This window comes from Aedes albopictus, chromosome 3, assembly GCF_035046485.1.
Source record: "Aedes albopictus strain Foshan chromosome 3, AalbF5, whole genome shotgun sequence".
In the NCBI taxonomy this organism is placed as follows: domain Eukaryota; kingdom Metazoa; phylum Arthropoda; class Insecta; order Diptera; family Culicidae; genus Aedes; species Aedes albopictus.
The window spans coordinates 269,097,323-269,241,501 of record NC_085138.1 but is presented as its reverse complement, the minus strand read 5'-3'; the positions used below and the strand labels follow the sequence as shown (position 1 = coordinate 269,241,501).

General features: G+C 39.0%; 4 protein-coding genes across 8 annotated transcripts in view; 3 read left to right on the top strand and 1 right to left on the bottom strand.

Moving 5' to 3' along the window:
• The first annotated feature begins 7,678 nt into the window (after positions 1-7,678).
• Positions 7,679-9,748, top strand: LOC115257416 (chondroitin proteoglycan 1-like). The gene is made up of 3 exons (XM_029856996.2): positions 7,679-8,879; positions 8,945-9,056; positions 9,120-9,748. The coding sequence occupies exons 1-3, from the start codon at positions 7,684-7,686 to the stop codon at positions 9,351-9,353; spliced, it is 1,542 nt and encodes a 513-aa protein (XP_029712856.2). The 5' UTR covers positions 7,679-7,683; the 3' UTR covers positions 9,354-9,748.
• An 18,402-nt stretch (positions 9,749-28,150) lies between these two features.
• LOC115257539 (peritrophin-44-like) lies at positions 28,151-28,977 on the top strand. Its single transcript, XM_029857268.2, has 2 exons — positions 28,151-28,300; positions 28,369-28,977. Exons 1-2 carry the CDS (start codon positions 28,294-28,296, stop codon positions 28,743-28,745), a joined length of 384 nt encoding a protein of 127 aa, XP_029713128.1. The 5' UTR covers positions 28,151-28,293; the 3' UTR covers positions 28,746-28,977.
• A 359-nt stretch (positions 28,978-29,336) lies between these two features.
• Positions 29,337-119,877, bottom strand: LOC109403448 (ras-interacting protein RIP3). 3 transcript variants are annotated; one of them, XM_062860750.1, is made up of 5 exons: positions 119,227-119,877; positions 50,318-51,148; positions 35,431-35,629; positions 35,193-35,351; positions 29,337-35,129 (listed from the first exon to the last, which is right to left on the bottom strand). In XM_062860750.1, the coding sequence occupies exons 2-5, from the start codon at positions 50,806-50,808 to the stop codon at positions 34,944-34,946; spliced, it is 1,035 nt and encodes a 344-aa protein (XP_062716734.1). In that variant the 5' UTR covers positions 50,809-51,148; positions 119,227-119,877; the 3' UTR covers positions 29,337-34,943. The 3 variants fall into 3 exon arrangements, with proteins under 3 accessions (XP_062716734.1, XP_062716735.1, XP_019531818.3); XM_062860751.1 differs by lacking the exon at positions 119,227-119,877 and adding an exon at positions 116,001-116,454; XM_019676273.3 differs by lacking the exon at positions 119,227-119,877 and adding an exon at positions 79,809-80,936.
• Positions 119,878-121,030: 1,153 nt separating this feature from the next.
• Positions 121,031-144,179, top strand: part of LOC115257380 (SPRY domain-containing SOCS box protein 3) — a 33,643-nt gene continuing 10,494 nt past the window's right edge. The window contains exons 1-2 of one of the 3 annotated variants that reach the window (XM_029856910.2): positions 121,031-121,527; positions 135,400-135,760. In XM_029856910.2, coding sequence (XP_029712770.1) covers positions 135,416-135,760 — 345 coding nt within the window. In that variant the 5' untranslated portion in view covers positions 121,031-121,527; positions 135,400-135,415. Of the gene's footprint in view, positions 121,528-121,567; positions 121,839-134,316; positions 134,649-135,399; positions 135,761-144,179 lie in introns of those variants that run through there. The other 2 variants (XM_029856909.2, XM_029856911.2) reach the window with 2 other exon arrangements.

Here is a 144,179-nt window from a genome sequence, read left to right as displayed (position 1 = left end):
GAAAACACATTCCAATTCACCAATTATATTTCACCGACCAGATTACGTCACTTTTGATCTGTCGGAGCTCTCAACTTAAACTACTTATATGGATTCAATTGTACAGTATACAGATCATTCATGATAGAGATTTCCCGCAAGGTTTAACTTAAGTTTAAAATCTAACATACATTTCCTCCCTTGAGAATTTCTTCAGAGAATCCAAAAGGGAGATTCTTTAAGACATTCTTAGCAAATTACTTCAGCCTATGGCATCACAAATTCCTTAAAGGATTCTCCATCAGGGAAAATCCATCAGAAATTCTGAAGGATCTCAGTAATTAAATAACTTCCAGTTTTAAAGTTAAACTTTTCAATCCAATTCCAATTTCTTAGAAATTTCTTAGTATGTGGTCACTCAGTCTCTGTTGTAAATATCACTACAATTAACTACAGTTTTTTCCGCATAGATAATCTGTGTATGCATATCGGCCGATAGTTATAATAGTTAGTTTAATAGTTATGTACTAGCAAATGAAGTGTAGTTGTTTTGTTAAAGTTAATAAAATATTCAGTTCAACAGCGAAACGAAGTGTTTTGATATCCCTTTGGATTTCCTGAACGCTCTGTGTTCGAAAATAAATTACTCCAAGTATTTATCAAAAGGTTTCTTTACAAATTTTATCGACAATTACACCAATGACTCATTATGGAAATGCTTTTTTCTATCCTTTTAAAAAATCTCGCATAAATTCCTCCAAGGGAATATTCCTGCAAGAATTTGCGGTGGATATTCCTACCGAAACATTTACCACTTAAGCGCCATAATACTACTGAACAACTTTGCAGAAGGAATATCATTAATTAATAATAATGAAATAAAACATGCCGAAAAACGCTTTAAACATTTAAATAAACGCTGGCGCAACTAGTGCTTAGTTACACACTTTTCACTATTTGAAAGTCATTAGCTATCTGTTTAACTTAATAACACGAAGATATAATTGCTATCAACTGTATTAAAAACAGTTTCGTGTGACGTCCATTCTCGTAGGTACAGCGATGTGGGCTCCAGCTCCGAAGTAGTGAACGCTGGCTCTAGTGCACAACGAGCGCGCACGACATTGAAGCTGAGGGACTAACGTGCATGGTGACGTCATAACTGGGTATGGTGACGTCATACTTTCCCTCTCCGGTATGTTGGATCAGCGAGTCTATTTATAGAAGAGCTATCAATAGGAAGAACCATTTCAGCATATATCGCTCCTCACTTTAAGTGCTGTGATGGCCTCACTGGTAAAAACGGCGAGCTCCTGTTCTAGGTTCTAGCCGTCGTAGGTTCGAATCCCTGGGCTTTTTATGTATACAGTGGTTTTTCGGTTTTATCACGGTCAAAAAAAATTTTACCGTGATAAAAACGAAACCGTGAATTTAGCGAAACGAGAAATAAATGTAATTTTTTTATCCAAAATCGTTCAGCTGCAAAATATATAAATCGTAGCTTATATTTTTTAACTGTTTTGGTGGACTGGACAATGATGTATTGATTTTATATTGATTTCGGAATGTTTTAAAACAAGTGTGGTAAAAACGAAATTAAAATCGTGATATAATCGAACAGAAAACCGTGAATTTGGGCGAGTAGTGATTAAAACGACTAGTGATAAAACCGAAACGCCACTGTACTATGTGGAGAAGTTTTTTGCAGTGACAAGCAGGGCGCGGAGGCTGAAACATGCCGCATTTCGTCGTTCCCGCGTTTTCGTATTTTTCTTTGTGTTTTCGTTCGTACTTGAGTGGAACGCTGATAGAAGAGTGAACGGTCGTCGGTCGTCAGTGACAAGCAGAGCGCGGAGGCTGAAACATGCCGCATTTCGTCGTTCCCGCGTTCCCGCGTTTTCGTATTTTTCTTTGTGTTTTTTGTTCGCACTTTGTGTAAACGATCGACGATGGCTCGGTGGCAAGAGACCACATTGCCCGCATCGTGGTGCTCGTGTTCGTCGTTATTCCGAGTTCGGAAATGCTAGTACCAAGTAGGTATCCAAGAGATTGTTTTTCAGTGCGTCGGGTATTCTCGCTTATGTATTTTTTTCGGATTCTTCAATGGACGATCGAAGAATCAGCGAGTGGTGTGAACGAGTGCACATTTAATATGGTTGAACCGTTTGCATGCTGAGCCCAAAGCCAAACATAGAAAACCAGCTGGTCAGGATTACCCGGTGAGTTCGTTCCTTATTATTACTTTTTATATTTGAACATGACATATATGGGGATTTCGGAGGGGTAGCCTAAGGAAGATAAATGAACTGGTTTCCGGGCAAATGTTCGTGGGGTGGCCAGACTTTGTCACGAGATAACAACTATCATGTTGTTTTCCGAAGGTCTCCAGTGAATTTAGCTTACCCTGCTACAACAAACCATCAGGTAGATCATTCCGTTCCGGTATGACTCTGCAGCCATAGGTAATCCTTGCGCTGATGGTGGGTACACAATCATCATCATCATCATCACTATGTGGAGAAGTTTTTTGATGCCAGTAACTTTTTACAAAAAATAAAATTTCACTCTAAAAATTGATAACCCAAAAATGAGTTAATTTTTACACCACTTAATTTTTACCCAATATATTTATAACTGCTTTATAACAACATGTGATATAATTTGATTGATTTTTTATATCTCATTTTGTTATAAGCTTGTTATAATTGTATCAAGACCTGTTATAATTATGTTATGACTTGAGCAATTTTAGTTATAATCTTTGTTATTTTAACACCTAACCGGCGAATTTTATAACTCATTCTGTTATGAAAAATCTTTGAAATAAATAACTTAATCGGTTATAATTTTGTTATGCCTTTCTGATCGGGCATCCGGCTTTGGCAACGTTCTAGATCAGTGGGTTTCAAACTTTTCTAGCTTGCGACCGACTTCTGGTTGTTATAGAATTTTGTAACCCTCCATCTTTTTTACACCAAAAGTCATCTTACAAATTCTGGGCTGAATTTAAATAAATATACATTTTATCGCTTTCTTCTTCTTCTTCTTCTTCTTCTTCTTCTTCATCTTGGCGTAACGTCCTCACTGGGACAAAGTCTGCTTCTCAGCTTAGTGTTCTATGAGCACTTCCACAGTTATTAACTGAGAGCTTCCTCTGCCAATGACCATTTTGCATGTGTATATCGTGTGGCTGGCACGAAGATACTCTATGCCCAAGGAAGTCTAGGAAATTTCCTTTAGGAAAAGATCCTGGACCGACCAGGAATCGAACCCGTCATCCCCAGCATGGTTATGCTGAATACCCGTGCGTTTACCGCTTCGGCTATATGGGCCCGCTTTCATTAGTGTTATAAATCTCTTCAGACTCTATCAGAGGCTGTATTTTTAATTTTACTACATCATACTTGTTCGGATAGATCAACCAGTTTCTTGTAGCAGCCCTATTTCGTGGTAACTCAAAACTAAAATAATAATATTTATTGAATACTAGCTGTCCCGGCAAACGTCGTACTGCCTGCCTACTATATTTCTTGACGTGTAGTTCTGGTGACAAATGGCCCCAAAAATGGAATTTCAAACTTTCCCGTTTTTGTTGCTTTCCCGGTCGATTTTTGCAATTATTTTTACGTACGAACACGTCGGAGCCCTGCACCAATGCAACAGTGAAAGAATCATGTCGGTCTGAAGACCCGTTCCCGAACCTATTCGTGACATACAAACACCATTCCATTTTTATTTATATAGACATGTAGATCATAATATCAAATTATCTGCTCATTTGCCAATTGGGTTCTTTAGGGGTATCCAGATTATTGCATAATCGGAATCTCCATCCAAAAATTAGTCGAAATCCAAAATTTCATCATTTTTGGTGCCCTGAAACTATTTTTAAAATGCATTCAAAGTTTGTATGGAGGAATTTTTTTGTTCGGGGCGAACTGTCACGCTATCGATTAAACTGTCATTCTATCCACGGAAATTAAAACTGTATTGTTTATTTAATCATCAAAACAAAGGTATTGGAACGCAATAAAATCACCTTATACTCAGAAAAATGAGTTCTTTCGATTAGGCTAAAGAAAATGGCAATATTAAATTCACTAAACAACCCAATTGCCTATACAAGGCGCATTCGCCATTCGAATTTTGACCGCCCGTTCACAGTGGCTTATTTCAAACGAAAAAACGGACGCATTTTAGAAACGCGTTTTCAGTTTATGGACAATAGTGTATTTTATGTAAAAAAATGCGGGGAATCCAATGGTGCCAACCCCTTTCCCGAAAAATGACAGGAAGTATCCCATTTTGCCCTTTTTCCCCTATCAATTAGACATATTTCTATATATTAGGCCATATAGAAGCATGCCCAAGATAAAAACATGCAACAAATATGCTACTTTACGTTGAAAGTCCAAGGAATCGAATGCCGTTATCCCCATTCTTATCAAACATCGATAAGTGGCCCAATTCACCCCTATTCTCCTATAAGCTCGTCTTTTTCGAAATATTCATTCAAAATAATGCACAACTTTTAAAAAGACATTCAAAAATGATGGTATTTTATGTAGAAATGTCCAAGGAATCGAATGCCGGTATTCTCTTTGTTGCCCAACATCGATAAGTGGTCCAATTCACCCCTATTTCCCTATAAGTAGAATTGCTTGAAAATATCGACGTATTACAATGCACAACTTCGATAAAGACATTCAAAAATGATGATACCTTATGAAAAAATAGAGCAAGGAATAAGATGCCGGTATACCCTTTATTATCCAACATCGATAAGTGGCTCAATTCGCCCCAATTCCCCAATAAGTTGATCTCTTTATAAATATTGATTGAAAAAGGTAAAATCTTGATTATTACAATAAAAAATGATGGCATCTTATGTAGAAAAGATTAAGAAATTGAATGCCGGCATCCCCTTTAATGGCAAACATCGATAAGTGGCCGAATTCACCCCTATTCCCCTATAAGTTCATCTTTTTCAAAATTTCGATGCAAAACAATCCACAACTTTGCATCGGTGTCCAAAATGGTGTCACCTGATGTAAGAATGTCCAAGGAATTGAATGCCGGTATCCCCTTTATTGCCAAACATCGATAAGTGGCCCAATTCACCCCTAGAATTACTTGAAAATATTTATCTAATATTTTAAATCTAATTTTTCATAAGGTAGCATCATTTTTAAATATCTTTATCGAAGTTGTGCATTGTAATAGATCGACATTTTCAAGTAATTATACTCATAAGGGAATAAGGGTGAATTGGTTCACTTATAGATGTTTTGCAATAAAGGAGATAGCGGCATTCGATTCCTTGGACGATTTTACATAATGTCTCATCATTTTTGGACGTCTTTATCGAAGTTGTGCATTATTTTGAAACAATATTATGAAAAAGATCATCTTGTAGGGTAATAGGGGCAAATTGGGCCACTTATCGATGTTCCACAATAAAGAAGATGGAGGCATTTGATTTCTTCGACATTTTTATATAAGGTTGCATAATTTTTGAATGTCTTTATCAAAGTTGTGCATTGTTTTGCATCGATATTTTAAAATAGATGAACTAATAGGGGAATAGGGGTGAATTGGGCCACTTATTGATGTTTACCAATAAAGGGGATGCCGGCATTCAATTTCTTGGTCTTTTCTACATAAGATTCCATCAATTTTTTTTGTAATAATCAAGATTCTACCTTTTTTAATCAATATTAATAAAGAGATCAACTTATAGGGGAATAGGGGCGAATTGGGTCATTTATCAATGTTGGATAATAAAGGGTATACTGGCATCTTATTCCTTGCACTATTTTTTCATAAGGTATCATCATTTTTTGAATGTCTTTATCGAAGTTGTGCATTGTAATAGATCGACATTTTCAAGCAATTCTACTTATAGGGGAATAGGGGTGAACTGGGCTACTTATCTATGTTGGGCAACGAAGGGGATACCGGCATTCGATTCCTCGGACATTTCTACATAAAATACCATCATTTTTGAATGTTTTTTTAAAAATTGTGCATTATTTTGAATAAATATTTCGAAAAAGATGAGCTTATAGGGGAATAGGGGTGAATTGGGCCACTTATTGATGTTTGACAAGAAAGGGGATAACGGCATTCGATTTCTTGGACTTTTTTACGTAAAGTAGCATATTTGTTGCATGTTTTTATCTTGGGCATGCTTCTATATGGCATAATATATAGAAATATGTCTAATTTATAGGGGAAAAAGGGCAAAATGGGATACTTCCTGTCATTTTTCGGGAAAGGGGTTGGCACCATTGGATTCCCCGCATTTTTTTTACATAAGATACACTATTGTTCATAAACTGAAAACGCGTTTCTGAAATGCGTCCGTTTTTTCGTTTGAAATAAGCCACTGTGCGTTGGTTCAGTCTTATTGTCTAGCGGTGTCGTAACAATACTCTTTATTACACAACTTTTTACGCGATTTTGTATTGCACGTTTTTTAAAGGTCTAGTGGCTACCGCTTCTGATTCGTATGCAAAACGTCTTGGGCTCAATTCTTATCCCGTCCCTTTCTTCCTACTTTTTCTCACTCTCATCTCTACATTAGTTCATAGCCATCGCTAGAACAGAAACGGGTTGGAAAATCCGTTTCCCTTCCTGCCCGCTGTGAAAAGCACAGTGCCAATTTATCACATAACGCCTTTAAGTTATGCAACCAATCGAACTACGCCGCTTCCCCTTCAGGCTCAGAAGTTCAGAGTAATCAACACACAATCTGTCGTCTAAATATATCCCCTATCCATGGACCGCATCACCGACCAAAGATGACTTCCAGATCTCACATCCTACCTTTCTAACAAACACTCCATGGATGTGGGGATGCAGAGTGCTCTCGGTCTCTAGTAGCAACAACTGGCACACTCTAACATTCCTTTCCCCTCCAAACTGAATGGGATTGATGGGCTTGGCCGGCGCCGGTATTGAACCAAAATGTATGTGCTGCTTAAATTGCATCTCGGGGATAAGTAGAGTGTCCCGGCACCTTATTCAGTTAGATCTCAGTGCAATTCAAGCCATTTCAGATTAATCACGGAGGAGCAACCATTGACATGTGCAGTCAGTCTAAGCTAAGATTTTTTTTTTTATTCTTAACCCTAAAAGGGATACCTTCATGGCCTCAGTTTCGTCACCTCGCTGAGTGTGTTCCATCAAAGACGAGCTCTGAAAGGCGCCTGGGGTCCAATGGACCCCAGGTATCCCTTTTAGAGTTAATCACTTTTTTTGTGGGCCAAATTGCCTGAAATTTATGCACATAACTCAGCTTGGTTGGGAAGGATTTGAGGCCAACTCTTTGTTCAACAGGTTTCAAAAAACCCCCGATGACGAAAAGAACAAAACTTTCGAAAATTCTTGGAATCGTTCATTGTGCAATGAGATGGGACCATAATTCGCCATTTCATTGAGGAAATAGCGAACAGCATGGAGAAATTATATTTAAATTCAAGATACCTTGTAATACGCCGTTATTTGTCTTTGTCAAGCTATCTCCAAGCTTATACGTTAATTGACTTGTATGTCCAAGAAATGATATTTACAGTACGCGCGCGACCCAACGCGTATAACGCAGAATACGCTCTTTGTTATCACTTTATCACTAGCACTTACTGGATTGGGCAATTCCATAAATTAAAATCGATAAGATTAGTCCAACATCCAACTAATCCTATGGGAGCTGTTCGAAAGGCATCTACGTCAGTATCGAACGGATTGTTTTCCAAAATGGTGTGGCTTATAAAGTTTGGGATCGTGTTAAGTGCATTTTATTTGAATATTGCAGCCTATAAAATTGATTTGACATTGGGCAAGCCGATTTCGGATACCATACAAGTTGTACCATGCACGAGCACTGTTGCAAACATATGGGAAAACCAGCCACATCCAGACTACTGTCACTTTTATATTTCCTGTATGAATAACATTGGCATCGTACAAACTTGTCTGAATGACCTCTACTTCAATGCAATAACGAGGCATTGCGATTATCCAGAAAATGTCGACTGTGAAAACCCTTCGACACCGACGGAACCAGATTTGTCCACTACTGATAGTACAGATGAAATTGAAACCTCTGAACCAACAGATGCAACAGATACAACTGTCGAAGGAGAAATAACAACGGAAGAAAGTACAACGGAAACTACTACTGAAGATAGTACAACTGAAGATAGTACAACTGAAGATAGTACAACTGAAGATAGTACAACTGAGGATAGTACAACTGAGGATAGTACAACTGAAGATAGTACAACTGAAGATAGTACAACTGAAGATAGTACAACTGAAGATAGTACAACTGAAGATAGTACAACTGAAGATAGTACAACTGAAGATAGTACAACTGAAGATAGTACAACTGAAGATAGTACAACTGAAGATAGTACAACTGAAGATAGTACAACTGAAGATAGTACAACTGAAGATAGTACAACTGAAGATAGTACAACTGAAGATAGTACAACTGAAGATAGTACAACTGAAGATAGTACAACTGAAGATAGTACAACTGAAGATAGTACAACCGAAGATAGTACAACAGAAGACAGTACAACTGAAGATAGTTCAACAGACTTTAGTACAGTAGAAGATAATACAACTGAAGAAACCACAACACAACCAACTACGGAACAGTTCTGTGAGCCTCTATGCGCAGGTCAAGACAGTGAAGTTGCTGATCCAGAAAATTGTAGCAGATTTATTAGCTGTATCGACAAATGCAGTGGAGCTGTTCAATTCTGTCCAGAGGGGTTACATTTCAACCACCATTGGTCGGTATGTGATCTGCCGCAGAGAGCTGAATGTTTGTTGGAAGTTTGTCTTGGTGAACCGACTGAACTTATCCCGAGTGTAAATAGCTGTAGGAGGTGAGTTCAACGGGAGCAACTGAATAATCATGGATGATTCTACAAAACCGTATTTCTCATTTCAGTTACTATGAATGCTCAGCTTCAAATGCTAACCTTCGTTCCTGCGAAACTGGATATGTTTTTGATAGTACCGTATTGGGTTGCGTTCTAGAGGATGCACATAATGCATGTCAAGTAAGTAAATAGTATGCTTTAAGTATAAAATTTATACCCACTTTCCTTTCTTCATAAACTCAGATTGAAGACATTCCTGGAGCTCCTCAAGAGGTGTACAATTTATGTACTACATTGGTTGAAGATCAATTGCTCCCTCATCCCTCACGGTGCGATGTTTATTATCGCTGTGTTCGAGGCATGTTATCACCACGCATGTGTCTCGAAGGACTACTATTCGATACTCAACGGGGAATGTGCAATCTGGAGGACCGCGTTGAATGCAACCCCGAAATATCAGTCGGGAAAAATCTCTAAATTATTTTAAGGTGAAAATATAACGAATACATCTGATAGTCTAGCTACAGAATAAATCTGAAAATATCAATTGACAGTATGTGTTTTAAAGTTGATCGATTGATCACCACTAGTGGGTAACTAAGCGATCGACTTTTCCGCACAAACCGTCATTTGATTCCTTATAGTTGTGCTCTTGAAAATTCGATGTGTGGTTTCGTTATACCTCCACCTTAAATAAAGCTCCGTTTCATCAATAATACGGATTTTACAATAAGCAGTATTTATAAATATTTAAATGATCCAACGTGATAAACTATAAACAAATACACAATGTCTATAATCTGAGTAAATGCGTATGTCTTTATTAAAACAAATGCAATAAATGTTATACATACACTAGCTATCCCGGCAAACCTCATACTGCATTTTTTACATTGCCATAGAGAAAACCTCTCGCCAATTAGTCTTTTGTAATTTCCTATTTTTTCTTCTACCGACAATTTTACCAATTACTTTTTACAACAAAAAGGTACACTCAAATTAATCGACTGATAGATTCTATGTGCACTAACCTCATGGATTGCTGGCGAGAGAGAGAATCGCCCATTTATGTGCATGTAATAAAATCTATAAATACGACATATGATATATATTATTACTAAAATATATTTCAAGTGCAGCAGCATAACACGTAACCTTGCGCACATAAAATTTAATAGCAAGAATAAACATTAGAAGTCATGATGGCGCGTTATTGTTTTGCCCGAAAACGTGTTGTTGTTATTTCAATTCATCGGCCGGAATATCGGAAATTTTAAGAGGTAAATGCATAATTTATTCATTATAATGTAATGTTTCCATACATGGAATATTTCTTTTGCAGAATTGAAATCGATCGCTGCATGCCGGACCGCTATTCAATAAGAATTAAGTGATGATTTTCGAGCATCCGGATGAAATACGACTGAGGCGGATAGTATGACCGGATCACAGTCGTTTAGATTATCCTCTCGATTATCCGTGAGATTATCTCAGCTGGTCATCATCAGAAAACAGCGGTGAAAAGCGATGAGCTGTTGACAGTGGACACAACTTGGGGCAGTCCTAGTTCCGTCATGCCAACACAACCATCCTGCGGTTTTCCCAAGCACAAAAGGAACTACCGGAACACACGACGGGGTCGATTCATCTTCTCCTATGATAATAACTACAGTATTATGTGATTTGATCAACAAATAAATCCAGTTCAGCCGAATAATTAAAATTTTGCTTTTATTTCTATTTTGAAGCGAATCCCACGTGGAAATGGTTTTATTAATCGTTTTAATGAAAACCATGCGCTAAAAGATTAAAAATCTAAAGCGACGCACATAAATTCTATCATGATTGAATCGACAACGATTCAATAGCGCTGCACATATTTTTCAAGTGCAAAAGCAACTGGTGCAAAAGCAATGGTCACTTAGATTTTGACCATCTAAGTGCAGAATTTTTAAATTTAATGTGATATTTATTCTGAGTGTAGTTCGTTGGCCCGTTCCAGAGCCTATAGCTGCGAAACACAAACACTGTGTCACGCTGTAGAGAAGTGGAACTATCTCAGCAGGGCTCCTATTTTGGGCACTTTTCTAATATAACTCAGACAATTTTGAGCCAATTGATACAGTTTTTGAAACGCGGTGGGATACCTGTAGTATCTGGCCGTGTACAACATGTCAAGTTAATTGGTTGAGAACTGACATCCGGTTGCAACAGTTATTCTAGATCTAGGTAGTACCGAGACCGTCGTCGGTACCGTACATTTTTGACCACGGAGAGTTGTGAGTACAGCTTAACCATCACTAGCTAGCGATTAAAGTCGATGGTGGTGACACGATTGTCATTGTTCGTTCGTGTTTCTCCATATTGGGCTGCAAAAGGGTGGGTTGATAAGGAGAGTGTCCAACATAGCTCTGGACATAGCTCTGGTCCTCACAATTTCCTGCCTCATGCTTCCACGGGTCAAGCGATGACAGTCAGCTAAGAGTTGTGTGCTTAACTGGTAGTGCACCCTGGGCACCGTTGTCCTTCTGACTTCATCTAGATTGAGGAGGTACGACCCGAGCGTCTGTTCACCAAGGAGGTGCGGCTTAAACATCATCTGTTCTGGCATCTGTGGAAAAGTGGCCATGTTAAGAGTTAAGGGTCGTTTCTTCAACTACAGCATCATCAACGTCCTCTGCCCACACGAGGGAGACCTGATGACGAGAAAGAATCGTTCTACGCGCAGTTAGAGCAAACATACGATGGTTGCTCGCCGCGTGTCGTGAAAATCGTTGTCGGCGACATGAACGCGCAGGTAGGAAGGGAGGAAATGTACAGACCGGTAATCGGGCGAAAGTCGCTGTATGCATGCGCTCAAAACTTTCGACAGCTATCACCAAGCGTCGAAGTCGATCGCCGCGGCTCAATATCGATCAGCTGCGTAACGTAGCAGTGGCTCAATACTACGCGCAGCTGTTAGCAGTGGCCCTACCAACGAAAGAGCAGCTTGGCGCAGCTACCATTGAAGATGGCTGGAGGGACATCCGATCCGCCATAGGTAGTACCTCGGCTACTGTAACAGCACTAGGCTTCGCGACTCCGAATCACAGAAAAGACTGGTACGACGGCGAGATTGAACAGTTCAAAAACGAGAAGAATGCAGCATGGGCGAGAATTCTGCAACACCGTACGAGAGCGAATGAGGCACGTTACAGACAGGCGCGGAACAGGCAGAACTCAGTCTTCCGGATGAAGAAGCTCCAGCAGGAAGAACGAGATCGCGAAGCGATGGAAGAGTTGTACCACGCTAAGGACACGCGAAAGTTCTACGAAAAGCTGAACCACTCGCGCAGAGGCTTTGTTCCACAATCCGACATGTGCCGAGATAATCTCGGGAATATTCTCACGAGCAAGCATGAGTTGGTCGAGAGGTGTCGGCAGCATTACGATGAGCACCTCAATGGCGACGTTGCAAGTACCGACGGTGGCGTGGTAATAGATCTAGGAGTATGTGCACTGGACGAAAGACTTCCGGCCCCTGACCTCCAAGAGATAAAGGTAGAGGTTGACCGGTTGAAAAACAACAAAGCCGCTGGAGCAGATCAACTACCAAGCGAGCTTCTGTATTACGGTGGAGAAGCACTGGTGAGAGCACTACACTGGGTCATTACCAAGATTTGAGAGGAGGAAGTATCACCAGAGGAATGGATGGAAGGCATCGTGTGTCCCATCTACAAAAAGGGCGACAAGTTGGATTGCGGGAACTACCGCTGCGATCACACTACTGAGCGCTGCCTACAAGATACTCTCTCAAATTGCAAAAGAGCTCGTGGGGCAATATCGGGCTGGATTTATGGGTGAACGCGCTACAACGGACCAGATGTTCGCCATCCGCCAGGTGTTGCAGAAATGCCGCGAATACAACGTGCCCACACATCACTTGTTCATCGATTTCAAATCGGCGTATGATACAATCCATCGAGAACAGCTATGGCAGATTACCCAAGTAACAATTTCATTGCTGATTGGTTTTGTTTGATTTTTATTAGGGTTATATTACAGCATCAATTAAAACTCGCAGTTTTATGACTGCTTTTATGAAAACCATTGATAAAATGTTTTATAGTATACTTGAAGATATCCATAAAGACAGATTTTAAGAGTAAACAAAACTTTCCGAATTGTAAACCTTCTGGCAATCATTATTACCACAATAAAACTGTTAAAACTCTCAACAGATGGCGATCCGTTCGATTAATAACGGCATCTGTTGGTGGAAAAGCAGAACTTCGAGATTTCTAGGTTTATTGCGGTCATCATAAAAGTAAACTTGCTTTCATTTTATTTTCGCTGATTACCCAAGTAACAATTATACTTTTGTGGCAATCCTGAAGTAATTTCTAAGATAGAATAATAAAACTTAGCAATAAAGCTCTTTGTTCTGCAAATCTGAGATAAAAAAGGGCATAAAACATCCATAAGACTAATCTGGCCCACTCTTCAGGAGATCTTCAAAGCTGCTTTTGAAGACTGCTTTGAAACTAGTTGTATTTATGTACTTGCACTGATGATTAATTATAAGAACTTCATGAAACTTTAACAAGAATAGCATGAGGCATGTTGATCTTTTAGCTGTCTTTCTCAAAAGTGTCAACAGTGCATAATAAATGAAATCATTTACCTAAGCATTATGCAGATGCAAACAAGTTTTGTTTTATGGATGAAATGTTAATTAAACTGCAAATTAATTTTCATCAAATTGAAATGACTAAAGCATTAAAATTGCCTGATCTGATGACAGGGAATCAAAATTTTCCGTGCCATACCCACTTTTTCGTTGATATGCCGCCCAAAATATACGAAAATAACAAAGCACCCCAAAAATAATATCAATCATTAATATACGAAGACATAAATTTCCTATTAAAACAAAAGGCTACGCCACTTTTTTAATTCTATCTAAACATGGCTGCCGTTCCAAGCGAACAAAACTCATGCAGCCGCCATCAATTGTTATTACTTTTAATCCAAAGCCCCTCAAAACAATGATGGAACCAAGTCACCTTGCATGAAAGCTACAGCCTTTATTGAAGATTGTTTTTACTAGTTATGATCTTAAGGCAGATTTGTTCGTCTTGAATGAAACTTTTTCGTTTTATTCAAGAGTAACAGCCTTTGACAATTGTTTGTTTACGTTTTCGATGCTAGAAAGTTGTCTCTGTACATTTCGCGGTGTTTCGCGTCAAGATGTGCCAATTCTATTTTGTTTCCCCGTATTTTTACTATTAATAATGTAGCGCAACTTACTAAAATTACGCTATTTGGCATGAGCTTGAGCAGAGTCACAGTAAGTACCCATTTCATTTTCGATTCGCACAGCTGTGGCCTGTGTGAGGAACTGGTTGAAGGCAGGACGACAGCAACCAACTACATTTTTGATTGCCCGTAAAATCATTATTTCGTTGACAAGATTACTTTTTACCACAAGAATGGGTAAATTATCAGTGAGCAAACATGTTTATGTGTTTATATTTGCATGAGAACGCGGTTTTTCAACCAATTTGTTACATTCATTATTTAGATTGAAAAATAGTCTTATCATTATTTCGCATAGTTCGTGTTCCAGAATAATGGCTCTATCTCAAGAATAGAAGGCTTCAAGAAGTTTTTAAAGGAGGATTAGTCAGATGAAATGCACTTGAATAAACTTTTAATAAAATATGTTGATGTTATGTGTTGAAAATAACTTCAAATGCGCCTTAAAACTTTTTATAAGATTTAATGCTCTTGTAAATTCAGCTGTTTTATGCGCGAATTTCAAAATTAACTTAAAGACAACTTAAAAACCGCAAACGAACGAAGATTGTTTTCTCTTGATAAAAACAACTACAAATGTTCCATGAATTGGTCATGCTGTGATAAAGCTTCCATTAAAATAATCAAATCTAAAAGGAATTGAAATTGTTACTTGGGTATGGTCGTCGCCATATTGGAGATTTAGCTAACGTGAATGGAAAATAGTTAATTTTGGTTAAATTAGCAATGAATCGATCGTTTGCCACCATTTCCATAACATGCTCACATAAATAAACTCTCTCTCTGAGTTTTCTTGTGATTCGAGATAGTTTTACTAAATAAACAAATTGATTTATTTCATTCCTAGATGATAATATTCACTATTTTTGAAGCGCATTAATTTTATGATTCTGCCACCCCAATATTCACGATAAAATTGACCCAAGTAACCACAAGCATTATATCATAACATTAATTCAATCGTATTATAGTTTAGCTAATGCAACATAACTTTTATTTTACATCTGTCAAGTAATGAAGCGTTTAATCTACATTATGAAAGCATTGAAGCATTACGAGATTTTGACAGTTTTGTATATTTCTATAGAGCCGTTGTTAAATGCTTCATTGCATTACCATGTTAAAAGCTTTATAGCAATCAATAATGCAAGCATTTATTACTTTATATGTGCCTTTACTAAAGCTTCCATCGTTGTAAACAGAAAAATATCGCTCAGTTCGAAAAAAAAAACTGTAAAACACTTTTAGAAACAGAACCATTCAAAACAAAAGAAAAACAAACCAAAATTTTCATGGATTGCTGCGGAGCACTTAGATGATCATGCTCAGATGTTGCGGTGTGAAAATTTATATTATGTATGGTTTTTTGAGTTTCTGGTTGGGACATGAAAACAATCAGATGCTGAGAAAACAAAAATTATGTGGGGTATCGGTTTCCTTATTTAACATAACGCCTCGATTTCATAAAAGGAAGAATTAAAGCGCTGTTTGTATTGTTTCTTATTTATTGTATTTTAGGTAGAAGTGAGCACGTATGAAAACAAAAAAACAGAATCAACACAGACGAATTTATATTCGAGAGTTACATAACTGATGGCATTCAGACCCCGGCACATTTTTTAGAGTTGCTGAAAACACAACTCAATAAGGCACTAGCTAAGTATACTTTACTTTATGTTGCACATTTTTCCAGGTGCAAAATACATGGTATCGTAGCACACAGCGTTAGCGCGTCCGAGTTTCATCGTGGTCAGTTTCAGCAGTCTAAGTTCAATTCCCGAAATACAATAAAAAACTTCAAAGTGAGAGTATCGGAAGATAATAAAAATAGATAGAAAAATGAAAAACATACTTTTTTTCTTTTTTGACATGATGCATTAAGTATGCATTCCATGCGATTTGATTGCATTAGCTATAAGGTACAAGCATTTTATATGCTTTAGCAATCACCACAGTAAAGCTTGCTGTAAATTAACAATAGTAGCGCCACTTTCGACTTTAAACCTACTTTAATGGTGCCTATATGACAAAACAACTTTATATCGCATGTCATATAATACACTATAAAGCGAAAATAATGCTCTATATAAAGCGTCATGGTTACTTGGGGAATGCGCATAAGCCAACCAACACAATAACAACTAAAATATTACTTTGAATTGACCGCTTCTACTTACGAATGATGTATCGTCCTGAACTTTACGTGCCATTGAAGAAGGCGCCATTCACAAATTACGTAACGCTCTAGGGAGAGGGGGGAGTATCGTCGAGCGTTACGGTCCATACAAAAAATTTCGGGGTTTCATACAATAAAGCGTTACGGAGGGGGGAGGGGGGGGGTCGAAAAATGCCGATTTTAGCGTTACGTAATAAATGGATGCTGCCGAAGCTTCTCAGCATCTTGAGCTGTCATAGTTTTTGTTGAAAAAAAAAACAACAACAATCGAGAATGGGAAATTTTTCTACTAGGTTTTAAAACGGTTTTATTGCTACTCTTAATGCGGTTTGCAAAACCTCTCCGAGAGTGGTCCACTTAGCCGGAAGATGCTCTTAGAGAGGTTATCAAGAGGTTTTGATGTATAAATCAGTGTTATTGCGAGTTTTATAAAATTGGTCATGAAGATCTCTTGTAGAGTCAAACAAAACTTAAAATGTTACTTGGGTATGCACGAATACGGATTCCCGGATAAACTGATACGATTGATCAAGGCGACGTTTGTTCGAGTGATGTGCGTAGTTCGAATATCAGGGACACTCTTGAGTCCCTTCGAATCTCGCAGAGGGTTACGGCGAGGTGATGGTCTTTCGTGTTTGCACTCCGCAGAACTCTACGATCGAATAAAGTTCGCCGTAACACGAAGTTGACTATCTACAAAACGCTGATTAGACCGGTCGTCCTCTATGGGCACGAAACATGCACCCTACGTGCAGAGGACCAACGCGCCCTTGGAGTTTTCAAACGGAAGGTGTTGCGTACCATCAACGGCGGAGTACAGATGGAAGACGGGACTTGGAGAAGGTGAATGAACCACGAGCTGCATCAGCTGCTGAGAGAACCAACCATCGTCCATACTGCGAAAATCGGGAGGCTACTGTGGGCGGGTCACGTCATCAGGATGTCGGATAGCAACCCGACTAAAATGGTTCTCGAGAGTCATCCGACCGGTACAAGAAGACGTGGAGCGCAGCGAGCTAGGTGGGTCGACCAAGTGTAGGACGATCCTGCGGACCCTACGCAGAGTGCGGAACTGGAGACAAACAACCATGGATCGAGTGGAGTGGAGACGGCTACTATGTACAGCAGAGGCCACCCAGGCCTTAGCCTGATCGGTAAGTAAGTTCTCCATATCCATTGCCAGCAAAATGCCTCTCTTTTTTTATTCAAAATACATGTTGAATGTAATCATTGAAAACTAAAATATTCAACTCTGCTCTTATAATATGGAACAGACACTCATCTAGTCGTCACTACCTTTTTGAAGAATTGGCGTTTATGTTTGCGTATTAAAACGCATCTCTCCTTCTAAAACAAAAGGCATTTAAAGCGTCAACGGCATTAATATCAGTGAACAAAATTAATTGTCGAAACGAACATTTTGAATGGAATGTTTTTCAATCAAATAGCCTAATCAATTAAAGTGTCAATAATTTGAACAAACAAGCAATAAATTCCATAAGCGCAATACATTTCGCGTCCACAAGCCTATAGAGCACAGAAACTGACCGAAAGAAAGAATCCCCTCGTAAAGCATGGGACATTGATAAGCAAAACATAACTTTGATAAGCCTAGTTAAACAAAAGACCTGCCGCCTAGTGACGGCATCTCGGAAGTACCATCATGAGGTCTGCATGACGTTTCTTGTTCACAAAGGAAAATCATGATGATGGCTCTGACCGGTGATTCACTTGTTGCTTTCGCCCTAATTTGTTTTATTGAATAATGAAAACAAGAAATATCTATCCATTATTGACCCATTTCCAGTGTTCTGTTGAAACTGAAAAATGGTTTAAGAAGCAATTTGCAATTGTGAAGATTCGAAAAGTTATTATCGAAAGAGCGCTGACCGATTTGGATTGAGATTTCGATAACATCCGGGTCCCAGTTGTATCAGAATGAGCTTCGTTTGTATAAATCAGTCACTAATCCATTGCGTTAATTAAGGTGTTAGGCGACCGCGTTCCTGCAGATTAGATATTTGCTATGGTCATTGTTGTTGCTGGTGGGGTACATTGTAATTTTTTTTTTGCTCGGTTGGAATTCCCGGAAGTGATAGTAGTCATGGTCTTGATATGAAACATGAAGCGAAACAAATCTCATTGCTGTGCTTTTTCTTTGAAAGCAGTTTCCTATGGATTTTGCACAGATTAACACCTAAATTTACACAGGCCTAAACTTTTAATCGTTCTCCAGAATGTCATTGGAAAATGTACAGCAAGACCACGCTACGGATGACAACCCCGTCTTTCGATAGTTTAGCAGACGAACTCCAATGTTATTCGTAATGGGGATTTCTAGGGGAGGCATATTGGGCCTACGCCAGCACTACTATCTCGCCGGAGGACCTTCGTGCTGGTTGTGTTTACCGTCCCAGCTCACACTGGGACGACCACGCTGATGGGGCTACTAACGTGTCTTGAGTATACCAAAGTGGCGAATCCTTGTCGTTTTGACAGGGCTCCTGCTCGATTGGAACTATGGGGATGACAGAAAATCCACTGTTCCAATTTTGACGTTTCTCCTCTTTGTTTTATCCAGGCTCGTTAGGGGCTACCACCTTGGATCTAGCTAGGCGTGATACTTCATTTCTTACCCAGCCGCTGCATAGTGGGAAAAATCGACCCAAAAAACGGATCTTTTAACGCCGCTGGTTTCGGTACGTGAAGATGACCATTTCTGACGTAAAAAAAATACGAGAAACCGATTGGTGCTAAATTCATTCACCGCACGGCACGGGAAGTGGTCCATTTTGCCCCATTTTACCCTTTTTCATACAAAAAGAGAATAAAAATGTACTGTCAAAGAACTAACACGACTGTAGATCGTTTAAAATAGATGCAGTTGTAATTAAAGGTTAATAGAAATCATAAACATATATGAAAAATTATTTTAAATGCTTATATTGCGCCATATGCCCCAACAACTGCTGGAAATTGTGAATTTTACATGATTATGAATGGATTTTTAATGTTTTGTTGTTGTTGTTAAATTTGTTTTTTTTTTGCATAAAAAAAAGCGCTAGATCTGTTATCATCAGAATCTTCTTCAGTAGTTGTCCAATTTGCCCCATTTTTCCATATTATCATAGAAAATGAGATTTAAAATGTATTTATAAGAAACAGATACTGTAATGGAACGTTGAAATTAAGTTTTAGGTGCAATTGGAAGCTAACAGTTATCATGCGCATATATGAAAGATATTTTCCCTATTTTACCCTACATGCCCCTAAAACTGCTGGATAATAACATATTTTGTATGGTTTTGTTATGCCGCTGGATGCAAAACATGAAGCCCTGCATCATTTTTGATGTATACAAAGGGGCTGTCCATAAACCACGTGAAACCACGTGGTCATGAGAGGGGGGGGGGGTGTTCGGCCAATGAGTTTTGTATGGACGAATAAAAAATTTTGTATGGACTAATGACCACGCGGGGGGGGGGGTTGAGAAGTCCCAAAAAAATGACCACGTGGTTTATGGACAGCCCCAAATACGGTTTATCGATTAGCTTTAGAATCATTCACGGGAGGGTGAAAATAGCTGTCCATTTTACCCCAATTTTCCCTATGATTTTCCCATACTAACGACAAGCGGCACACATTGCCGCCTGTTGAGTTAAGGTAATTCTTTTGTATAGAAGTTTAACAGTGTGTTGGTGCTGGTATGAAAATTTACTCACACCATCATAAATAATTCCACCTTGATCCATGAGCAGCGCCGCAAACAGTGATTCCCGATTACCAGCAGTGCTGCAAGTCTTCTTGATAAAGTGGTCTTCAATTAAAGTCAAATAGACGAAAATGAAGTTTTGAAAATGAAAAACACTTTTACATTTTTTTCCTGCTGCATACTGTAGCTGAAGTCAGAAGGACAATAGTGCCCATGTTGCACTACTAACTGGTCTTTGTCATTGATTGGATGACCGTGGAAGCATGAGGTAGGAACTTTGGTATTAGCATGAAGGGAGCAGAACTCTACGAAGGCCTTCGTATTCGTGGGTAGCCCTGAAAGTACATCGGACTCGATTTCTTATGACAAGCAAGCGTTTCGATAAGTAGAGTAGGGTAGGCCCGAAAAGGACGGCCCGTCCTAGGTTGAAGTAAACAGGGCGTTCCAACCTTGCAAAGGTTATCAGTCTCCACAGGTTACAGCGGGTCATGAGAAGGACGCCGTCTGGACCCTAGTGGATATAAGAGGAAGAATATATAGGAGCAACAGAGTAGAGACGTTAAATTAAAAGGAGGTATGAAGGGAGCTGCCATGCGTGACAAGGGCGTTGGACTCGTCATCAAGACAATCGAATCTAAGTGAAGGCGATAAACAGTAATGCCAAGCTCATGGATCCTGGAACCGATGTACGCAGTATTCAACGATCTCGTACTGGCAAATTTATTCTTGAGCTCAAGAGGGACACTACACGCAAGGGTGCCGCCCGCAAATGTCTGGGTCAAGATGAGAGCCCAGGATTCTTTCCTAAGCGAAAGCATATCCAAACACCAGTGTAGCTCAAGCGTAGTAAGCCTTGCCATGGCGGAGGCTCAGCAGTTCAACAGGCTCTTCAGAAATATCACACATCCGGAAGCAACTCTGTACAAGCGGCATGGCACCGCTTCTAAAGCGCTCCAGGATAAATCAGGAACAACATCAGTGATTTCCTGATCATACTGGTATACTGATCTCAGGCTTAGGTAACTATGTACAAGTGAGCTGATAGCGACGGCATTCTATCCTCTTAGGGGCTGTCCATTAATTACGTAAGGGTTTATAGGGGGAGGGGGGGTTTGAGAAATCTTACGTGCCATACAAAAATTTTTGGGTTCTCATACAAAAAATCTTACAAGGGGGGAGGGGGTGTCAGAAAATCACTAAAATTCCCTTACGTAATTAACGGACAACCCCTTAGTAGGGTCGGGTAACGCTGACCTGGAACGACGCATGTGTCTATGTCAGCATTGCCTTCCAATCCATAAAACCGTAGCGAGACCTTAACCCTTTGAAGCCGGAATTTTTCCTAGCGTTATTATAGAGTTTCTTCTACGTATTTCTGAGATTTTTGTGCTCAACAGCATAAAATCGATAGAATATTATGCAAAACATTGTTTCTGGACATCCTAGGTTATCAAAACTGTTCTTAAGGCGAAACTGGAAGCATTTCCTCATTTTTTTGTTTTTTGATTTTTTATTAAATAACGAAGCAATATTTTCAAAATCGGTTTTCATGCACCTGTAGAGTATGGATCAAGGTATCTTCTGATTTTTTTTTTTTTTTGAGGTGGGAAATGTTTTCCATTTTTGCAGAAACCATTTTTTTGTGACATTTTGTTCGAAAATGGTTTCTGCAAAAACGAAAAATATTTTCCACCACAAAAAAAAATCAGAAGATACCTTGATCCATACTCTACATGTGTACGAAAACCGATTTTGAAAATATTGCTTCGTTATTTAATGAAAAATCAAAAACCAAAAAGTGAGGAAATGCTTCCAGTTTCGCCTTAAGTTTAGATCCTAAAATATACGGATGTAGCGGTAACTTCTTTCATTATTCAAAGCTACGATTCGTAATCTATCATGTCCAGTTAGTCTACTGAAAACTCAATAGACAGTATCAGGTCAGTCGTAGTATCCTAGGTCATCCAAACTGTTCTAGAGTTTAGATCCTAAAGTCGACGGGTGTAACGGTATCTTTTCTCATTATACAGAGCTACGACTTGTATTCTATAGTATTCAGTAAGTATTCTGAAAGTTCAATAGACAGAATCAGATCAGTCATGATACCCTTGGCCATCCAAACTGTTCTTGAGTTAAGATCCTAAAGTCTACGGGTGTAACATTAGCTTCTGTCATTATATAAAGCTACAATTTGAATTCTATCATGTCCAGTAAGTCTTGTGATAGTTCAATAGGCAGTATCAGATCAGTCAGGATATCCTAGACCATCAGATTAGTCGGGATATCCTAGGCCTAGTTTAGAACCTAAAGTCTACGGGTGTAATGTAACAGTAACTTCTTTCATTATACACTGTTCTAGAGTTTAGATCCTAAAGTCTACGGGTGTAACGGTAACTTCTTTCATTATACAGAGCTAATATTTGTATTCTATAGTGTTCAGTAAGTCTTCTGAAAGTTCACTAGACAGTATCAGATTAGTCGGGATATCCTAGGTCATCCAAACTGTTCTAGAGTTTAGATCCTAAAGTTTACGGGTGTACCAGTAACTTCTGTCATTATACAAAGCTACAATTTGTATTCTTTCATGTCCAGTAAGTCTTGTGGAAGTTCAATAGACATTATCAGATCATTCAGGATATCCTGTGTCATCCAAACTGTTCTTGAGTTTAGATCCTAAAGTCTACGGGTGTAACAGTTACTTCTTTCATTTTACAAAGCAACGATTTGTATACTATTATATCCAGTAAGTCTTCTGAAAGCTCAAAAGACAGTACCGGATTAGTTTGGATATCCTTGGTCATCCAAACCATAATCCATCGTATCCAGTAAATTTTCTGAATGTTCAATGCATCGTCAGGTAAACTGGGGTCTTCCAAACTATTATAATGTTCGAAATCCAGCATCTTCAGCAATTGGAGTTCCTGTTTTGGCTGGAGTTATGTTTATTAATCTATTTTACTAACTGAAGCTTACAGAATACAGTCAGAGACTATGACATACACAAACAGAAATTTTGAATATTAATCAAACCGGAATGATGGTTATCATGGAAAGTTGCTTCGTGTAATCGAAAAGTAAGTGCAAAATTATGCGTTTTATGATGCACATGAAGCTGTCTACGAAAACATTTGAAAATTAAACGGTTAATTTTAAGCGTGTGTGCGCCTTCGCTTAATGTTTATGCAGCGCTTCGAAATTACAACGAACGTTGACTGAAACTTACACGAATCACGTGCGATCACCTCAGCTACTGACAGGCAGCGCAGCAGCAGTCAGCCATATTGCCAAGTTTGTGTTTTTAATTCGTTATAAGTGAAGTGGGAAAATTTACCTGAATCTTTCATTTAAAGGTTGCAAAAATGTGATATATGGAAGTTCTGTTACATTGTGATGGTCGTGTAAACTAGTGACAACAGTTTTATTGCCAGAGGAAGTGAAAAAGTGCCTGTTGGAATGCGGAACACTTTGACGATAGAAACCACCTATGAAAGCAGCTGCCGCAGTGAACATAGTGTTGCATGGGGAATTGAGATGAAAATCAAATAAATAAACGAATTAACATGCCAATGCTTCTGTTTCATCAAATTAGAAAGACTTTTCTCATGAACCGAAAATAATGACCGTCTTCCAAAGCCCAGTAATTTGTCTCGGCTCCTCCACCTCGTATTTCTCACAACTTTTTTTTTCTTATCAAAGACAACAAACCACGCATCCGTAACAGAAATTTTACACGACGCTTAAATTTTACACTTGCAACCAAAACTGAGCGTGTAGGGTAAAAGCACTAGATTTCGCCCCCCTAAAGCATCGAACTATCCAAATTATTGAGTTTCAACATATATTTCTGATAATATCTATGTTTCTTTGGTGATTCTTGCTAATTATCTTTCAATCAGTGATAACCCAGCTCAAAAGTACCATTAAATGAAGATTTAATACATTAAAGTAACAATTTTCAATATTGATTTGTGATTTATTTTTCGCCCCCCAAAATTCAATCTTCGCCCCTCCTCCGCTCTAATTTTCGCCCCCTACAGTTGCCCATAAATTTTCCTCAATTCGATCATGGCTATCCTTAAAATTTTATTGAATACGAATTATCCCGGCAAGCTTAGTACTGTTTTCTGCGTTTTTGAGTTATCCAAAGCAAGCTCCCGTCTGGAAAATAAAGAAAAAATGGTTTTCCTGTATGCACATTATTCGCTTCCTTGAGTTTAAACTAACAAAATAAAACAATACATAGATCAATAGATAGATCTTAAAGTAGAAAACATGGCCAACTAAAAATTACGTATTAATGGGGGACGTATACAAATTACGTCACGCTTTGTGGGGTGAGGTGAGTGGTCTGTTGACGTTCCATGCAAAAAATTAGAATGGAGGGGACGATTTTGAAATAATTTTTTTTAACAATATTATTATAATAAATTACATCAAAAAGATTTTCTAATTTGAAGCACATGGCATTCAAGCGATTAACATTTACCGATTAACTATTACAAGCGTCTGTAATCATTGAGCTGTCGCGAATAGTTTAATGAGAGTTCAATGGAAGTAGCATTTCATTACTAGTTAATGCAAAAAATACCAGCGGACGTTTTGCCCCGTAAAATTTTCCAACACATTAAATGGAACACTTTTTTTATTCAGAGAATTTGAACAACAGAACGTTAGTGATAAACCCTCGTGAGTAAAAGAGGCGCGAAATTTATCATCAATTGTTCACCCCATAAAAAGTCCTTCAAAATCATTTCCATTTTTTTTTTGTATTTCTTCCCATCAACGTGAACAATTGAACATAGTTTTAAACAAGTTTAGAAAAGTTTGACTTTTGAATTTTTTTTTCGACAAAAAGGTCACTTACATCTAAACTCCTCAATTATTTATTTAATTTTGTAAATTTACGTGACCAAAAATTAACGTCTTTTGTACAAAATTGTAAACTATCCTCCAAAATAGATTGTGCGGGCATTCCCGTTTCCAGCCGTTTTCCATACAAAATAATCATGTTTAGGGATCAAAATCTCTTTTTCTAGCGATTCGATTGTTATGGAATTTTGTCTGCAACCTTAAAATAACTAGAATTTTGGCTAGAAATATAAATCATCATCCATGAAAACGTTTATATCGACTTTTCAGATTCAAATAAATATAAAGACACTTGTTTCCATATAAAACGTGTCTTTATATTTATTTGAATCTGAAAAGCCGATATAAACGTTTTCATGGATGATGATTTATATTTCTAGCCAAAATTTTAGTTATTTTAAGGTTGCAGACAAAATTCCATAACAATCGAATCGTCAGAAAAAGAGATTTTGATCCCAAAACTTGATTATTTTGTATGGAAAACGGCTCTGTCTTTATACTTATTTCTCGCACTTTATAACACGACGGTTTGGAACGTTCGTGCCACGAACTGTCCCAAAAATCGCCCGTTTTTGTCTTCACACCTGACTTCACAGTTAAATGTGTCAAAAGTGATAGATTGGCAAGTGCTTTTCACGCTCTCATTTCATTTTCGCTCTCTTCCTTTTTTGCAACAATGACAGCAAGACGTCGCATCAATAACGAGTAGTTTGTGTGATAGCAAGGAGACTTAATTTGACGGAGATCGTCAAAACTTGCGTTCAAAATTGGGAATCGAAAAAGGTCAAAAATCACAGAATCCCACTCATGAAATAGATTAGAATGACCACGTTTGCATAAATAGTGCATTTTGCCCCAATTTCCCCTACCTCACAAAGATCAACTTCACCTCTTCCGTAATCTCCACATCCGATTTCAGTACGAAAAAGGGAGGGGCGAAAACTGAAACACGCAATACAAATAGAACGGGACAAGGGATTTCGCCAGGGGCGAAAATTGGGAACTTAAAATTTTGTGCTCTAATTTTCGCCACCTATAAAATTAGCTTAAAATTAAAAAGTTTTATCAATTTAGCTGGATAAATAACCTGCTGTGTATTCCTAAGACTTGCATGATTATCAATGTTTATTATTTTGGGTTGGAAGAGTTCATTTTGTATGTCTTCCCAGGTTCTGATTATCGCTACTGTTTGCATTGCGTTGAAAAATACATACATCATTGCCATGACTATTTCATAATCGCTAATTCGATAGATTAAGTTATTGGTTTTGTGGAATATCATTAGTGCATAAGATTAATTTTTTTTTGCTCTCTTAGATACGTTGAAAAACAAACAACAATCTACCTGATTAAACACAAAAACTACGAATGTTTTATTAGGGTGGCGAAAATTAGGGAGGGGGCGAAGACTAGTGCATTTACCCTATATTTCAATTCCAGCTGAACTTTACGCTAATCTTGGCATTCCCTTTATGTGCATTAGGTATAGCGTAAATTTACTCGTATTTTTGATACTGTGTAGCTTCGGTATATTCAGAATTGTACACACCGCCCTTCATGGAGTCTACAGCAGTAATAATATCTTTTTTGCTGTTTTGAGTTGCACAACATTACCAACCGTAATGGCTACCGTTGATTACAATTATAATAAAACTGAATCAACAATTCTTCACCACAACACTTGGTTCGTAGCTGTAGTCCTTATCCTTGGTCGTGTCCCACAGAATTGTGCTCGAGATGTGGCTTCGTCGTATCTTCACCTTAGCTGAAAATTCTTAGTTATAGGGAATTTGAGTATTCCTGAAATATCTCAAAGTTATTTTGGAATGGCTCTGAGTTTCACAGAAGCTCACGGATCTGGATGGGCTAGACTAGGTAACGTAACTTTATATAGCACAAATAATGACTAAATGCAGATACAAAAATAATGAGTTAAATAAAAGTTTGAGCAAGCAAAGGTACAGAACAATGCCTACTAGTATTTGAAGAATATAATTAAATATGGTTTATTATGTATCATTATTCAGTGTACTAGCTTGCTACATTGTAGCATTACAAGTGTAGATACAAAGTTGTGTGTCCATATATGAATGGATCATCTAAACAATCACAAAACTATCATGAAGTAACCCTTGAGAGTTAAAAGGTCAATGGATCCTATTTGGTTGTGTACCGTTGCTATCTTGTTTTTATTAACTAAGTTTTTATAACCTAAGCTCCATAATTGTAAGGATGGCTCATAATAACCCAAAAATATATAAAAATGCTTATTGTTCCTCGAGCTACTTTGTTAAAGTGGATTATGTAACACTACTTAACGTAGTGACAAAAGCCATTATCACAAGTGTATACTTGAAGCTATGGTCTCCGGAGTAGTGTGGTTGATTAGGAATATCTCGAAACTATCTTGGAATGACTCATAAAATGCCAGGGGAATTACAGATTACAGTTGGATGTGTAATGTTAAAGTTCACTGTACAAATAACTACTGTTACTGTCACGAGCTAAACATAAGGATAGTTTGGACGACCCTCAATGGCCCAAAGATTCATAATATTATATAGTAGAACTCAGATTGCTCCAGTCACCGCGATTGATTTGGCAACGTTACTCAGTATAACAGATATGGCTGTTGTTACGAGTGCAGATTTGAAGTTCTGAACTCCAAGGTAGTTTGGCTGACCTGGAATATCCTTATAGTGTCTCTAATTGAAATTTGAGATTTCAAGAGCTTCACGGATCCCAGCAAATTATGCAATGCCATCATTTGTGACGAAAACACATAAAGTTATTCTTGTGGATGGCGGGTTAAGGTTAGATGGGTTTACGGTTTCTTTCTTCCGCTCAGGTACCCTAATGGTTGTTGCAACAACCTTGCAACGCTGGTATTCGCAAGATCTGGTTGTAACAATCAGTCATACGCAGCCGAGCAGGGTTTTTCAAAGATATGTGTAACGCATTCTCACTTGAATGTGTATGGCATACATATTTTTTATCAAAACATCAAGGAATCCTCACGATGGTTCTGGAATGCCCGGCTGGAATCGTTATCAGTAACGTCATTTTTGAGAATAGGTAAATGACTAGTAACGAAACTGTTGCTGAACAAAATGATAAGTCACATAAGTGAAGATAGATACTATTTGTTAGATACATATCGCGATAAAAAATCGATGCGTGGACTTCCTATGCTGACTGATAAAAAAAATCTGACGTGAAGATGACGTTAGAAGCCGATGAAAAAAGTCAATTTATCTAGAATAAAGCATCCATAGACAATTGATAAAGCAATAAAACAAGGTGAGAATTTCCCATCAAATTTCATATCTTCCGAATCGTAGGAAGAGTTCAGGTAGCTCGAAATGAAATGTAGGTGGAAGAATCATTATTTTCCTGTGAATCAAACTAATTAGTTCTCTCCCATCATCCACATCTAGTGCTAGTTGTCGCTTGCTGTTTGCTTGTTGTGAGCTATTCGCATGCTCAAAATTGTTATGGACAGCAGAATGGCAGTACGCAGCCGGATCCGTCCCGATGCAATTACTATAATTTCTGCAGTAATGGGAAAACTATTGCCGTGAGCTGTCCAGCTGGTTTGCATTACAATGCCCAAGTGAAGGCCTGTGATCTTCCCAGCAGAGCAAGGTGTGTCAGGTGTCCCGTCAGCGGCTTTCGTAATGTGCCCGTGGCCGGCGCTTGCAATAAGTTCATTCAGTGCTTCCAAGGAGTGGCCACCGACCGTGAATGTCCGAAAGGTTTGCTCTTCGATCCCCGCTATGGACATTGCAACCTCGAACGAAACGTGAGATGCTGAATAATGGTGCGGTGGGAATTTCCATTCATTAGGGACGTTTTTTCCCCACTCATGGTGATCCATATCCGTGGTGGAATTAAGCGGCTTAAGACCGTAGCTGATGAGATGGATAAAAGATAATAAACACAGGATGATGACTAGTAAAAATGCTTAGTTGGTTTGATGAAAGAAATGATATTTGAAAATCTACATCGATGTAGACTTATTCAGCACTGAAAGATTATTTCCTTTCTCATTTTTTATATAACTAGAGACTCCACCAAAAAATTTGGCTGAAAATTACGACCTATAAACGAAAGAGAATGTGAACGAAGAATATCGAATAGAATCAATCGATAAATCATTTTGAAAAACTAAGCGAAAAAGGTTCAAAAGAGTTCTGGAGAGCAATCATATATGGTACGTACATGTTGAGTATTGTAAACCACTATGAAGCATCTACTTCTTAAAATTTTATCGTATCTAGAATAGATAAGTCTTGTTAAAATATCGTTAGTTTTAGGGGGCACTTTCTTCGAAAAGTTTGGATGTATTCTCACGTCATAGATATTTTTTAAAAGATGTTTCTTTCAAAACATAAAGTCAAAACCATTTTTTACCGATAATAAAATTTATTAAAATGTCAATTACTCGATTCAATATTTAAATGCTAACACAACTGCATCCTGTGCGCCAGTTGGCACAATGCTTCCTATCGCGAACCAAACTACGAAAACCAATTCTACAGCTTTCTGTTAGCAAATACTCGCAGTAGTGTACAGATTGTTGGAGCGCATGTAGTGTATCTTAAGATTTACCTACGTTTAATCCGCACTTGTGCTCTAATGAGACCCCGCTCTTGTTGCGCTACCGTATGACTGCGTGTACGTTTATAATAGGAATCGGTTCCGAATGATAAATAATATCGTTTTTCTGTTTTTGTTTAAACGCTAGTTGACTAACATAAGCATGTAGATTGTGAGCATTTTGTTCCTCTTTTCCGCGGTTCCTACAAGTAGTTTGGCTTAGCTTAAATACTTATCCTATCGTAACATCGAGCGAGAGATGTACATCTCTACGAGGAGATATTTTAGTGATTTCAACGATCTTTTTTTTTCTTATAGGTTTGAAAATCTTTTGACCTTTCCTGTTTACTTGCCTGGAAAAATAACATCCAATACTGCTAGTTTCATGAACAAGTAACTTTGGCCTTGGTAATGAAACATTGTTCAATATGACACCCACTGAACAAGGGATCAGATTTGAATGGGAAAAGAATGATGCGGCTTGTTCAAATGAAAGACTATCAAAATCACCTTTTGGCTGTATGCATATCCCAAGGACAATTTCTTAGCACAGTATTCAATAAGTACACAAATCATATTTGTATTTGGCAGATATTCGATATTTCAAAATATTGAGGGTGTCAATTCTGCCCCGGGTGTCCATAATGCCCCGCCTATCCCTACACTCCCGTGCAAAAATTTGGGGTCACCCCCTCAAAAACATGGAAATGTTTTTCGGTCATATCTCAGTCATCTTTCATTTAATCCACTCGTTCTTAGACTCTATCGAAAGATAAAGAGTTAGAATAAGATCGTCCTCCACTTGATCGACACATCTAGCTCGCTGCGCACCACGTCTTCTTGTACCGGTCGGATGACACTCGAGAACCATTTTAATCGGGTTGCTATCCAACATCCTGATGACGGGACCCATCCACCGTAGCCTCTCGATTTTCGTGGTGTGGACGATGATGGTTGGTTCTCTCAGCAGCTGATGCAGCTCGTGGTTCAATCACCTCCTCGTAGTCCCGTCTTCCATCTGCACTCCGCCGTAGATGGTACGCAACACCTTCCGTGCGAAAACTCTAAAGGCGCGTTGGTCTTCTGCACATAGAGTCCGTGGCTCGTGCCCATAGAGGACTACCAGTCTAATCAGAGTTTTGTGGATAGATTATTAGAATTACACGAATTCTTCAAACGCCTTGATTTTATCACTTTCGACAGAAATTCGGGGTGGTGGTGTGGTAATTCCTCCATAGATGCCGTTACCATCATGTACTTTGTCTTCGACACCTTAATAAACAATCCGATTCACCTGGTTCATTCTTTAGTCGGATGAACGTTTCTGCCATCATCTCAAATTTGCGGGCCATAATATCAATATCGTCAGCGAAACCAAGCAGCTGAACAGACTTCGTGAAAATCGTTCCACTCGTGTTTATCCTGCTCTCCTTAAGATATTCTCTACTCTAAACCAATATTAAACAGCAAGCACGAAAGACCATCAGCTTGCCACAACCCTCTACGATATTCGCAGGGACTCGAGAGTGTCCCTGATACTCGAACTACGCACATCACTCGATCCATCGTCGCTTTGATCAATCGAATCAGCTTATCCGGGAATCCGTATTCGTGCATAATCTGCCATAGCTGGTCTCGATCGATTGTATCATACGCCTATTTGAAATCGATGAACAAGTGATGTGTGGACACGTTGTATCGCGGCATTTATGCAACACCTGGCGGATGGCGAACATCTGGTCCGTTGCAACGCGTTCACCCACGAATCCAGCCTGATATTGCGCTACGAACTCTCTTGCAATCAAAGTATCTTGTAGGCAGCGCTCAGTATTGTGATCGCGCATTAGCTCCCGCAGTCCAATTTGTCGCCCTTTTTGTAGATGCGAAACACGAACGCTTCCATCCATTCCTACGGATGCTTGCTTCTCCCAAATATTGGTAATGACCAAGTGTAGTGCTGTCACCAGTGCTTCTCCAGCGTATTTTGGAAGCTCGCTTGGTAATTGATTTGCTCCAGCGGCTTTGTTGTTTCTCAACCGATAAACCTCCTCCTGAATTCCTGTTAGGCTAGGGGCTGGAAGTCTTTCGTCCTGCGCACGTACTCCTAGATCTGTTACCACGCCACCTTCGATGCTTACAACGTCCCCAGTCATCACAAAGTCTTATATGATGTTGAATAGGATGCTAAAGTGGAGGCTATATGCGTACCTGCTCCCATTTAACCGCGTGTAAAGTATCGCCTCCACTTTAGCATCCTATTCAACATCATATGCGATCGTGTGTCAACTGGGTCGCCTTTCAGGTGTTCATCGTAATGCTCGCTCGTGAGAAGATTCCTGTAATTGTCTCGGCACGAGTCGGCTTGTGGCCCAAATCCTCTGCACGAGCGATGCAGCTTCTCGTAGAATTCGTGTGACCTTAGCGCGGTACAGCTCTTCCATCGCTTGGCGATCTCGTTCTTCCTGTTTGCGCTTCTTCCTCTGGAAGACTGAGTTCTGCCTGACATGGAACTCAGATTCATTTTAAACACGAAAAAGATTTGAACCGAATCTCGATCTAAAAACTGCAAGCTTAACACCTACAGGAGGTAGCCAGCTTGTTTGGGATATGTAACCCTTTTTTCTCTCACAAAATAGTTCAACATGCTGCAACTTTTCTTAGAGTGCATCAAAAATTCTCGTATTTTGACTGTTCGTCAACCTATTATATGTTATTCAATGAAACTCAACATATGTACATGAAAAAGATGGATAAATTATTAGTGAAATTCCGAAAAAAAAATCCACAGCTCAGGTGAGATTTGAACTCACGACCACTTATTGGCCGGCTCTGAAATCTAGCTTCCAACATATATGATTTTGCAATATAATCTATTGATGTTTCAACAGGTTTTGTATACATTGGATGTTATAGACTGTTTCAGAAATTATAAATACACTTTGTTAAATAAAATGAACTATTCTGATGATTTATACTAACTTCTTTCAGAAAACAGCATATTGTGCTCCACATTTTAGCATTTCCTTTCAATAGTCAGTAAGCCTAATGGTTAAGGCTATGGATCGCCAATCCGAAGACGGCGGGCTCGGTTTTCGAGTTGGGAAAATTTTCTCGACTCTCTGAGCATAGTGTATCATTGTGCTTGCATCACAATATACAAATTCATGTAATGGCAGACAAAGGAAGCCCTTCAATTAATAACTGTGGGAGTGCTCAAGGAACACTTAGTTAAATAGTGACTAGGCTTAACATAATGGGGTTGAACAAACGTTTAGAAATATCGCCGGATGTACACTCCCGATCAAAAGTTTGGGGTCACCCCCTCAAAAACATGTAATTTTTTTAGGCCCATATCTTCGCCAATTTGCGTCCGATTTCAAAACCCTAGGTCTCAGTCAAAAGATAATAAGTCAAAGAAACTTTGAACATGATTTAAAAGAAACTTTTTCAAAAAAAAAAAAAATGCATGTAAACTTAACCCAAAGTTGCCAAATTTTCTAAAAATGAATATAAACTTACGGCAGTGTCGCTGGAAATTGGGTCGACCAAATTTTAAGATGAGAGTGGTAATATAACCCATTTTCTATTAGCTTTCAACTGCTTTTTACAGAACTGCTAGAAAAAAAGTTATTAAGTAAATTAATCCTTAATGTCATCGACCAAAAGTTTGGGGTCACCCCTCAAAATGATGTATCGGCCAAAAGTTTGGGGTCCCTATCGTAAAACATGGAAAAGTGATTTATTGATATCTTTGTCATCTATAGTTAAATTTTAATTCTTCTTGGCTTATTTGAAACATAATGAATGATGTTTACTTACTGCATAGACATTGAACCACACATATTTGTTGAAATTTACATACTAAAACTTAACGTAAAGTTGCCTCATTTTTTGAAATGCGGTGAAATGTGTTAACTTTACATAGCATTTTTATATACAAAAATCGTTTAATACATTAAGTTGAAGACATCAAACGTAAATTTAGTTGATTTTGATGGATTTGTCTTTATTAAACAGACTTCAGCCCTTGGCTGGTTCGTCTCTCTCAAATTTAGTTGATTATCTTTGATATGAGCCAAAAAGAATTAAAATTGAACTATAGATGACGAAGATATCATCAAATCACTTTTCCGTGTATTACGAAAGTGACCCCAAACTTTTGGCCGATACATCATATTGAGGGGTGACTTTTGGTCGATGACATGAAGAGTTAATTTACTTAATAACTTTTTTTCTAGATTTTTTAGCTAAATTCTATAAAAAGCAGTTGAAAGCTAATAGAAAATGGGTTCCCGAGCAGAAGAGAATAGCAAAATAATAACTACAAAATAACATAACCTGTTTTTATATCTTGTTTTGTTATTATTAACAAATGTTATGTTAATAACATTAAAATAACTGATTTCATTATTCAGTTATTTTGCCAAAATAACGCATTTTGTTATGCGACTGTTATTTTCTTCTGCTCGGGTTATATTACCACTCTCATCTTAAAATTTGGTCGACCCAATTTCCAGCGACACTGCCGTAAGTTTATATTCATTTTTTAGAAAATTTAGCAACTTTGGGTTAAGTTTACACAAATTTTTTTTTTTAAAAAAGTCTTTTAAATCATGTTCAAAGTTTCTTTGACTTATTATCTTTTGAATGAAACCTAGGATTTTGAAATCGGACGCAAATTGGCGGATATATGGGCCTAAAAAAAATGACATGTTTTTAGGGGGTGACACCAAACTTTTGATCGGGAGTGTACCTATTTAGCATCCACTTTGGCACGTATATTGAAAGTTGTGCATCTTATGTAAGCAAATTGGCATGTTGGTTTTTATGTAGACCAAAATGTTGACTGGATATTATGAAATCTGACTTCAAAACCCGAAATTTGTAAGACATGAAGGGGAGTTACTGAACAGCCTAAACCGCAGCGTAAATATTATCCAGCGTAGAGATCGCAAATCATCACGGAAATCTTTGATTATTTCATTCGCAATTTCATGAAACATTTCAATAAGCAGATAATCATGGCTTACGCAGTTGTTTTCGCTATTTAGTGAAGCCCTTATTATGCTATTTTTAACCCATTGTTGTAGTAATGAGCTTTGGACTCTTTTTATGCATTTTTAGTGACCAAGGTTCAGCTATGTGAAAAAAAACCCTGTTACAGAAATAACTATTTCGAGGAACTTATCGAATAAGACTTAATTTGAACAAGCAACAGAAACCTTTCCTACATTCAACCGTGTCATAGTAAACGATACGGCTACCCATAAAGTGCAACCCAGTTGCACTGCGTTTAATTTTCCCCACAAAACTTCGTCTCGTGGGCATTCATATAAATATAGGCCATGACCATATGCGGATGGGTGTGTGCAATTGTAACTCATACGATATCTAGCTGATTTTTTAATTACTATTATATCACTATTTTATCGTATGACGGTGGCGGCGTTTCATCCGTTTCCTTCGTGCTTTCCGGCAGCAGAATGGCAATGTGGTAGGGAGGTGGTGGCGCCAGCACTCCCAGCGAGTTTTGTTGCGTCCCACCGAGGCTACCATTCAGCAGCGTCGAAGGAGTGCTACCCACCAGGTCCGGATTGTTCTAGAAACGGGTAAAGCAAAGAGATTATTCCTTGTGCATTTAGCCAACAAACGCTCCACCTACCTGTAGGGAGCTCTGGTCTCCATTGGAGATCGTCTCCGATATCACATTATTAACGGGCATTTGCAGATCCCTTGGACGTCGACATAGTGAAACTGTGCAGGCTGCTAGGAAGAACGTAGCCGAGAACGCGCAAAATATGAGCACTTCCAGCCCGGTACCCTGGAAAGGAGGAAATTGAATGAGAAATAGATTATATCATAAATTCATTCATCCAGAATCGCATTTCCAGTCGGCGCACCTGATGGTCGAAGTAAAATTTGGCTCCCGCAACGAACACCGTCGCCAGGGCAAGGGAGGCCCACATGCCGCATTTGAGATGTGCCGGCAGCAGTTGAGCATCGTGTCCAACGTGTGGCACATGTTGGTTCAGCGTTCCAATTCCGAGCGTCCCACTGCTCTGATCGATTTCGATTGCGTTCGGCTGTGACGATGAATTACTGTGGAATAAATTGAAAGATTTTGATTAGTTTTTATACAGGGTGTAGAACCATTTGAAATCCTGTTTTTGATACTTTCTGCTATGATTAGAGTAGCATTTAAATACATTGACAATCCTTGCGACATGTCACGCCCACCATATCCTTCCATCTTCGCCGTAGAGCTCAACGAGTTCGTAATTCATCCTTGGCCGCCATACACTGTTTACGGGCGCACCAGCAAAGCTTGTTACGTGCATTCGTCGTTCGAATATTTCACATGCCTACAAGTCCTCCTCACAAGAACATGATCCAGGTTCCATGGCCGTTGAAGTAACCGGCCTTATAAGTGTTTTTACATGGTTCATGTACGAGATCACCGAAGCAGAGGATCTCGCAGCCACCCTCAATAAGCAGTGGTATAGTGCATCGATCCGTCTGCGAAAAGGCTCAGTATACACGCAGATCGCCACAATAAAGCTCCCAGCTTAATGGAGGGTAAAAAAGACGATCTGTCTAGCGATGATCTAGTTGAGGCCCGGAATTCCAAGGCGATTCCTACCCAGAAATGGACGCACTGGTGGTGTTCAGAAATCGCAACACTTTGCGCATTCTGCCTAAGAGCTAGGAGGCGGATGGAAAGAGCTCGCACCGATGAGGATACCTAGTTAACAACTAAGCACTGTTCTAAGCATTATAATGGTCATTGAGCAGCTTTTCAGTGCTAAATAGCTCTATATAAGCATCCCTAATGCTTCGACAAAACCAAACTCAAGTCGGTCATGGCTAATACATTTTAACATAACGGATCAGAATCGGGGGAACAGGATCATTTTTGTTGTCATTCGACGAATGCTGCTCGGAATGCTTAATGATATTGGAATCTTTCAAGCAAATGTGGTGATTCCAGACACGATTCTTTGAGACTGTTAGTTCTACAAACTTCAATTCCGGTCATAAACGTTGCGGAAGAGGAGCTGCAACGTTTTTCGACCATTAGTATCACTGGCATAGCCACGGGGGAGGGGGGGGTGTGGTTTAACCCTTAATGAAAGTTAGTGTATATTTGTAAACAAGTGAGGGGGATTAGGGGCATAATGGACACCCGGGGCGAAATGGACACCCCTGTTTTTGCCGAAACCGTTGACTTTTATGTAAAACATTTAATGCATATGTGTAGAGGAGCAAGTCATGGTTCTATTTTTCAAAACTACCATTTATATTCCTCCAAAATAACGAAAATATCATTGAAATTGAAGTATGTTTTTCATATGGTGGATTTCTTATAATTTCAAAGCAGTAGCAAATAAGGTTTTACGAGTGTTTGAGTGTGTCCACCACAAAAGCAAGTGAATTGTTAGCTTATCTACATGTATGCGGAGATTTAGCAATGGATGAAGTATTATATTTTTGATCAGAATTTACTTAAAACAGAAATTTTAATGTTGTAGTCGATTCGGGGCGAAATGAACACTGGCAATTACGAATGGATGTACGCGCGTTGCATACTGTTAGGCGTTTAAGATAGCAGGAAAAAAACACGATTATTTTAGCCTAAAGTATATTTAATTAACTTTGATGTTATGTAAACTCATCTTAGATGCAGTATGATATCTGTGGTATTGATCGCCGTAGGCAAATTGCTTAACTGGCCGATGTAACCAAAGAAATAGCATACAACATGCAGGGGTGTCCATTATGCCCCGATGGGTGTCCATTTCGCCCCGTACCTTTCCTGCCAGCCCTAAAAAACACACGGTTTACAATTCATTATTTCTTCACAATAAAGTCATTCTACCCGCTGAAAATGATTGAAATACGTTGGAAACAAGTTAAAGTTGTAAGTGAACTGATAATATGTTAAGTTTTACTCTGTTATATAGGCCCAACGTACTCATTTGCTTAGGGTGTCCATTATGCCCCTAATCCCCCTACAAAGTGTTAAATTGCTGATAAAATATCAACCTTTCGATTGCATTTCAGGCCAAACATTTCAATAGGTCCTATCTGCATTTGAGAGGTTCTCTTTGTTCACTTTCTCTTTGAATTATTGCAATGTAATGGTACACTTTTCAACTACTGTTAGGGATCATACATGGAACTCGGATCGTCAAGGGTTAGTTATTTTAATAACTATACACGAAGACTTAATTTGTACATCACATACACATTAGCCTGGTACACCGTTTATATGAGAAAATAGAAAAAATAGAAAAAACTCCAACTCCTGTATACTTTTTAAGTTCCATTTTGGTCTCATATCAACTGTGCAAAATTTCAGATCGATCGAAGAAACTATATTTTAGCGCCCGCCATTCTTAGTTTTTCATACGATTTACTATGGGGAAAATTTACTTCTTCAAAGAAAAATCGCTTGAGGTCACCCATTGATCCCTAAAAATAAATCGTTGAATGATTTCTGTAGATAACTTCACGAGAAATCAGACTTCCGAAGTCTGTAAAGCGATGCGACATTCGTGGAAAAAGTTATTAGGGCTTAGACGATCGAAAAAATTACGAGATTTTATTATTTATTGTTATTCCTTACATGTTAAACAGCGTTGGCATGTCATTCGGTTTTCAGTCAATAACTTTTTCCACGTGCCTTAGATCGCTTTGCGGTCTTCAGAGGGTTTGTTCCTCGCAAAATTACCAACAGAAATCATTCATCGATTTATTTTTAAGGAGTTAAGGGGCAACCTGTGGCGATTTTTCTTTGAAAAAGTGATTTTCCCCATAGTAAATCGTATGAAAACTTAAAACGGCTGGCGCTAAAATATGGTTTCTCCGATCGAGCTGAAATTTTGCACAGTTGATAAAGGGCCAAAATGGAACTCAAAAAGTGTACAGGAGTAAAAGGTCTTTTCGTGTCCCACGCTAATACACATACACATCCAAATTGTACCTAACACAACTTTTCCAATATGTAATAAATTTAGTTTTGTACTCGACACTCGAAGCTTACACTCGTTCGCTTAAACATCCCTCGCAAGAAAGAAATCCCCCAGTGAGCACGCGGTACAGTGAATCACGTATCCCAAAATCCGTTCGTCGTCGCGAGTGTCCGTGGTGTTCGTGGCTGCCTAGGCCTGAAGAATAGTGTCGTCCCTAAAAACCCAGTGCGCGGTAAGTGATCGCGTCAACAACTACTTTTGCAGTACAAGTCAAAAGACGATTGTTTTGACCATTTTTCTATGCAAGGAGACAATTTTTTTTTTTTTGGGAGACGATCATAATTCAAATAAACAGCTGAGATATTAACCCTCGAGCGATCGCGCTGTTCTATTTTGTACAACACGACGAAAAAATCTCGCTTTTTGTACTCAGCATTAGCGTGGTGCTGACGCAGGTAGTCAACCGCGCGAGTTACGGAAGGTTAACGAAAGAGAGGCAAACCAAAGAGAGTCTCTCTTCTGCAGATAGGACCTTTAGACATGTTTGGCCTGATTTGATGATGCTTTATCTTGTCCCATTAGATTGTCGTGGAGTGATTTTGGTTGGAATTATAACCATAAACGAAAACGGAGTGGCGAAACTACCCTAAAGTGAGTTCTTTCCACCACACTTCGGGGTTGCGTGCGTCAAGCCAATTTTGAGTTGATGGAATCGATGTTTTTGTTGGGTTGTTCCCGCTTGCTTCCACGTGAAAAAAATATCTAATTTTAAGTTTTTTCCACCCAACCGAAATTTAAAATTGAGTTTAAAAGTACCTAATTTTGAGTTTTTCAGTTTCTCCGTGAAGGTAATTTTGAAGATGTTTCTCGATCAACTTCATATTCAATGACCACGAAATGACTGACTGTGTGAAGAGAAAGAGCGAAAATGAAAATGTTTGCTTTGAATATTCAGTGCAGAATCATTCAAATTCGTGCTGTTTTCAGTCAATGACTTTGAACATTTTGCACCCTGCTCACTTTTGACAACTCTCGCTCCAGAGACTTGGTACGGAATTTTGAAGTTGGCCGTATATCAGCCGAATAATGCACCAAAAGTGACTTTTGAGCAGCTCTATTAGAGGCTATAGAACCAATTAGTTCTGTTAGCCAGGTTCTATATTTCACTATAGAACCGCTTTAATGCCATTTTTACGGCTTAATGGTTACCTGTGTAGAATGAATCGAAGTGAGGCCTACATGGCAGCTAAACTGGCACAAAACAAAGAGATTAAGGCACGTAATCGGGCGTACTTTGAAAACCTCTGTCTACAGGGCCGCCATTGCAAAAACGAATGGTGCACTATCTCCTCCAGACCGCTCCCCTTATGAAAGTCTCTCAAATAAAGATAAATCAATCAACCAGACCGCTCCCCCGAGATAATGCTGAAAATCGTGGAAACGTTATTCTCATCCCCTAAAGGTCAAAGCGAGGTAATCCCAGTGACAAATGACGAGAACATTGCAATAGCGAAATCGCTCGAGCCTTATTCACTCCGGGGTCTGGATGGTATACCGACAGTAGCCATTAAGACGGCCATTGCATCAGAGATTACAGTCCCGGGGTTTGTCGTTCGATTCACCCCCCCCCCCCCCCCTCCGCTTGTGAGTCAGCAGCATAGTCGAGGCAAGAGAAGGGCTGGACTGTCCGCGATCGAGGTGGCAGAGCAGTAGCTTGGCAAGATCATCGACTTTGCGCCCTCGAAGTCCAACAAAAGTAAGGTCCTGAAAATGACCGTGTTGCAACATCGTAAGTCGAAGGACGATGCCAAGCAGGATCACGTGAGACTTGTGAAAACTGTGCAGCAGTGGCGGAACCGGCGAAAGAAAGGTTACGAAGTCTACGCAGACGGATGCCTTCGCTTTCGCAGGAAGTCCAAAAGGTGTGGCGGATGCGACTGCCTGTAATAAGCACTCGCAGAAACGGGCGAGGCAGCCGTCAGGTGAGGAGCTGTCTGGCGGTGCCCGCAAGGCTAGGAAAATACTAACCAAGAAGGTCGGCAGTAATGTCGGCAAGTCGTACCTCAGCCAGGCGTCCCAGAAAGCTGGGAAGGGTGGGCTTGAAGAGGCTGGCCCGTCCCGGATGGAAGGGAGCAGGGGGTTGCGACCGCTGTTAGGTCCTCAGCAATCACAGAGTAGGGTGAACCAAGGGTAGGAACCTCTTGAACGAAAGTCGTGTGGAACAGGAAGAATTAAAAGCCGCAGGTTGAGAAAATCAGGGACGCCAAACCAAGAAGTCGGCAAACGCGAGAAAGATCTAAGCGCGAACAGTCTAAGTACTCGGACTTCTTGAAGCTGATGCGAAGCGACGACAAGCTCGTGGATCTGGGAGCCGATGTGTCCAGTATCAGACGTACTTGTACGGGTGAAATGATCCTAGAGCAGTGAATCAAAATTCAACCATCGCGCAACAATAATGACAATGTCGCAACCTGTATTTGTTGCGACAAACAAACCCATGCGACATAAGTTTGTCCCAACTTGAAAATAATGGGATTAACATCGTACACCACGAGTTTAGAGATTTTTAAGCCTTGCATTGCGATTTTCGAACGGTAACTTCGAGTCGGTAAACACTGCAACTCTGGGGAAGCTCTATCATCAAACAGTTTCGACTTTGGGTTAGCAATAATTGATTATTCACGCGTTGAAAAGTACGCAACAAATTCAGCTTCCGTTTTGTCTGCAACAAAAAATTTCGAGATCATGTCATTATCTGTTACCAGTAGGGATAAAGAGTAATCGTCGCACCTTCTTTGTTGATTGTTTTGTGCCTCTTTTGTCTGACAATTCTCTTGGCTGAAGCGCGACAAAAAACGCAAGGGTGCCACCTACAAAATTTTGGCAGAAAAGGTCCTTGGCGAGGGGTTCCCGTCCTTCAAGAAATCCGCAGTGAACAAATAACAGTGTAGATAACGGAGATAAACATGGTGCTGAACCACTGTGACGCAGCACAGCAACTGCTTTGTCAGGCAGATGGCGGATATCACCACCATAGCGGACTCATATCGAGTACCCGCCAACAACGGAAATACATAGGGTCGCGGATGGGTCCGGCAAAATAACGGCGATATGGACGACGAGTAACCACCCCGTCTAGGAGTTGATGGCTACTACCTATGAGAGCTTCTTGGTCGTCAAAGTAAACGGGGTCTTCATCAGTAGCTATTTTGTGCCTCCGTGGTGGTCGATTGGGCAGTTCACGTAGATGCGGGACTGTATGACGACCGTGCTGACAGGGTGAAGGCAGGTGGTAATAGCGGGTGACTAAATGGGGAATGGGGATGCCATTTCACGATCCAGCGGGATCAGATCCTGCTAGAGACACTGGCCATACTAGATGTCAAACTGGTTAATGTCGGTATCGAGAGTACCTTTAGTCGGAACGGTGCAGAGTTGATAATTGACGTTAGATTTTGTAGTCCTGATCTCACAAGAAGTTTGAACTGAACTGAAGGGTAGACGATGATTACACACAGAACGATCGCCTGGCGGTTTGCTACAGTATCCTACAGAGCAGTCTCCAGAGATGTTGAAGAGAATCATCGAGGGGTTTTTTCCGCATCATGATCCTAGTCCTTGACCACCTTTCGTAGGACAGCCGAGGACTATGGCTAGCGATGAGAAGGGAGTCACCGATGTCGAACTTGTGGTGATAACAAAGTCCCTTAGCGTAAGTAAGGCCAAAGGTCCGGACGGAGTTCCAATCCTGGCCTTTAAAGTTGCTATTGCAGAGGCTCCCGAGATGTTCAGGTCTGCTATTGCAGAAATGCCTGGGAGTTTTCCGAGAGGTTTGGAAGCGACAGAGCCTAGTGATATTGCCAAAGACGGGGAAACCACCCGGAGATCCGTCGACATATAGACAAATATGCTTGATCGACACGGCGGGGAAGGTGCTCGTATAGGTCATGCTCAACAGAATGTTGAGCCACACTGAACGTGTGAATGGTCATTCGAGCTACCATTTTGGCTTCCGGAAGAGGAGGTCGACCGTGGACGCTATCCTGTCGGCTACAAAAACCTGCCAGATAGCGCTTTAGCGTAAGAGGAAGGGGAATTCGCTACTGTGCAGTAGTGACTCTGGATGTAAGTTACGCGTTCGATAGCACCAGTTGGCCGGATATTGCCGTTGCGCTCCTGCGTCTGGGGATACCGGGTACCTGTACAATATTCTCGGAAGTTACTTCCACAATCGTTACGACACAGAGGTGGGTTGAAAGTGTTTTCACCCAACCTCAGGAATCCCTGGGTCCGGTGTTATGGTATGAAATATACGAGGGGGTGTTGATGTTAGAGTTCCCGGTGGGGGTGGAGATCGCCGGCATCGCTGATGAAATTACGCTGGAGGTCTACGGCAGGGATGCCAGATTATTTTATCAAAAAATCTGTATCAATACAGATTTTTCTGTATCGCCATATTTGAGGGTATATTAAACACCGAGAGTCCTAGATTTCAATAGAAACTAACAAAAAAATACTACTGTTTGACGGTATTTATTTTTTACTTGTATTGATTTTTCTAAAACATGTGTGAAAATGTATCAATATTTTTTATAAATTCTTTAAACATTAAGCAGCATTTAACAAAGTTTTCATTAAATTTATTTAAAATTACTAAAAAAATATGTTTTCTGGAGGAATCTGTATCACATTTTAATAATATGTTATTTCTGTACTCTGTATCTTGTCTGTATAAAAGATCAGAAATCTGTATAATACTGAAAAATCTGTATACACTCCCGTTCAAAAGTTTGGGGTCACCCCCTCAAGAACATGTCATTTTTTTAGGCCCATATCTCCGCCAATTTGCGTCCGATTTCAAAACCCTAGCTTTCATTCAAAAGATAATAAGTCAAAGAAACTTTGAACATGATTAAAAAGAAAATTTTTCAAAAAATTTTGTATGTAAAATTAACCCAAAGTTGTCAAATTTTCTAAAAAATGAATATAAACTTACGGCTGTGTCGCTGGAAATTGGGTCGACCAAATTTTAAGATGAGAGCGGTAATATAACCCATTTTTAATTAGCTTTCAACTGCTTTTTACGGAACTTAGCTAAAAAATCTAGAAAAAAAAGTTATTAAGTAAATTAATCCTTGATGTCATCGGCCAAAAGTTTGGGGTCACTTTCGTTAAACATGGAAAAGTGATTTGGTGATATCTTCGTCATCTATAGTTCAATTTTAATTATTTTTGGCTCATTTCAAAGATAATTAACTAAATTTACGTTTGATGTCTTTAACTTAACGTATTTAACGATTTTTGTATATAAAAATGTTATGTAAAGTTAGCACATTTCACCACGCTTCAAAAAATGAGGCAACTTTACGTTAAGTTTTACTATGTAAATTTCAACAAATATGTGTGGTTCAATGTCTATGCAGTAAGTATCATTCATTTTGTTTCAAATAAGCCAAGAAGAATTAAAATTGAATGAAAGATGACAAAGATATCAACAAATCACTTTTTCATGTTTTACGATAGTGACCCCAAACTTTTGGCCAATACTCATTTTGAGGGGTGACCCCAAACTTTTGGTCGATGACATCAAGGATTAATTTACTTAATAACTTTTTTTTCTAGATTTTTTAGCTAAGTTCTGTAAAAAGCACTTGAAAGCTAATAGAAAATAGGTTATATTACTGCTCTCATCTTAAAAATTGGTCGACCCAATTTCCAGCGACACTGCCGTAAGTTTATATTCGTTTTTTAGAAAATTTGGCAACATTGGGTAAAGTTTACATACAACATTTTTTGAAAATTTTTCTTTTAAATCATGTTCAAAGTTTATTTGACTTAATTATCTTTTGAATGAAACCTAGGGTTTTGAAATCGGACGCAAATTGGCGGAGATATGGGCCTAAAAAAATGACATGTTTTTGAGGGGGTGACCCCAAACCTTTGAACGGGAGTGTATCTGGCATCTCTGGTCTACGGTGAATCGATCGAAGAAGTGGATGTGATCCAGGAAACTGGAATTGGCTCACCATAAAACTGAGGTGGTGGTTGTGAACAACCGAAAGTTGGAGCTGCAAGCGGCGATCAGTGTAGACGATTGAGCTATCACTTCGAAACGCTGCGTCAAACACTTGGGGGTGATGATCGACGATAAGCTTTTCTTCGGTAGCCACATTGGCTACGGCTGTAAAAGATCCTCCACATCTATAGTGGCACTGTCCTGGATGATGTCCAATAGCTCTACGATGTACGACAGTAAGCGCAAGCTTCTGGCTACGTCTCAACTAAAGTATGGGCATCGGGCACAGCGCATAGTACCGAAAGCTACCGTGGTAAGTTGAAAATCACTTATAGGTTAGTGTGCCTAAGGGTTGCTAGCGCGTATCGTGCCGTGTCAGACGCTATACAAGAAGTGCTCCAAAGGTTCTGAGTCCGTTACGTAGGTCATATCGGTGCCCTGTGGCCGAAATCGACCCTTATGGGGCAGCGGGAGAACATCCTGGTAGCGTTGCTATCGTGGAGTCGGTCTTCAGAGTTGGATCCGAGCCCGCCGTTGAAAAGGGGTCCCCGGTAAGGTCCGTGGCAGGTGGAGGCCCCACTGTCAGCACATCCTTGTGTGTGCTGGCTGGTAGGGCCTTACTTGCGGGAAGGTCAAATCGCTGTACACGCGGTATCATGCATTACTTATTTATTTCGTCAAACATACCGTAGACTACATTTTCACTTAACTATATCACTTAATAACTATATTCTATTATATCTCAAAGATCTAAAATATTTTCTCAAATTTGTTCTAGACATGGTCAAACTAATAGATGCACAGTGCTGATTATAAAGGTTCATCATTCGATTCAAAGGACCAAATTTTGCATAATCTGTTCTATGTTTGTTTAGAGCAAATATATTACGACCTCTCAATAGTCTAGCAGGAGCATAGAAATTTATACATGATAGTAAGTTGGCGGAGTCGATGCGTTGAGATATTAAATCATTTATAAACGAAACCATGGCAAATTCGCGACGCTCCTTCAAAGTTTGAATATCTATAAGCATGCATCTAGCTTCATATGAAGGCAGTGGAAATGTTGACCAACCTAACTTGCGTAAGGCATATAGGAGGAACTGCTTTTGTATTGATTCGATTCGATCCTCATGTGTTACCATGTAGGGAGACCATACTATGCTACAGTATTCTAGAACTGATCTTACATAAGCGACGTACAATGTTTTTATCGTGTATGGGTCCTGAAAGTCGTAGCTAAAACGCTTAATGAAGCTTAACATATTAGTTGCTTTATGAGTGATAGCGTTATAATGATCGGTGAAAGTTAATTTAGAATCTAAGATAACACCTAAATCTCTAATTCTATTGCACTTTTCAACTTCTTGGTTTCCTAAAGATACAATTATTGGTGGTGTACTATGTTTTCTGCTGTACGTAATTGAATTACATTTTTTCACGTTTAACTGCAGCAGGCTTTTACTACACCATTGGTCAAATATCCGTATTTCTCTCAAAAAACATTCTCTGTCTTCTTCATTTTTTATTTCAATAAAGAGTTTCATATCATCAGCGTATATAAGGATTTTGAGATGCTTTAGAATATACGTGATATCATTTACAAACAATATGAAAAGCAAAGGTCCTAAATGTGAGCCTTGGGGAACTCCTGATGATACGTTGATAGGTTCTGACTTCTTCCCCTCAAATCTTACTATCTGTAATCGGTCAGTTAAGTACGATTCGATCCATTTAAGTAGTCTGGACTCGATTCCCATTTTATCAAGCTTAAAAATCAACATTGGAATGTCAAGTCTGTCGAACGCCTTACTGAAATCGGTGTAAAGCGATTCAACATAGTTACCTCTGTCCATTGCACATAAGGTGTAATTAACAAATTCTAACAAGTTTGTTGTAGTCGACCGACCTTTGAAAAATCCATGTTGTGCATTTGTAATTCTTAGTTTGATTTGATTAAACACACATCTGTTTATAATAGATTCAAATAGTTTTGGTATGCATGAGATAATGGCAATCCCACGATAATTACGAACATCGGATTTTTTACCAGATTTGTAGATGGGTATAAGGAAAGATTTTTTCCATCCTTTCGGAAACTTTCCAGTTTCAAGTGACATGTTGTAAAGCCAAAATAATGGAGCCGCAAATTCAGTTGCCAGGTTTTTCAGAAGAACCGGCGGAATTCCATCCGGCCCTGGACCTTTGTTCGGATCTAAGTCTTTTAGACCGGTTAAAATATCTTGTAACATGATTTGATTGATTCCGATGTTGCTGGTAAAGTCAGGAAAGTGGGAGAAATATTCATAGTCGCGATCGGCATCAGAAAATGTACTATAAGTTTCTTGGAAATAGGTTGCAAAAAGATTGCAAATTTCATCGGAATTTTCTGCCAATTTATCATCTAACGACATTTTTGATGGAAAATTGCTCGACTTCAACTTAGTTTTAGCATAATTGAAGAAGTTCCTGGGACAGGATTTTATTTCATTCTCGGTTTTTCTGTTGTACTCTTCAAGAGCAGTGGATATGGCTAGATTAAGTTGATTGCAAATGCTTAAATATTTTTCAATGTTTTCTTGACTTTTGTGTCGTCGGTATACTTTGTGAGCTTTTTGTTTCCGATTTTTCAAGTTAATAATTTGCCTGTTGAACCAGACTGGATTTTTAGAACCATTATTTCGTCGTTTTCTCCTTAGTGGAACTTCCGAATTAATTATTTCCGACAAAATGCTATAAAAGGCCTCAACAGCATATTCTACATCTGGATTTCTTAAAACAGATTGCCAATTAGTTCTATTAAGTTGAAGTCTAATATTTTCATAATTGGCTTTACTATAATCATATACATCCTCATAGTCACAATTATTTGAGTTAACGTTCATATGGATAAAAACGGAATACTCGATAGCGGTATGGAACACCTCGTTTTTCCATAATGGAAAGGGAGCTTCTTCCACACAGAAGTCCTCAAGGATGTTAGTTAATAAAAAGTCTAGATATCGATTTTGCTGATTTTTTACATGATTAATTTGGTTTAAACCTAAACAAGCAGTTTTTTCAAAAATCAACTGTAACGTTTCATTTTCACCTACAACTGGTAATAAAATACATTCATTTTCAGAATCTGATATGAAATCTACGTCACGTTGATTGAAATCGCCATAAATATGCACTTTGAATTCCGGAGGAAATTGTGAAATAATTTCTTCAGCAGCTAGGAAGAACATTTCATATGTTGATTTACAAGCTTGATCAGGTGGGAAATATACCGATGCAAAAATATGAGTTTCGCCGGCGATTTGTGTTTTAGCCCAAACTTGTTCGAATTCTTTAAACTTAGTAGAAGTAACAAGCTCTGAATTGAATTTTGAGGAAATTGCTACGAGAACACCGCCACCAGACATTCTATGGGTAAGAGTTAAATCTCGATCGTCTCTATAAACATTAAAATCATTACCAAAAACTTCTTCACTTTTAACGCTATCATTCCAACTGGTTTCAGTACCCAAAACAACCGAGAAGGATGAACTCAAAATTTGTTTGTGAATTTCATTTACTTTTTTTGCGCTTTTCATGCGATTGAAATTCTGGCAATAAACTAAAATTTCAATGGCACTTGTTTTTGAAGTAATTTTTGGTAATTCGTTCGTTTGTGCAATATCACTTAAAATTAATAATTTATTACCAGGCGCTTCTGGGTCGTCTGCTTCTTCCTCCGTAGATTGTGTCAAATTGGGTAAACAATAATTGCATCCTACATCCTCAGATTGCGTCGATTCAGCTAAAAACCCGGCTGCTGACAGGAGCACGACGCACAGTGGTTTTTGACGGATGGCCTTGGCGGCGGTCCGATCGTCCAATTACAAGATGATTCACGGATTCGTTGTACAATATCCCGATCAGCTGGGTAGGGGTTCAATGTTTCGCCACGCTGAAATTGGATGCCCCTCTGGTTTCTATCGTAAGCCGGGGTTCGAGTTTCTCCACTTTGATATTGTACGGGCCTTCTAGAGTGCATTGCATCGCGAGCCGAACAACACGGTGGTTTGGAAAACCTCTGCTTTGCTTCCGCCAGAAGAATTCTATCTGGTGGCAGCAAATTCGCGTTCCGATGTCTGTCGTTGTTTCGGCTGGCAGGTACGGAGCGATTTTTTTGATTTTGTGCATTACGTATATTGTTATGGCTTGTTCGCTTTTTACGCTTCCTGGCCTTGTCAGCTTGCTTTTGCTGATTTAGACGATTCGACTGACGCTTGTCGTAGTCGGTCCAATCAGCTTTCCATATATTTTTTGAACCAAGTAAGCGCCAGCCGGACTTGTCTTCTTTGACGGTATTTGATGAGTAACCGGACTTGTCGTGTGTAACTGCATTTAATTCAGCGTGTAGACTGGTGGATTGATTGAGAGAGGAGTTCAAAGTTTCAATGTCAGCGCTTGTTGTAGGCATCATGTTCGCAGATATTGTTTTCAACTCGCTTAAAATATCGAGTTCAAGCATCGGGTTACTCCGCATAGGCTCCAAAGAAGTGATGTCCAAGGTCAAAGACGACAACTCTCTTATATCTTTGCTCAGAGTCTTGACCTCATCAGATAAACTTGATGCCATCAATTTAACAGCCGTAGATATGTTTAATTTTGACGATTCAAGCGCATTATCAAATAGTGCGGTAATATGGCTCTTTACGGCTTTAACGTTACCAGTAAAACAGCTACTTTTTGCCGTCGCAAGCTGATTTTTTACATCGGTCAGTAGCAGTTCCAGGCGATCAATGGCTTCATCGATTACGCCCATATTACTTTGTTGAATTGAGGTGCGATGAATCACCTCCGTGTTTTTATTGATCTGCTCTGTAAGTATTTCCTGCTGATCAACAAGTAACTTGAAATCCAAACTAGTAGCCACCATGCTTTGGCAGGAGCTGCAGCACGGCAACACGAACGATGATGTATCCATCCTTTTGTCCTTCTTACGGAGCGAACATCTTTGCACATTTATGCCAATGCACGCGGGATGAAAGTTACGCGAACACCCTATACATGACCACATAGTTGATTCAGCAGCAGTATCCGACAAGCAAATTTCACAGCTCATTTTAATTACACTATATCGATACTTGGCACGTACGACCGAAAACGAAAATGAAACGTATGCTATAATTAAAAAAGGTGCGCGACCGGGAGCGATTGAAAAACGCGTCCGAACTGATTGACGATCAATTCAGGTTCACTTGATACTTGCTCTGCAGTTGGAAGCTGGCGTGGTGTTGACCCTGCCTGCCTTCCGAGGACACAGGGAGTGGTGAGGGCTACTCTGTTGAGCAGATTATCACCTCATGGTTTAGAAAAACACATTCCTCCTGACAACAGGAATTGGAGAGAGGACAACTTAATGCAGCAGCTGGTGAAAAGCTTACCAAAGAGAGTGATCATGAATGCCCCCCCCCCCCCCCCTCTCGAAATTATCCCTAATTATTCTTATTTTCAATTCCCTATTTCTTCCAATACGTTTATTCACGAAGCAACAGAGTTGAAACTTTCCAATTTCCACAATTAGGGTCTGGGATCATTTGGGCAGGAGCACCTATTTTAAGCACTTGCTGCTCTAACTCAGTCAATTTCGAACCGATTGACGAAGTTTTGAAAAACAAATAAATCGGTTCAAAATTGACTGAGTTATAGCAGCAAGTTATAGGTACTCCTGCCCAAATGGTCCCAGACCCTATCATAATCCGAATCGCAATACAATCGAAATGGGAATGGCTTTAAAAATAGTACATACAATTGAACCAAATATACCTATATATGTGATTTACTGCCACCGGCACGTGATAGCTATTTGGCTGCTGTGCCTGTTGATGAAGATGATGGTTCTGCGATGCGCCCTGCAAATGATGCGTTGGTGGTGAAACTATACTATTATGCTGATTGTAGTGGCCACTGCTATGAAGCTGTGCCTGATGATGCTGAATGTGTGGCTGATTATTGTTGGCCTGGTGATGTGGTTGCTGCTGTTGCTGATGATAATGCTGATGATGACTGCTATTCTGTGATTGTGACTGTTGCTGTTGCTGTTGTTGCTGCTGCTGCTGCTGCTGCTGCTGCTGTCGGTAGAGATGAGGCCTGGTACAGTCGACCGTTTGAAACCGATGTATTGGGGTAACCATTGATTTTCTGGGTATGCGTCTGGGATGCCCGAAACCGAGCCCTCCGCCGCCAGACAGGGAAGCTGCCACCCGCGCTCTACCAAAACCACAAGCTTGCGAGCGCTTATCGATCCAAAAATGCATTTCCTCGTTGTGCGACTGGATGAAAAGGGGTTCTACCGTGAATGTGTGAAATCTGCTGTCTAAATATGGAAAACGTTTCCTGATACTGTTGGCACGGGTAATCGTTTCCAGATCATGTGTGTGTGGTCCTCGGTTAATATCCTATGTCGCTCTTCCTTTGCCGTTCCAACGACCCGAAAGAGACCTTTTAAGGAAAGCCATTTCTAGTCGTTTGCGAAAAGGGATGTGCAAACCAACGGATGTTTATAATTATCCCTCAGTGTCCCACATTGCGATGGCGATGGTTTCGTATATCATTCTTCTACGGAATTAACCAGATGGAAGAGACATCTTTGAGTATCTGAAAGTGAAATATAGAAGAAAACAGCAATGAAGTGAGAGGACCAGGAATAGCAAAAATAAGCGTACACATCGTATTCGCTACGCCGTGATTGACCAGAACAATGCACAGAAATCAATGATAAAAATACGGAAATTGTTCCATCTGTTCAGCAGGCGCTGATCAAAATCTCAAAATTTGAGCGTTGTTTAGTTTCATATTTTTTATTTGTCTATTAGAAGTGAGCACGTATGATAATAAAAATAACGGTATCAATCAGTACCAAAATTTCTTTGTTTTCTAGAATTTGGGAGCGGAAGATTACCAATGGCTCCCAAACTCTGAGCCCGATCATTACTGGTCAACTCCATCCAAAATCACGATATCATACAAAGAGTCAGTTTGTTGACTGCGTGAACTATTATCTGGCATCAATAAACATTTCTCATCAATATCATGCTATAAATTGATCGGATTAAAGTAGAACAATTCACATTTCTCTGAAGGAATTAGCTACTCATACTCATGTGCATCAGATTACACTAGTTTACAAAATAAAACGAAAGTCGTGAACTTCTGTCAACGACCAAAATTTTTGAAGCACAATTTAGAGCTGATTTCGAAACCGACCTTCAAAAATTTTTAAGTAGAACAGTTTTTGAGTTTTAGCTCTATATCGAGTTTTATAACTTTTCAAAATATGTGATTTACTAAAATTCAAATATATTGCGTTTTGCTCAACCAATTTAAAAACTTTTTCCATAAATTAAAAGCTGAATACAATACCATTCGATCGTCTGAATGCAGGTTTTGCGTCAGATTGATGAAATTCAAGATATGGGCGAGTTTTTGGGAAGATATCCTTAAATTTTAGCTAAATTCCCAAATTTTTTTGAAGAAATGTATTTTTTTCAATAAGAAAAAAACAATTTTAAAATTCTTTCTCGACGTTTATTTGACATATCATATGTAGGTGAGTTACAGTAAAAATTTCAGCTCAATCGGAGCATTGATTACGGAGAATGGTATGTTTGAAGTGAGCGACTTTGCTTAAAAATAGAACAAAAATCGTTTTCAAATCATCAACCTTGTATGGAAAGTCGAAAAAAATTCCGCTCTACTGTAATTTTTTTCTTTCGCGTTTTCGAACTCAGGGCATGATTCTACACCAAAAATGATCATCAGCTTACCGAGTTCAAAAATGCTGTAAACTAGTGTTACCTACGCATAATGAATGGAACGCTTAACTCAATTAAAATGACTTTCCTCATTGCAAACCGGCAACCATTGTATTGCGTCGACAGAAGAGACAATAATACAATTTACGGTCTACCATAACCAGTGCAAAAGCCCATCTGTACTCAGCATCTGAGGCAGCCTTATGAATACATTTCCACCTACAACACTCGCCGAGAGAATACGGGATTTGTGGTTAGCTGTATGTTTGCCCTATTATTGAATCGATAATTTATCACTAGACTCTTCAATCGGTAGGTCAGCTCTGGGATACCTACCACACCACACGCACTGAATAGAATATTCCCATGACACGTGATGACATTAACCCTCTAATACCCAAATTTTTGATTTTGATCTAAATATCATTTTTCGTCATCTAAAATCGATTTGAACATGTTTTGGAAGATCATTCTTTTTAATTCTCGATTTCGTGAATTTCAGTTTTTGATTTTTCTAATTTTTATTTTTGAACATCCCCACAATTTTATATTTTTCCTGGAAGCCTATTTGGGGTACGGATTTTTTGAGATGAAAACATTTTGAGATTTTATGATTGTTATTGAAATATTTTTATTTTTATTTTTTTTCATAGAAAATTTTATTTTCCGTGTAATATTAAGGAAAATAATTTTAGAGTGTGTTCGATTCCCTTAAACTATAAAACTACGATAGAATGATTTGGAAAAAATTTAAAATACGTTAATTGTATCGATTCAATACAAAATAAACAATGACTTCTAGAAGGTGACTAAAACATCAATTTTTCAATGATTTTTAAAAAATGTAAATGCACTTCAAAATACACCAAAAACCATTTTGAGATATACAAAACAGTCCTAAATATCAGCCAAAAATATAAAAAAATGGATTTCCCACGAAACAAAAATTACAAAAATGCTCAAACTATACCCCGTCTAAAGGCGGGGTTGGGTATTAGAGGGTTAATGGGCATCTAATACAGTGCCGCCCTCCTTTATGCAGAGTAAATGTCAACTGACATGTGACCTATTTCCATCTTAGGGACTGCTGGACCATGTTTTTTTCCGACATTATTGTGGGTAGGCCTCAGTTGGTGCTGTTGCAGCTTCAGGAAAATCCATGGCATATAACTTGGCATGATTTTGCGAGGCGATTGACAAGGTAATACTTTAGGGACCACTTACCTCTGGTGATCTTGCGAGCTGGGTCAATAGGCCGAAGTACATCAGGCCGAAAATGTCATCAGGCCATATGAATTTAAAGCTATGGTCGACAGCCTAATTGAATGATTTGATTATTGAATATGCATAAACCTCAGAAGAATAGCTTATTTCAAAAGAAGCAGATATCACAAATAGGAGAAGTAGTAGTGTGACCGCCAATAAAATATACATACATCATTGTAGAACAAAAAAGAACCTCCAAGAATGTTTGTTCGATTCCACTTTTTAAAGAAGTACCGTGATTTCGAGTGTTTTCGAGAGTTCGTTATAAAAATTTCTCCTTCTAAATATAAGAAACTGCCTAAGAATCTGGTGGCCTCATAAATGTAAAAAAAAGTTATTAGGTTTTCCATTTTTATGCACCCTCACTCGTGCAAAAAAAATCTCTGTGATATTGGTACTTATTCCATGGATTCCTTCAGAAATATCTACAAACCCAAGTAACAATAACAGCTGAATAACAGCTTATTCAGCTATTTTTTTTCTAATCAAGCTTAAACGGTTTATTCAACCATTGTACAGCAAAACATTATTGCTGGGAATAAAAGAAATATTTCTGGGTGTCCTTCAGAAATTCATCAAGGGATTTCTTCAGAAATATATTCAAGGGGCATCCCACAAAGTCCTCCTGAAATTCCACTATAGGCGCTTTGAAAACTCTATCAAAGCTTCATTCTGAAATTTTCTTCAGAGGTTTTCCATATTTTCAGCAATGCCTCCAGCGATTTTTCAGAAAACCTTGCTGGGAGTTATTAAGGAATTCTACATACCATGAAATCGTTCGGAGATTTCTTTGAGAAATTTTTCAGGAATTCTTCGATTGATTCCTTTAGAAAATTCTTAGTTTTCTTTGAAAATTTCTCCAAAGTTTTTTTTTGGAGATTAACCAAGAAACTAAATATGATTTTTTCATATAACCTTCAGTGGATTTCTATTGAACTCTTTAGAATATCCTCCAGGAATAGGACGCAATCAGTGAAGTACCAGATTGAAAGTAGTGAGCTGGATTTTTGTATGGTGAGATGATCAGTTCTCCATTTCTGCAATGAAATGGTGCAAACAGCGTGGGTTATATGGTTTCTTGCCTAATTTGATGCTCTTTGAGCAAAACTTTGGGTAACTGTGTTGTTGAAATTGCAAGAAATAAATAATACAACATCACAGTTACCCAAACTTTTGCTCAAACAGCATCAAATTAGGCAAGAAATCATATAACCCACGCTGTTTGCACCATTTCATTGCAGAAACGGAGAACTGATCATCTCACCATACAAAAATCCAGCTCACTACTTTCAATCTAGTACTTCACTGATTGCTTCCTATTGGTTTTGAACAATCTTGTATTGATTTCTCATAAATATTCTTTAGAACGGTTTCCACGCATTTTTGCAGTTTTTTTCTAGAATTTCAACGAAATTTTGTTTAAAAATCGCCTACTAATTTCTCAAAAACTGCTTTAAAATATTGGTTTTCTTAAAAACAAACTCTCTTTTGATTTTCTCAGCAATCCGTACGAGAATTCTTTCAAAAAATCATCCACGGATTTCTTCAGAAATGCATTTAGCGATTCTTAAAAAAAAAGCTCAAGAAATTCCCCCAATGACATCTTTTGAAAATCTTCCTCAGACTACTTCGGAAATTCTAACAAAGATTACTACAGAGTTTTTTTCAGGGATTTGTTTAGAAATTTTCCTTGAGATTCCTTCAAATATTATTTACGAGATTCGACCAAACTTGTCCAAGGATTCCAAGTCCAAGGAAAACTGCTATGGATCTCGTACCGACTTTTCGAGCCCTCTTAGCAGAATACCCTCTTTGAATGAGTGTTATCAGTTTTGTACCTTTTAATTCCGCCCTATGTTGCTTATTCTTTGACAGACACGCGTATTTCGACTACCTGTAGTGTTCCTCAGTGTCAGTTATCCATCCACTGACACTGAGGAAGATTTCAAGTGGTAGCCGAAATACGCGTATCTGTCAAAGGAAAAGCAACATAAGGCGGAAATAAAAGGTACAAAACTGTTAGCACTCATTCGAAGATGCTATGGATCTTCCAAAATTAATCCATAGATTTCTTCACAAATAGTTCCAAATCTAAATGGTATTAACAAGGTTTCTTGTCAAAGTTCCTCCAGCGTTTTTTTTCCGAAATTTTCAGGAATTTTTTAAGAAATTTCTCCACGGCTTTCCTCAGATATTTCTTTTTCAAGAATTCTTTTTGTAATGTATCTGTGGGTTCCTTCTGTAATTTCACCAGGAATAGCTTTAGATATTTTTCTGGGGATTCCCTTAAAAAAACTATCGAGAATTTTTACAGGGATTCCTTTAGACTTAAGAGTTTTCTACATGAATTCCTTTAGGTATTATATCAAAGATGCTTTAAGAATTGTTCCATTGATTTTTTCAGACAAAAATCCAGATATTCCTTCAGGATTTTTTTCAATATTTTCATTTTTTTCATGAATTGTTCTGAGAGTTCCATTGAAAATTCTCACATGAATAAGTCCCGAAAAATTTATAGGGATTCTTCCAGATAATCCTGCAGAAATTTCTCCGGAGATTCTTGCATTATTGCTTTCACGTGACTCAGGCAGGAATTCCTTCAGGAATCCGACTTTTTATCTAAGGAACTCCAATAATTTCTCCACAGATTCTTAGGAAAATTTATTCAAAAATATTTCCTTCTATATATTTCTATGGAAATTTCTTTAGAAAAATTTCATGAGTTTTTTTTTAGGAATCTTGGCAGACGCATAATTATGCGTTTCTCCAGGTATTTATTTTATTTTCAGAAATTCGACCACAGATTTCTCGAAGAATACTTTCAGATATTCCTCCAAGCATTTTGTCAAAGAATTTTTCCAGGAATTATCCTATAAATTCCCTTTTCTCTATGTATTCTGCCAAGCATTTACCAAGAAGTTTCTCCAGAAAGTGCATGAAACATTCCACCTTGGATTCCTTCAAGAGTTTTCCGGGGATTTCTTCGGATATTACTTAAAATTTCTACAGGTATTTTACTGAAAATTTCTCCGCTACCAGAAATTTTTGCACGCAAATGTGGGGTTTTGCTGAAGTGTACTCATACCTTCATGTAATTATAAGTTCAAGCTGATACTTAAGGGGAAAGTCTGCCTTTCTGGTCACGGAACTGCTAAGAGATTCTTAAAAAAGACGCGGACACCGTCTTCAGCCAGAGGCTGTACAGACTGAATGAAACTTAACACTAGACAAGGGACACACGGAGCATGCACCAGTGGATACGGAGAAGAAACTATCCTCACGGAAAGTTTCATCGCCCGTTTCATCTTTAAGATTTTTTTGCTGGGAGTTCTTTTAAGTAGATATTTTTATCTCCAGAGACTTCTTTAGAAAATTTTAGGAAATTTCTTCAGAAACTCCAGTAAGTAATTTCTTCAAAATCTTCTTCCAAGATGGTTTAATAAATTTTCTAAAATTCCTTTACAAATCCTACAGGAGTTGCTTCCTACAGAAATAATCAAAATATAAAGGAGGAATACCTTAGAGAACCAATGAAGACATAAAACATTAATGTTTGTAGGAATCTTTGATATAAACTTGGAAAATTCTAATGAACAGATTTTGGAGTAATGTCCGCAGGAATGTTTGAGGGAATCTCTCGAAAAACAGAAATCCGAAAGAATCGTACACGAAAGGTTTGAATAATTCTAAAGCAATTCCTCCAATGAATCTTTTGAGAATTTACTGCAGAAATTTCCAAATAAATATCCTAAAAAACCTTGAAAAATTAGTGTAATATCTGAAGAAATCTGGGATGCAATTCAAGCCATAAATTCTTAAAAAAAATTCTGGGATAGAAATAAGAATTTTTTTAAAGAAATCCGTAGAGGTATTTCCGAAAGTATCCACGAATCTTAGTTAATAATTTTCTTCTAGAAACGATTGAGAGGGTTCCTGCAGAAACCCTGGAGAGATTCCTCTAAGAATTTCTTGAGAAGTTTTAAACAAGGATGTTTTCGATCACCTGGCAATCATTTGACTCATTTTTCCATAACTCAGGTAAGAAGCAAATTATTGAAATGTTGTGTTCGGCAAACATGTAGATTAGTATTTTCCTACAATTATAACCAACGGCGCCATATTCTAACTCTTATATTTACGACGTCAAAGTGTTAGTACCACCTACTCATACTAAACGATCGAATTTTTCAATCGATTAGTATAAGTAGGTGATAGTAGCGCACTCACAGCGTACCCATAAGAGCAATAATATGGCTTCCTTGGTGATAATTTTAGGAAAAACACTAATCTACATTTTTGCTGAACTCCACATTTCAATAATTTGCTTCTGAACTGAGTTATGGACAAATGTGTCAAATGATTGCCAGGTGATCGAAAACATCCTAAAGAAAAATCCTAAAGAAAAAAAAATTGAAAAAAATCCCCACAATTTTTCTGGAGGAATTGCTGCAGAAATGTTTCAAGAAATGCATGGAAGAATACAAGCGTGTACTTATGCAGCAATCTTTAGATGGATTTCTTCTAAAATTCCTTAATGAAACCCAGAAGAAATTTGCGAAGAAACTGATTCGGAGGAAACCCGCGAACCATAAATATTTTGGAATATCCCGAGTAGGTGGAAACATCTGATGAATACCATATTCAATTCAGTTATTATTGATTGAATTACTGAAGAGCAAAAACTGATATTAGTTTGATTGATGTAAGAGGTAAAAGAACAGAAATAATAGCAAAATCTAATATGGTGAACTACTCAATAATATCTCGTTAAGATATTACAAGATCAAAACAACACGGAGAAAAAAATAAAGTCTAGTCAATCATATTACGGCCCCAATCAAGCATATTTGTGCACTGACTTTTATATAATCCTATTTCGAGATTGTATTGCGCATAATATAATAGGTCGAAGAATAATGGAAGCTTGTACTAAGCAGAATTGATGATCTCTTTAGAACAAGAAGTATGGTTGATTTAATCATAATATGCTTACATCAACAATATTTATGGTTGATGATTTGACAGTTCACTTATTGTCATGGTAGATTCAAGCATGTTTATGTTTAACTTGACCCTTAACTTGAGGCTTGAACTAACTATACCGGATCATTGATTTAAGGTGCTTCAAACATACATAGAAAATCGCTGTTATTTCATTCAAAAACTAATGAAAATCTTCAAATTTTTGGCAAAACGTTTCAATAATAGTAATATGTGTGTGCAATATGTTCTAATAAGTATATTTAACGAAAGCTTACGCTCACTTCAACAACAGGTAGCAGGAAAATGGGATAATCTTGTTGAAAGAGTGACTTCGTCAAAAATGTCCTTTCTCCGTTGCAAAGACCACTTTTCTCATTTTTTCTTATCGAAATACGCACCTCAGAGGATGAAGCAAGTCATTTCTTGAGAGAAAAATAAATTTTCTTCTAGATGTGCTTGGATCCGATAGGTACTTGAAAATTGGGACAAAACTTGAATTCATTTTGTGAATGAAAAATTAAAATTCGATGTAAACAAACGATTTTGTGCATTTAAACTTTATCTCACCTACCGTTTCTACAATGCAGGCGTTTCCTAATTCACATAATAAAATATACATATTGCACTAAAGTTTCATATTAGAGAAACGTTTACACAATTAGCACAACTTTTTCCTTGAAGCGAGCCTTGGAGAACATCGTTGTCGATACTTTCAATTGACGCCGCCATGATGAATCTTTGTGGCTGAGTAGATAGCAGCCAAAGTAAGGACATATATGCTTGGTTTAATTGTATTATGGTTGGTATTCAAAATTGTTGATTCAAACGAAACATATGCTTACTATAATCATCAAATCGTTGCGAAACAACCATTTGAAATAATCATACCAAGAATATCATCGTAGCTTAGGCGAACTATCAACAAAGTTATATCAATCAGACGATATTTCTGTCCGTGAATAGCAGACTAGATTTGTCCTCTTTTTAGAAAAAAAATAAAAAAAATGTCAGCATGCAGCATCGATTCTACAACCTTAGGATCCACAGACGGCGATCACTCAACTGTGGCTCGCTGTTGTAAATAACATGGGAATAAGAGCATGCGGTTCTTCGTTTTCACAGCTCAGAAAGGGGCACATGGCATTTCACTAACATTGAGCCATATCTATGGGTGTATGTGTTCCATTTCGTGCAGAAGAGCTAAACTTGTTCTTATGTAGAAATTTTCAGCTATTTCGACAAGAACAAAAGCTGATATCATATCACTTTCAGTTATTCGTGCGTTATTCATAAGATTTTTGAATAACTCATCAAAATCACATCGAGCTATGACAGCAAAAAGTGTTCGATTTAAGATTTGATTTAGATATTCTCGTCTACCCGGGATTTCTTGAGAAACTCCTGAGGAAGTGGTTGCTTGTCGACTGTGAAGGAAACGGATATATAAACAATACCGTTTGCGCTGGGGTCTCCAGTTAGCCTAGTGGTTAAGGCTTTGGATCGCCTATCCGGAGGCGGCGGGTTCGTTTCCCGTTCCGGTAGGAAAACTTTTCTCGACTCCCTGGGCATAGTGAATCATTATACTTGCCACACAATGTACAAATTCATGCAATGGCAAGCAAAGAACTTACCTTACCGATCAGGCTAAGGCCGGCGTGAGTTTTGGCCTCTGCTGTACATAGTAGCCGTCTCCAATCCACTCGGTCCATGGCTGTCTCCAGTTTCGTACTCTGCGTAAGGTTCGCAGATCGTCCTCCACTTGGTCGACCCACCTAGCTCGCTGCGCACAACGTCTTCTTGTACCGGTCGGATGACTCTCGAGAACCATTTTAGTCAGGTTGCTATCCGACATCCTGATGACGTGACCCGCCCACCGTAGCCTCCCGATTTTCGCGGTATGGACGATGGTTGGTTCTCTCAGCAGCTGATGCAGCTCGTGGTTCATTCGCCTTCTCCAAGCCCCGTCTTCCATCTGCACTCCGCCGTAGATGGTACGCAACACCTTCCGTTCAAAAACTCCAAGGGCGCGTTGATCCTCTGCACGTAGGATCCATGCTTCGTGCCCACAGAGGACGACCGGTCTAATCAGCGTTTTGTAAATAGATAACTTCGTAATACGGCGAACTTTATTCGATCGTAGAGTTCTGCGGAGTCCAAAGTAAGCACAATTTCCTGCCACAATGCGCCTCTATATGTCTCTGCTGGTGTCGTTGTCGGCGGTCACCAGTGAGCCCAAGTACACGAATACTTCAACCGCCTCGATTTCATCACCGTCGATATAAATTCGGGGTGGCGGGCGCGGTGATTCCTCCCTGGAGCCCTTTGCCATCATGCACTTTATCTTCGACACATTCATGACTAATCCAATTCGCCTGGCTTCACTCTTTAGTCAGATGTACGTTTCCGCCATCGTCTCAAATTTACGAGCAATAACGTCAATATCATTAGCGAAACCAAGCAATTGAACGGACTTCGTGAAAATCGTTCCACTCGTGTTTATCCCCGCTCTCCTAATTACACCCTCTAAAAGCAATGTTAAACAGCAAGCACGAATCACCTTGCCGTAACCCTCTGCGAGATTCGAAGGGACTCGAGAGTGTCCCTGATACTCTTGCTACGCACATCACCCGATTCATCGTCGCCTTGATCAATCGTATCAGTTTATCCGGAAATCCGTATTCGTGCATAATCTGTCATAGCTGTTCTCGATCGATTGTATCATACGCCGATTTGAAATCGATGAACAAGTGATATGTGGGCACGTTGTATTCGCGGCATTTCTGCAACACCTGGCGGATAGCGAACATCTGGTCCGTTGTAGCGCGTTCACCCACAAATCCAGCCTCATATTGCCCCACGAACTCTCTTGCAATCGGTTATAGACGGCGGCATAAAATTTGAGAGAGTATCTTGTAGGCAGCGCTCAGTAGTGTGCTATCGCGGTAATTCCCGCAATCCAACTTGTCGTCCTTTTTGTAGATGGGACACACGATACCTTCCATCCATTCCTCCGGTAATACTTCCTCCTCCCAAATCTTGGTAATGACCCAGTGTAGTGCTCTTACCAGTGCTTCTCCACCGTATTTTAGAAGCTCGCTTGGTAGTTGATCTGCTCCAGTGGCTTTGTTGTTTTTCAACTGGCCAACCACCTCTTGAATCTCTTGGAGGTCAGGGGCCGGAAGTCTTTCGTCCTGTGCACGTGCTCCTAGATCTGTTACCACGCCACCTTTGTTGCAACGTCGCCATTGAGGTGCTCATCATAATGCTGCCGCCACCTCTCGACCACCTCACGCTCGCTCGTGAGAATATTCCCGTGTTTATCTCGGCATATGTCGGCTTGTGGCACGAAGCCTTTGCGAGAGCGGTTCAGCTTCTCGTAGAACTTCCGTGTGTCCTTAGCGCGGTACAGCTCTTCCATCGCTTTGCGATCTCGTTCTTCCTGCTGGCGCTTCTTCATCCGGAAGACTGAGTTCTGCCTGATCCGCGCCTGTCTGTAACGTGCTTTATTCGCTCTCGTACGATGTTGCAGCATTCTCGCCCATGCTGCATTCTTCTCGTTTTTCAACTGTTCACATTCGCCGTCATTTCAGTCGTTTCTGTGATTCGGAGTCGCGAAGCCTAGTGCTGTAGCCGAGGTACTACCTATGGCGGATCGGATGTCCCTCTAGCCATCTTCAAGTGTAGCTGCGCCAAGCTGCTCTCCCGTTGGTAGGGCCACTGCTAACTGCTGCGCGTAGTATTGAAACACTTCTACGTTACGCAGCTGCTCGATGTTGAGCGGCGGCGATCGACTTCGACGCGTGGTGATAACTGTCGAAAGTTTTGAGCGCATGGATACAGCGACTAAGTAGTGATCCGAATCTATATTCGCGTTACGGTATTTGCGGACATTGCTTATATCCGAGAATTAAAACGTGGTCGATTTGGTTTTCTGTTTGATGGTCGGGTGATCACCAGGTGGCTTTGTGGATATCTTTGCGGGGGAAGAAGGTGTTTCGGACTACCATACCACGGGAGGCTGCAAAGTTTACGCATCGCTGGCCGTTATTATTCGATACGGCATGCAGGCTGTTTCGCCCGATTACCGGTCTGTATATTTCCTTCCTTCCTGCCCGCGCGTTCATGTCGCCGACAACGATTTTCACGTCACGCGGCGAGCAACCATCGTACGTTTGCTCTAACTGCGCGTAGAACGCTTCTTTCTCGTCATCAGGTCTCCCTTCGTGTGGGCAGTGGACGTTGATGATGCTGTAGTTGAAGAAAAGGCCCTTAACTCTTGACATGCACATCCTTGCGTTGATCGGCTGTCACCCGATCACACGTTGTCGCATCTTGCCCAACATTATGATTCCTGTTCCCAGCTCATTGGTGGTGCCACTGCTTTGGTAGAAGGTAGCCGCTCGATGCCCGCTTTTCCACACTTTCTGTCCAGTCCAACAAAGTTCCTTCAACGGCACGATGTCGAAGTTGCGGGAATGTAGGTCGTTGTGGATTATCCTGTCACATCCTGCAAAACCTAGTGACTTGCAATTCCATGTTCCAAGTTTCCAATCGTTGTCCTTATTTCGTCGCGTGGGTCTTTGCCGATTGTTTCGAGTCGTATTTTCTCCTATGTTATTCGCAATGGGGATTATTACGGGTGGCTTACTGGGCCTACGCCAACACTCCTGTCTCGCCGAAGGGCCGTCGTGCCAGTTCTGTGTAACGTCCCAACCAACACTGGGACGACCATGCTGATGGGACTACCACCTTGGATCTAGCTGGGCGTGGTGCAGCGTTTCTTACTCAACCGCTGGATGCCAGATCAGACACTGTTTGAGCCGCACCTCCTTGGTGAACAAACGCTCGTATCGTACCTCCTCAATCAAGCTGAAGTCAGAAGGACAACAGTGCCCAGGATGCACTTCCAGCTAAGCACACAACTCTTAGCTGGCGGTCTTTGTCATCGCTTGACCCGTGGAAGCATGAGCTAGGAACTTGTGAGGACCATAGCTATGTTGGACGCTCTCCTTATCGACTCACCGTTTTGCAGCTCGGGCAAGCAAAGAAAGCCCTTTAATTAATAACTGTGGGAGTGCTCAAAGAACACTCAGTTCGAGAGACTTACTTACTTACTTTCAGTCCTGGGCAGTGGGCACCCACGGTGGTGCAGAGGACCGAATTGAAAGATTTCCATCCTGGGTGATTGCCAGCCATCACCTTGACCTGTGGCCAGGTCAAATTTCTGTCGACTTGCTTCATTTCGTTGTTGTGGTTGCGCCGCCATGAGTTACTCATAGAATGGAATTGGATTAAAGAAGATCTATGTTCTGATCAGATGAGTTAAAGAGGCAAGTAGGTCGCCATGAAACTAGATTTACCAAAGTGTGTTTCATCAGAAACACCCAGTTTCAAATCATGAAAAACTCTAGTGCTTGATTCGCCTATTCATGAGAATGACATCTCCACATCATGTGCGTTGACGAATCGAAATTTGAGATAAGTGCTTTTTAAAACGTGAATAGGTAATCTTTCCTTCCGCCCATTCTAATGGAAATATCTGTACCGTCGTGCGGGGCTTCTTTATACACTTTTTCGTGGTTTTTCAATTTTATGACATTATATAACAGTTATAACTCCCAGAGTAGTGAATGGATTTCCACAATTTTTACACACAATAATCGTGAGTATGTATGTAGGATGTATGCAAAATTTGAGCTAAATCTATCAATACACAAAAAAGTTGTTCATACACCAATCGGACACATCTCATTTAGAACTGGATGGGGGCTACTTTGGGCATTTTTAACTTTAACAATACTGCATTTAAATTTCCAGGGTTATTTAGAAAACTACATTGTACCAATACTGTAGCATACTATATAGTACATGATTTCAATAAATATATGCCTGCAAAAAGGGACCATCAATCCTTTATTTGGGTGAAACGGTCATTTATAATGTATAACGATACAAATATTCGATTATATATACAGGGGATAGACAAAATGATCGGGACAGGCAAAATTTTCACTTCTTGAAAAATGTTCAAAAAGCTATAACTTTTCGAAAAGTGCATCAAATATTTACTGTAAGTTTGTCAACTAGTTGTGTATCCGTGGTCCAAATTTGGGGAAAATCGGGCCATTCTCCATGAAGTTATAAAGATTCTTGGAAAAGGTAAAATTAAACGATAGCCAACTTTGAGCTGTTATATCTCCGGATTCAATGAACCGAATGCAATGAAATTTTGACCATTTATGACTTATATAATGAGCTATGAAAAACCGTTGACTTAACTTAAAATTCTTAACACGGAAGAAAATTATAACGATTAGATTATTTTTCTAATAAAACACCAAATTATCCTAAACTTCAACATCTTTCAAAACTCAAGATGCAAATTATAGTTCATTTAATTTCTCTCTGATTGACTTATATATAAATGCGTTTTGGGAGAAAGTAACAACATAGCCGCCAACAAATTGAAAAAGTAATGGAATACATATTAAAAAATAGACCAATTTGCTAAAAAATCGTGAAAATAATTAAATCGCTATAACTTTTGCTCTTGTTGAAAATTTCAAGTTAAGTCAAATGTTTTCCAGAGTTCATTATATAAGTCATGAATGTTCAAAATTTCATTGCAATCGGTTCATTGAATCTGGAGATATAAAAGCTCAAAGTTGGCAATCGAATAATTTTACCTTTTTCAAGAATCTTTATAACTTTGTGGAAAATGGCCCGATCTTTCCCAAATTTGGACCACTGATACACAACTAGTTGATGAACTTACAGTAAAAATTTTAGAATATTCGATGCACTTTTCGAAAAGTTACAGCTAGTTGAGTATTTTTTGAAAAGTGAAAAAATTGCTTGTCCCGGTCATTTTGTCTATCCCCTGTAGTACGTTGATACATTTTGAATGAATTTATCAACTATAAACGGTCTATTCGAAAAATAATTTCAACCAAATGAAGAAAAAACTATTGCTTCATAATAGTCCCAAAGACATTAAACAGATTTGAACCATATTTTGAATTAAAAAATCCATATTCAAAAGTGTCCAAAGTAGCCCCGCATGTCAAAAGTAATTCCCCGCACGACGGTATTGACATTTCTTTTCAAACAAATATTCATCATCTGCACATAGACCATAGTATGTATGTAATTGGAGTTCTGTAGCTCAGCTTAACTTCTGATGAGATAGTTATCACAGTCAAGTTGGTAAAAACACAAAACAAAAAAAAACTTTCTAGTGCTTCGAAAGCATCACCGGTTGCCATCGTTCAACAATCATCAGCCGTAGCAACACCTGAAGAGAGAAAGTGAGTGAGTCAAGGTTGATTGCGGAAGGAAAAATTTGGTCCGAGCTAACTGTGCTTTCTACAGAAACGAAGCTAGCAAAAAAAAATCGGGGAGAGTTGGAAACAAAAACAGCGTGGGATGGAGCATCTATTCACGAATAATTGAGCAGGATCTGAGCAGGAAAAAAGTAGGTACAGGGAAAGATGAACTTTGATGGACCAATGTGGAAGGACGCTCAAACCATAATGGGTAAACACATGGAATGGCACTTAGAAGAATAGGAGTGCATTACTTAAACTGTGTAATATTCAGAAAAAGGATATCTTTCGCTTAAACTAGAAAAAAAAATCACTAAAAACTTCACGGAAGAGTAGTAAAACAAAAATTGCAACACTAGACAGTTTTATATCATCTTCCCCCACCTAGAAACGTTGAGTACATAGGAAACGAAGCATACTGTAAATTCAAGCATACCGGAAGAGCAGCAGTAGCTACTGTTGCTAATTTTAGCAATACCAAGAATCACATTCCGCCAATTGCTTCGACATTCGTACAGGTTGGATCGGCAGGTGACAATTGCACTTCTAGGATAGTGAACCAATCATCGTGAAATTCAATCGCGTTCAGGGTATGTCATGGGCAAACGATGTTCCGATAATGATAATTTCATGTTCGGATTTTGAGCATTTAATTTTAAAAATGCCTTCTCAAACGATTTTCAAGTCATAGACGAGAAAATGAACAAAAAATAAATAAACTGATACAGTAAATATATGATAACATGATATCAGGAAATTTTGAGGGGGCTTCCAAGGAGGGTTCAAAGGGGATATCAACAGAATTTCACGGAGTTTCGGTGGGCTTTGAAGGATTTCTATGCGTTTCAGGTGGACTTTATAGAGGTGTTTAGTAGTGGTTTCGAAAAGATTGAGGCGAGTTTCAGAAAATTTCAGGAGGGTTTGTGGTGCTCCTGGAGATTTTTTTTTTGTATTAATGCAAACTTTAGCCATACAGGGTGCGGCACGAAAAAATGAGAAAAGTTCAAGGCACTATTACACGCTAAATATGAGATATATATGACTATTTATTCAGGACAGTGTATCAGTCAATGTCTATATTCTAGAACTACCAAATAATATTGTATATATTTGATGTTTGGTAATGTAAGCCTAAGAAGTGGATGTCAATAAACTGCGCGCCCAATGGTCATAAAACCAAACGGCTAAAACAGTAAAGAAATAGCTTTAATTCGATGAAAAACCAGACCATATTGATCCAGAGCCTTATAGTTCCACATACTAGATGAAACAAGTACATATATATGATGATATTGTAGAGAAAAAAAAAGTTTTATCAGATGAAAATTATGATTGTCTTCAGCTTCAGGCACCGTCCTGTCAATTTTTGTGACCAAAATGAGAAAAATGTGTATGAACTTTGCAGAAAACTAGTCTGTTAAAGATCATGTAGCGTTAAAACATAGATTAGATAACGTCAAATGGACGAAAATGAGGTGAGAAGTTGAAAAACACTTAATCATTTTATGGCTATATCGGTCTTCTTCTACTCAAAATATAAGGGAGTAGAGATCAAAGTGGATAATGAAATGATAGATATGATAGTATTCGCTAGGTTGCGAACAATTATATTTTTTTTATAGAAGGTGAAATTAGACAAGTAGGCCATGTATTGAACGAATACATCGAGTGCATGAAACTTCTGCCGTACGGCCTGTGCTTTTAAGGAGAAACTTCAGAGAATACAAATATGGCTGCCACAAACAAACAAGTGTGGCTTGGTTCGATGCTTCATTCGTCAGATTTGTGCCTCTAAAGTTTGTATGCAAGATTGTAAAAGGATTTCTTGATGTTTCACCTTAAACAGATCGACTTGGTTGGTAGTTCATACCACCTATCATATCGATCATTTCATTATCCACTTTGTTCGCTACTCCCTTATACTCTGAGTAGAAAAAGACCGATATAGCCATAAAATGTTAAGTTATTAATAGAATACTTTGTAGACCATGTAGACCCCTGAAGCTCCTAGAAACCACTGACTGACTCCATGAACCCCTAGGAATCCCCCTAGGAAACCCCCTTAAATCTCCTTCTAGAGGACACAATATATAAAAAAGCATGAAGTTGTCTAAAATATGCTTAACCCGAAAACACCCGGGACGATCCACTTTTGGCAGAAATACAATATCTTCTTTGTTAAACACAATATCTTCTTTGTTTTTAAACATTTTGTCCTGGAATTTTTTTTATAATCAAGGGGAATAGTTGTTCTAAGAAATGCATGGTACCTCCCCTCTCTGCACCACCCCCCCCCTTTAGCTGGTAGCCGAAAATACGTGTTTTTTTTGTATTTTTTTATAAATTCTACATGTTTTCACTCAAATTTCATCTTTTTGCTTTTCACAAGCTTATCATCAATAGTTCAAGCCAAACAATTTCAAAGGTCCTAAATGCAGATGAGAGGCTCTCTCTAAGTCTCCTCTCTTTCGGTTATAACGTGCTTGTTTTTATGAAATTCGATTCACTTCTTGCGTCGGAAGGTAGATAAAGCAATCCTTTTCTGATCTACACTTTACAAATTGTCATAATGTCCACTGTGATATTGTAATAATGGATCACTAAAATAACTAAAACGACCGCTATGAAATGAATAGATAGCGCCACCATAGCCTTGTGTGTTTGATATAACTCGACTGCTGTCACAATGTTAATGTCCATATACAGTGGCGTCTATGTTTACATGCGGCGAACAAAAGAAAAGTTTGTTTCATTGATCCATTTAAAGAGAGTTGGAACAAAGAGAGCCTCTCTTTTGCAGATTGGACCTTTAGACATATTTGTCGTCAGTTTTCCCTGATCCTTGACATGCAATGTAGTACTACCCATCATAGTCTGTTGAAGTTTTGATCCCAGAGCTATTCTAAGGCCTCCAAAGTACTCCGAAGTTTGTGTCACAAATCCAACATCCTATACCAAATTTTATACACGATGAATCATCACAGAACATAATCTACGGTACTCAGAAAGCCTCAAATCATTCCTAGAATATTCATGGTACATGAATTGGCTGATCTAGGTCATCCTAATGACTATGGAAATCATTTTCTTACGATCTACAACATCTACCATCATTTGTGGTCACTCTGTTCATGAAATTCAGTCACGTTGATGTCCATTAGACCTCGCAATGCTACGAGCAATTTGATATTATGGTAGTTGGACATTCCGTGAAATACTAGTGGCCTCCAAAACACTTTGAAGTTTGGGTTACGATATCTACATACTGTATCATGTTTTAATTGTAAAAAATATTCGTGGGATGTAGTCTATACTGCTGATGGAGCCTCATTGCACAACTATAATGCTTTTGGTACATTCATGGAGTATTGCAGGCTTTCCCAACTATTTTGGAATTAGGACCTTCAAGGTCTACAGGCTCTACTCTTGTTTCTGTTCACTCTATCGGCATAATTCTTTCACGATTGTGTCTGTTGCACCTCATAATATTGCGAGTATCTCTATGTTGTGCTATTTGGGTGTTCACTGGTATTCAAATGGATACAATGTATTTTGAAGTATGGGTCGCAATATCTGTAAATCTCATGATATATTTATTGTAGCGAATGTTCGCCGAATATAATCTTCGCTACTCTTAGAGCCTTGGAGTGCAATTCTGATAACTAAGCAGCATTCACTCACTGATCTAGGTCATCCAAATTATTCTGGAATAAAGACCTTCAAACTCTACAAGCTCTACTGAATCTTTTTACTTTATCGTTGTAGCTTCTCCAAAAATTCCTTAAGGAATTCTTCCAAAACTTTCGCCAAGAATTCCTCAAATAATCTTTCCAGGTATTCCTCCAAGTATTCCTGGAAGAATTCTTCCAGCAATTTTTCAAGAAATTCCTCGAAAATTATTCCAGGAGTTCCTCCAAGTGTTCTACCAGAAATTCCTAAAAGATTTCCTCAAGGAGTCAAGAATTCCACCAGGAATTTCTTCAAGAATTTCTCCGAAGGAATTCCAACAGAAATTACTTATGAAATTCCGTTGAAAAAAGTACAACACAACCAAAAAACCTCACTGATCGTAAACAGCAAGAACGTGGTGCAGTTTAAGGATCAAAGAGGCGCACGTCCTAAAAGGTTATAAAACTCAAGGAGGAATTTCTGAAGAAAATTATGGATGTGAGATACTTCTGTGAATTTTGTGAGAAACTTCTGGACGAGTCTCTAAAAGAATTATGTAATGAAGAACTCACTGGATGAACTTCTTAACAATCATAGAGCAATTTTTGTTTCAATCCGTGCAAGATTTTCTAAAATAATTCTTTGAGAAACTTCTGTAGTGGAATTTCTGGAGTACGTGTAAATTTTTTTTAAGAATTCATGAAGGAATTCCTCTGAGTGTTTCTGGAACAATTCCTACAGAATTTTCAAAAGAATCCGGGGAAGAATATTTGATTTTTAAAATTCAGTTTCTTACCGATTTTGGCAACACCCGTTTTTGGCAACAATTTCTTACCGATTTTGGCAACACCCGATTTTGGCATCAATTTTTTACCGATTTTGGCAACAAAAAATTTTGACCAAAAATTTTTACCGAAAAATCGTTTGTATTTGTAAATATATTTATATTTTAGCCTTACTCTTCATCAAAAAATCAAAATTCATTAAATTTTCCAAAATCAACAATGTTACAAATAATGACGTAATTTATGAACGTCACCTACAGGGATCGTTTTATAACTTGAGAATAGTCCATATTTAAAATATAAGCCAAATTGACGTATAAAAGTTGAAAATAATCATCAAAAAAAATTACTGATTTTGGCAACACCCTAATTTGGCAACATAAAATTCACCTCGTGTTGCCAAAATCGGTAAGAAACTGTTTTAATATTTCGGAATATTTTCTGAAAATCCTCCGGAAGAACTTCTATAAAAAATCATGTAGAATTTTCGAAAAGCATTTTCAAAAACAATACATACCAATTTTTCTAGAAGATTTTTTTTTTAATTCTAAGAGTAATCCATAGTGTAATCTTCGAAGGAATCCTGGGCAAATGGTTTAAAGTAATCCCTGAAGAAAGTTTCCAAATACAGTAAAACCTCCATGAGTCGATATTGAAGGGACCATCGACTCATGGAAATATCGAGTAGTGGAACAAAAATCCTTTGGGAGCCTTTTTGGGGGGACCATCATAGTAACCCACAAATTATTATTCAGTATGGAAAAATTTACCTCCGTGATTCGATATCGATTCAAGGAACATCGACTCATGGAGGATCGACTGTAAACCATTAGAAGTTTTTTGGAAAGAATTCGCCAAAAATGCTATTCTTTTTGAAATTTCTGAAGAAACTTTGTAATAAGATTGATATCTAAATTTCTAAGAACCATTGTACAAATCTCTGAAAGCATCCATGCATCAACTTCTGAAGATATTTATGGACAAATTTCTGAAGCAATCAATACAAGACTTATAACACATTATTTAAGCAAATTTCTGGAAAAATTCCTAGAGGAGTTTGCAATGGAATCCCTGTAGGACTTTCTGAATGCAACGGATGAATCTTGAAGGGTATTTTGTAAGAATTCCTAAAGCATTTTCTACCAAACGTTCCAAATTACAGAAAAAAAGCTAAATGGATTTCTATAGATGTTTCGATCCATTTCAATTAGAATTAGGAGATTTTTTTTATTACCGTACGGGCTTGGGCCGAAGGGCAAACAGGGCTCATGGATATATGAACAAAAAAATGATAAAAATCAGGGTCGCCCATTTTCCCGGAAAACTCAGGTGGATTTTTTTTTGCTTTCCCCTGACGCTACTTACTTTAAAAAATCATAACTCAAGAAAGAATTATCGTAGAAACAAAGTTTTTTTTTAAATTAGAAGTAAATTTTCTCATCAATCCAAAAAAATATGAAATGGAAAAAAAATTTCACAAAACGTTCCACAGATGAGAAAATACGTAAAAAGCAGTAAAAGCTATGCCCAAGCACGTGAAAATTTTTGAGAAGGTTATTTCATAAGCTTTGATCGTTGAAATTTTTGGAATGCACTTTTTTTCGTTTTTCAGTTATGGCCAATTTTGTTGAAAAATGTCCAAATATGCCATATAAGCCTTTTCTTTAACCCTTATGTGGCCGGCAGGGTACCCGGGTACCCAGCACCCATTTAAAATACACGGTGTAGAAAAAAGCAAAAAGTTTGCCGGCCACATAACGGTTAAAAAATCATAACTCAGCAATCCAAAAAAAAATATGAAATGGAAAAAGTTTTCCACAAAATGTTCCACAGTTGAGAAAATTCGTAAAGAAAAGCAGGAAAAACTATGCCCGAACTCGTAAAAATTTTTGAGAAGATTATTTCATAAGCTTTAATCGTTGAAATTTTTGGAATGCACTTTTTTTTCGTTTTTGAGTTATGGCCAATTTTGTTGAAAAATGTCCAAATATGCCATAAAAGCCTTTTCTTTGAAAAATCATAACTCAAGAGTGGAGATGAACCAGCCTCGGGCTGAAAATCTCCCTAATAAAGCTAATAATAATAACTCAAGAACGAAGCATCCTTGAAGCAAAGTTTTCAATGAAAATTAAAGCAAATTGTCTCACAAATCCAAAAACATATGATGTGGAAAAAGTTTTCCACAAAATTTTCCACCGTTGAGAAAATTCATAAAAAAAAGCTGGAGAAACTATGCCCAAACTCGCGGAAAAATTTAGAAAAATATACTTTTGAGAAGGTTATAACCTAAATATATGAACCTAAATATATTATGAAATATATTTCATAAGCTTTGATCGCTGAATTTTTAGGAATGCACTTTTTTTTCGTTTCTGAGTTATGGCCCATTTTCTGAAAAATGACCATATAATATATGCGTACATGGTAATTTTTCACAAAATTGGCCATAGCTAAGAAAAGAAAAAAAAGTGCATACCAAAAATTTCAGCGATTAAAGCTTATAAGATAACCTTCTCAAGAATATTTTTTTGAAAATTTTGTACGAGTTCAGACATAGTGTACATAGTGACCCTTCGGCCCAATTTGTATGATAACAAAAAAATCCCTATTAGTTATATTACATTCAAACTCTACCATGAGAATAACCAAAAGAAAAGGTTGGCAAAGTACATCATTGGTTATTTTAACATTGATTATGCAAAGAAAATTTGTATAAGAGTATGCCAAACACGGTGTATATTTGGGAGAGTGGGAAAAGAAGGAAAAATGAAATTTTTCTCACACGTCTAGGTATAGTGAATACGTAGTGTAAAGAAATATTTACATCATCATAGTTGTTAGATAAACCCTTTACGCGAGATAATATCGAATTACATAAACATAAATGATTGCAACTCTCATATGGATTGGCCACGTAATGTCATTACTACAATTAGATATGATCTGTGTTATACGCTAGCCACATGTGTCAATTCTTAATCCCGTGGTATTATTACTGTCACAGGATGCATAACAATGCATCAGGCAAAACGATTCGAGCAGTCATCAAGTACGACCACATTTCACGTCAAACACGTTATTGACTATGGTAGTCCCAAGTGAACGTGATTCTTAAATGATATAGCATAAATGCAGGTCTACCCATTAGCTCATTCAGATTTAAAATGCAAAGCCTTCCCTCCTGTTATTTGACCCAATTGATAGCGACAGGAAATTGACTGGAAAATGTTCTGCCATTCATATGCACAGTTACAGATTCGCATCCGACCTGGTTCATGTTACATCAATTCAGTTTGACAAAGTTCAGCTTCGGTACTCAATATTTCACAAAAATGAATTTTACAGGATATGTTGGTTAACAATGAAAAACGGTTCAAAAATCACGTTACATTTTTTTTTGTGATTCACATCCATTTGAAAAAAATATCAGGCCAGGTAATGAAATGGAGACAATAAACATGGAGACAAGGTGGTGGAACAGGTATAATAAATTATCAACCAGTTGCGCGTTTCCCCAGGAATTTCCAAAATAAATTTCTTGGGAAAGTAATGTTAGCAAAATTTCTAAAGAAATGTCTGAAGGCTTTTTTTGCAAAACATGCTGACCATCACCACCAAGTTCCACATTTTCATTCACGTCAGATTGACGTCCATAATGTTTCAAGGTCGTTCTTCACAGTTTACTGAACAACCTGAAGGCACGTTACCCTGCATCACACTAAGCATAAAATGTGCTCTATCATGTACGTCAGACTTGCTATTGATTCTAGAAACCAAACACAAATTGCAGAAATAAGATGAAAGAATCTACCACGAATCCCAACATCGAAGATATAGCTATAAGATCAAAACCACGTGTCTAGTACACGGAGTAGGATCTGTTTGTCGTTGATTTCCTGGAATTGTTTTCTATGTTCTCCTCATTCGTCGTGCTCCATATTCATCGCCACGGTCAGAGGTAACGTCCTTCGTCATCATCCGTACCGACACACATTATATGTACGTGTCTCATTCTGTTCCGTATCACAGCTCACCTACATACATGATTTTATGCCTTCAGATCTGAACCGGTGACTGATAAAGCATGTAAGCACTCATTCATTCGCCCAAAAGCATGGTCTATGATGATGCATAAATAAGAATCATATCCCCGGAGATAACACAACCTAGGAGCGCAACTTGGGATGCATTCACCTAGAGGGATTCATTCACGAGACACTAGTTGTTGTAATAGTTGATTTTGAAATTATCTTATTCAATGCCGTTTAAAGAATCAGACCTCTTTAAGAGAAAAATTTTCAAAAATTTTGAACTATAATTTGACACACCGTACAATGTATCATGTCATATGAACCAACGCTGAAATTCTATTCCCTTGGATCCTCCAAAAAAAGAATCGTAATATATGCCATAGCCAACCGAGACATCAATTCCATAACGGCAGAATGGTTGGAGATCATCATTCCTAACGATAACGTCACATTGCAGACTAGCATGGATGGGATGGAGGCCCATGTGGAACGCGCCAGCCATGTGCCCCAGGCAAGATATGATTTAGGCGAATGTCAAAGATTATCGTCCTTGCATGATGGTGAATACGTACGCAAACGGTTTCGGGTCTTATACATTCGGTCGTACTGTTTGGCTCTCCATGGGGTGGTTTTCCTGTATATGAAAGTTCAATTCCTACTATGTAACTAAATATGAATGTCTCTAACAAATATTTGCTCAGCAAGAAAAACGCAAGCACCAAATGTAGTCAAAATCGCAATACAAATAAAGACGCCTTAAAATTAAAATTGAGGAACATTAAAACATGCATTCGGTGGCAGGGTAGATATCCGTTATATTAATAAAAGAACATGATGGTACAGTAATACATGTTGAATAGACTGTCCCAAAAAAAATCGATGTTCGAAAAGTCCAGGTGCTCAACCCTCAATTGAAAGATATGCATATTTGAAGCAATTTTGTAGAACATTTCGATTCTCTAAAAAAAATCATTTAGAGGTTCTGCCAGGGTGAAGATTCTCAAAAAATAATTTTTTCGTAATATATTTTCAACTTCTGATTTTTTCAATATTTTTGTATTTTTCTGTGTACCTCTGGGCAGTTTTGTAAACATTCGATACTTTTCACTACCTTCATTTTGTTGCCGCAGTCGTATGTCAGCTTGCTTTACTACATTCGTGTGCTACCGTTACCTCTTACACACAGCACGAGCGGTAGAACGAAGAGCAATAAACATAAGAAAGAGTTAAATCAAAGTCGTGTGTTATGATGACATTTGTCTAATTCTAGCTTTTCGCATAGATTTTCAACCAATTTCGATTATGAATGTTAATATTAGTTTATTCGTGCATGTTGAATTGAATACGACACGCAGCCAACACAGGTCTCATTATCGAAAAAGACAGGAGTAACAAAAACCGAACCGTCTCCCGAAGACGCAATCGTGGTGAAGTGCATTCGTTTGACATTTTTGTTTCGTGCGGTAGTTTGATTGCTTGCGTTGCGAATGTCGGAGTTAAAGGAGGCCGAATATCGACGGAAAGGTTCAAATGACTGTGATCTCTAACAAGACTGCCTCTGGGTATTCTTAAAGGGGATAAGTTTTTAATATGTTGTATTTATATTGACAGCAGAACCGTTTTTGTGTTAATAAAAAGACTATTTTTTGAGAATTTTTCATCTAAATTTGAGAAAAAAATACATGCACGATTTTTTATTTTCAATCTTGAAACTTTTATCTGATAGTACTATTTGTATGCATTATTTTGCTAAAAAAAGATTTAAAATATCTTGTCTAGAAGCTGAGATATTGGGGTTTTAGTATATGGACAACATTTCAAATTTTTGCAAAGCTTTGTATATTTGGAATATTGTAAGATCTTTGTGACACTCCAATGTTCGTATATTAAAAGAAGTTAAAAAACAGCTTCCCTTGTTGGATTGTCAAGCTAGTTTAAACATGAATCTTTTATTCTGGGCTGGTTGGCAGTAGATTCATGAAGGGCTTTTATCTGATTAACTACAACTACCCAACTAGCAATCACTAATTTAACAGGCACCATTATGACGAAATAATTCAGCATAATGTTGAATAACATTTGAATTATTTTCCCGTACAACTTATGTTCGGTTTTGTTCACACAAATTTGGAGAAGTTATAAAGCTTGGTGTTGTGTGCCAACTTCATAGTTTGTTGCAAAAAGCGTTTTACAAATATACAACAAAACTCTTATTGAGCTCTGGCAAAAATGTCTGAAAATAAATAAAAGCAAAATTGTTGAACTTTCACGAGAGTAATTATTTGCTCTCATGTTGAGAACACCTATTATGAAATAAGAATCTATATATATAAAAATGAGTTTGAAGTTCCTTTGAGGCAACAAAACTCACGAACGGGTGTACCAATCAGCATGACTCTTGCACGGTTCGATTCGTATTCATGATGGTTGTGTTTATATGCATAAAAAGTTACGGAAATCAACTTAAATGAAGAGAAAATGTGAAACTACCGAAATTTGCAGGAATTGGGAATAAAATCAACACGATCGCAACAAAACCGATCTAGAGTGCCGTGCTGCAATGAACCCAATCTAGAGTGCCGTGCTGCAATGACAACCCAACAGTTGTCAAACCGCCACAACCAAAAATGGCAACACAACGTTTGCCGGGATAGCTTGTTACATATAAAATTACCTAAAGCCGAATTAGAACTTAGAATTCGCTGTCAGTATTTTTATCGAAAGGTGAGAAAACTTGTATCGAATGCGGCCAAAAAGTGTTGGTCCTTATTGAAGATATTGTTTCCAGACGTACGAATTGCGATATGAATATGTTTTTTTTATTATTAAATATCAATCTTTAAAAATGTATGACGATATGTTGTGCGATATGGTCTTGGACATGGTGCATTTATAGCATCTGTTCAGGTAATCTACTCATGCTCAATCGAAGATCCGTTAAGCAATTTTTTATTTATGCTTTTGTCATGGAATCTGGATATTATGTTATTGTGCATAAGGATGTTTAGGGTTACTTGAAATGTGTCTCAGCCAACCACATATCGTAAATCATTGTGTGGAAAAAATCGTATATTTTAATATATTTATTCAGAATTGTATAATAGGGGTACTCACTAAACAGATTAAATTGCTGCGTAAGCCATGATTATCTGCTTATTTGAAATGTTTCATGATTTAGCGAATGAAATAATCAAAGATTGCCTTGGTGATCGCAACGTTTAATCAGTTTAATCAGTTTACGCTGTTTAGTGAATCCCCCTAATAATATGTATATTTGTTGACAATGATTGCGTAAAATCGCATTTTATGCCAAATTAAATTTCAATTGCGACTTTGTTTCATATAGTCGTCTCCGATCATAAAAGGTGCGAGATACTATCGGTAGGATCGCACAGAATCGGATAGAATCATGAAAAAAAAATACATTCTTAGTGTCAAGCTGCAAGTTCGCTAACATCGTATATATGATTTCTCTGAATCATGGAAATCGTTGCTTCACATCGTATATGAATCTGCTAAATCGAGCTTGCTACCTAAAGGTATGATAAAAATCAGTGAAATCGTATACAACTATAACAATGTTTTATATTGATCGTTTGCGTCACACTTGCATCGTATACGAAGTGAATTAAATCGTGGAAATCGTATATTTATTTTTACAGTCGCATATGATTGTTACTGCACTTTTAATAGTCGAACCTTAATCTCTGAAATCGTAAATAGTTTTGTTTACATATTTGTATGATGGAGAAAAAGAAAAAAATGGTATTCATCACAAATTTTTTGTTGTTGACACATACCAACCATGGTAACAATAATTTCAACCAAATATATAGGTTTTCATACTAGCAGATGACTTACAATAAAGTGATGTATAGATTCCAATTCCAGGCCTCTTGCACGGCACCACTTTTGGTGCCATTCAATGCACAACAACAACGCTCCCACCACAAGTCTCGCACCATATCATGCTAATTTTTATTCGTTTCATGCCATTCACTTTGAACTCTCTATTTTCAACTTGGCAATATAGCCAATAGAGATAACGCGCAGTTCTCAATCAAGGGACCTAAGTTAGATTCCCACTGAACATCATTTTTTTTTTATTTGAAAATCGTGTGTCGTATATTGGTACTCTCAATCGTAATAAGATCATGCATAATCGTATATTTAGTCGGATAAAATCGGCGAAATCGTAGACATTTTTCGAGAAATCGTAAATTATTATGGATGGAATCGCAGTAATCGTATATATTTTTCGATATGGCTTCCACTTTAGTATGTATATGCCTGTTTCGTGCAATGAATACGATTCCTTTAGTGCTATTTATGTGTGACTATTTCAGTTGTAATTTTTATATAGCAACCAAATTGCTGGCTGGATTGATTTCTGCATGCTGTTTGGTTATCTAGGTGACTGTGGGAACAATATTCAGTAAACACGACAGCACTGAAATGTCAAATGCATCGATCCAAGCATCTCGTACATCGAACTGTTGCGGAAGATAAAACATATAAAAATCAAGGTACAAAATATCTTGTTACAGACTAATAATCTTAAACTTCATAATTCTATTCTGTTTTATTTTATGCGATTCGTTTAAAATAATGTTTTTTTAATAACTTGGTTGTCTAAACAGTTCTAGCCATGATTTATCCCATAATCCGAACAAAGTTCCGAGTCAAACTATGACGGGCTGAAGGCGTTTATTTGGCAAGTGAAAAGCACATTGTTCAGGAGCATATGCTTATCGATACATCAGCTTAATAAGATGCAGACAAATGTTTTGTTAAACTCTTTTGTTAAGGAATCAATGCTTGTCGAAAAATTTTTTTGTTAAACTTTTGAAAAGTGTTTTAATCTATCATTGCATTGGATACGGAGAAGAAACATTTCTTACAAAAAGTCTCATCGCCCGGATCGGGATCCTCACCCCATAGCATGGTGTGATTTAAGTTTGGCGATTCTAATCGCACGGCCAAGAGGCTCCACAATTTCGTGGGCTACCAGAAAAAAAAAGTTTTTTTTTGTGAATATTTAATGATTAACACGACGCGTATATTAGTTATTAATTCCACCCTAGATTCCACCTAACATAAGTAGGTCCTAGATTCACCATACTAACAAATATTTCTTCCTGCGTCAACTGTGAAGATGCTGTGGAGGAGACCACGGATTTTATTAGCAACGATTGACAAATTAACATTCCTTCCCTTTCTCGATGCCCGTAAGGACGTGACCGGCGTCGTTATTGACTTTTTAAATGTTAAGCCCTTAAACTTTGCACGTTCAGAATGCTTAGCTAGAATCAAGCCCCATTTATTGGTTTTCTGTGTAAACTCGATTGTTCTGGCCAATCACGGAGTAGCAATTACCATCTATAAAGTTATCTTTGTTTACTGCGTTTAATGGTTGTTGTTCTCAAATGTAAGTATTATCTTACCTTAAAGCCTTATAAAGTGTACAGTATCGCGTATAATCAACCACATGGTAACTTGGAAACCATCCAATCCTAGCATGAGATGCTGCATTCCACCATCTAGACCTTTGCTCTTTACTTCATTTCACTAACGTACAAACAAAGCCAAGTCACTCACAGTCCATTCACGTCTACGGCGAAACTAGCGAACGATGCCGAAGAAAATTCCAACCGAACGATTAATTATCCACTAATGATGTATGCGGTATTTCACCGCCATTGATACAGCATCCCACTACTGACACACATACCGTTTTGGTATGAAAAGTGGGATAGCCAGATCGTGTCGAAATGCTGTCCGCCCTAATTTTATTCGCAATGATTATTGCTTTCCATCTCTTTTGCAAAACGCTCCTGCGCCATCCAGCGTAGGTACTCGCTTTTCTTCACCATTAAGTTTTAGCATTTTCCATGGCCCTTATCTTTTCTCCATCCATATCCGTATGGCGAATACAAGTGAGAAAATTCGCTTAGAAAACGACACCAAGAGCTTTCATCACAATTTCACCGCATTCGTCTTTGGCGTCCTTCTGCCGCACTAGCCCCCTATTCGATTGCTAGTTTTTCCTAGCGCTCTTCTGGGACCCGTGATTTTCCCACAACACTTTCCTTCCACATCAATTGGCACTTGTATAGATAGCACTTTATAACACTGACCTGGACACTATTCACACTTTGGCCCGGGCTCGAGAGCACTTGTACGAGTTCACTCGAATACGCTTTTTCGCCCCCGTATTTCATCAAACAGCTGCATCAAACTCGAACAACGCCGCTCCGCTTCTGCCCTAGGAACAACAATTTCCCAAACGTTTTCACACTATCGCCCAGTGATTCACCCTAAGGAACCAACAATCAAATGCAAGTGAAAAATCACACCTATAGATGATACACAAACGGCAGCGAACGGAACGAAAATTGATTTACTTGCACGACGGTCGAGTAAAATTTTCGGTATGAGACGTGCGCGAAGATTGCGAAAAACAAGGAACGTTACTTTTCCGCGATGCACACTCACTCTCCCGGGGAAAAGCGGTCTCTCCTGTCGTGGAAAAACAATTTTCCTCGCATAGGGGCAGAGAAGAGAGTTTCTCTGTTGCTGGCCGGTGAGATCAGAGTTTGTTATCACCAGCAGCAGCCAGCCAGCCGACGGCTTTGCTATTTGGTCCAGCCGGAGCGGGAGAGAGAAGCTGAGAGCGAACCAAATCTTAACGAACTCAGTAGCCTGTTGATGTCGAGTTGGTGACAAATTCCGGTGTGCGGAATGCGGCGCGTTATTTCCATAATTCAAGTGATTTAAGGCGAAGGCGGTCTTCCGTCAATTACGTGAGATAACACTAATTTACAGCATTTTAAACAGAACAGTAGAGCGATAGTTTTATCGACTTCCTATACAAGCCTGGTAATTTGTGATCGACATTAAATTTTGTTCTATTTTTAAGCAAACTTGCTTGTTTCATACGTCTCGTTCTTCGTAACAACTAATTCTCCGATAATGCTGATATTTGTAATGTAACTCATTAACATCCAAAATTTGAAATGTACGCTAGATGCTGGGTTCGCCGTAGAATGTAGCGAGCTCGTGGTTCATCCTTCGCCGCCACACATTGTTCTCCCAAACACCGCCGAAGATCGGCACATAAACACCACGAAATCTCCGAGCACTTGCAGTTCATCCTCGAGCACGGTCCATGTCTCATGTCCTTAGAAGACCAGCGGTCTTAGTGATAACAGCTACTAGACAATATTTGTTTGATACTTTATCAAAAATCCTATCCTATCCTCCTACCCTGCCCCCTCGTGGTACCGGCCGGACACTATGAGCAACCTTAGGGAAGATCGGGTAACCAACCCCGGTGAGAACTTTGGTCATAGGCTGACAGGAAAGGGGGGTCGGGGGGGGAGGGGGGGGTGTTTGCTTCGGTAAACCTGAGCATCTGTTCTCCAAGAGGAGCTTCTCACAATAGCGTCTGATCCCCATATGTTAGGGGCGGCTTATCTACGTCCGAGTGCCAGAGAAAGAATCTAAGCTCAACTGTGCCCTATGGTTCTCTGGAAAGTGGGGGGTTGGTGTCAGGCCCTACGATCCAGTCTAAAAAAACCATTGTAACGGAAAATCAGCAACAGATACGAACCGAGACCAACGACAACGACCCCAGCGAACAAAAAGGACTTGCGATTGGAAACTCGATATGTGGAACTGCCGATCTCTCAACTTCATTGGGAGCACCCGCAAACTCGCCGATCTACTGAAGAACCGCGAGTTCGGCATCGTAGCGCTGCAGGAGGTGTGTTGGGTAGGATCCATGGTGCGAACGTGTAGAGATAATCATACCATCTACCAGAGCTGCGGCAACACACGCGAGCTGGGAACAGCTTTCATCGTGATAGGTGATATGCAGAGGCGCGTGAGCGGTTGGTGGCCGATCGACGAAAGAATGTGCAAGTTGAGGATCAAGGCCCGATTCTTCAACTTCAGCATAATAAACGTGCACAGCCCACACTCCGGAAGTACCGATGATGACAAGGACGCATTTTACGCGCAGCTCGAACGCGAGTACGATCGCTGCCCATGCCACGACGTCAAGGTCATCATAGGATATTTGAACGCTCAGGTAGGCCAGGAGGAGGAATTCAGACCGACGATTGATAAGTTCAGCGCCCACCAGCAGACGAACGAAAACGGCCTACGACTCATTGATTTCGCCGCTCCAAAAATATGGCCATACGTAGCACCTTTTTCCAACACAGCCTCCCTTATCGTTACACCTAGAGATCACCACAGCAAACGGAATCTCAAATCGACCACGTTCTGATTGACGGACGGCCCTTCTCCGACATTATCGACGTCAGGACCTACGGTGGCGCCAACATCGACTCCGACCACTATCTGGTGATGGTCAAACTGCGCCCAAAACTCTCCGTCATCAACAATGTACGATACCGGCGACCGCCACGGTACAACCTAAAGCGACTGAAGCAATCGAATGTCGCCTCAGCATACGCGCAAAATCTCGAAGCCGCGTTGCCAGACGAGGGCGAGCTCGATGAGGCCCCTCTAGAGGACTGCTGGAGTACAGTGAAAGCAGCCATCAACGACGCAGCCGAGAGCACCATCGGGTACGTGGAACGGAATCGACGGAACGAATGGTTCGACGAAGAGTGCAGAACGGTTTTGGAGGAAAATAATGCAGCGAGGGCGGTAATGCTGCAGCAAGGGACTCGACAGAACGTGGAACGTTACAAACAGAAGCGGAAACACAGACCCGCCTCTTTCGGGAGAAAAAGCGCCGCCTGGAAGAAGCGGAGTGTGAAGAAATGGAACTGCTGTGCCGTTCCCAAGAAACACGGAAGTTCTATCAGAAGCTCAACGCATCCCACAACGGCTTCATGCCGCGAGCCGAAATATGCAGGGATAAAGACGGAGGCCTCTTGACGGACGGACGTGAGGTGATCGAAAGGTGGAAGCAGCACTTCGATCAGCATCTGAACGGCGTGGAGAACGTAGGCACGGGAGCCCACGGCAACGGAGGAAACGACGACGCCAGTGCAGCGAAGGACGGAAATGAACCAACTCCCACGTTGTGGGAAGTTAGGGATGCCATTCACCGGTTCAAAACCAACAAAACAGCTGGTAAGGATGGCATCGCAGCTGAACTCATCAAGATGGGCACAGAAAAGTTGGCCACCTGTCTGCATCGGCTGATAGTCAGGATCTGGGAAACCGAACATCTACCGGAGGAGTGAAAGGAAGGGGTAATCTGCCTCATTCACAAGAAAGGCGACCATTTCGAATGTGAAACTTCAGGGTGATCACTATTTTGAATGCTGCCTACAAAGTGCTATCCCAGATCATCTTCCGTGATCTGTCACCTAAAACGAATGAGTTCGTGGGAAGTTACCAAGCCGGCTTCATCGACGGCCGGTCGACAACGGACCAGATCTTCACCGTACGGCAAATCCTCCAGAAATGCCGTGAATAATGCTCCTTTCGATCACCTCACGTCTGACTTTCAAGAGGCTTCCGTTCTTATTCCTTCATTCCCCATGCATGTTGCTGCACCAATCCGTAGTGAGATTCGTTGGGCTTCTGGTATAACTTCCCTGTTTCTTGGGAACGGCACAGCAGTTCTTCCCACTCCGCTTCCTCCGAGCAGTACTTTTTCTCCCGAAAGAGGCAGGTCTGCTGTTTCCGCTTCTGTTTATAGCTTTCCACGTTCTACCGGGTTTCTTGCTAGCTCCGTCGACTCCGTTCCACGTACCTACCCAATGGTGCTCTAAGATGCGTCGTTGGTGGCTGCTTTTACTGTACTCCGGCAGTCCTCTAGAGGGGCCACATCAAGCTCACCCTCGTCTGGCGACGTAGTCTTCAGATTCTGGGCGTATGTTACGGCGACCGATTGCCCTAGTCTTGGCCCTAGTTGTACCGGTGGTGGTCGACTTTGTTGATAACGGAAAGTTTTGGGCGCAGTTTAATTATCACCAATTAGTGACCAGCCACGCTATGTCTCTCCACAGAATTTCAGAATTCATGCTATATCATCATACGCGCAAACTTTTAAAATATTTCATCGGGAAAAATTTGATTTTTTCATGTTTTTAGCTGTTTTACATACAACTTTGCATGAAATTCTCATTATCGTCCAATTTCTCTCCCATACAAAATATATGGAAAAAATTTAACCGATAGAATATTTTGAAACCTTCTGCACAAGAAACTATAGCTTGAATACTAATGTTTTGTGGAAAGAAACCCGATGTTCATTCGACTTTATAATCTGCTGGTTCAGACATAGTGTGCAGCGTCGATGTGAGTGCCACAATAGCACTTGACGTCACTAATGTCGGAGAAGTGCCGTCCGTCAATCGTGATCGATTTATGAGTCCATCATCTGGTAGTGATCTCCAGGTGTAACGATAAGGAAGGTTGTGTTGAAAAATGTGCGTATGGTCATGCTTTTGGAGGCGGCAACATCAATGAGTCGCAGGCCGTTTTCGTTCGTTAGCTGGTGGGCGCTGAACTTTTCAATCGTCAGTCTGAATTCCTACAGGTAGGTCTGAGCGTTTTTTTTTTTCCTCCCCTGTTGGGGAAATTAAGCCACTGCGTCCAATAGGCTGAACTATTGTGACATGTCCCGTTTTGATATTCGCATCTAGCCAGCTAATTACCATGTGTCAAGTAATCAGCTACTGCCACGACGCGTCGTCTCCCAGTCAGGTGCAATGGAATTGATAAACTCCAAGACCTTCCTAGGTTTTGCAGACCAGATCTCACTGGGTTGCAAGCAACCACTATTTAGAAATCTTTGCCTGCGCGTGTATAAAGCACCACAACTGCAAAGCAGATGTTCCGAGGTTTCACGTTCCGTATTACAGAAACGACAGATATCACTCTGAATATGGCCAATATTTTTCAAGTGATACCTGCTCGGGCAGTGTCCAGTTACTAGGCCAGTGTATGTACATAGAGCTCTCTTGTTGAGCTCTAAGAGCTTTTTGGTTTTATAAGCATTTGGTGTTATAAATCGTTTTGACTGATTGCAATTTTTGACGTCCATCCAATTGGATATCACCCTCTGCTCAGCCCAGCGTTTCAGGTCCATTTTAATTGTACAGTTTGATATACCACAGAATGGTTCTGGGCCAGCAAACTGTAAATTGGAACTAGGGATGTAGTACCGGTAGTACCGGAACCGAAAATACCGGTATTACCGACCAATTTTTGGTACCGAAATACCGGTACTGATTCAACCTTGGTAACGGTACTTTCGGTACCGTGGAAACCTTCCCGAAGTGCTGAAATTCGGTCATTAGTATAGCCAATATGCAATGGTGGTAACGAAAACATTTTAAAACTAAATACTTTGACGAACAAACATCTCATATATGCATCCTTTATGCAAATATAGGATATCATAGCAATGGTTCAATGAACGTTGAATTTTGGAAATGGATTTACTAGCTTAGAATAAAATTTGTTAGACCAGGGTTTCTGGTTGTTTCTTCAGTTTTCAGAATTCGTTGATAGCATCATCAAGGAAAAATCAGTTGAATCTTCTACTTTCTTCACCTTGTAGCTATCTATCTGATTTTGGTACATGTAAGGTTGTTCTTGTTTCATTTTAGACTGATCAAGATACTGCCTGTGAAACAGCGCAGAACGTAAGGAAAAGCAAAAGAAAAGCTTCAAAAACAGTTTCATACACCTCATTTCTTCCTATCTTTTGTTGTCTATCTATATTTGTTATTTAATTTAATATTTTCTGGTAATCTTATATGACATCCCTAAAAAACGAAATTCACAATACCTGAAAAATTGTAGAATTCTGTGCAAAATACATTATTTTTTCTTGTAAGTGAAAAAAATCCAAGTACCGGTATTTTACCGGTACTACCGGTACTGTAATCCCAGTACCAAAATACCGGTACTCATAGAAAGCGGTCGGTACTGCGACCCCTAATTGGAACCACTTTTAGCAAGCTCGTCTGCCATTTCATTCCCTTCAATGCCACAGTGACCTGGAACCCAGTATAAGTTTACTGAATTCCCTTGGCACAGCCTGCGCAGTGAAAGAATGCATTCCCAGACAAGCTTTGAAGTACATTTGTAAGCGCACAATGCTTTTAGTGCAGCTTGACTATCTGAGAAAATACAAATATTTGCATATCTGTATTTTCTCTCAAGGCAGATATTTGCGCATTTCAAAATAGCAAGAATCTCTGCTTGAAACACCGTGGGATAGTGTCCCATCGCCACTGAAATTTGTATTCCAGGGCCGTAGATTCCTGCTCCCGTTTTTATTCCAACTTTTGAGCCATCTGTATAGAATTTGATTGACCCTTGACGAACAGTGGGACCTCCGACTTCCCAATCTGCACGAGTTGTTTCGTGCAACTTGTAAGGAACATCATGGTTCTCCACAGGTTTCATCCAGTCTTTAATCATTTTCATTACTGGCCTATTTTGGAAGTATTGTGAAATGCTCAGGTGACCTACAAGATCACCTGGCATAAACTTTTCAACTCGTTCAAATCTCAGCAATTCCTTCTCTGCTTCTAATTGCACGTACTCGTGCAAAGGTAGCAGATTGAGAATCGCATCTAAAGCTTTTGATGGTGTGCTTCGCATCGCTCCTGTAACAGCAATGGACGCAAGACGTTGAATTTTCGCAAGCTTTGATTGCGTGGTAGCCTCTTTTGTTTTTGGCCACCAGACAAACGAAGCATACGTCACTTTTGGGCGGATTATGGCAGTATAAATCCACATAATCATTTTTGGTTTCAAGCCCCACTTCCTGCCAATAGTTTTGGAGCATATTGCTTTTTTTGCACCGTATTCGACCCCCTGCAGAATTTTTTTGTCACACCACAATATGTTCCCACCAGTTTAAGTATACATTGGTTCGTTTCGCTGCTAGAAATTTTAAGCGTCGGTTACACTTTTTGGGTGGTGTAATCTATAAAGCAATGCAAGATGCAATAACCAGAACGCACTTGTTGCCTTACCGATCACGGACTCAAATTGAGCATTCCAGTTCAGTTTGGCATCCAGAATCAAACCTAAGTATTTGACTCGATCACTAGGATGAATTTGTATCCCTCCAAGCCGAAAAGCTTTTAGGTTGATCTTCCTTCTCCTAGTGAAAGGGACAATTACGACTTTTGTCGGGTTGATGCTAAGGCCCTCCTTAATACACCATGAATGTGTATAGTTTAGGGCCCTTTGCATTCTCTCCGAAACAGTTTCGTCATACTTTCCTCTCACTATAATGACTATATCGTCTGCAAAGCCCACAACTTCGAAACCTCTTTCCTTCAAGCTTCTTAGAAGATCGTCTACAACTAAGGACCACATTAGTGGTGAGAGGACTCCTCCTTGAGGGCAACCCTTTGTTGCCCTTACTGTTATAGAAGAACTTCCCAGCTCAGAGGTGATTTCTCTTTTTGCAAGCACAGTATGAATCCAATGTATGATACATTGGTCGAAGTTTTTATTCTCCATGGCACGCTTCATAGATGAATAGGAGGCTTTATCGAATGCTCCTTCTATATCTAAAAAGGCACATAGAGCTATTTCTTTTGCTACAAACGTTTTTTCCACCTTTGTTACTAGCGAGTGAAGTGCCGTAACCGTTGACTTACCAGATTGATAAGCAAACTGGAAGTCAGACAGGGGATGCTCTTTTATGTAAGAAGAATTGATAAAATCCTTCAAAACCTTTTCCATAGTCTTCAACAAAACTGAAGAAAGACTAATTGGTCTATATGCTTTCGGATGCGTTTTATCTCGTTTCCCCTTTTTCGGGATAAAGATAACTTTTACAAGTCTCCATTTTGATGGAACGTAATTTAATCTTAAACTAGCCTTGAACATCTCAATTAGTGATGGAACCAACACCGTTTCTCCGTTTTGAATCAGTGCTGGAAATATCCCATCAACTCCTGCAGATTTAAAAGGCTGAAAAGATCTTATCGCATTTTCCACTCTGGCCTTCGTGAAGATTTCATCAGCTAAATCTGAGGCGGTGTTTACTGTACTATTTGACTCCATTGAGTTTATACTAGGACATCCTTCACCTTCCAGAGATATAGTATCATTGGAATCCACACTTAGAACCGAACCCGGAAAATGGGTTTCCATCATTAAATCCAAAGTTTCACGAGGAGTTTTGGTAAAAGCTCCATCGTCACGCTTCAGATTTCCCAATTCATTTGCATGATCTTTTGCAAGCGTTTTTTGTAGTCTAGCAACTACAGGAGTACTGTTTATGTTTTCACATGTCAGCACCCAAGATTTTCTTTTAGATTTTCGTATTTCGTTGTTGTACTCAGTCAGGGCTTTCCTATACTGAGTCCAATCTCCCGTTTGTTTCGCTCTATTGAACATTTTACGAGAAAATTTTCTTAGGCGATCCAGTTTAAAGTTCCACCATGGCACGTCTCTAGTAGAAGACGATTGTATGGTGGGACAACTGCTGTTAAAGGAATTGATGATACTTTCATTTACTCTTTGAGAAAATGATTCCAACTTTTGGGTTGAATCGATAGTTTCCCCCATTGTAAATGAATGCGAATTCAACAATTCTACATATTGATCCCAGTTTGTCTTCCTGGGATTTCTAAATGCAGTTCTAGAATAATCTCCACCGCTCCAATTGAAGATTATGTGTTTATGATCAGATAGAGAAATCTCATCTGACACGTGCCAGTTTGTGATCTTGTCAAAGATTGCAGCGTTGCACAGTGTTAGATCCAAGACCTCTTGTCTGATTGCATTTAAGAAAGTGGGTTTATCACCATTATTACAAATGTCTATATTGTTCGAAGACAGATACTCTAATAGTGACTCACCTCGACTGTTAATATCCGTACTACCCCAAACCGTGTGATGCGCATTGGCGTCACAGCCAATGATGAACGATTTGTTGTTTTCTTTACAGAATTGAACAAATGATGCGATCTCAGGAGGAGGTACCTCAGGAACATCACCAGGAAAGTAAGCTGAAGCCACAGCGATCTCAGTTTTACCCCTAGTGGTTGGTACCTCTACCATGACCGCAACAATGTCCCTTCTGATAAACTCTGTAATAGGATAACATTTTAACGTTTTACGTACTAGGACAGCAGTTCTGGGAGAATCTTGTTGCTCATCATAAAATAGTTTACTATTTTGTGTCAGAACACCAAGAATCTTTCGTTTATTGGACCATGACTCTTGAATAAGCGCCACTTCCAGTCCTTCTTTTTTAAACCTTCGACTCAACACAGCAGAAGCACCTTTTGCGTGATGAAGGTTTACCTGTACAAACTTGATTCCAGTCATGAAAATATACATTTACCCACTTTTGTTAAGCCTCGGAATTGAGACTTAAGAAAAGTAGCCGATTATCCCGGAGACAAATTAGGTCCACTGCGTCATTGCTCCGTTTAACACAGCAAGGGCAAAAATACTGTGGAGGGTGCCCTGGTACTCCACAGGCACCGTTGGCGGCTAGGTTTTTATTAGACCCCCCTAACCATTCATTCCTAGGCACGGTACGCATTATGCCGCTTGACACCATGAATTAGGGGTCACCTGTTAGTGGACTCTTACCACCGGAACAGACGGTCCGTAGTGTTATTCTTAGCCAGTTGAAGGAACTGCTACCGGCACTACACGGCTATCTAGGCTGATCGGGAATAGAAATTAATATTGATGATCAACTTCTTTCGAGCCCGAACAGCCGACTGGTCTGAGCGTTTAAATCTCCTATGATGATTTTGACGTCATTGCTTGAACGCGTAGAATGCGTCCTTGTCGTTAAAAATGCTTTCAAAATGAGGGCTGTGCACGTTTGATTCTTTGCAAAGTTATCCTAAATAGTATACAGGAGAAGGTAGATGCGACTCCCCCAGCGGCAGCAGGCGAAATTCCATTCCGGAAGATCTTATGTGGATCATATTGTCACGCTTCGTATAATCCTAGAGCAGGTTAACGATATCCAAGAGTCTCGCCATTTGGAATTCATTGTCTACGAAAAAAAAACTTTCGATCATCTGAACCATGAAAATCTTTAGATGCAAGGGATATCCGGAAACCTCATCGAAGCGCAGTACGAAGCTTTTACATGTAGAGTCCTACATAACAGAGCTTGGTCCGACCCTTTTCGCTTGTTTGGGGCAAGGACCACTACTGTTTCTCATCGTTAACGCCGAGATCATGGAGGGGGCGATTGGCCGTGCACTGGATCGTGGGCTTCGTTGGCAGCCCATCACTACGGAGAATCTGAACGACTTCGATTTGGCCGATGATGTTGCTCTACTAGCCCAACGGCGCTCTAACATGCAGGGTAAGCTCAACGACCTGTCCAAACGCTCCTCTACGGCGCATCTAACGTCAGCAAGACCAAATCGTTGGATGTCATCACGGACAACCCCTCAAACGTTATAGTAGCAGGACAAGCAGTGGAAAAGGTCGGAAACTTTCAATATCTTGGCAGCCAGATCGCGTCAGATGGCGCTAACAAGATCGACATAGGAGCACGGTTCAAGAATCCTAAGGCTGCTTTTGCAACCTACCAATTCCAACATGAAATCTGTGCTGTAGTACGCCAGCTAGACATGGTGGGTGTCATCAGAGACCACACAGAAGCTGAAGATTTTCATCAATCGTTGTCTACGGATTACAATTTAAGCCTGTTAACCTCACAGGCGCGATCACACTACTGAGCGCTGCCTACAAGGTACTCTCCCAAATTTTATGCCGCCGTCTATCACCGATTGCAAGAGAGTTCGTGGGGCAATACCAGGCTGGATTCATGGGTGAACGCGCTACAACGGATCAGATGTTCGCCATCCGCCAGGTGTTGCAGAAATGCCGCGAATACATCGTGCCCACACATCACTTGTTCATCGATTTCAAATCGGCGTATGATACAATCGATCGATGGCAGATTATGCACGAATACGGATTTCCGGATAAACTGATACGATTGATCAAGGCGACGATGGATCGAGTGATGTGCGTAGTTCGAGTATCAGGGACACTCTCGAGTCCCTTCGAATCTCGCAGAGGGTTACGGCAAGGTGATGGTCTTTCGTGCTTGCTTTTCAACATTGCGTTAGAAGGTGTAATAAGGAGAGCGGAGATAAACACGAGTGGAACGATTTTCACGAAGTCCGTTCAGCTGCTTGGTTTCGCTGATGATATTGATATTATTGCTCGTAAATTTGATACGATGGCGGAAACGTACATCAGACCAAAGAGTGAAGCCAGGAATCGGATTAGTCATTAATGTGTCAAAGACAAAGTACACGATGGCAAAGGGCTCCAGGGAGGAATCACCGCGCCCACCACCCCGAATTTATATCGACGGTGATGAAATCGAGGCGGTTGAAGAATTCGTGTACTTGGGCTCACTGGTGACCGCCGACAACGACACCAGCAGAGAAATTCAGAGGCGCATTATGGCAGGAAATCGTGCTTACTTTGGACTCCGCAAAACTCTACGATCGAATAAAGTTCGCCGTAACACGAAGTTAACTATCTACAAAACGCTGATTAGACCGGTCGTCCTCTATGGGCACGAAACATGGACCCTACGTGCAGAGGACCAACCCGCCCTTGGAGTTTTCGAACGGAAGGTGTTACGTACCATCTACGGCGGAGTGCAGATGGAAGACGGGACTTGGAGAAGGCGAATGAACCACGAGCTGCATCAGCTGCTGAGAGAACCAACCATCGTCCACACCGCGAAAATCTGGAGGCTACGGTGGGCGGGTCACGTCATCAGGATGTCGGATAGCAACCTGACTATAATGGTTCTCGAGAGTCATCCGACCGGTACAAGAAGACGTTGTGCGCAGCGAGCTAGGTGGATCGACCAAGTGGAGGACGATCTGCGGACCCTACGCAGAGTGCGGAACTGGAGACAAACTGCCATGGACCGAGTGGAATGGAGGAGGCTACTATGTACAGCAGAGGCCACCCCGGCCTTAGCCTGATTGGTAAGGTAAGTACCTCACAACTGAATCTTGAATTCTGAGCTCCATCGACGATGTCATCAAAAACTGATATCAACAGAAATTCGAGAAGATGGAGTTGTGTCGGCTACACACTACGGAAAAGTGGAAACGAAATCTGTAAGCAAGTGCCGAATTGGAATCCGGCAGGACATCATAGCAGAGGCAGCCCCTTAGGCTCCTGGGAGTGAATCCACAACGAGGATACCAATCATCATTTTAAATTTCAAAAATATTCAAATAGAATACTGCGCATTCAGCAATACATATGTACAATGAACTATGATATCCAATAAGGTACTAAAGTTAATCCATCTTACCTATCTGGTAGGGTAAAGTAGGGTAAGATACCTGTTTTTTTCACATACTCAATACGCGGGTGTCACCCCCTCCCTACTAAACAATGTTCATCGTATTTGAATGACCCCTTACATGAATAGCGTAGACATCAACAACCATGCGCCTCCATGTGTGCCTCAATCTCCTTGGAAGCTCATGGCTGGTAATAATATTACCCGAAAACCTTAAGTGCAAGCACGAAAAACCGAAAGTTGCCAATTTTCATTGAGAAATCAAAAGATTTTCCGTGGCTTTGGCGGCCTGGCTTCTAGAAGAATGTTTAATGCAAACATGTCTTGACACCATTCACTTGAAGTAATGATCAAGTCCCATGCGGCAATAATTTTATGAGTTGGGCCATTTCACCCCATCTTGGCATTTTGGGCTTTGTTCCCCTACATTTTACTCCTCTGTATGCCCGTAGCACATTGGTTCATTATACAGTATCCGACAATAAAAATGCACCAAAACTGTTTTCCCGTACGAACTAGTCTTAGTTATTTCTCAATCGATTGTTTTCATTTTTCTGTGACGAACTAAAGCCTGTATCCGCAATAATCGGGACATAGAAGTACGGCAGTAACTCTGTACTGAATCAATAAAAAATGGCCAAAAAATAACTGAGAACTCTTTGATGTATGTTTATTATTTGTGCAAAATTTCATAAAAATCGATGCATTACTTTTAACTGTGGATGAGAAACAAACAGACGTGGTTTTTTACGATTTTGTACAATCATCACCCATTTTCATTCGCATACTAGATGGTTCTTTTCCGCTACAATTCAAAGTTCTGCGAGGATAATTATGAAATTTCGTGAGCAGTTATGGTACTTATAGAGACACTTTCTTGCAAAATTTCATCAACTTTTATCATTTGATTTGAAAGTTACTGGTGTTGATAGGTGGTAGTGTTAGGGAATATGTTTCATGTTTTTCATGTGCGATGTTTGCCCATCCAGAACCTTTGAATATCTCTGCCAAATTTCATGAACTTTTCACAGAAGGTAGTTGATTACGTATATATTATGCCTGCAAAATTTGATGATTATTGGTGTAGTACTTTCAACAATACAATCGATACAATAAGTGGTACTGACAAATTGTTGTCTGTGGAACTAAAATCACGGTCAGCCCCAATATATGTTTCGACTATAAAATTGTTGATAGTGCATCGATTTTCTTGAAATTTTGCCTATGCAAGTAAAGTAGATTGAGAGGTTTGTGTTCAAAATTTCAGCCATTTCCCTTATCAAATTCAAAAGTTATAGCACTGATAAGCTAAACCAGGGGCTGTACAAAATTCAATTGCTCGAGTTCTACTGTTTCATTGCTACAACAAAAGATACTTCACCGATTCACACGAAATTTTGCAGGTGAAATGAACACATCTTAAGATATTATCAGGCAAAATTTGAGCAATTCTTATGTAGCTATTGCAGAGTTACAGCCATATTTCTGTGTCCCGATTATTGCGGATACAGGCTTTACAAACATTTCAATTAAAAAAAAAACTATTGAATAAGTTTGGTGATATTGATACAAAAGTCACAGATAGGCTGTACTTGTGAAAACGGCTTTGGTGCATTTTTATTGTCTGATACTGTTGGTAGTATCAGCCGACACTCAGCTGAGCGCCTTCTCAACCGGTGGAAAGTGCGATTTTGGCACGCATCCAGCAGCTGATGTGGCGTAGGCAAGCGTGATGATAATATTTCACAAACAAAAAGTGATTGGCAGTGGCAAACGGCGTCATTCTTCTTCTCTCAGACATGCCATCCTAACTTGAATGAAGCATACTACTCAGACGGATCGTTTTGTTACCATTTCTTCAATTATATTGGACAATTTCTGGTACAGTCTCTTTGGAGATTTTTGTAACAAAAGGGTACTTGGCATTCCAGGGAATAGAGCACATTCATGCCTGTCCCACAATACATGAATGCATGCAAAGAAAAAAAATAAATAATTAACTAAAAATTTCCTTCGAATCTAACCCAGCCATCAATGCCAGCTGCGTGCACATATACCGATTGAGTCACATGAACCTCCGTCGTGGAAGAGGAAAATGGTAAGTGCGGCAAAGTGATGAAATTCGGTCTGAGAGCTATTGATGCCTTCTATTCTGGATTTGACGTTGCCGGGTCGGTGTAGCATTCGATGGGCCCAAGCCAAATAAGCAAAATTGTAAGTTGATTGGTGAAGATGGATGCATTTCGAATTGATGAAGCAATTCACCCACTAACACATTGTGCTTCAATGTGCGGTATTGGACGATACATGGTTTTGTGGGTGATACCTGAGATTACTTTGCGAGGCATGCAGTAGGGTTTTTTTTGCTTATGCTTTCAATACACATCTAGATAACTTATACTTTTGAGGCCGTCATGCAAAGACCATGGACCATTCGATTTTTTTTTTGTATGAGCAACGGTCAATGAGAGGGGGGGGGACTGGGAGGACTGATCCAATTATTGACAGAATACCTTTTTTTTTTTAATTTACCCAATCGTGCATTCCAACAAAAAATAATACACTCAAATTGTTTCGGGAGCGTTCCAGTGATATTTCAGAAGGTTTATGGGATCCCAGAGGCGTTCCAGCAGTGTCCCAGAGGGTTTCGGCAAGTATCAGGAGCGTTCAATGAATTTTCAGGAGGCGTTCTCGATATGTCTAGCGGGTTTCATGGGCGTTCCGTGGGGTGTCATGGATGTTCCATGAGGTTTCGGGGGTTTTAGAGGCTTTTCAAGGGTGTTCCAGAGAGTTTCAGGAGCGGGCCAGAAGTATTCCAGCAGGTTCCAGGGGATATCTGGGGTTATCCGGAGATCCCAAAGGAATTCAGGAGCATTCCATTCACAATGAGTTTCTAGGGCATTCTAGGGAGTTTCAGGGGTATTCTAGAGAGTTTCAGGTGTGTTCCAGTGGATTCAAGGGGCTTCAGGGGTGTCAGGCGTTTCGTGGAGTTTTCAAGGAATGTTCCAAGGGGTTCCATAAGCGATAAATGATTGTTTGGTGTTCCACGTGATTTCAGTGTTTTAGATGCATTTCAGGGATATTGAAGGGGGTGTCTGGAGTTTTCCAGGGGGTTTCCGGATGTTTCAAGAGATCCAGGGATCTTCAAGAGATTTCAGGACGTTCCATGGTGTGATCTAAGGGGTTCCATAAGCGTTCATGGGGTTAAGGCGTTCCATAGGGTTACACGGGATATCAGGAGTTTTCTGGAGAATTCCAGAAGTGTTCCAGATCGTTTAGGGGATTGCAATGGTGTTGCCAGGAATGATTTCAGGAAATATTTGGAGGATCCGGACGTCTTCCAGGGGTTTCAGGTACGTTCTAGAGAGTTTCAGAGGTGGTTTCTGCAGCGACCAGGTGCGTTTCAGGGATATTCCATTGTATCCTAGAGGGTTCCAATGGTATATGGAGTAGCGTAGGCATCAACAACCATGCGCCTCCATGTGTGCCTGAATCTCCTTGGAAGCACATGGCTGGTAATAAAATCACCCGAAAACCTTAAGTGCAAGCATGAAAAACCGGAAGTTGCCAATTTTCATTGGGAAATCAAAAGATTTTCCGTGGCTTTGGCGGCCTAGCTTCCAGAAGAATGTTTAATGCAAACATGTCTTGACACCATTCACCTGATGTCCCATTCAGGAATGATTTTATGAGTTGGGCCATTTCACCTCATCTTGGCATTTTTGGGTTTGTTCCCCTACATTTTACTCCTCTGTATGCCCGTAGCTGGTTGGTTCATTATACAGTATTGGACAATAATAATGCACCAAAGCTGTTTTCCCGTACGAACTAGTCAACTTTAGATTGCCATATCTTAGTTATATCTCAACCGATTGTTTTCATTTTTCTGTGACGAACTACACGGTGATATTGATACAAAAGTTACAGATATGTGGGTCTCATGGGGTTTCATAACACTTGAAACCCTGAACCTCATCGAAACTTCTCTGAAACCTTATGAAACTCCTTCCAAAGCCCCCTAAATACTCCTGATTTCCCCGAAAACCCCTTGGGAACTCTCCTGAAAACCCCTGAAAACCCTCTGGGACATCCCTTAAACCTCTTTAGAGCCTCAAGGAATTCCCGGTTACCCCGATAACCCTTTCTAAACTCCATTGCATCGTGGGGAAGTAGCATAGCAGTAAGTGAGTTAGGGACAGTTTCGACACCCCCTTACCCCCTTGTAAGATGTTTTGTATCGAAACTCTGATATTTTTGTAAGGCGCGTACGATTTTTATAACAATCCCAATTCAATTAGAGTAACCAAACACGAGTGGTTACAATAAGCAACAAACATGCTTATAGTTCTTTCTACATATTCTTAGGCATAACTCTGAAATGCAGGAAGTATTCTTGAGATATTGCAAAGATATAGTGAAGGACTACTGAGCAAATGGGAAAAAACGCATCGTAAATGCCCAGGAAGTAAATAAATACAAAGGACGGTGCTCACATATCGGTCGTTTGAGGATATTTTGTAATTGAGAATTAGGATTAATAACAACGTAGCGCAGTACCGTAAACGGGGGAGGGGGGTTAGTTAATCAGCGGAGTGAAGTTGATAAGGGGCCGTTCATAAACCACGTAGACTTTTTGGGGGGAGGGGGATCTGACAAAAGTCTACTCTCCACACAAATTTCAAAATTTTTGTATGGACAAAAGTCTACGAGGGGGGAGGGGGGTGTCTGAGATGGTCAAATTTTGGTCTACGTGGTTTATGAACAGCCCCTTACTATGAGATGCTCGTCCTTGAACCGCTGCCACAATTCTGTTTCAATGGAAGAACTTTTGACGTAAATCTATTGTGTGAATATATTTCAAAAACTTTTCAATGTTGTTACGCTTATTGTGCCAGATTTTACGTAAAAAATCGTCTCCCATCAACGCTTTCTATATCAGATGACTGCCAGTGCTGAAAAATTGATTTCGTCTTATCTAAATTCAACCACCTACAGCTCATTTTAGAAGCTGAACCTGAGAATATGATATATGAAAAACTTGTGCGGCTAAACCAGTTCTGCAAGAAAGTCACGGAAAAACCGCAATTTTTCCAATATTTAAGGTAAATGTCACGGACTACCTTTGAAAAATGCCAAATGATATTCACCGTGAATATCATTCGCATTTTTTGAAGGTAGTCCGTGACATTTACCTTAAATATTCGAAAAATAGCGGGTTTTCCGTGACTTTCTTGCAGAGCTGGTCTAGCCGCACAAATTTTCCATATACCATATTCTCAGGTTCAGCTTCTAAAATGAGCTGTAGGTGATTGAATTGAGATATGACGAAATGAATTTTTCAACACTGGATGACTCACAATATATTTATGTAGGGTAGAAGCTTCAGTTTTGGCCAGTCCGGAGTTTTGGCCATAGTGCGGTATTGAGCCTGTTGCTATCCAAATCGACGTAAATTTATTTTTTACTAGTAGATCCTAATATAATATGATGATTACAGCTGTGAAAAACACACGTTTTGATTGAAAACTAGAAGAAAAAATATATTTCCTTAAAAAATCAGATCCCATATATCTATTTTGGCCAGGGTGCTTCTAATTTGGCCACTCCCATAAGAAATACACGTGATTGGCCAAAATAGAAACCAAACTTAAAAATATGGCCAAAACTGCGGCAGTGCTTCTATTTTGGCCAGTGCCACTTTTAATGCAAAAATCAAGTATTGACTTGATATCTGCATTTTTCCTTCAAAATATAGATTGAATTCTTTCATTTGACACATTGGTTGTTTTCATAGGATTATTAGTTATTTTTATAAAAATGATTTCTCTTAGATTGGCCAAAACCGGTACCCGCACCCTAGTTATTTTTTTCAGCACGGGTCGTACATTTATCCAACAAGGCATGACGCGTTGAAGAGTCGAAGAGTCGAAGAGTGATGAAAAAATCGAGTTTTGCTACGAGTTCCATACAAAATTTTATGCAATGATGTTTCCATTATACAACTCATTTGAGTTGCATAATGTTCATAATGCAACCCTAATGAGTTACATTACGGACATTATGCAACTATTTTTCATTATGCAACTCATTTCAATTGCATAATATAACAGGTCGGAAAAAATGGCCATTATCATACCAAAATGAGAAAAATTATAATAGTTATTTATGCAACAAGTTGCAAAATGATGATTTTTTCAGCACGAGTCGTACATTTATCCAACGAGGCTTGCCGAGTTGGATAAATACGACGAGTGCTGAAAAAATCGAGTTTTGCAACGAGTAGCATACACAATTTTTTGCCATTACGAAAAATACCCATTCAATATGACCTTTTCTAGCTGCACAAACATGTATCAGAAGGAACCACGTGCGAGCATCCATGCTTGCGAGCGTAGGTTTTTGTTCGATCAGGTAGGCTGTGATGTAGTAGTTGTCAACAATGTTCGAGCTCCCGTCGTCAAACAGTTGTGTGGAGGCGTAAGAAAAAGTCCATTCAGCGAGAGCTTCTACACCTGGTTTGCAATTTGAATCGGGATTGAAATCGTCTCGATCCGGATTCCAGCAGATCAGTGGATGTAGAGGTTGTAGCTGAATCTACGGGAGGCGCGGCAGCAAGTGAAGAGTACGTTAGGCCAAAGGTGCCGAAAAGTGCTACTTTTCAACACTCTTAAGAGTGCCGAAAAGTAGTACTTTTCGGCACACTTGCATCAGCGGTGAAAAGTAGGCCATTTCAACATACTTCAGCCAATTGAAATGTCCTATTTTTCACAACGTAATGGCAAAAAATACTTTTATTCATTGATGATAGGATGGTAGGCTTATTGAACATAGTTTTGATAGATCGATGTTAACGATTGTACGACATTTCCCCGAATGAAGTTTCCCCCGAAAGTTTTTTCCCCAAAAAACTGCTCCCCGAACGAACCGTTTTCCCGAATGGACCGTTTCCCCGAAATATCTATTATACTATTTTTAGAACTGGTTTCTGATCATTTTCTTGATTATTTTCTCTGTTCGACCTAGTTGTTGGAATGAAGTTGCTGAAAGATAGCCTTTGTACAAAGAGGGCTAATATGCAGGCTTTAAAAAGACTGTGCAATAATTTTTACCTCCTCAGATTTGAGAAAATTTTCGAATGGAAGAAGACATCAAAATCATGGAATCTTTCGCACCTCATTGATGTGGTGCATTCCCTTTTATCATGGATTTTACGAGATAAAATATTATTCAAAAGGTTTGCTCTTCTTTTAAATATGGGTCGTTCTTTTCTGTTGTACTGATAGAAAATGATATGGCACTCAACTTAGATCAAGCTCATCATAATTTTCCCTTCTTTTATTCATAGGCTGTTCTTTCGTGTTATTTTTTTTATTTTTTAATATTCAATCGATGAAAACACCCTTTTGAAACAATAACACCTTTAAAACGAGTAGTCGTAATTGTAGTAATCTAATAACGTTCATTATCAGCATAGAAATTGTATACTAATTATGTATGAGGGCCCATATAGCCGAGGCGGTAAACGCACGGGTATTCAGCATGACCATGCTGAGGGTGACGGGTTCGATTCCCGGTCGGTCCAGGATCTTTTCGTAAAGGAAATTTCCTTGACTTCCTTGGGCAAAGAGTATCTTCGTGCCTGCCACACGATATACGCATGCAAAATGGTCATTGGCAGAGGAAGCTCTCAGTTAATAACTGTGGAAGTGCTCATGGAACACTAAGCTGAGAAGCAGGCTTTGTCCCAATAAGGACGTTACGCCAAGAAGAGAGAGAGAGAGAGAGAGAGAGAGAGAGAGAGAGAGAGAGAGAGAGAGAGAGAGAGAGAGAGAGAGAGAGAGAGAGAGACTAATTATGTATAACACACGCGATCGCGATAATGTAAACTATGCTTGCTTACGAAAGAAGTCTATGAGCTCAATTTTAATGTTTATTGACAGGCTTTGACACGTAAAGTAATAAAATTTGTTTGACAAATAGATTTTAAACTAAGCACTGTTCAGAATTTTTGTAAATCGATTCAAGTTTATCATGACCGAACTAACATTTGGAATTGCAATTTCTGCAGAAAATATTAGTAGTTAAACTGCCGCCAATATTTCGTCAACATATTTTCAAAGAACAGTATATGATGAAAGAAGGGAGAATTTCTGATGAAGATTTCTACTACATATAATGCCTTTAGATACTAGAACAGTTGTACACGAAAACAAAAAATCATTAATAAATATAGCAGCACTTAAATTATTGATGATTAACTGAACAGTTCGAAAGAACAGCCTATGCTTGAAAGAAGGGAAATTTTATTATAAGATAGGTTATCAATTAGGCTGGAAAGTCGGTAATTAAGCAGAAGTATGTCAGGCCAAAGAATGTTGGACCGAAGTTCATTTGACCGAAAGGGTCGTGAAAGTGATGGGTCATCAGTCCGATTATGTTCAAAGTCATAAACGGGCAATCTAGTGGAATAATTTGAATAAATTACTTGAATAAACGTCAAAAAGCCGCCTATTTAAAAAAAATGGAAACATCTGTGATAGAATAGCTGTTATGAAAAGAAGAATAAAAAACCAGTTTGACCGACAATAAAACCCAATACTCAAGAATAGCCGACTTTTCAAAGAAGATGAATCTGCCATGATGTAGTCAGTAGTTTAATAAACTACTACTAATAAACTGTGCAATAGTAAAACTCGAAACAGCTACGTGTTATAAAAAAAGGAAAATCTCAGATAGTATGTTGCAGATTGATCAGTAATATTTCCGTAACATTATAACATCACCATCAAGGAGTCATCTATGAGAGAAAAGGGAACATGATAAATGAATTCCATAAAACCATGGAAGTATATCTCAGTATCCATATAATGCGCTAGATTTGAAGAATGTTAAAAAACTCAAGAGACTCAAAACATCTTCTAGGACTTCAAAACCAAATTTGAACATCGTTTATAAAGAAAATTAGAAAAATAGCCAACTGATCTATTCGGCCTTATGAAATTCAACTGAACAACTCATTCAGCTTGAGGTACTTCAGCCTGACGTACTTTGGCTAAGCGTTCTTCGGCCTAATGACCAGACCCCTAGCTGTGCATTGAGGTCATCACGGCCCACGTGCACTACGTCAGCGTGGTGAGCGCCAGCTGATGCTTGAAGAATGTGAAAAGGCAGATGCAATACTCTATTCGGGGAAACATTTTTCGGGGAAATGGTACATTCGGGGAAAAAACTTTCGGAGAAACTTCATTCGGGGAACTGGTTTTCGGGAAAATGTCGTACAATCGATGTTAACATAAAAGTTTTATTTAAAAAACAATAGTTTTCGAGATGGTAAGATGATTTTTCGAGAAATTTCCTACCTTTAAGGGTTTAATGTGGATCATACTGTAACTCACTAAATTTTATTTTTGTTTAACATACAATATACATCAGTTGTAAGAATTTTAAGAGCTTATTCAGATTCAGCATCATCAAATTTAGTTTGTTCAATAATATTCCAATCTTAGAATGTTATGTCATTGGTTGATCAACTTCACTCAGGATTGAAAATTTTCAAATTTGACCATATGAACATTTTTTACAAATGTAGCAGTTTCTTGTAAGTATTTCGTTTACGGAACTTGATACAGGTCCACTCAGTACATGTTTTAAAAATATTTGTTTGGAATCATATGCATTGTACCTGATTTTATTGCAAAGAATAGAGCAAAAGTGGCCAACTTACCCCCAGATTACGGTATAGGTTCACACTTAGTTTTATTCCACGAGATCGGCTGTGCAAATCTCGGTTTCTGAATTTTAATCGAGACTCAGCTAACAAGACGGTAGGTTGCTTAGCAACATGGCGTGCTATACAGATTCTCGGCATTTATAAGCTGAGATCTCATCAAAACATTTAGCTGATTAATCGGCTGTGCAAATCTCGGCATTGTAAACCGAGATTCGGCATTATTAATTAAGTATGTTTAATGCTTGTAATATGTCTCTGATATGCTGTAATAATTAATAATGATGAGAACAGTGCTTGATGTAATCGATTCTATCATTTTCCAGGATTCATGGCCATGTATGCGCACACTAAATAGACTAGACTAGATTAGGTTCTTAACCGTCCTAAGATGTTAGGTTTTTCGCATCACGATAACGTAATGCCCGTTCAGCATGCCTGTCTGGGTCATATTGACCCAAAAACACCCTGGGTTAATGTGGCGAAGACTAGTGCTTTAACCCTGTTTAACGACTTGGCAAATTTGGAGCGCGGTGAATTGCAGTAGCGTACCAAGTCCGGTGAAGTGAAACTGTGGTTTCAACGTTTTGAACTAATAAATTTACCAAATGATGTCATACGTTTTCTTTGAAATAATCAAAACAATCTTATCCTTCAAACTATGTAGTAATCACCCGACAAGTATGTGTAATCATCTGTCAACACATTCGTCTCAGACTCTTGGACGAACGTTAGCACAACGTGCAAATGAACAAATGATAAGAGGCAATCGTTAGTCACTCTTGGACTTCCTAGCGAGACAAACCAGTCAGGCGGTGTGTAAATTATGTCTTCCATGCAACTGTGAACAGCAAATGCCGGGTGATTAGAAGAATAGTACCTATAGTAGAATGTTGATAAGAGCAGCATTAATGGATTGCGGTAGTGACATAGACTTTGCTTCGACCTTAACCTCCGGGTTCAAGTCACCTTCGCAACTATGCGTAACCGGCTGCATCACGTTCGAATGAATAGAGTAAAGCTATCTTATTAGTTTTGAATAATAGGGTGGATGCACCATCAGCGGTAGTATGAAGAACAACTGTTTAATTAATATTAAGCTCGATAAATTCACGAAATTTTGATTTTTTTTTTCAGTACTATATCACCCAGATGTATCAAATTTCAAACAGAACGTATATATACATATCTCCATAATACCTCTACAAAAACAGTGCTTTCAGTACCATTCTCCCCCGCAACCACTGTTTTGACGCGGGGAGATCAATTGAATAAATAAACGATCGACATCGACGGACTTGGCAATAACAGCTGAGAATCGTTCAACTTGTTTATACCGCGTGCTTCATTGGTTTCCGCAGTAGTGGCCAGGCAGCCAGTTGGGTATGAAAATCGCTGCACTCATAATACACGATGACGGAATGGGTTATAAAGATATTAACCTCTGGCTGTTTAATCAATTGATAATTCATTTGAAATTACCACGGCAAATTTATTGCTACACCAGGCGTACTGTGTGTTTGGTAAACACGGTCCGGCTTATCGACGGCAGTCGCAACGGAGAACACGATATGAGCGTGTGAATTTGAATTTAGCCATTTGGATTGTAGCGTTTCCCTAATGTTATCTAAATTAGCAACTAATTTACACACCTTCTCATTACTTACCACCATACCTTACCGGTCAGACTAAAGCCTGAGTGGCCTCTGCTGTACACAGTAGCCGTCTCTATTCTAGTCGGTCCATGGCTGTGTGGCTCCAGTTCCGCACTCTGCGTAGGGTCCGCAGATCGTCCTCCACTTGATCAACCCATCTAGCTGCGCACAACGTCTTCTTGTACCGGTTGGATGACTCTCGAGAACAATTTTAGTCGGGTTGCTATCGCCCACCGTACCCTCCCGGTTTTCGAGGCGTGATTGGTTCTCTCAGCAGCTGATGCAGCTCGTGGTTCATTTGCCTTCTCCAAGTCCCGTCTTCCATCTGCACTCCGCCGTAGATGGTACGCAACAGCTTCCGTTCGAAAACTCCTGGTCCTCTGCACGTAGGGTCCATGTTTCGAGCCCATTTTTTTTCCTCCCCTGTTGGGGAAATTAAGCCACTGCGTGCCCATAGAGGACTACCGGTCTAATCAGCGTTTTGTAGATAGTTAACTTCGTGTGACGGCGAACTTTATTCGATCGTAAAGTCCAAAGTAAGCTCGATTTCCTGTCACAATGCGTCTCTGCATATCTCTGCTGGTGTCGCTGTCGGTGGTCACCAGTGAGCCCAAGTACACAAATTCTTCAACCGCCTCGATCATGTACTTTGTCTTCGACACATTAATGACTAATCCGATTCGGCTGGCTTCCTTCTGTACGTTCCCGCCATCGTCTCAAATTTGCGAGCTATAATGTCAATATCATCAGCAAAACCAAGCAGCTGAACGGACTTTATGAAAATCGTCTCACTCGTGTTTATCCCCGCTCTCCCTATTACACCCTCTAACGCAATTTTGGACAGCACGAAAGACCATCACCTTGCCGTAACCCTCTGCGAGATTCGAAGGGACTCGAGAGCGTCCCTGATATTTACTCGAACTACGCACATTATTCGATCAATCGTAGCCTTGATCAATCGTATCAGAGTATCCGGGAATCCGTATACGTTGCATAATCTCCCGAGCAGAGGAGAATATCAAATTAATAACTACAAAATCACATAACCTGTCTTTATATCTCGTTTTGTTAATTATTAACTTATCAAGGCATTACTTTGCCATAACATGTTTTGTTGATCAATCTTATTGCATCTTGCATTGCTTTATAGATTACCGTGCAAATGTTGAATCGTCTAAAATATTTGTTCACACGTCAAACACCAAGGAATGTAGCAAGTAAACAAACCGATTATTCCATGCACCACCCAAAAAGTGTAACCGACGCTTAAAATTTCTAGCAGCGAAACGAACCAATGTATGCTTAAACTGGTGGGAACATATTGTGGTGTGACAAAAAAATTCTGCAGGGGGTCGAATACGGTGCAAAAACGCAATATTTCGTTATGATCAAGCAATTGTTATACACTAAGGTGGCCCACACTTATTGCTTTTTTTGCACCGTATTCGACCCCCTGCAGAATTTTTTTGTCACACCACAATATGTTCCCACCAGTTTAAGTATACATTGGTTCGTTTCGCTGCTAGAAATTTTAAGCGTCGGTTACACTTTTTGGGTGGTGCATGGAATAATCGGTTTGTTTACTTGCTACATTCCTTGGTGTTTGACGTGTGAACAAATATTTTAGACGATTGAACATTTGCACGGTAATCTATAAAGCAATGCAAGATGCAATACATGAAAACAAAAATTTCGAAAAATGCCAAGTCTTACCTCCTAAATCAGTTGTTTTGGACTCCCAGAAGCCACGTTCAAAATTTCAGCAAAATCTATTAAGCCTAGGGGGCGCTCAAAACGCTTGAAGTTTGTATGGGAAAACTTGACCAAATGTATGCAGAAATTTTAATTTTTCGAATTTCGCCGCTAGGTGGCGCTGTAAGCGTTCAATAATCAAACCCTTTGGTATTATTGTAGGTAAGTAAGGCACAAATTTCCCGAATGGAGGAGAACGTGCCTCTAGAGCCGACCTACTGATACCTGATTATTGTAGGTGACTATATGCCAAACAACTTTGTCGAAGACCGCAAAGTGATCCAACGTCTGTGTAAAAAGTTATACCCTAGGTAAAGTGAGGATAAACATTATTGTTGTTTTTCCAATACACGTAAAGGAATAATAGGTATCAATAATGAAATCTTAATAATTTGCCTCGCTTTGCCTAGGGTATAACTTTTTTCACAGCCGTCGGATCACTTCGCAGTCTTCGGCAAAGTTCTATGGCATACAGTCACCTACAAAAATACAAAAGGTTTTATTTATTGAACGCTTACAGCGCCACCTAGCGGCAAAATTCGAAAACTTAAAATTTCTGCATACATTTGGCCAAGTTTTCCCATACAAACTTCAAGCGTTTTAAGCGCCCCTCAACCGATATTGCTCAAATTTTGAACGTAGCTTCTGGGAGTCCAAAACAACTGATTTAGGAGGTAAGACTTGGTATTTTTCGAAATTTTTCTTCTTCATATAAGTGTGGGCCACCCTTATATACACCCATTAAACCACATTTCAATAATATGTTGTGTTATGGAGCAAATTTAGTTCTTATTGTATTATTGAGAGTGTACAACTATTTGTTTAAATTTGTCATTACATTTAAATATCACAATTTGCTATTGAAACAATTTCCAAATTCTTTGTTATCAAGTTGTTGTACCAACTTTTCGAACCCTTTAACCGTTATTTGTCCGACAAACTTTTTGCTTTTTTCTACACCGTGCTTTTTAAATGGGCGCTGGGTACCCGGATACCCTGTCGGCCACATAAGGGTTGAGCAGTATACCCTCTTTGCATGAATTTTATCACGGTGCACAGAAGGTGATATATTCCTGAAATCTGACAGTTTTTTGATGACGTAGTTCATGTCTTTCATAGGCGATCTAGTACTCCACACCAATTTGATCTACGTGAAAAACGATAAGAACGACGTCACATGTTTACATCCAAAATAGATGTTTACATAGGTTACTAGCCTGCCTTGTGATATTTATGCCGTGAGTTTTATCAGTTTCGTACATTTCAATTCCGACCTATTTAAAAAATAGGGCGGAATTAAAAAGTACGAAACTGATTACACTCATTCGAATAACAAAATATGTTATTAAATTGATTTTCCAGGATCATATTTTTGTTATGATATTTGTTATTTTGCCACTTATCACAGGTAAGTTTATAACATAACATGTTATGTTAATAACACCAAAATAACTGTTTACACTGTTCCGTTATTTTGTCAAAATAACGCATTTTATTATGCGGTTGTTATTCTCCTCTGCTCGGGCTGCCATAGCTGTTCTCGATCGATTGTATCATACGCCAATTTGAAATCGATGAACAAGTGATGTGTGGGCACATTGTATTCGCGGCATTTCTGCAACACCTGGTGGGTGGCGAACATCTGGTCCGTTGTAGCGCGTTCACCCATGAATGCAGTCTAATATTGCCCCACAAACTCTTGCAATCGGTGGTAGACGGCGCGGCGGCATAAAGTTTGAGAGAATACCCAGGTACTTGCAGGCAGCACTCAGTAGTGTGATCGCGCGATAGTTCCGGCAATCCAACTTGTCGCCCTTTTTGTAAATGGGACACACGATACCTTTTATTTTTCCTCTTACCCCAGACTTGTTCCCTCCATGTTTTCTCTGAATCAAACGAGAATCAAAAACAGTTTTCTTCAAGCATTTTTATTTTCCAATATTACATCTCAAAAAAACACAACACTCTTTGGCGAGCGTTCGTTCGAGACAGTCGCAGCTTTTCGTTCGTTCGGTTTGTCTCCTGATATTTTGAAATTCGGCGGCTATTTTCGTGCTAGTGTTTCCGAGTGATCAAATTTATTAAGTAATTATTCCTAGTGGGACGCGTGCGGTTGGCTAGGCCACAATTTTGCCGCAAAAGTTCGTTTGATTTGAGTTAGGTTCACGTTTTCATTATATCACATGGCGCATTGACCGATTATCGAGCACTGAAGTGCAGCACCCCCCGCACACCGCGCCGCTCGCGCGGCCGTGATCGGCTTCTTCCAGTGAGTACCCAAGCTCATCGTCGTCGACAGCAGCAGCCCACCGAGAGAAGAGCAGAGAGCGTTCAACCGCCGCACAGCAACGACGGCCGCTCAGCAGCAGCTCGCTTCCTCCCAGTGCGGGCGATCCGATCGCTTGGACCTGTCGTCGTCGAGCCTGTGGCTAAACAGAGTGCACAAAGATAAGTACATAAAGTTACCCCTCGTTATTCCCCCCTCTCCACTGACTCTTTGATTAGATTTAATTTGATACATAAGCAGTTTTTTCTCACTTTTCCTGTAGCGTTAATTTTGTCCCTTGTTTTTTGATTATTTCTCGTCCCCGTGATAGTGTTAGTTTTTGAGTGCCCCGTGGTGGTAGTTAGCTACCACAATGGACGATGATGATGATGGCGGGGATACGTCGTACCGCATCAACAAAGCTTCGCTATTGGCATCGGATTGCTCGAGCCAACAAGGCGATGTAAATGCTAATCCCTTTGTCTCCCTTCACCCTGGCGCTTCTGTAATGGACACCAACAGTAAATCTGTTTCGACGTCCCCCCGCCTCAAGACCTACCCTCCCGACTTTGGCGGGCCATATGTTGTTTTCTTCCGACCCAAAGGCAAACGTTTGAACACCGTTCAAATCAGCAAGGATCTGACTAAGCGGTATTCTTCCGTTGTCTCCATTGACATGGTCGATACAGCTAAGCTTCGGGTGACAGTAGGCGACCGAAAACAGGCTAATGAGATTGTAGCCTGCGAGTTGTTTACTCTTGAGTACTTCGTTTACCTTCCAAGCGCGTCGATAGAGATTTCGGGGAAGGTCGCCGACGCATCTTTGACCTGCGAAACGATCATGCAAGGCTGTGGTCGTTTCCATAACCCTTCTTTACCTCCTTTCCAGATACTGGATTGCCGGCAACTGCATTCGGTCTCCCAGGAGGGAGAGAAGAAGGTTTACACACCATCTGATGAATTTTGTGTGAACTTCTCCGGATCTGCATTACCAGATCTGCTGGCGATTGGCAAACTTCGGCTTCCTGTGAGGCTGTATGTACCGAAGGTAATGAATTGCATTAATTGCAAGCAGCTGGGTCACACCGCCCAGTACTGCAGCAATAAACCTCGCTGTGCAACATGCGGGGAGAGACATGTGGACGGTGCATGTAAAACGCCGCCCAAGTGTGTTTATTATGGCAGCGACCGTCCACATGATCTGATTGATTGCCCAAGGTACATACAGCAGAAAAAACATCAAAAACGATCGTTGCAGCAGCGATCACGGCGAAGCTACGCCGAAATGCTGAAAAAAGCTGCCCGACCGTTGAATCCCGTAACATCTACTCGTCTTTATCTCTCGATGATCAGGGCTCTGACTCTGAGGTCGGGGACGGGTTCCCTTTGTTTTCAAGGGTGAAACGAGGAAACGGATGAGGCTGCAGAGACCCACCAAAAAGCCTCGGAATCTGCCTGGCAGCGACCCCCAACCCACCATGACAAATTTTAAGAGTGGTAAGAAAGTCACAAAACGTTCCCCTCCGGGATTCAAAATCTAGGACGAACGAGACTTTCCATCACTCCCGGGAACATCTAAAATCCCAGATATCCCACGTTTTTCGAATTCTCAACCGGAAAGACAGCATTCGGAGCACCAGGAGCAGCCTCAGGGTGCGCTATTGTTTACGCTCTCTGGCATCGTAGACATCATCCTCAGCTTCTTCAATGCTTCAGATTCCGTGAAGAACATTGTAAAAGGACTTCTTCCTTGTGTGACACCTCTTTTGAAGCAGTTGGCTTCTAAACTTCCCCTCCTTACGACAATCGTATCTTTCGATGGCTAATTTAACCACCGAGGTCGAAGATACGATTTCGGTTCTACACTGAAACTGTCGTAGTATTACACCGAAATTAGACGTTTTTAAATTTTTAGTTAACAATTTACAATGCGATGTTTTTGCACTATCCGAAACATGGCTGACACCTGATGTAACCTTACCTTTTCCCGATTATGATATCATTCGCCTTGATCGATCCGACCCGTACGGAGGGGTGCTTCTAGGGATCACTTTCAGCGGTATGCTTCCCTTGGAAGCAAGTTCAAGAACTTGATCAAGGCGAAGAAAAGCGGTTACTGGCGTCGGTTCGTCGAGGGTTTGTCGCGCGAGACTCATTGGAACGTCGGAAGAAGAATGCGTAACGCGTCGTCGGTTAACGAGGATCGAGAAAGCTCTGCTCGATGGATCCTCAAGTTCGCAAAAAAAGTTTGTCCAGATTCCGTGCCCGTTGAGCGAATAATTCGTGATGTTTCTGAAGATAGGGACGACATGGATAGTCCTTTTTCAATGGTTGAATTCTCACTTGCTCTTCTTTCATGTAACAATTCCGCTCCAGGAATGGATCGAATCAAGTTCAACTTGCTCAAAAACCTCCCCGACGTCGCTAAGAGGCGCTTGTTGAACTTGTTCAATCAGTTCCTGGATAACAACATCGTTCCGGATGATTGGAGACAAGTGAGGGTGATAGCTGTTCAAAAACCCGGGAAACCCGCGTCAGATCATAATTCGTACCGTCCAATCGCGATGTTGTCTTGTCTACGGAAGCTGTTGGAGAAGATGATTCTCTTTCGACTAGACGAATGGGTTGAATCGAATGGCATGTTGTCAGATACACAGTTGTCTTTGTAACGGGATCAATAGCAGTCGATCTGCAAGGACCACTACAGGATACTTTGGACAATTTGTCTACTTGGGCTCTCAAGCTGGGTATCGAGTTCTCTCCGGAGAAAACTGAGATGGTTGTTGTCGGAACCGAGATCGGACGTGCGAAATTGTTACGCGACAAAAGAAGATGGCGGATAAGCAGGCAGAGAAGCGTTCGGACAACCGTTCCGACCTCGGTTCCGACAATGGCGTGGTTGAAGGCGCTCCCAGTCGGTAAGTATAATGTGACCTTTTTCAGGAGCATCGTAATGGATTGATACTAATTGCGAACAGAAAGTAGAATCTGGTAAAATGCTTAAAACATGATTTGAAGGGTGTGTGAACAAATAATTTTACGACGAAAAAAAAAAGAAATGGGAAAGAACAAAAGATGGAGTACATTGAGTTCGCAAAATGGTGGTGAATGAAAAGTGGAATAGTAAAAGAAAAAAAAAGTTGCATTTGCCAAAAAGATAAAGAGCGGAAGGACTCATGGCAGAAAAACAAGAGAAAAAAAATTACCAAAAAAAAGGAGCGGCAGGACTCCAGGTATTATGGAATAAATGAAATGGCCAAAAACAAAAGGAGCGTCGGTTCTCATGGCAAAGAAAAGAAAATACATAATAAACCCTTCAAATCATTGAAAAAAACAAAATCAATCAAATTAGAGCTTCATAGAAAACGTACCTAAAAAAATATAGTGTACATGGATATTTTTCTATAATTAATTACAGAAAAACGAAGAAAAAAGCGTCGAAATCTGAAACAACGGTGAAAAAAACTTCAAAATTATCTGCGGCGGTTAAGGACATATGGGAAGGAGTCCCTGTCATGGCAGTACGAATGGCTACCCCACACATACCATCACATTTGCAACTTTTTCACCAAATTTGCTCAAATAACTCCACTTACCTTCAATTAAGCCCCTCTGCAATAATATCAGAAACTCCAGACACTATCAATTTCACACTTCAGTGAATTTTTTTGGCCGAAAAAGGTCAAAATCTCCCAATCCGTGCTTATTTTGTTCACCCTCCCCGAAACCATCAGTGGCTGTTTACGTTTTGCAGCCCGGAAACCACCGATACATTTCACTAAAATTTTTCTATTGCATCTTGCATTGCTTTATAGATTACCGTGCAAATGTTCAATCGTCTAAAATATTTGTTCACACGTCAAACACCAAGGAATGTAGCAAGTAAACAAACCGATTATTCCATGCACCACCCAAAAAGTGTAACCGACGCTTAAAATTTCTAGCAGCGAAACGAACCAATGTATACTTAAACTGGTGGGAACATATTGTGGTGTGACAAAAAAATTCTGCAGGGGGTCGAAAACGGTGCAAAAAAAGCAATATTTACACTTCACCTAGCCTCTCCAGGGCGATTTACTTTCAAGCTTTCGACAATTATCACTTCGTACTGGTAGGTATTTCACGGAGAATAACTAAAACTTTTGAAAACGGTGCTATTAAAAAACCCCCGAGCGTAAGGTACCACGTTTTTTATTTTTCTAATTTTCTATCAGCTGCGCCGTGTACGGCGCATCTATATATGACCATTTCCCGGGATTTCCCGGGATCCCGGGAAATGGGAAAATTTTATTTTTAAGCGAAAAATGTATTTATTTTAAAGAAAATCGTTAATCAGATATAATATTTCTCCATTTACTATTAAAGACTGTGTAAAATCCAGCAAATTTCACGATAACAAGGTTCATATTTTACCATTAGTGTACGATTTCAACTAACATTAAAAAATGATATCTTGATTTGAAATACATAAACGTGTTTTGCTAAAAATAGTTAATAGTTTATTATTGATTATTTTGGGTACATCAACAGGCATAGAACAACCCCAATAATGATGCTCAATTTAATCTTAAGATTTATTCCAAAATTTTACAAACACACTTAGTGAACAGATACAATAACACAAGTCAAGAGTACATAACACCCGATACAAAAAAAATAATTATGACCTACGATAACTGCCAAAGAAAAAATGGAAAAAAAAAACTTCGGTGAGGGATTCCGAAGTCAAAGTTAAGAGCTAAGAGGGTAAAAACTCATTGAAGCCCAAAAATGGCTCAATACGAGCTATTATCTGATCGTCTAATTAGCAAGAGCTGTATGAGGTTGTTGCACCATGATCAAGTACCAATGTACAACTTGATTTGTTCCTAAACAGTTGAGCAGTCATTAAGGCCTGTAGTCAGCTGTACATAAGAACTCTGACTATATTGCGTCTTACATGATTGGTAGTGGAACTAAAGGATGAACTCCATACTTTGAAGCACTATTTAAAAAAATCGTTGTCGGTTGAAATCAGCTTTAATTCCTTTATATTATTAAGAGGATCTTATCTACGTAAGCTTTCCGTTATGCCACAAAAGCTCAGCCTATTGGACGCAGGGGAGGAAAAACAAGCTTTCCGTTAAGCTCGAATTATATAATAACATCAACATAAATAACATTTGCATATTGGAGCGGACCTGGTGTGATGGTTAGAACACTTGACAATCACGCCGAGGACCTGGGATCGAATCCCACTCCCGACAAACTCGCAAAATGTGAGTTCTTCCTTCGGAAGGGAAGTAAAGCGTGGGTCCCGAGATGAACTAGCCTAGGGCTAAAAATCTCGTCAATACAAATAAAAAAAAACATCTGCATAAAGGTCATGTGATTTGACGAACTTCAATCAAGAATCTGGAAAAATCAATCATTGACTCGCTATTTTAAATTGGTCATAAAACACTTGACAAAAATAGACAATGGAAACAAAAAATCCCGGGACATTCGGGAAACCTGGGATACAAAAATTTGATTCCCGGGATTCGGGAGTCCCGGGAAATTTCATTTCCCGGGAAATCCATCCCGGGATTGGAAGCCCTACCATTAAGTATGTCACGGTCCAAGAGGCGGGGGGGAGTGGTTTGTGAAAGTGTGACAAGCAATGTAAGGTATGCGCACAGCAAAATCTAGCCAAGGAAAATCAAGCAGTAATAATGCATTCTAACTTATTCTCGAACAAAAAGCAATTCATCTTAAAAAAGCATCAATTAACTTTAAGTCAACATAAAGACATTGTTGATTTGACTTATTATATCCGTCATCCCGAGCTTTGCGCTTGAGTCGTTCCGTAAAGTTTTGCACAGCACCTTCAATCGCTTGCCAAGAAATTTTTACCACCTTTGTGTCAAATCAATCTTATTTTTTGATGGAAGCAGCCTTTCTTGACATTTTTTGAAGGTTCCAATTCACGGTTACTCAATATCTTTCAATTGGTGTGAGTTTTGAGGTGTATGAAATTTTACGGTTTTTGATAAAATGCGGCACAATTTTTACATAGTTTTCTGCATACAAACGGAAGGATTCTTCGCCATAAGCAGGACACAAAATTCAATCCAAATCAATACACAATATCTAAGCTTTTGAATAAGGGGTGCCAGCCATTTTTCCTGACATTCCCCGTAGTGAAAAAGATGATTTGTTGTACATGTATTTTTGAAAACTTGGTTTTTCAATCCACAATTTCATATTTTTAACCAAACTATGTATTTCTTGCCAAACTTCGATTATTTTTTGGTCTTAAGTTGATCTGCAACCTTTCCACGTTGTAATGATGTATAGAACCAAAAACTTGAAAGCTAACTAAAGTATGCGGGAACGATCGCATTAATGTACATTTTCAGATTTTCAGCACATTTGTGCAAAAACTTTTCTAGGACTTCTTATTCCCTTGACTCTATTTTAAACAAAATGTCGAAATATCTCCCGAAGTGAATATTTTTCGATTACTTACACAATAAGCTTTCATTTGCGCTAAAGGTTGCCACGATTCGTTGAAAATTGTAAAATTTTCATCCAAAATGCGGTGGCTAGATTTTGCTGTGTGCATACCTTATTAGGTACAGGGGATAGACAAAATGATCGGGACAGGTAAAATTTTCACTTTTCAAAAAATGTTCAACTAGCTGTAACTTTTCGAAAAGTGTATCGAATATGAGCCATTTTACGAGACGTTTCGGATCAGCTGATCGCTTATTTCATGAATGAAAATTTGACAGGAGGTTGCGCCCAAGCCCGTGAGTGTTAATATCAATATCAACACTGTTGTCGTTTCGTAAAATAGACTATTCTCAAATTTTTACTGTAAGTTCATCAGCTAGTTGTGTATCAGTGGTCCAAATTTGGAATAGGTCGGGCCATTTTCCACGAAGTTATAAAGATTCTTGAAAAAGGAAAAATTATTCGATAGTCAACTTTGAGCTATTATATCTCCGGATTTAATAAACCGATTGCCATGAAATTTTGACCAATCATGACTTATATAATGAACTCTGAAAAACATTTGACTTAACTTGAATTTTTTTTATCAAGAGCAAAAGTTATAGCGACTTTATTTTTCTCACGATTTTCTAGCAAATTGGTTTATTTTTAATATACATTCCATTACTTTTTTAATTTGTTGGCGGCTATGTTGTTACTTTCCTTCAAAACACATTTATATATAAGTCAATTAGAGGGAAATTAAATGAACTATAATTTGCATCTTGAATTTTGGAACAATGTTGAAGTTTTAGATAATTTGGTGTTTAATTAGAAAAATAATCTAATCGTTATAATTTTCTTCCGTGTTAAGAATTTTAAGTTCAGCCAACGGTTTTTCATAGATCATTATATAAGTCATAAAAGGTCAAAATTTCATTGCATTCGATTCATTGAATCCTGAGATATAACAGCTCAAATTGACTATCGAATAATTTTACCTTTTTCAAGAATCAAGAATCTATTTCCCAAATTTGGACCACTGACACACAACTAGTTGATGAACTTACAGTAAAAATTTGAAAATATTTAATGCGCATTTCGAAAAGTTACAGGTAGTTGAACATTTTGTGAAAAGTGAAAATTTTGCCTGTCCCGATCATTTTGTTTATCCCCTGTATAAAAAAAAACCCCGTACGAAGGGTGGAGGGGGGTCAAAAATTCCCAATTTTAGCGTAACGTACTTAATGGATGCTCCTTTGGATAAATGTGTGACTCGTGCTGTGAAAATCTTCATTTTGCAACTCGTTGTATAAATAACTATTAATTATTGCAGCTTAGTATGCAAAACAGTGACATGGGCAGACTTGATCCCTCGAGGATTGCGCACATTAATGTGTAACAAAAATCTATACGGAAGCGTCTATTTACTTAGAATTCAAGTATATTCAGTGATAAAATGTGTCATATATTTATTATCGTAGTACAAACCTTGAAAAGGGGGATCACATCACCCCATTCTCAAAATATAGCATATTCCTAAAAAATAAAGAAAATCTTACAATTTGAAATACAGTAGGGGAGACTGGGGAGACTTGATCCCTTTTTCTTAATTTGCCTGTAACATTAAGCAAAACACAAAACTAGATCCATTTCTCCTACAGAATAGCAGGTAAACATCTATTGCAAGTGTATACATAACAGTTATTGTTGAAGTTTTCAAAACTGTGTTTTTATGGAGGCATGTCTTATGATGTATTTTTCAAAAATGGGTTACAATTGATCCCCTTTTGAGCACATGTTTAATTTAAAGGGAAAATAACTCCAGAAGCTTCCTGTTCATTTTCTTTTCAAGTTTTCTTACATTTTTGATGAATATGGTGCATTTGAAATTATAAGTTTTCTTTAAATTGTTAAGGATATGCCGTATTTTGTAAATGGGGAGACTTGATCCCCCTTCTAATGGTGTGTAATAAAATAATAATTATCTGACACGTTTTATCATTGAATATACTAGAATTCCGAGTGAATAGAGGCTTCCAAATAGAATTTTTTTCACATGTATAATGTGTGTGTGTAATCCTCGAGGGATCAAGTCTCCCCATGTCACTGTTGTATAAACTAAGCTACATTTTTTGAAATATTTATATAACAACCTTATTTGAATAAATACGTTTGATAGTATTTTATTTATACTATGTGCTGTGAAATTTTGACACTATTTGGTTAAATTTTCACAAAGATATTGAGATTTTTCGGAATCGCCTAAAAGATTTCTGAAGGACTGAAAACAAACCATCATCCATTAAAAAATAATGCAATACACAATTAAAATCAATTGTAGCCAAAACATTGTCGTCTGTCCAGATGTTGTTTTGCAAAAAATATGCTAGAAGAAAACTGTTTTTTATTCCGAGAAAATATGGGGGGAACAAGTCTCCCCAGCGATCAAGTCTCCTCAGTCTCCCCTATATTCATCAAAAATACAAGAAAGCTTAAAAGGAAAATGAATAGGAAGCCTCTGAAGTTATTTTCGCTTTTAGTGTATCATGCGCTTAAATGGGGATTAAGGACAGACTTGTTAGAATCCCAATATGGCCGCCACAGTGGCCGACTTTGGCACTTACTCACGATTTTGAGTGCACAAATCTCTTCGTAAACAAAACCAGCGCACCTGAGCTTCTTATTTTAAGCTTATTACAAGTGAGCAAGAACAGAATAATAAAATGCATTGTTGTTTGAAACTTGCTTCTTGAGATTTGTGCGTCTGAAGTTTTGATGCATTGTTGAACCGGGATTTCAAGACGTTTGTCCTTAACTGTCACGCATTTTTGTAATGTCGAATTCGTTTATTCCCAACGGTGCACTGCACCGGTGTAGCAATTGACACCGGAAAAACGAACGGTTTCGGTGCAATTTGTTGACAGCTTATGATGGTATTAGTGAGCGCGAGAGAGCGTCAATGAAAACAATAAAGGATATCAAAAATAAACATAATCAATGTTTTCATGTTTTCCGTGATGAACAAAATTATTTTTATTTTTTACTTTCTACATCCAATTTAACAATTTTAAAAATTTTCAGTAATCCACTTGTACATGATAAACTTGTAATAATAAATGTTACTTGAAAATTGTTATCCAATGTTTTAACACTCCCATATTATTTATCTTCTTCAAATTCTCGTAATATCATAATTTTTCAATTTGAAGCAACTTTTTAGAATTTAACAATTTCCGTTGCCCAATGAAAAAGGATGGTAACATACAATTGTAAACCATCTACGTGCACAAATCTAACACAAAAATGTTGAAGGTAGTTCAATAGAAAACGTTTAGCTACAACGTAAAAAGGAAAATAAATAAATGATTTTCAAAACATAACGTTATTGAAACGCAACTCATATTAAACACGCTTCAACCATCCTTTAGTGACATTTGTTTGACTTTCAATGTAATTCAAAAATTCAATATTTGTTGTAGAAGAAAAAAAATAGAATTTACGGTTTTGAAATTTGTTGTACCTACAAAATGTTACTTCAGTAATATTTCAGTCCAATTTGAATTAATAGATTTTTATTCTATTCTGGGCTTATCAAAACTTTATTACGTTATTTTTTTTTCATAATTAACAGATTACCATGCGACAGAAAATTCTAATGATTTAAATCATTAAAAGTAGTCAACATACTTGCGATAATCAAAAAAAAAAAAAAAAAAAAATAGTAATAAGAAAAATATACATACGTTCAATCAACTCTTTGAAATTTCATGTTATCGATAAATTTTAAAGATTCCTCAGAAGTTGAAAGACGTGATAATCATCGATCAAGTTTAAATAATTTTTAAACGCACATATTTTCTGTTTGGCAATTAAAACATCTCAAAATAAACGAATATCCAAGAAAACTGTTTACCTAATGCCGAAGAGAAAATCATCATTCCTACCCAAACAAAACCACGATACAAGTTCATCGATATGCATGTATTGGTAAAACTAGCTTTGTACCTGCTACACCGCGCTCAAACTGGGTGTAGCATTTTCTTGCACCGGTGCCAATCGGGTGTCAAAACAGAACAGTACAGTAGACGTTCGATAACTGCAACATGTTTACGTTTCACTTAGCGAACGGAATCCGATAACTGCAACAACTGACAGACGTCAAATAACTGTCAGTTGCTGCAAAATGCAATCAAAGTGCATTCGAAAAACATCGCACTGCAACAAAAGTGCACACGAAAAACATCGCATCACTGTTGACGTTTCATTTTGACGGATAGCGGTGCGATAACTGCAAAATTGTTGCACTTAGCGGACTTTCAGTTAAAAAGCATATCAGTTAAAGCGCTTGCACCGAGCGAACGTCTACTGTACCTGCGAATAAACGAACGGTTTCGGTGCAAGTTTGCTACACCCGGTGGCAAAGCGGTGCAGGCGGTGCAAATAAACGAATTCGACATAAAATACATCATTTGACATGCCTCCAAAAAATCCTGTTTTAAAACCTTCTGTTGTATATAAACTTGGAATAGATGTTAACCTGCCATTCTGTGCAAAAATCGGATCTAATTTTATGTTTTTATTTGAGTTACAGACAAATTAAGAACAAGGCATCAAGTCTACCCAGTCTCCCCTACAGTAAAACTTGAAAAACTAGAAGAATCTTTCCCCTCATTTGCGCTTATCAGTGCATTACACTCTGCTCTCCCCAGCTTACCTACGATTGCATTCGAACGCACAAAATCAGATCGCCGGCCGTCACAATTCATCATCCATCTCTCGTAAACACTAATGACCCGTGGTGTCGTTCGTGCGGCTGACTGCGCGTATACACGTTTGCATTGTATTTTATGTCGAATTCTTTATTTGCACCGCCTGCACCGCTTTGCCACCGGGTGTAGCAAACTTGCACCGAAACCGTTCGTTTATTCGCAGGTACTGTTCTGTTTTGACACCCGATTGGCACCGGTGCAAGAAAATGCTACACCCAGTTTGAGCGCGGTGTAGCAGGTACAAAGCTAGTTTTACCAATACATGCATATCGATGAACTTGTATCGTGGTTTTGTTTGGGTAGGAATGATGATTTTCTCTTCGACATTAGGTAAACAGTTTTCTTGGATGTTCGTTTATTTTGAGATGTTTTAATTTCCAGACAGCAAATCTGTGCGTTTAAAAATGACTTTAACTTGATCGATGATTATCACGCCTTTCAACTTCTGAGGAATCTTCAAAATATATCGGTAACATGAAATTTCAAAGAGTTGATTCAACGTATATATTTCCCATCACTATTTTTTTTATTAATCGCAAATATGTGGATTACCTTTAATGATTTTAATCATCAGAATTTTCTGTCGCATGGTGATCTATTAATTATGAAAAAAAAATTGACGTAATAAAGTTTTGATAAGCCCAGAATAGAATAAAAATCATTCATTCAAAATGGACTGAACTAGGGTATTGGTTCCCTTATTAAGCATGTGGCTCCCATTTTCATCCTACGAAAAACAAAGGATTGAAGCACTGTTTGTTTTGATTCTTATTTTTGTATTTTTTGTTAGAAGTGAGCACGCATGAAAACAAAAAAGAACGGAATCAATCGGTGCCGTAATCGCTTGTTTTCGAATAGGATGAAATTGGGAGCATGAGATTACTGATGGCACACAAACCCTATTACTGAAGTTACATTTTGTAGGTACAACCAGTTTCAAAAACCGTAAATTCTATTTTTTTTTTCTTACAACAAATATTGATTTTTTGAATTACTGACTCAATGTCACCAAAGGATGGTTAAAGCGTTTTTTTATTCTATCTATGTTTTTAATATGAGCTGCATTTCAATAACGTTATGTTTTAAAAAGCATTTACTTTCATTTTTACGTTGTAGCTAAACGTTTTCTATTGAACTGCCTTGACAATTTTTTGTGTTAAATTTATGTTAGCATCCTTTTTTATTGGGCAACGGAAATTGATAAATTCGGCCCCAACATTTCAAAAGGGAATTATTAGAATTATTCTAAAAACTTGCTTGTACCGTGGGGTGCCCTAATTTCGCGCGGGTCCAAGTTTCGCTCACTGATAATATTTAAAGATCATTATCATAGTACTAATTGTTGCATTGTCCAAATTTCTCTTTAGATAGTATAAATAAAGTGAAATTTGAATAATTGCACAATTAGTTTTATGATTATGATCTCTAAATATTATCAGTGACCGAAATTTGGACCCGCGCGAAATTAGGGCACCCCACGGTAATTGAAAAATTATGATATTACGAGAATTTGTAGAAGATAAGTAATGTAGGAGTGTTAAAACATTGGATAATAATTTTCAAGTAACATTTATCATTAAAAGTTTATCATGTACAAGTGGATTACTGAAAACTTTTAAAAAAATGTTAAATATAGATATAGAAAGTAAAAAAATAAAAATACATCAGAACAATCATGAAAACATTGATTATGTTTATTTTTGATATCCTTTATTGTTTTCATTGACACTCTCACGCGCTCTTACTAATACTATCATAAGCTGTCAACAAATTGCACCGAAACCGTTCGTTTTTCCGGTGTCAATTGCTACACCGGTGCAGTGCACCGTCGGGAATAAACGAATTCGACATTAATAACTTTCCACATGCAGTTTGTCCATAAGATGCATCTCACTTCACTCGTCGCGTCCAGGGCAGCGGAGGATCGGTTGTTAGTCGTTCGCAGTCCACTATTCGAAGTGGATTGCTTTTGTATATTTATACACAATCTGAGTCTCCTGCCGACGGCCGCGAGAATCGTGAAATTTAATAACGCCTTTCCAGAAGATTTCGAGCCGGTTTCGTTACACAAAGGTTCCCGTTGGTGCATCTTAGGTGGGAGGTTTTCTTCACCGTATCGCTGTGCTCGTTTACAGTTTATTTAGTTTTGATACGTTATCACGTGGCGAAGTGCGATTCAACTTAAAGGTGTTCTTTACAATTCGGCAGCCGAGGTGTTGGAAACATCTTCCATCCATAACCAAACAGTAAGTGTTTCATTCTAAACGGTAACTCAAACAAAACTGATCGAGCAAGTGAACCGCACAAAGTGAAACAGTTTGTATTGAGCAACGTAGTGACGTGTGTTACTGCGAGGGATCAGGATGATCAGAAAACAAATAATTTAATCAGTGTTTGGTTCTCGGTTCATCAAAGAATCAATTTCACATCATCAAAAAACTACGGGATCCAGGCGAACTGAACAAATCCATAGCATTGTAGATTAAACTGAAACTGACCATCCCCACTTATCTCCATTGAATCACTATTGTATACAATTTATTATCTCCATGAGCATGTGAGTAGCAAGCGTATGCCGTGTTACGGGTATAAATATTTGTTACAATAATAAGACAGAATAATTGTTTAAAGTGTTTAAAGTTCAATATTCGTTCGTTCCTTGTGCTACATGTTGAATTTTAACTTGTAAATATTACCCTAGTATTAATTAACATTTATAGGGTTCTGGAAGGATAGAGGCCAATGAAGTGCAATCCTATTTCGATTGCCAACATTCAGGCCATTTCGGGCCGCGATTAAGTACTAGAGACGTAAACCTTTCCCTGACACAGACTTCAAGTTATAGATCTCTAGTATCGAAAACCGAAACGGGATGCCCGATTAGGATTAGTTTTCCTAGACAAAACCAAGCTATGAACACAGCATCAAATGCTGTGAACTAAAAGGCAAACTGCCAAAAATACAATTCCAGGATGACTGATGGACACAAACCCTTACATGAAACCTCGTCATCCTGTGATCGGAAGATGTTATACATCTGGATAACAGGGCACATATATGTTATGTGTTGTGTTGCGTCAACTTGTGATGTCTCTTATTTGTGCATTTATAAGGTTCTATGTGTTCGTGATATGTTAATCATGTGTAATGATTTATTTTCTTTTATTTTTGTAACAGCCGTTTAACCGCAACCACAACGCGTATGATTCCATGCGGTATAACTTAAATACATTTTTTATTTAGATTGACTTTTTTATATTAATGTGCAACCCAGGCATCCAATAAGCATTCGAATAAGCCGTATTTCTGTTTTATGTCTGCATTCGGCCTGCTTACTGCCGTATCATAGCAGTTCGACTGCCAAACTGCCCTATATTAATAACACAGCGCAACATTTTTTTGTCTCAAGAGCAAACTTATGTGTCTCCGAAGGATTTTGGGCCGCTGAATCCGAATCCGGGCTCAGATTTGCTCCAACACGTCACAATTTTGAGCTATACCTCAATTTATAGGGCAAAATATGCGATTTTGGACTTTTTTGACTGCAAGCCATTAAGCATGGAAATATTTTTTTCAAGCAATCAAAAGGTTAATTGGTCAATTAACATCTAAATTAACGACTCGCTTAAAACCATCAAATTCGATTTGGTAGAACAAAATATTTTGCATGAGTCGGTAATTTAGATGTTAATTGACCAATTAACCTTTTGATTGCTTGAAAAAATATTTCCATGCTTAATGGCTTGCAGCCAAAAATGCCCAAAATCGCATATTTTGCCCTATAAATTGAGGTATAGCTCAAAATTGTGACGTGTTGGAGCAAATCTGAGCCCGGATTCGGATTCAGCGGCCCAAAATCTGTCAGAGACACATAAGTTTGCTCTTGAGACAGACCAAAAGCTAATTTTTGTTACGCTGTGTAATTCAAATGCTACTTAAAATATGACATCAGTTTCGTAGCATTTCAAATGCACGGTATGTTTTTGTCAACATGCCTTATAACTACTACTTTATTGCCATGAAACTGCTAAGAGAGATGAGTGACTTTCTAATTTACGTGTCACGGATGTAGGAGCCATCATCAATCGCATGTCCATTCAATCAAAGGTAACAACGGAGAAAATCATTGGCAAAACATGCTTTGGCAAATTAATTCCATGGATGGTTTCCTATGATCGAATTTTATTATCAGCACCTGCCGAGCTCATAACATAACGAAGCAACTGCCGGTGTAATACTCGTGCCTTAAATAGATCAAGCACGGTTCAGCACCATCGTCAACCCGAGGATTGAGGGACCGAATCCCAATTTGGCTGAAAGCAGCAAAGAAAACAGCAGTTCAGGGCGTGCCCCAAGCCTTAAAAGTTCCATAGGAGAGTGAGAAAAAAGAAGAGAAAGGGAAGCCGAAAAATTGGCAGGGGAAAATATTTGTTTTTAAATTTGCCAATCTGGGGGTTAAGCATTTAATCAGCCGTATATTGGGCCACAGTGTATCATTGTACTTGCCTCACAATATACAAATTAATGCAATGGCAAGTAAAGAAAGCCCTTCAATTAATAACTGTGGAAGTGCTCAAAAAACACTAAGTTGAAGCGAAGCAGGCCAAGTCCCAGTGGGGACGTAGAGCCATGAAGAAGAATAGAAAATATTGGGCCAAAATCTGCATTTAATTAGCACTAATGGCGCACTAATGGCACTTATGCCACAAAAGTTCAGCCTATTGGACGCAGTGGCTTAATTTCCCCAACAGGGGAGGAAAAAAAATACGGCTGATTAGCAATTAATAACCTGCTGTAAAGGCGCATGTAGTGCCGAATTAATATCATTTTAACTGCTTATTGGTTGCCTGGGTAGTGTTTCAAATCGGCAAGTCTCGTTGGATAAACGTAAATCATCTTTTTGCAACTCGTCACTAAAATACTCTTCTATGTTGCAATGCCAGTTTAACAATAAAGTAACACACTATATGAATTTTTTTTTTAAATTACAAATGATTGAAAATTGAACCAATCCCCTTAAAGGCAAGAATGGATTGAAGTATTTGAAATCGCTTATCTAAGAAGATAAGCTAATTCTATTGATCATAGCTAGTAAGCCTACTTGAAACACAATGCAATGTAGCCATGGCGAATGAAAACTATACGGTGATTTTAAAAGATGATCAATCCACCTCAAAGGACAAATATATCCGGAAAATTGTTTAAATTTTATGGAATAGCTTTTGTGCGTTGTATTACCATTTTAGAAAACATAAATGATCATATATTAAAGTGTTATATTCTTAACCACTTAACCTATTTTACAGCTCTTTTGTCCACTAGGGCACTACGTGAGCGATTCCAATTGGCGGTTGCACTTACACTTTGCACAGCGCCTAAACGTGTTCTATTATATTCTTATTCTACTTTATCGAACTGGTTTGCCTTTGTGCTGCTTTCACTTTTCTACCCTGTCTTTGGTAGAATGATGAGCACGATGATGAAATGATGTGTGGCTGTTGTTCCTTTTCCAGTCCGATTTGGGGTTGTCCATTAGAGTAGGGGAGACTGGGGAGACTTGATCCCCTTTTCTTAATTTGCCTGTAACATTAAGAAAAAACACAAAACTAAATCCATTTTCCGTACAGAATGGCAGGTAAACATCTATTGCAAGTTTATACACAACAGAAGGACTTTAAATTATTGTTAAAGTTTTCAAAACTGTGTTTTTATGGAGGCATGTCTTATGATGTATTTTTCAAAAATGGGTCACAATTGATCCCCTTTTGAGCACATGTTTAATTTAATGGGAAAACAACTCCAGAAGCTTCCTGTTCATTTTCTTTTCAAGTTTTCTTACATTTTTGATGCATACGGTGTATTTGGAATTATAAGATTTCCTTAAATTGTTAAGGTTATGCCGGATTTTGAAAATGGGGAGACTTGATCCCCCTTTTAATGGTGTGTAATAAAATAATAATTATCCGACACGTTTTATCATTGAATATACTAGAATTACGAGTAAATAGAGGCTTCCAAATAGAATTTTATTTTTCACATGTATAATGTGTGTGTAATCCTCGAGGGATCAAGTCTCCCCATGTCACTGTTGTATACACTAAGCTACATTAATTGAAATATTTATATAACAACCTTATTTGGATAAATACGTTTGATAGTATTTTATTTATACTATGTGCTGTGAAATTTTGAGACGATTTGGTTCAATTTTACAAAGTTATTGAGATTTTTCAGAATCGCCTAAAAGATTTCTGAAGGACTGAAAACAAACCATCAGCCATTAAAAAATAATGCAATACACAATTAAAATCAATTGTAGCCAAAACATTGTCGTCTGTCCAGATGTTGTTTTGGAAAAAATATGCTAGAAGAAAACTGTTTTTGATTCCGAGAAAATATGGGGGGAACAAGTCTCCCCAGGGATCAAGTCTCCTCAGTCTCCCCTAATGCAGGGCAAAAGTTCGCACCTAACAGACTTCATAAAATAACTATTAAACGAAAAGAAAATAATATCGTTTTTCTTCGTTAAACGGGTCCCTATAATGTTGCCTTCAAAACGTAGTACTAGATTTTTTCGCGTTCCTTTTGTAGTTTTAGTAATAAAATTTGTAATACAAGTACTCCAATGCGAACTTTTGCCCCATAGTGGGGGCAAATGTTTGCACCTTGTACTGGATAGTTTATTGGTGTGATGTTCATTTATTTCATGTTAATTCATGTTCGTCCTTTCACTCTAGCCATGAAATCTGTTTTTTTCTGTTCTAAGCTTTACGGCCCAACTGGAATACGACCTGGTGTTCAGCTTTCGTATACAATGTATTTTATGAAGACTTCCACAACTGTTAACTAAGAACTGTCCTTTCCAACGTTGCTGAAGTTGTCAAAATACATTGTGGGGGAATCATAGAGATACGTGTTGCACAAAATATATGTAAAAATATCAAATATGCAGCAAAGCTGTTGAACAGAATCGTAATCGAATCTTATCCCCGTCAGTATGGTAATGAATTATAACTGTGAATTTATAAACTAAGCTATGAAAGACCCCAGTAAAGTAGATGAACATAAGACCTTCAGAAACATACGAAAAGACACGACGAGGATGACGAAGAAAATGTTTAAAAATGTTTTTTTTGCCATTTTCATTTCTTGATTTGAATGGGTGATCATGATGTTTGCCTTACCGTCGATCTTCTTACAAAACTAAGTTCAAACCCTCTGCCGGAACGATTTCAAGGTGCATACTACACTTATTAAACATATATACCTACCTTGATACCTTACCTTGTTGGCTACAAAGTAACTTTACTCCAATGCCGAGCGTATAGTAGAGCTCCATCTTCGTCGGTCTTGGGCGATGTTCCTCCAGTTTCCCCGAACGTGTAGGGATCGTAGATCTTCTTCAACCGCGTGCAGCCAGCGAGTTCGCGGCCGCCCACGAAGTCGCCTACCTCTACCGGGTTCTCTGCTGAATATTGTTTTCGCTATTCTTTCTTCCGACATTCGCACTACGTGTCCAGCCCACTGAAGTCTGCCGTATTTTATATGTTTCACAATATTCGCATCTTCGTACACTTGGTACAACTCGTGATTCATGCGTCTGCGCCACACTCCATTTTCTTGTTTCCCACCGAGAATTGTCCGCAGCACTTTGCGCTCAAAAACTCCAAAAGCTTTTCGGTCTACTTCCTTTAACGTCCACGCTTCGTGACCGTAGAGGGCAACCGGAAGAATCAGCGTCTTATACAGAGCGAATTTTGTTTGCGTTTGCAAGTTACGGGACCTAAGCTCGCTACGCAATCCGTAAAAGGCCCTATTCGCAGCTGCAATACGCCTTTTCACTTCACGGGAAACGTCATTGTCACATGTCACAAGTGTTCCAAGATAAACAAATTCTTCAACAACTTCAAACACTTCCCCATCAATCACTACCTCAGCACTAACACCACTAGGCCTGCTTCTGTCTCTACCCGCTATCATGTACTTCGTCTTGGTAGAGTTAATCGTCAAGCCTATCCTCGCTGTCTCTCTCTTCAGAGGAGCATAAGCTTCCTCCACTGCCCTACGATCGATGCCGATGAGATCAATATCGTCCGCAAAACCGAGGAGCATGTGCGACCGTGTGATGATAGAGCCATTCCTCTGCACGCCTGACCTCCTAATCGCTCCTTCGAGTGCAATGTTGAACAATAAATTTGAAAGAGCATCCCCCTGCTTCAATCCATCCAAGGTCACAAACGACGTAGACACTTCGTCCGCGATCCGCGAACATATATACTAGTTTCTAATGAGTTTCTAACGAAATCATCATTGCTTCAAAGATTATGTAATTAGAGTGATGTCTTAGATTCAGAAATCTAGTGCGAACTTTTGCCCCACAGCTACTGCGAACTTTTGCCCCACTGTCGACGTTTTAACAATGTCCCTTTCTGCAAGACTGTGGAGCCTCGTAGCCGTGCGGTTAGGGTCACCAAGCTTCTAATCGCACCATGCTATGGTGTGAGGGTTCGATTCCCGCTCCGGGCGATGAAACTTTTCGTGAGAATAGTTTCTTCTCCGTATCCACTGGTGCATGCTCCGTGTGTCCCTTGTCTAGTGTTTAAGTTTCATTCAGTCTGTGCAGCCTCTGGCTGAAGACGGTGTCCGCGTCTTTTTTTTTTTTTTTTAAAGACGCACTAGTAGTTTATTGTTTATTTGAGTGCACCTCTCGAACTACTATGGAATAACGATTTTCCTCTCAAGAGGTTATGAGATTCTTCTTCTTCCTGTTACTACAAATTCTTAGTTAAAAAAGTCCAAACATTCTATCAAAACACCAAGAAACACATTGTTTTGCATAACTGTTCCAAACCATAACGAAATCGTTCTAATTTTTATTGACGAGTAGCTGACCTGATTATGTGTCGAACCCATAGAGTAAAGTGGGGCAAAAGTTCGAGTGGGGCAAAAGTTTCTTTTGAAGTTTTTGAGCTTAATTCAAATGATATCTTTCGGGTGTCAAGGTTGTTCGTTGCATTTTAGAAAAAGAGTCTTTCACTCCAAAAATTATGAAAATTGATCAATATTTCGAAAAGTTATGACAAAATGTAGGTTTTTGATCAAAAAATTGTAATATGCGATGGTCCTTCCAACGCATGGAATGAAATTGTAATGAAATCGAATTCGATATTTTATTTTGGGGCGTAACTAGGTATATTTTGAAGATGATTTAGCATGTATAACTTTTTGGAATAAGTTTTGGAAATCATATTTTACACATAGTGGGGCAAAAGTTCGAATTGTGGGGCAAATGTTCGAGTCATGTGGCAACTTTAGGTAAAACCCTAAAATTCTGCAAAAGGTACATATTATCTCTAAAAATGATGGAATTAGTGAGAAAATTCGATCAAAGTTGAAAAAAAAAGTTGTTTCACCTGAATTTGGCGGAAAATTACTAATTTTTGGTAATTTAAATTTAACCCTGATATCACGGACAGAAATGTTGTCTGGTTGATATAACTTTTTCCATAGTTCTACCAAGCTTCAAATATATTCTTGATGTAATTGCTTTAAATGGTTGTTTCACATTGATTTGATGTTTGCACCAAGCAATATTTAGTTTGAATCAGCCCCTCTGAAGATTAACCATCTAATGCTTAAACCAAGAATATATGTCGTTACTTGAACAATCTTGGCTGCTGTCTACTCAGTCACAAAGAAGTTGATAAATTTGTTCATCATAGCGGCTGCAGTTCTAGGCGACTTCAATTGTATCGAATTCTTTCGAAAACTGTGGGTATGTATAAAACTAAAGCTATACTTCTATGATCGTATTTCAACGAATTTCGTTTTCAGCAAACGGGAATGAAATTTCATGACTTAAAATTGAGCGCGAAGAACTGCCTACAGTACGTCAAGCAAACACAGGCATTGCAGTGGAAAATGAATTGCCTCGGACCTTGATTAGTATCACAGGCCAATAAAGCTCTATCCGTAATACGCACTTTATAAACGATAAATTTATCCTCGTGTTTATCCAAAATATAAGGCTTAAAATAATTTCAAAAATAAAATAACATAATTTGAACGATGCTCAGTGTATGCTTAAACCAACCATCCGATATAGTTAGTTCAATCCTCAAGTGGAGGGTCAGTTCAAACATAAACATGCTTGAATCCACCATGAGAATAATTGAGCTGTCAAACCATCAACCATAAATATTGTTGATGAAAGCATAATATGGTTGAATGAACCATATTTCTTGCTCGCATCAATGCTTCAATTCTGGTTAATTCAAACTTCCATTATTATTCGACCTATTGTATTATGCGTGATACAATCTCAAAATAGGATTATATAAAAGTCAATCCACAAATATGCTTGTTTGGGACCGTAATATGATTGACATGACTTTATATTTTTCTCCGTGATTTGGATAAAATTCAGATCGAACTTTAAAGTGTATTCCAATTCCAACATCAAATTTTTATTGGTTTAAGGTATTCCAATTACCAAAGTGTCGAAATAGTGTGCTACAGATAGCGAAATACCACAAACACTAGAATCGAACTTTTGCCCCAGTGGTGGGGCAAGAGTTCGAATTAGACACACACATACAAAAAGTGTTGTCACTCAAAATTGAAGAGACATTTGGCGTAACTTTGTTCAGCAAAATTTTAGCTCATGGATGGTAGAATCACCAAACGGTATGCATTTATTTTTATCTGCTTCGATTTCTTGAAAAAAATTGAATTTTCAACTAGGGTCGAACTTTTGCCCCACCTTACTCTACAAATTGTTTGGGTTCTTAACTCGTGCTCAGAAAAAGACCCACTACGAACTTTTGCCCCGCATTACTCTATGGGTTGCTGTTCGCCGATATCCAATTATCCGGGTCCGTTTGAGCTATAAGAGCTCAGAAGAGGGTCAAGCATAGGCGAAACTACCGGGGGTGCCAGGCACCCCCTAGAATTTGAATGCGTTGCTGTGAGATATGTGGCGATGAATGATGAATGGATGAACTAATGAATATTTTGCTTGTAGTGCACCCCCTGGCAAAAATTCGTAGTTCCGCCAATGGGGTCAAGTACCAGCCGCTCTCGGGGGGAAGAGCAACTGACGAAGTACCGGGGCTGGGATCGAACCCATGACCATCCGCTTATGAAGCGAACGTGTAGCCACTGCGCCACGGGCCCCGGCATGACTATATTAAAGTGTTAACCTGCGAGAAATGGGAAGCTACTTCAATAAGAAATGGCAAGGTACTTCATTCGACATTCGACTCCATGCTCATCAATTCATCTCGAAAGTGGCTCCAGCATGGGCACTGGTAGGACGGTGCTACACAACGGTTCATCATTGATAACTGAGTATTCGTTTCACTCATCCGGCCAAAAAGACACCGATGAAGACTTTGCATTGCTTTTGACAAATATTATACAAAAACGCTACGGAAGAACAAGTTCAGCGAATGGTTTCTCGTTGCCTAGATATGAGTGAAAATGAATGTAAAAATGTAAGAAAGCTTGCATCGCGTTAGATTGATAGTAGTTGCTTGGACTACGTGTCTTTTAAAGTTATTGTAGACCGTAAATGGAAACCTCTAGCATTAAGATCGTCTACATGGCCAGAACATATAAAATATCGTGAATTTGTGAGAAAACGTTGGCAAAGCCCAAAAAGACAAGAACGATTATCTCGAATTAGGGAAAATTGGGCATTTTCGGAAGATTTGTTCTCTTCGTCATAAGGGGTTTTTGAAAGTTTATTCTTAATCACTTAAGCTAATTTACAGCTCTATTGTCCACTAGGGCACTACGTGAGCGATTTCAATTGACAGCTGTACCTACAGTATTATACAGAGCCTAGATGTATTCTATTATACTTTATCGAACTAGTTGCCTTTCTGCTGCTTTCACTTTTCTACTCTACATGGTAGAATGATGAGCACAAGGATGATAGGTGGCCGTTGTTCCTTTCCAGTCCGATTGGGGGTCCATTATGAGTAGCAATTCGCCGATGTCCAGGTGTGCGGGTCCGTTTGAGCCATGGGGCTCAGAAGAGGGTCAGTGTCAGCCGCTCTCGGTGAAGAGCAACTGACGAAAAATTGCAAGTGCCGGGGCTGGGAATCAAACCCATGACCATCCGCATATGAAGCGAACGTGTGACCAACTACGCCACGGGCCCCGTTTTTTTTTTTTTTTTTTGAAAGTTGTTGTACTCAGAGTTGGCCTTAAATCCTTCTCAACCATCTTGAGTTATACGACCAAGTTTCAGGAAACTTGGTCGACAAAAAACCCCATGACAAAGAGAACAAACCTGCCGATAATACTAATCGTCACCCTACTTAGTGTTTTTAAAGAGTGTCGTTACGGTGACACGATATCTTAACCCGTTTGACCCCAGGTAAAAAATAAAAGTTCAAAAAATCGCCAACAGCCCATTTCTCAACAGAATTCAACCTAATTTTGAACACAAGCTCGCACAACACTAAACTTTTGGAAATAAACGAGATCAACATTTTCTTGGACTTCTGGACGGAGTAAGGCCGGTGGGTCACTGGGTCAAATCGGGTAAAAAAAAGGCCAAGTACGATTTGCACCCCCATAACTTTCTTCTTAACGAAGTTTTTCAATGGGAGTTTGCACATTCCGTTGCCTAACGACAGTTGATGTTGCTACAGGTTCGAATTTGAGATTTTCAGATAGGTTTCTTTTGAGTGTTTGAGATATTCAACATTTCTGAACCATCCAAGTGTTCATTTACGTTTGTTGTTTTCAAATTAAATTAATTACGAGATATTATTCCCTTATTGACCCCATAGGTCATCAGAGACATCTTTGGAACATGTGTTGCCCATGTAGTACTATCAATATTTCCTGAACATTTCGATGGATTGTCCGAATCCGTCCTTGAACACTCCAAATAATCACCAAGCTCAATGAACTCAAGGCCTGTTTTCAGCCAGGCCATCCCGGGTACTCAGGAATCTAGTCGAGGCTTTTACTCACTCCTGTTCGATGTAGTATTGGTTTCTGGAGCTAACTGTTGTTTTTTGCATACAAATAGGTCTAATAGTCCTCTACGATTCTCTGTAGACAAGGCATGACTTCAATCAGATCGTCCAAAATTTTCACTGTTCATTAATATAACAAACATTATACAGATGTTCTGTTTAAGTATTGGTGTAATTAAGAGCGATAAAAATAATTGAAAATAATCCTATCGAAAAATCTCAAATTCGAACCTGTAGCAACATCAACTATCGTTAAGCAACGGAATGTGCAAACTCCCATTGAAAAACTTCGTTAAGAAGAAAGTTATGGGGGTGCAAATCGTACTTGGCCTATTTTTTACCCGACTTGACCCAGTGACCCACCGGCCTTACTCCGTCCAGAAGTCCAAGAAAATGTTGATCCCGTATATATCCAAAACTATAGTGTTGTGCGAGTTTGTGTTCAAAATTTGGTTGAATTCTGTTGGCGATTTTTTTAACTTTTATTTTTTACCTGGGTCAAACGAGTTAAAAACTAGTTGAATGATTTGCAAACTTTTATTTTTCATATTTTAAATCTCGAGGTACTGAACGGTTCACATTTCATAAATAAATGCATAGTGGACTAAAACAAATATTTTGTTTAAACTTGTTCACCAAAACAACATTTTTTCCGTTCAACATGAATTCTCAACGTGAAAAAAATAACGGCATTTTTTTATTTCGGAATAATCGCGTTTCAAATTTCGTGCTTTGTTTTGTCCTTATGGAGGGTGCGCACTACAATGGGCTGTAAGTTTGGTTCTAGTGCTCCAGTGCGGATAATTTATCCCAAAACCAATCATCATGTTGTATCTGAAAATCTATTATGCACGTTTAACTGATCAAAATTCTTAAAACGGGTACCTAGGAATCATTTTGTTTTAATGTGGATTAAAAACAGTTGTAAAGCCATAATTGGATCTTCATAACCGTCATAAAACTCTAAATGTTACTTGAGTACGAATCCCTCATGTGGTGATTGCTTTTTCAGAAGAGCGCGCGTGGAACTTTCAATTCTGTGCAATAAATACAAATATTGATAAAAAATTTGATAAACTCTATTTTTTATCAAATAAGCTTCACTACCCTTGGCGCAACAAATAGAGGTTATGTAAAAGAATGCAGTTTATCTCGTTGGCATATCGCACCGTTATCTGCGTTTGGGAAAGATTTGGTGGAAATTTCCCGCCTTTAAGGTGATATGGGTGAAACATATAAGGGCGCACCACGTTGTTTGAATGGTGATTGGTGATGCATCAGCTTTGCGTAGAACGCATATAATCAACATCCAATGTATTGGTAATGTTACGAACGAGTCGATCAAAGCAGAATTGTAACATTCTGCTTCCTACGTTGTTCATGGGCACCTATTTAGATCTATTCCAGTCCACACCAGCACCAATGTGGCACCACTTGGGTGTGTGCTTTGCAACATGAATCCAACGCCTACTACTGGCTGGATATGCGGTGCGTGTGTACAGAACTGTTTCGAATAGTGTGGTAATAAGCATGAAAATTGCATAAATATAAAACTTAAGAATATTAAATAATTGTGCTTATATGCTTATATGCTTATACACATGCATCATGAACATTGGTAGAGGAAGCTTTCAGTTAATAACTGTAGAAGAGCTTATAGAACACTAACCTAAAAAGCAGACTTTGTCGTAGTTTGGACACTTTGCTCTAATTTCAGAGTTAGTAAAAGCTGAATTTAAAATTTGAAACTAACGGGGGTATACAATGCACATTGTACTACTTGAATCGCACAACTCGAGAACCAACTGTTTACCTGAATCATGTCACATGAAGAAAATGTAGCATTGCTATGAAGAAGGTACAAAACAGTTTTACAAGTACTTTTGAATTGTAAAAGAAACACAATTATAGTAATGAACAGCTTATCATGAAGCGTCTCCATGAGTCTTCCAACTATGATCATTATTGTAGGAAAAAAAAATTGATCAATATTTAGGATTCCATTCTTCACGTTTCCAATCTCCCTGTATCCAAACATGCGAGACGAAACATGAACACGGAAGAAGTAGTGGTGTGCTGGAGACCAGCCATCCATCCAGCATAGCAGTAGTTTTCCATTCCCATACCTTCAAAGAGTCTGCTAAAGCACGGTTCTGTTTTGGAAAAACTTATCATTCAAGAGTTCTGTTTCAATCTCCACAAGACTAGGTCAGTGAATCTCTGCTTCCGGCAAAATAGAACTGATTTGTAACTATTAGTGCAAGCGGCCAACTGTAAAGTTGTCCTCAATCGTTTGGCCAGTCGACTCTATGGTGAAAGTAAATTTTTATCTAACTACCTCGTGTTTGTGCTTTTCTTTCGAAAATATCAAGGTAAGCTACAGTGTTTTATGTGTAAAAATAAATACTCAAGCTTGATGAAACGTTTGAAAGTGATATTTCTAGTTTTCATGTAATTTTTAATTCAGGAAACTGACGATTTCCAGAATTGCGCTTTAGGATTCGAGAAACATCTTTCACATGCTCATTTTGATGCACTTTCATCTTTCTCTCTTCGCAACAACATTGCATAAGAGATGTGTATTAGTGTTTCAATGCGTTACATATTGCAAACACATGGGGTTCCTTTCGGGTTCTTCCTATCGAGAGTTCTAAAATCATGTGATAATTACAGAAAGAGTTAATCAAGTTTAAGTTAATGCTGTAGCAATATATTGGAAATGTTTTGTTTCTATAAAATTGGATTGAAGAAAAATATTCATATGGGTGACATACCCAAAAAAATTGTTACAGTGTACTTTTATTAGGCCAATGCAAAATTTTAAATTCTTTGTGTTCCGTTGTGTTTTAAATAAATATATGTTACGTAGCATGGCATATGAAGAACAAAATTACAAAAATCATTAGTCAAGACTGTAAAAATGTTCCAAATTTGCAAACATCATACATACCTACTGCCTAGCAAAAGTTTCCATTACAATTTTACCTGTGTTCTAAACATACGCTTCCTTGAACATATTTCTAAAAATAGATCTACCGAAGGTTGGAGATAAAAAAATACATACTTTTACAACCACAATGAACAAAAAAAAAACTCACGTGTGTCACATCCATGTAATTGCAGGGACATCCGATGCAACATGTCGCACAACCGTCGTGCAACATACAACATGCTGCTCAGGAGCAGCGAAAATCGCTCCGTACCGTTCTGTAATTGCGAATATCCGGCCGTGACGCGGTCCCGACACACGGACAAGAAAATCGAACGCTGCCGATGCGGCGAAGATAGTTCGACGCGATTCGATTGGACCTGGGATGTCGACTGTGGCCATCCGGACACGAAAATCACCAACGGGACGGAGATTGTCTTCCATCCCGTGTACAGCCAAGGGACGGCCGTTATACGCGGAACACAGCCGTTGCAGCAGGGCATGCACCATTATTGGGAGATAAAAATCCTGAGTCAGCTGGCCGGGACGGATATCGTAAGTATAAATGCATTATGTTGAACATCGTTGTTTTATAGCTGGATCCACTGAATTATACACAGTAAGAAAGTTCTCTAGTAAGACTCTCTCAGTCATCTTTTTATATTCATTGTGTATTTTTTTATTATTTTTTTTGTTATTTTTTTTATTCATAGTTGACTTTTATATTTGTATGCGGCTGGATGCTATACGAATCTCTTCGCGTGCAAAAATAAGTAAATTACTTCACAATTTGTTGCAGAAAAGTGCCTTCCCTAAACTTAGGTGGGCTTCCTGGCCGAGCGATTAGCGGCGTCAGTCGTTTAGGTGTCTCGTAAGCCTCGGAGTGTAGGTTCGATTCCCGCTCCACTCGGGGAAAACTATTCGTCAAACGGAAAATTCTCCACTGGGCTACTCACGCAGAAAAATAAATTGTAAACACAATTAAATTCTAGTTCACATCAACCGATTTTCAGTTTACAATAGCGACAGACTCATTTCTAGTTTAAACTGAACTGTTCTATTGTTTGATAATACAAATATTTTCATTTGTCGAAATTTTTGACAGTTTGTTAAAACAAACAGAGATTTGGTATTTTCAACCTGAAATAATGGATTGATTCAAACGACTGCACCTTTGCCCGGAACCCGGAATGTGATTGTGTTGGTGACGGCAGCAACTGCGGCAGCTTGGAAATCTATTTTTAGACCATCGATAAGCGGATGGGGAAGAGAACGACTAAAAAAAAAGACAAAAAAGACGAAGCCGATCAACTTTTTGTGGATGCTGTCGTGAGTACCTGCGCGTTATCCATCACGGCCAAAGCTGCACTTGGAACTTGACGTGATGGATTTGTTGCACCTTCTTCGTTGTGGCGATGTTGGGGTAAGCATTTTATAGATGTGTGAGTGCTTTCGGACCATGTTTATGGTTTTTATTTTGTTGAAACAAATGAAATTTTTGACATTATATGAAATGATGGTAATCGATTGTTTTTATCGATAAACTCTAAATGAAAACAATTAAATATTACTTTGGAATAAGTAAATTCTCAGTTTGAAAATCAACTATGCATTTTATTGTTTTAAACAAGCGCCATTTTTCTGCGTGTATAGGACTAATATGTGTTGCCCGTTGTCAAATGTTAGTTATGTTCAGTCTGTAGAGGCCGCAAGGTCGAAGACGGTGTAATTGTCTTTTTATTAAACTTTATTGTTGTCATACGATTATAGCTGCAAAAAAATATCCAAAAAGAGTAGTAAAAAATCTTGAAAATTTTTCTACTGAATCTCGGTAAAAAATTACGTTTGTTAGCTGAATTTCTGCAAAACATTTTCCGAGTTTAAGGAAACTACACGATTGCTGAAATCTCGTTGAAAAACTTGTTGAAGAGCGCTCAGCGGTGCCAATCTTGGTAAAAAGCAAGAATTGCCGAGGAAGCGATAAAAAATAAGTGAGCAATGGGCCAAAATGTAAACCAGAGTAAGGAATATGGCAAAAACTAGAACAGTGCGCTTCTATTTTGGTCAGAGCTTCTTTTATTCAGAAAGAAAATGCCAAATTATTCGTTTTTTTTTCACAAAATATTAGAGGCATTATTTGGTCACTGATTTGGTCGGCGAGACGTCCAATACATTGGGGTAATGAGCCTCGTTCACAAGGCGACCATTTGCAATGTGAGAACTTCCGAGCCATCACCATTTTGAATGTTGTATACAAAGTGCTATCCCAGATCATCTTCCGTCGTCAGTTACCTAAAGCAAATGAGTTCGTGGTAAGTTATCAAGCTGGCTTCATCGACGACCGGACGAACCAGATATTCACCGTACGGCAAATTCGTCAGAAATGCCGTGAATACCAGGTCTCAACAAATCAGCTGTTCATCGACTTCAAGGCGGCATACGATAGTATCGACTTTGCACCCTCCCCGTTTTGATAGTAGCCAGAAGAACCCGGCTTTTTTTTTGTATTTTTTTTATGAATTTAGCAGGTTGTTGCTCAAATTTTCATTGATCCTTATTCCAAAACTATTCTCAGCTAGTCCACCGAAATTTGTTTCAGAAATCACTTGTCTTAGAATCATTTACTTGAAGAATAAGGTCATCCAAACAATTATGAAATTGAGACCTTCAAGGCATACAAGCTCTACTCTTGTTTCCCTTCAAACTATTGGTGTAATTTTTTCATGAATCAAGTTCACGTAATGTTGCGAGATCTAGCAGTCGTCTAGATAAGTGAATCTCATGTATAGAGTAAACAAAAACTACGTAGATCCTGAAAGTCTTGAAGACCTTCATTCTTGAACAACCTAGTGAAGTGCATGTTTGAATTATTACTATCACAGTTGTGATATAATGCTGTAAGAGTTGCATAGGTTATACTCAACGAGCATAAGATATTGTATGTGATCCATACTCTAAAATATAGTAAAGGTCATTATTCTACCATAGAAAAAAAAACCCAGATTAATCCACCTAGTAGTGATAGTGCCTTTCTCGTCGAATATGTACTCATAAACTTTTCTTCGACGTTAGCGATCATCGATTTTCGAAACTTATTGATGATACATATTCCGATGATATGTTCAACAACAAAACAGAGCAGAAAAAGATCAGACCTCTCAGTTGACTGCTTGACCACCTTAACCCTTAACCGTGTATTGGGGTCATTGTGACCCCATTCCATCCACTACGGCAGCGGGGTGAGCGTCAGCTAATGCTTGTAGAAGCTTAACTTTATTCACAATCACAGATCACTTTGTGATCTTCGCCAATGTTTATTTCAGCACACTTTAGGCCAGCGTTTCTCAAAATATGGGTCGCGACCCACTGGTGGGTCGCGGGCTGATTTTTGGTGGGTCGCGAAACCTTTATCGATATCAAAATAAAAATGTATAAATTAACTTATCCCAAAACCTTTTTTGGCCATTTTCAAATTTGCATATACTCTCTTGTAGAATCGCCTGAGTTATTTCTAGAAATAAGGTTTCCCTAATAATATTCAAACTTTTATGCGTTCTCTAAAAATGGGTTAAAGATGTTGTTTACAGTTAGCATTTTCCGTTAAATTTACACATCAAGTTCAGCAGTAAAAATTCCAGAAAATTTTTGAAATACCAAAAGTTCAACAAATTTCGACAAAAAACCAACGAACGTTTGTTAATCTTTACTGTTTATTTTTCGATGAAGTTTAACTTCTGTAAAATTCTGATTGGATGAATTTTAATAATCTGTTTTTTTACAGAAATCAAAACAGCTGAACAGGTTTGAAAAAAGTGGTTTATATAGAAAAGTACTTTCAACTCGATCTGTTTGAAGGATTTATTTTTTTACCCTATTAATCACGATACAAAATGCTTTTCATTTGAAGGCCACATTTAAAGTTCCCCAATGCGTTTCACTGGCATTATATTTTCAACGACTCTGTGTAATTTTTATGTGTTCTTTATTGAAATTCAAAAAAAAAAGTGATGTTTATGTTAAAATGAACCAGACTAGTTGAGTTTGTAACAGAAACTTGCAAACATTTTAAATTCTTAAAACAAGGAACATACTGAAACTGATCACGTTTACTTTATTTTGACGTTTCCAAAAAAAGTACACAGTAGATTTAAAAAAACTTAAAATTTTAAAGATTTAAGGTTATGTAACGTAGGTTTATCAAAAAAGTCAACCTAAATTTTCTAAAATGACGTATATTTTGAAAATATGTGCTGGTGGGTCGCCGAATTCAATAACAATCAAAAGTGGGTCGCAAGCTGAAAAAGTTTGAGAATCCCTGCATTAGGCTATATTTTATTATCATTGGTAACACGATTCATGTAAAATTTGACCTTCCTACGAGGAAAATGCAGAAAATGTAAATTTTCCATTCAAATTTCAATCGCAATGAGAAGAGTGAGGGCTCAACCAGCCGCACCCAAACTGTGAGCAGTAATTTTAGAAGCATAAGGAGATTGGAGATTGAAAAACTGTATAAGGTTGACGCGATTAAATTATATTTTTTATATAAAACGTTGATCCATCCTACTATACATTTACACCGCAGGAATCTGAAATGGTGTGATTTGGAGAGATCGATTTGATCACTATTTCGTTCTCTCGCATATATGAAGACTTTGATCATTTCTTCATTTATAATCTTACCAACGTTTACATGCTATCAAAAAAGCCACAATTTGATTTATCGCTTTGACATTTATTTTGTTAACCTTTATAATTCCGCTATTTGATGTGCAGCTTGCATGGGTTTGGTTAAATTTTACGTTTGACTACTTCCGGCGGGACACCTGGAACAGATTCCGGTTGTCTCAAATATGCTCTTAGACTATGTTTTTATCAACTGTTCATCACGTGACCTGAAAAGCCGGAAATTGATGTGATTTGAGGCTATTTTCTTGCTAACCGTTCGGCAAATTTTTGAAAATGCCGCGATTTTATGTATCGCATGTATGGTTTTGGTTCACTGCTATCAAATCACACCCACAACTGATTCCGAACTACTGTGGCCTGAGGCTATTTTCTTGTTGACTGTTCATCAGATTATCAAAAACGCCGCTATGGTTTAGTTCCTTTCTATATTTTACCACTTCCGACGCGTTACTCGTCTTGTCACCAGTTCTGGAACACTACCGGTTCTCCCAAATATGGTCTGAGATTATTTGTTGGTTAACCGTTTATCTTGTTACTGAATAAGTCATCGATATGTCGCATGTATTGGTTCTCTTTTACATTTGATGATTTCTAGCGGGACACCCGTAATCAGTTCCGTAACACACTGATAGGGCTTGCGTCTATTTTTTTGCAACTGTTCATCATGTCACCTAAAAATCCGTGATTTAAGGTATCGCATGCATGAGTTTGGTGTCATTTCCGGCCCGGAACCGGTTGCGAAACACTACCGATAGTCTCTTAAATAGTCTGAGCCTATTTGCTTGCTAAAGTTTATTAGGTTATCAAAAAAGCCATGGGTTTGGTTCAATTTTATATTTAGCCGCTTTCGGAGGGAACTAGTTTCGGCACTACTGACAGTCCATAATGTGGTCTTAGCCTACTTCCTCAATAACCGGTCATCAAGTTGTCGAAAAAGCCGTGATTTGATTTGCCGCATGCAAGAGTTTTGTCAACTTTTATATACGGCCACTTCCGGCGGAACACTACCGGTTCATATAAAGTCTGAGACTGTCTTCTTGCTAACTGCTCATCAGGTTATCGAAAATGCCGCAGTTTGATGTGTCGCATGCATGGGTTTGGATCACTTTTATATATGAACTTCCAGCGGGACATCCGGAACCGGTTCCGATACACTGCCGGTTCAGATATGGTCTGAGTCTTTTTTTATGCCAACCTTTCATTGGGTTATCAAAAAAGTCGCGCTATGATATATCGTATGCATGGATTTGGTTCACTTTTATATTTGGCCATTTTCTGTGGGACTCCCAGAACCGGTTCCGGAACACTACCGGTTCATATATGGTCTGAGACTGTTTTCTTGCTGACTGTTCATCAGGTTATCCAAAATGCGGCAATTTGATGTATCGCATGCATGGTTTTGGTTCACTTTTATGGCCACTTCCGGCGGGACTCCCGGAACCGGTTCCGGAACACTACCGGTTCAGATATGGTCTGAGACTGTTTTCTTGCTGATTGTTCATCAGGTTATCCAAAATGCCGCAATTTGATGTGTCGCATGCATGGATTTGGTTCACTTTCATATTTGGCCACTTCCGGTGGGACTCCCGGAACCGGTTAAGGAACACTACCGGTTCAGATATGGTCTGAGACTGTTTTCTTGCTGACTGTTCATCAGGTTATCCAAAATGCCGCAGTTTGATGTGTCGTATGTATGTGTTTGTTACATTTTTATGTATGGCCCCTTCCAAGGGTACTGGTCCGGAACACGTAAATGGCCATAACTCCGGAACGGCTGAACCGATCCGAACCATTTTCAATAGAAAACAATGGGACCAGATTCCGCGTCGAATGAACCGTCGGTCATTAAAATCGGTTGAGGTTTACTGCCAAAAAGTGATGTGAGTTTATTTGTACACACACATACACACACACATACAAACACACACACACATACACACACAGACATCACCTCAATTCGTCGAGCTGAGTTGATTGGTATATGTGACTTGACCCTCCGAGCCTTCTATCAAAAAGTCGTTTTTGGAGTGAACATATAGCCTTTCCAGTACACTTAGTGTACGAGAAAGGCAAAAACACACACACACACAGAGCTTCTTGCAATATTATACGGTACAACGGAGACAGGCGTGAAATCATTGCATCAATAGAGCTTAGAAAAATAAAAACAGAGCCTGCAGACCTAGGAGGCTATTATTCCGGAATAGATTGGATAACCTACTTTTTCCAGTCTCCAGTAAAACAATCAAATATGGGGTCTCCAGTTAGCCTAGTGGTTAAGGCCATGGATCACCAATCCGTAGACGGAGGGTTCGATTCCCGTTCCGGTCGGGAAAATTTTCTAAACTCCATGAGCATAGTGTATCATTGTACTTGCATAGGGAAAACAAGCGAAGGAGGACATTTAGACCAAATTCGGTTGAAAAAGGAGGACATTTGTATAAAAAGGAGGACACTTATTAAAGCATCAGTAAATACAAAACATATGTTCCACTAAGAAGTCACTTTTTTCTATTTGGCTTATAATGCATTTAACTGACTAGCATTTCTTCGAGAGTATCCAGATTATTCAATAAGCTGAATCAGTCAGGTCAGAAAATCAATTAAAATCTCAAATGACATCATTTCCGCTGTAACTATTTTTAAAATGCATTTAAATTCTGTATGTCCTTCGAGTTATCATTCTGTTCTATTAAGTAATGATAGATAAATGAAAATTAAAACTGTGTATGTATTTATTTGATGAGCGAATCAAAAATATAGGAGTGCAATAAAATTGTGTTATTTTCATAAAAATAATCTCTTCGAATTAGGAAAATAGGGAAAATAGCATTATTTCAATCGTTCAACTACCCAAATATTTGTTTCCCGCTGTATAACAGTCGAATTGAACCAGCAAACGTTGGATAACAAGTAAGCAATCTAGAACAAATCATAAACAAATTCACAGCTGCTATAAAACCATCTAATAGTATAGTAGTCTTATAGTCCTGGAATGAAGAACTTCTCACTTGGGATACTTTTACTGCACTCGATTCCAACTTCTGGAGATTTGCCAGATAATAATTAATAAAATTAATTATTGATTACTATAATTTTATTAAATGTTAAAAAGGAGGACATTTCCGAGGGAAAGGAGGACATTTGATTTTTGATCAAAAAGGAGGACATGTCCTCCTTTAGGATACCATATGGTCACCCTATACTTGCATCACAATATACAATTTCATGCAATGGCAGGCGAAGAAAGCCCTTCAATTAATAAATGTGAAAGTGCTCAAACATTAAGTTGAAGTGAGGCAGGCCAAGTCCCAGTTGGGACATAGAGCCACAAAGAAGAAGAAGAAGATTGGACAACCTGCAGTACGCCATGAATGTATCAGAAGTATTATGGTATCGCGTAGAAGTAGTAATCATTGCAAGAAATCTCTTTCCATTTCTAACAAAAAAAAGTCTTGAAAAAAATACACCGATAGAATGAGGAGAAACAAGAGTTGTATACCTTGAAGGTCTTAAATCCAGTATAGCTTGGGTGACCTAGATCATCAAGTTTAAGTTGCAATTATTATAATTGCATTCTGAGACTAGGGTAAGTAATCATGAGTTGAACCAAATTGCGGCTTTCTGAAGCATCGGGAATTTTGACTGATTTTTCACCCACTTGGAAATAATTTACTACGGTAAAGTCTCAGGTATATGAACCGAGATGGTTCCATTTCCCTATTTAAACAAACTCCCAGGAAATATGTTGGAATTAATTTCTTAAAGAATGCGTGTGAAAATCATTACAGTTATCCTTGGAGAAAATTCCGGATAAATCTTTGGGGAAATACCTGGAGGGACATCTAGAGGAATCTCTGGAGGAATTCCTGTCTCGAAAATAATGATGCCAGAATCTCTGACCTGATGAAATTCTGGATAAGTTCCTGGACACAATTATGCGGGAAATCTCAATGGAATCTTTTGAGCAATTTCCAAACAAATCTGTAGTGGACTTCCTCAACGAATTTCTTGTAAAATTTTCTTGAGAAACCACTGAAAAAAAAAATAATAAAATAACCTTTGGAAGAATTTAGGAATCCCTGTAGAAAATTCTGAAGGAATTCCTCCAAAAGTTCCATTAATGTTCCAAACGTACCCGTAGGAGAATTTTCAAAGTTTTTTTTAATAGGGGGTTCAAAAAGAACCCTTCAAAATCGATCTACAGAATTCTTGGAGATTTTTTTGGAGAAATTCAAGAAGTAATATCAGAAAGAAGCTCTGGAGAAATTCTTAGAGAATTTCT

Bases quoted from the DNA above. Each gene is read 5' to 3' on its own strand.
- LOC115257416 (XM_029856996.2), top strand. From the start codon at position 7,684: ATGGGAGCTGTTCGAAAGGCATCTACGTCAGTATCGAACGGATTGTTT. The intron at 8,880-8,944 runs GTGAGTTCAACG...TTCTCATTTCAG, and splicing joins AGTGTAAATAGCTGTAGGAG to TTACTATGAATGCTCAGCTT. The intron at 9,057-9,119 runs GTAAGTAAATAG...TCATAAACTCAG, and splicing joins ATGCACATAATGCATGTCAA to ATTGAAGACATTCCTGGAGC.
- LOC109403448 (XM_062860750.1), bottom strand. From the start codon at position 50,808: ATGCATTTTTGGATCGATAAGCGCTCGCAAGCTTGTGGTTTTGGTAGA. The intron at 35,352-35,430 runs GTGCGCCGACTG...CCTCCTTTCCAG, and splicing joins AATTTTACTTCGACCATCAG to GGTACCGGGCTGGAAGTGCT. The intron at 35,130-35,192 runs GTAGGTGGAGCG...ACCCGTTTCTAG, and splicing joins GAGACCAGAGCTCCCTACAG to AACAATCCGGACCTGGTGGG.